This window comes from Nomascus leucogenys, chromosome 14 (assembly GCF_006542625.1).
Source record: "Nomascus leucogenys isolate Asia chromosome 14, Asia_NLE_v1, whole genome shotgun sequence".
Lineage (NCBI taxonomy): Eukaryota > Metazoa > Chordata > Mammalia > Primates > Hylobatidae > Nomascus > Nomascus leucogenys.
Window position 1 is genome coordinate 59,275,035 of NC_044394.1, and position 144,179 is coordinate 59,419,213.

General features: G+C 45.2%; 1 protein-coding gene across 1 annotated transcript; it reads left to right on the forward strand.

Annotated features, from left to right (window-relative positions):
- Nucleotides 1-21,092: 21,092 nt before the first annotated feature.
- HK2 (hexokinase 2) lies at nt 21,093-80,858 on the forward strand. Its single transcript, XM_003268711.4, has 18 exons — nt 21,093-21,655; nt 40,801-40,963; nt 55,087-55,235; nt 60,298-60,417; nt 61,277-61,372; nt 61,854-61,953; nt 62,276-62,459; nt 65,147-65,302; nt 66,885-67,118; nt 68,464-68,768; nt 69,909-70,057; nt 70,318-70,437; nt 73,332-73,427; nt 74,121-74,220; nt 74,318-74,501; nt 75,732-75,887; nt 77,079-77,312; nt 78,330-80,858. Exons 1-18 carry the CDS (start codon nt 21,593-21,595, stop codon nt 78,472-78,474), a joined length of 2,754 nt encoding a protein of 917 aa, XP_003268759.2. The 5' UTR covers nt 21,093-21,592; the 3' UTR covers nt 78,475-80,858.
- Nucleotides 80,859-144,179: the final 63,321 nt, after the last annotated feature.

Genomic DNA, 144,179 nt, shown 5'->3' on the forward strand with positions numbered 1-144,179 from the left:
CAAACCCAGGATACACTGGGACTCAGACAAACAGAAGAGTTAAGAAGAATAAACAGATCCCGCATGCTCTCACATTCCCTTGTATGCTCATCTCTATTTCCAAGCCATCCTTGAAATAGAAAAACATAGTTATGTCCTAAGACAATTTAAGGGCCTTTTAATCAATGTGTAAACAGACCTAGGATTAGAGTTAAAGAGGTGGAAAGTAAATCCCACATGCAGAAGATCTGAGACCCTGGCGAAGAGGCACTGTGCTCTAGCCCAGCACTCTATAAGCATCAAGTTAGGCAAACATCTGCTGGTGAGGAGAGAAAGGTAGCTTCGCTGTCGGTACTGCCAAAGACAAAGGTGAAGACTTGCTCCCAGCTGCTCCAGGAAAACATTCTCTAGTGTGGTCCACAATGTATGAGAGACTAAAAAAGTTCAAGCACATTAGGAATGAAAGCTTCTTTGTCCACACCCCCTCAATAGAGGATCACATCCTTTCCCATGCCTCTAAATATAAGTTAACTTGACAACTCCCAAATTTTACCTGCAGCCAGATTTCTGATATGAACAGAAACTCATGTAACTGTCCACTTGTGATCTCCACCTGAGTTATCACAGGCATTTCAGTTTAGCATGTCCGAAATGGAACTCCGGATCCACCCATCAAATCCATTCTTCCCCATATTTCTGTCTTAATAAATGGTACTTCCCACTTGCTTAAGTCAGGAACCTAGAGTTGCTCCTCATCCTTCATATCCAATCCACCAGCAAGTGCTGTCAGTTCTATCTCCAAAACATGTCTTCGGCCGGGCGTGGTGGCTCACGCTTGTAATCCCAGCACTTTGGGAGGCCGAGGCGGGCGGATCACGAGGTCAGGAGATTGAGACCACGGTGAAACCCCGTCTCTACTAAAAAAAATACAAAAAATTAGCCGGGCGTGGTGGCGGGCGCCTGTAGTCCCAGCTACTTGGCGAGGCTGAGGCAGGAGAATGGCATGAACCCAGGAGGCGGAGCTTGCAGTGAGCCGAGATCGGGCCACTGCACTCCAGCCTGGGTGACAGAGCAAGACTCCGTCTCATAAAAAAAAAACAAAAAACAACAAACAAACATGTCTTGACTCCACCTGCTTTTCTCCCTCTCTATAGCCATCGTCCTTTGCCAGACCACAATCATCTTTTGCCTGGTTGGCTCAGTGGCCTCCTAACTGGTTGACCAGTTCCCCTTCTGCTCTTTCCCAATCCATGTTCCAGACAACAGCCTGAGTGATTAAAATATCACCCCTCTGTATCTGCAGATTCTGCATTCAGAAATTCCACCAACTGCGGATCAGAAATATTTGAAAAAAATTAAAAATAAAAATATGACAATAAAAATAATGCAAATTTAAAAACCAATATAGTACAACTGTTTGCATAGCATTTACATTGTATTAGGTATTAGGAGTAATCTAGGGATGATTTAAAGTATCTGGGAAGATGTGTGTAGGTTATATGCCAAAACTATGCCATTTTATATCACGAATTTGAGTATTTTGGTGTCCCTGGGGAGTTCTGGAAACAATTCCTTGAAGATACCTAGGAATGCTGTATATATACACAGTCAACGTGGCTCCTAACAATGAAAATATGTCCTGAGAAATGTGTCATTAGGTGATTTTGTCATTATGGGACCATCATTGAGTGTTCTTACACAAACCTAGATGGTAGAGCCTACTACACACCTAGGCTGTATGGTATAGCCTATTGCTCCTAGGCTACAAACCTGTACAGCATGGTACTCTATTGAATACTGTAGGCAATTGGAGTACAGTAGTATTTGTGTATCTAAACATAGACAAGGTACAGTAAAAATATGATATTATAATCTTATGAGACTGCTGTTGTATATGCGGTCTACTGTTGACTGAAATATCATTATGTGGCACATGACATGTATGCACACAAACACACACACACACACTGAACCATGCCACTGACTTGCTTAGTACCATTTAGAGGCTTCTCATTGAACTTGGAAGAAAAATCCCACCTTCCTCTCATAGCCTTTCAGATTCTCCCTGGAGCTGAGGTTCGTCTCATGCCCCCTTCATCTATGCTGGCCCCACTCTACTTCTCCCAGCGGCATGTTCTTGCCAAGATCTTTCCTGCTCCAGTGCCTGTGAGCATGTGCTTCCCTCTCCTGAAAGACTTTTTGGCCCCCACTCTGCCTGGCACTGAGGCATGTCATGCACATTGTATTTTCATGAGCAATGTCCCTTAGAGCTGTCCATCAAGGCAGCCCTCTTTCCTGACCACACAACCTAAAATCAGCTGCCAGCTTCTCACTCTCAGAGCAGTACATTTTTTTTCCCTCATAGCCTGTAACACAACTTGTAATACATATTTATTTGGGTATTTACTTTTTAAATCTCTCATGCCTCCTTAGACTGTAAGCTTCCTTCAGGTAAGGATCACACTCGATATGTTAACCACTGTATATCTGTGGGCTTGATACAGTGCTTGGTGTAAATCGGTGTTCTGTAAATTCTTGTGGAATGAATGAAGGAAGGAAAACCCACAGGGCAAGGGGAACAGGGTCTAACAGGGCTGGGTGAGAGTGAATTAAGCAACAATATGACACCAATACCGAGCAAACTCTAGGCTTGAGGGCATGGCATGCTGGTGCTTCTCTGAGAGTCCCATCTGCCAAGGCTCTTAGAACTGTGTGCTGATAGCTCTTTAAGTGAGGGTAAATATTAACACACCAGGATTACCCCAACTGTGAACTCAACTTATGTGGTCCGAGTTAAAGGCCTTATCTCTTGCTACGATCACCAGACACAAATGAAGAGAGATCAGTATTCTCTGCTTCTCTCCCTCCTCCCACACTTCCACTCCATATCCTGGTATTCTTTGCCCTTTCAAGCTTCTGTGCTCTGCCTTCACTATTTTCTTTATTCTTTTGCTTCTCCTTTCTCCATGCCCAGGAGGCTGCCCTTTCTTTTTGGCCCCTGTATTCCAGAGGGATCTCAAGCATTGTGGCCCTTGACTTGGGTCACCACTGCTGAATCAACCTCCCCATTCTCATATCTTTCCTTCTGGTCTTTCGGGCAGTCTTGGCTAGAGAGCCCCAGCCACCTGCCTGCCCCTGCTGACCAGCACAGGCTCCCACCGATCAGCCTGTTATCTTTGCTCCCTGATCCTCATTCTCTGAGGCTGCACGTACCTCTCTCTCTAGAGGGAGGGAGAGCCATTTCTCATACTCCTGTGATTTAAAAAGGCAGGCATTACTTTATCACAAAGTGCCCAGAAAAACCATAGCCCAGAATAAAAACAGATCCCTTTCTCTGTGGTCTCTTTCTGCTTCCTTTTAAAACTTCTCTTTTTTTGGTTGTACATATAGTCAACAGAAATTAAAACCATAGGCTGGGCGCGGTGGCTCACGCTTGTAATCCCAGCACTTTGGGAGGCCGAGGCGGGCGGATCACGACGTCAGGAGATCGAGACCACGGTGAAACCCCGTCTCTACTAAAAATACAAAAAATTAGCTGGGTGTGGTGGCGGGCGCCTGCAGTCCCAGCTACTCGGAGAGGCTGAGGCAGGAGAATGGCGTGAACCCAGGAGGCGGAGCTTGCAGTGAGCCGAGATCGCGCCGCTGCACTCCAGCCTGGGGGACAGAGCGAGACTCCGTCTCAAAAAAAAAGAAATTAAAACCATAAGTCAGTGGATATCAAGTTACTATTGGAAAAACTACTGGTAGCATTATGTGTATATACTTTTATTGAAAATGTCATTACATGTTATCATGATGCACATACTGTAAACTTCAATGGGTGTGAAAGGTAGACATGAAATGTTAAATTTCCCTTCTATGTCCATACTGCCCCACTTCCCCTTAGCAAGTTTCTTGCATAACATTCTGAAGATCCCTGTGCATTTACAAACATGCATATAGCTGCACTTTCCTTCCCCTCCTCCCACTCTTCCATTGTTCTGCACCTTGCTCTGTTCTCTGAACAATATGTTCTGCATCAGGAATCCAAAAGTGTTCTAACTTTTTTTTTTTTTTTAAAGATGGAGTCTTTCTCTGTCACCCAGGCTAGAGTGCAGTGGCTCAATCTTGGTTTACTGCAACCTCTGCCTCCCGGGTCCAAGCGATTCTCCTGCCTCAGCCTCTTGAGTAGCTGGAACTATGGGCACGTGCCACCATGCCCAGCTAATTTTTGTATTTTTAGTAGAGATGAAGTTTCACCATGTTGGCCAGGCTGGTCTCGAACTCCTGGCCTCAAGTGATCTGCCCGCCTCAGCCTCCCAAAGTGCTGGGATTACAGGACTGAGCCACTGTGCCCGGCCTCAAAAAAGTGTTCTAACTTTTTATAGCTACATAGTATTTCATTTTTTGGACAAATCATAATTTACATTAAGAAAATGGCATGAAATTTCACACATATATTACAATATATTTATGAATAAATTCCTCAAAATCAAGGAGTATAAATACATTCGTTTTTAATTGATAGAGATTGTTGAATTGCCATCTGGAGTAATTTATGACCATGCCTGTTCTATACATCTTTGTCAGTATAGTTTACAAAATTTTTCTATTTTGCTAATCTGTGAGCTGAAAAAGGCAGTTATTATAATTTTAATTTGCATTTTCTTTTCTTTTCTTTTTTTTTTTTTTTTTTTGAGATGGAGTCTGGCTCTGTCTCCCAGGCTGGAGTGCAGTGGCGTGATCTCAGCTTACTGCAAGCTCTGCCTTCTGGGTTCATGCCATTCTCCTACCTCAGCCTCCTGAGTAGCTGGGACTACAGGCAACTGCCACCACGCCAGGCTAATTTTTTTTTTGTATTTTTAGTAGAGACGGGGTTTCATTGTGTTAGCCAGGATGGTCTCGATCTCCTGACCTTGTGATCCTCCCACCTCGGCCTCCCAAAGTGCTGGTATTACAGGCATGAGCCACTGCACCCGGCTGCATTTTCTTATTTGACTTCAAGCATATATTTGTATGTTTAGAGCAGGGGTGTCCAATCTTTTGGCTTCCCTGGGCCACATTGGAAGAAGAATTGTCTTGGGCCACACAGAAAATACGCTAACACCAACAATAGCTGATGAACTGCAAAACAAAACAAAACAAAAATCACAAAAAAATCTCATAATGTTGGCCGGGCGTGGTGGCTCATGCCGGTAATCCCAGCACTTTGGGAGGCCGACGAGGGAGGATCACCTGAGGTCAGGAGTCCGAGACCAGCCTCAACATGGAGAAACCCCGTCTCTACTAAAAATACAAAATTAGCTGGGCGTGGTGGTGCATGCCTGTAATCCCAGCTACTCGTGAGGCTGAGGCAGGAGAATTGCTTGAACCTGGGAGGCGGAGGTTGCAGTGAGCCGAGATCACGCCCTTGCACTCCAGCCTGGGCAACAAGAGCGAAACTCCGTCTCAAAAAAAAAAAAAAAAAAAATCTCATAATGTTCTAAGACAGTTTATGAATTTGTGTTGGACCACATTTAAAGCTGTCCTAGACTGCATGTGGCTTGTGAGCCGTGAGTTGGACAAGATTGATTTTGAGCATTTATATTTCTTTTCTATGAACACTTCATATTCTGCCTATTTTTTCAAATGGAACAATAATTTTTTCCTTACTGATTTGTAGAAGTTATTTATATTTTCAGGAAATTTGTTTATGGTGGACTTGTCTTGAGTAATTAAAAAAATTGCAATTCAATTCAGCTTTCTTTTAAGGCATCTGGGTTTTTGTGTGATACTTAGGAAAGCTTGAATTGGAGGGTATTACATACATTCTCCCATGATTTTTTCTAATAATTTGACTTTTTACACATAAATCTTTGCTCCATCTGTAATTTATCTTGTTGTAACCAATAAGATGGGAATCCAAAATAAATTTTTCTTCCCAGATGGTCTCCCTGATGTTCCTAATGTTCCAACACTCTGATGTTCCAACACCATTTACTCGTTAATCCATCTTTTCCCTGATGACTTGAAAAACCAAAACTTTATCATATACTAAGCCACTACATGGCTCTGGGCTTTTTATTCTGTCCACTAGTCTGTCTAATCATGTCTGGTGTCATGTTTTAAACTCTTTAACCTCTATTATTATGTCAAACGGGTTACAACAGTTTTTAGGCTAGCGTTGGGGGTGGTATTGGTATCTGGCAAAGCTAACAGGGGGCTATATGGAGACTGAATCCTTAATTCTGGCCTAAATAACTCTTCATTCAGCTCATTGCCAACTACTATAAAACAGGTCCTGATACTTTTAAGGAACACTGGTCTGAGATGTCTAGACACCACATCCTGCTCTCAGTTAAGCCCCACAACCATCCTATGAGGTAATGTGTTCTTTGGATTATTTTAGTTTCAAGAAACAGACTCACTGAAGCTGGTTCAAATACTAAGAGATATTACACTGATATGTGTATATGGGAGACATGAATCTCAGCCATTTCATTAGAAGCCATGTCACAAGACCTCACAGGAATGTCTCTCTTTTATTTATTTATTTATTTTTATTTTATGATCTTGAATACTTGAATACAGTTTTTTTGTTTGTTTGTTTCTTGAGATGGAGTCTTCCTCTGTCTCCCAGGCTGGAGTGCAGTGGCCTGATCTTGGCTCACTGCAACTTCTGCCTCCTAGGTTCAAGCGATTCTCCTGCCTCAGCCTTCCGAGTAGCTGAGATTACAGGCACGCACCACCACACCCAGTTAATTTTTGTATTTTTAGCAGAGACGGGGTTTCACCATGTTGGCCAGGCTGGTCTCGAACTTTTGGCCTCAAGTGATCTGCTCGCCTTGGCCTCCCAAAGTGCTGGGATTACAGGCATGAGCCAACGTGCCCAGCCTTGAATACAGTTTTGAGACAGAGTCTGGCTCTCACCCAGGCTGGAGTGCAGTCGTGTGATCACTTCTCTCTGCAGCCTCAACCTCCCTGGCTCAAGTGGTCCTCCCACCTCAGCCTCCTGAGTAGCTGGGATTACAGGCATGCACCACCATGTCCTGCCAATTTTTGTATTTTTTGTAGAAATAGGATCTCCCTATGTCTGAAACTAGCCTGGGCTCAAGCAATCTACCTACCTCACCCTCCCAAAGTGCTGGGATTACAGGTGTGAGCCACTGCACCCAGCCTGAATAGATGTCTATTTAAAGACCTACTGGAAACATATTAGAATTCTAGCCTATGACAAGGGCTAGGAAGAAAAAAGGGTACAGGTATCAGGGTTGAAGGGTAAAAAGAAAAAAAATGAAAAGAAATAAACTAAAAATAGAGAGGCCCTCCCTGGGCAGATGACAGTGTGCTATGCATTAAAGAATAGTGAACCACTTACATCTGAGGACTTTTAAAAAATTGAAAGTCAAAATGTAAAACTCCAAATGTTGGGATATGAAAAGAGAAGTAGGAAATTAGATAGAGGAGAGCAAAAATGGGGCAATACAGGGAGGAGATGTAGGAGGAGGCAGATGACTGGAGGAGAACCAGCATTTCAGGTATTGTATCAGTCAGGATAAAATAGGTTATACTGAGTTAACAAATGACCTCAAATCTCAGTGGCTTAAAATTAAAAGGGATTCTTGCTACTTGTCCATTGCAGGTGGATGGGGACTCTCTTCCATGTTGTCCTCACTTAGGGATCCAGGATGACAAAGGCTCTGTCTCTGTGCTTCCATGATAGCCAAAGCTCAGCTTTTTGTGTGCACTTGCTCAATTTTTCATTGGCCAAAGCAAGTCACATGCCTGTATCTAACTATAAAGGGATATGATTATGCAATCCTACCATGAACTTAGAAGACTAGAAATATTTGGTGAATAGAACTAATGATCACTACAGGTAGTGACTATAGCTTTTAGGGATATGAGACATAGGGTGAATTAACCTGACTTTAAATGTTAGGACAGAACTCTGGGATGAAGTCATGTTGGCTCAGAATCAGCTGATGTCCACTGGGGAGTGGTTGAGTCCTGGTGACACCAGCTGTCTGTACCTGTTCTATAGGCATGAGTTAGTCCTCAAGGCCTTGCCAAAGGCTTAGCAATCAGTAATACACACATGCGTACACAATTCCTAGGATGGCATGTCAACCCTGATCTTTGCCCTAAAAAGCTGGTCTCTATAATAAATGATTTTGTTTTCAGTCTAAAGAGATAGTGGATAAGTAACTGTTGCAGAAAAAAAAAAAAAAAAAAGAACAGGGACATATTGTTCTTTTGGGTGTTTCAGCTGATACTTTAATCTTAACTCCCTGAGCTCCCATGTCCCCTTGGGATACCAAACAATGTCGCAAATGGGAGTAGCCAACCCCACATTTTCCTTGCTGGCTAAATCCTACCAATAGTGATGTCATGCTTTGCTCTCTGATAAGATTTAGAGAAGCAATTTTGGAATGTTCTCAGACTGGCCAGTAAGTAAGTGTCTCAAGGCCATTTTGAGTGACAGCCTTCTGGTTCTGCAGAAGTATAAATATTAAATAAAGAATGTTAGCCTCACTGGGTTCTGGGATGATAGAGCCATATAATCTATTGTAATTAGCCACCAATTTCTAAATTGTCTGTCTGGGTTACCCTGAAGGAGGCAGATGCTGAACCTCAGTAACTGTGAAGCACTGACATGGGGGACATTGCTGGCTGTCTACTATACCTCTTCTTCTCTCTAAAAACCCTAATATTGTTTGGGATCCATCAGATCACTAAGGGGAAGGTGACCCCATCCTCAGCTCTCGGGGTAGGTCCTGATTAGTCTAAGCCAGGGTGTTTCAGTCTCAGCACTGTTGACATTCTGAGCTGGATAATTCTTTGTTGTGGGGGCTATAGTAGGTATTAGAGGATGTTTAATAGCATCCCTGCCAGGGGCATGCCCCAGTGCAGTTTAACAGCCCAAAATACCTCCAGATATTGTCAAATGTTCCTAGGAGTCAAACTCTCACCCAGTTGAGAGCCATGGTATAAGCCCACCATGGTAATCCTTTTCCTCTTTCCAAGTAACTGGTTTAAAAATGGGTATGTGACAATTTGGCTAATGAGATTAAGGGGAAAGAAAGCTGCTGAGGGGTTTCAGGAAACATTTTTTTTTTCCTTATAAGAAACAGACTCAGGAGGAGATGGTGTCCTTCTCTTTCTCTGGATCTTGTTGTTTACATTCGAAACCTGGTCACACTGCAGTCACCTTAGCACCGGTTTGAAGATTAAGCCAACTCAGAGGGAGGCAGAGCCAAGAGATTCTCCGAGAAGCAGGGCCAGAGCCCTGATGCACCAGCCTGGAGCCTGGCCCACTGCTGGGCAGCTTTTTATTTGAAACAACAAATATCCTTATTGTTGGAGGCAGAGTGTCCTGTTACTTGCATGAGAATTGACATTCTAACTGAAGTCATTGAAAAGAAGTGTCACAGAGAGCGGTCCTGCTGGAGCTGCCAGAAACAGGGCCCTGGCTCATTCCTGGTGGGACAAGTGCCTTCCTAATTAGAAGCAATACATTGCTCATCTCTAAAGTGACAGGAGGTTAGGAAATTAACTTGGGTTTTGGCAAGTTCATAAGAAGGAAACTGAGCTCCCACTGTCTGGAGGGGAGGGATGAGGCAGCTATGAAGATAAGAAGCAGATGCTACTTATGCAGGAAGAGATACCAGCTCAGAGAAATGCAAAGGGATCAAACTAGTGCTTAGGGGGTGGAGGAGTCAGATTTAGATGCTAAGACTGACACTAACTCAACAGCTCTCCCAAACTCTGAAACCAAAACACTCGCAGTCATGTGAGAGTCCTGGTTTTTACCACTGGCTGCACTTTGGAATTGCCTGGTGAGCTTTAAAAATGTTGACGCCTTGGTCCCACCCACAGAGTTACTTATGTATTGGACTGGGGTGTGGCCTGGATATAATCTTTTTAATTTTTAAATTATAATTTTTTGTGGATTCAGATGTCTCTACTACTCTTGTCCTTTCTACTCAATTGTGCTGCCTTCACACCAGTAGGTCCTTTTCTTAATTTACTTCAATTTTGTGTGTGTGTATGTGAAGAGATAATGCTTGTGACTCGTACAAGACTATACAATAAGATCTCTCTCCCATGCCTGTCTCCCAGTCCCCTAATTCTTCCACCTAGAAGATAGTTTATGACTATACACAGGTATATGTTTATTTTATTTTCAGTTACTCTGTATATACCAATGGTGACTTCCTATGCACATTGTTCTACATCCCCTTTTTAAACTTAACTGTATTTTATAGATCATTCTATATTAATATTTTGAGAGCTTCTTTTTATTTAATGTGATGGCAAGTTAATTTTGTGAGTATGCTGTAAGCTACCTAACCAGTCCCCAAATGATAGCATTTAGCATGGTCTCAGTCTTTCTATGGCAAAGGATGTTGCAATGAATAACCTTACACAGCATGTGTGGGTGTACCCATAAGAAAAATGGAGGCCGGGCGCAGTGGCTCATGCCTGTAATCCCAGCACTTTGGGAGGCCAAGGCAGGCAGATCATGAGGTCAGGAGATCGAGACCATCCTGGCTAACACGGTGAAACCTTGTCTCTACTAAAAATATAAAAAAATTAGCCGGGCGTGGTGGCGGGCGCCTGTAGTCCCAGCTACTCGGGAGACTGAGGCAGGAGAATGGTGTGAACCCGGGAGGCGGAGCTTGCAGTGAGCCAAGATTGCGCCACTGCACTCCAGCCTAGGCGACAGAGTGAGACTCCGTCCCAAGAAAAAAAAAAAAAAGGAGCAGCTTCTGAGGTTCAAGTGTACAAGAGTCTACAAAATAAATTCTCTTATTTGGCTGGGCGCGGTGGCTCATGCCTGTAATCCCAGCACTTTGGGAGGCCGAGGCAGGTGGATCACCTGAGGTCAGGAGTTCAAGACCAGCCTGGCCAACCTGGTGAAACCCCATCTTTACTAAAAATAAAAAATTAGCCAGGCGTGGTGGCACATGCCTGTAATCCTAGCTACTAGGGAGGCTGAGGCAGGAGAATTACTTGAACCTGGAAGGCAAAGGTTACAGTGAGCCGAGATCGCCCCACTACACTCCAGCCTGGGCAATAAGAGCAAAACTCTGTCTAAAAAAAAAAAAAAAAGAAAAAGAAGAAAGAAAAATGGGATTGCTGGGTCAAAGGGCAGGTGTACTTATAATTGATAGTGTCAAACTGACCTCATGGAGGCTGTGTTCTCCCACCTACAATGTATTCTTCCATTATAATAGTGAACAAGACACAATGCTTGGGAACTTAAACTGTACAAGGAACTCAGAAGGCTAGAATAAGTAGAGAAGGTTAACAGTGCTTCACGAATTTCATTTCCTCTTAGGGAAATCTGTTTACTTTAAAGAGTGTCTGTTTCCCTGTGGTAAGGTATGTTGTCATTATTTGATTTTTGTTCAGCTGATGGGCAAAAAATGGTAAGTCAATATGGTTTAAATTTGCATTCATCATTATTCTGGGTGATGTTAATTATCTTTTCATATATCAAATAGTCATTTGTTCCTTTCGTGTTAACTCTCTAATGTGTCCCTTACTTAAGGGTTGGATTTCTTTTTCTTAGTAATTTGAAAAGGCTCTTTTATATAGCAGGAAACTGAGCCTTTTGTTTCTGATATATATTTCTGTCTAGGTTGTTTTTTGACATTGCTTAATAGAGACTCCTTTGTGGGTCTTTTATGACCCTTAGGTTTTTAGTCTTAGAAATGGCTTCACCAGTCTAATATTTTTTATTTATTTATTATTATTATTTTTTTTGAGACGGAGTCTCACTGTGTCACCCAGGGTGGAGTGCAATGGCGCGATCTCGGCTCACTGCAAGCTCCGCCTCCCAGGTTCACACCATTCTCCTGCCTCAGCCTTCCGAGTAGGTGGGACTACAGGCGCCCGCCACCACACCCAGTTAATTTTTTGTATTTTTAGTAGAGACGGGGTTTCACCGTGATAGCCAGGATGGTCTCCATCTCCTGACCTCGTGATCCGCCCGCCTCGGCCTCCCAAAGTGCTGGGATTACAGGCGTGAGCCACCACACCCGGCCAATTTATTTATTATTTTTTTTATCACCAGTATAATATTTAAAAAGCAAATGAACAAGCTTCTTGCTATGGTTTGCAGAAATTTTGGGGGTAGTCCTACTTGTTTACTTTTCCACAGGAACATTATAATCAGCCTGGTTTCTTTTTAAGTTCATTATTTTTACGTGGATTGCATTTAAAATTTACAGATTAACCTAAGAGGAGGTGAAATTCATGAAGTACTGTTGGGACTCCCTATTTGTCCTAGTTTTCTTCTGAGTTCATTGCACAGTTGAAGTCCCCAGGAATTTAATATTTTTTTCCCACTATTATAATAGGAGAAAAGATGCCATTAACGTCTTAAAAAAATTTTTTTTTTAAAGACAGGGTCTCACTCTAGCGCCCAGTCTGGTGTGCAGCGCCTCCATCACAGCTCACTGCAGCCTTGAACTCTTGGGCTCACGCGATCCTCCCAGAGGCCTCAGCCTCTAGAGTAGCTGGGACTACAGATGCACACCGCCATGCCTGGCTAATTTTTAAATTTTGTGTAGAGATGGGAGTATTGCTATGTTGTCCAGGCTGATCTTGAACAATTGGCCTCAAGTTGTCCTCCCACCTTGGCCTCCCAAAATGCTGAGATTGTAAACATGAGCAACTGCACCCAGCCCTCATTAACATCTTTTGATTATTAATTTGGCATCAGGATTATTAAAAGCTCTTCAGGTGATTCTGATACAGTGAGTGGACAAGGAGCAGGAAGGGAGGGATAAGCTGGGCGTGGTGGCTCACGCCTGTAATCCCAGCACTTTGGGAGGCCGAGGCAGGTGGATCACAAGGTCAGGAGATCAAGACCATCCTGGCTAACACAGTGAAACCCCGTCTCTACTAAAAATACCAAAAAAACAAAAAATTAGCTGGGCGTGGTGGCAGGCACCTGTAATCCCAGCTACTCGGGAGGCTGAGGCAGGAGAATGGCATGAACCCGGGAGGCGGAGCTTGCAGTGAGCCGAGATCGCGCCACTGCACTCCAGCCTGGGTGACAGAGCGAGACTCTGTCACAAAAAAAAAAAAAAAAAAGGAAGTGAGGGATACTCTGGGTCAGCTGGCTGTAATCCAGGAAGAAGTATTTTGTCACTGATATTGTTTAAAATTGCCAGCCTATGGTGATAATTAAAAAAACCAGACAGGGTAAGGATTTTATTATTGTTTATAAATTCTCTGCAGCAAGGCACCCATCATTGCCTGTACCCAGGGCCAACCACTCACTCCCCTTGGTACAGCCTGTTCCAAAGAGCAGTCAAGGTTGAAAAGCATTGTCTTGGAGTCTTCCAATTCTCTCCCACGTCTCTCCGCATTCAATCACTTCATGTGTCCTGTTCAAGCTACCTCTTACATTTTCTTCACTTCTTTCCCCTCTTCTCTGTCCTTCTGCCATGAGTCTAGTAGAGGCCTCCAGCATCTTTTTGCAGGACTCTGGTTTCACTCTCTACTAATCTATCTTCCACATTGCTTCCAGCCAAGATACTGTGTCTTTAAGCACTGATGGGATTCTATTACCTCCCATCCTTTCAGCTGAGCCCTGTCTACTTGCCCAGCATCCTTCCTGCCATTCCCCAGTAAAATTATCTCTCTAGACCAGAGCACTGCATTTCCGTTTGGAACAAACCGGTCTCTCCCATGTACCTGAGACTCCACATTTGCTAGTCTTGACACCTGGACTTTTTTTTCTTCTATTTTTTTTGAGACAGAGTCTCCCTCTGTTGCTCAGGCTAGAATGCAGTGGCGTGATCTCAGCTCACTGCAACTTCTGCCTCCTGGGCTCAAGCAATTCTTCTACCTCAGCCTCCCAAGGAGCTGGGATTACAGGCACCCACCACCATGCCTGGCTAATTTTTGTATTTTTAGTAGAGATGGGGTTACACCATGTTGGCCAGGCTGGTCTTGAACTCCTGACCTCAAGTGATCCAGACACCTGGGCTTTTAATCATTGAGTTCTTATAGAATAGGGGACTTGATATTACAAGCAGTGTGTTTAGAAAACTAGATTCAGGATCTACTAGGTACCAGGCTCTGAACTAAAGATTTTGCCCATTCTACATCATGATATCCACTGTGCTGATGAGGAAACTAGGGCGCAGAAAAGCCCAAGACCACAGTGTTTCCATGCCAGCCTCAGCATGCCACCATGCCCTTCTCATGCAGATTGTTGGAGGGGTATACCTATGGCTCTATGTCCATTAGGATGAGAAGATCAGGCATGACAGCCTTCACGTTTGGGATGGCCTTGGATGGGACCCCCTGGCAATATTTCACAGTGGCATTTTCCTTATCTTCTGTGACACTGACGGCATCTGTGGACAGGTGCTGGATTACACCTTGTGTGTGGAGAGGATAAATCATCCAGCTCCGTGTCAACTGATTTATAGTCAGATTTCCTGGTGCTGATTTGCCTCCTGACTACTTTTCCCCTGAATTTAACTTCAATCAAGTACAGATGTCTTATTTTTTAATCTTTCTGATATATTTTGGATGCCATAAAGCCAGTTTGTCTAAGGGCATTTTAAACTTAGCACATTCAGTGACTATTGTGAGTGGTGGAGGTTTGTCAGGCTTTGGGACTGGCTAGCCCCTTTGAACATCTTTCTTATGTTTTGGAACTTTTCTGCATTATGGCTCCTCACCCCCTGAGCCCATTTTCCCAGATTTTCTTGCAGCGAGGGCCTGGGAATGTGATCCAAGCTCTGCCAACCAGCTGTAAAGTGCCAATTTGGAAATAAATACCATAAAAAAGGAGGTGCCATGCAGAATTCCTTTTATCAAGGGTGCTGAGAGACAGATATTCAGCTGTCAAAGGTGGCTGTGGCACCTCCAGGCTAAATAGCATCCCATGTTCAGTGTCACGAGTGTGGGCAGAGATGCCAGCCCAGTAGCCATAGCAATAGCATCTCCCCTGGCAGAGTTTAGTGGTATAACTCGAGCATCACTCTTGGCTCAGTTAGCCTCTGAGCCTGATCCTCTGGCCCTCCTGAAGAGCCTGCAAGGGACTTAAATATTCTTCAGTAAACTCATTTTTGGTATAAATTAGCTTGAATGGGTTTTGTCTGCAACTGTGACAGATAAAGTGGGGTGTTGTGTATCTATGTGGCTTCCACTTTTCTATTTTAACTGCTTTCCAATGTCTTTCTTTCCCAATCCCTCAAATACATACATTATAGCTGAACTATGAAACATAGGGCACAGTATTAAATGTAATAGGATGCATAGACTCATGAGTATTTACATGCAGGGCAGGCCCACCCTCAGTCTTAAAATTTTCTACATAATACCATCACTTATGATATGCTGCAAACTTGATAAATCCTAATTAGAAAAAGGAATATTTGGCAGTTGGAGGTCATTTGGCAAAGTGGTCTCTTCCCAGGACATAGCTCCCTGAAGCCTGATGGCTAGGCTCAGGTCAGTCATATGTGGAACCAGCACCAGCAGTAGCCTTGTGTAAGATCAGGAAGCTGCATTTGCATCTGTCAGACCACCCTTGGCCAACTCTAGCCTGTGGCTGTGTATCTTCCTCCTTCAGAACTCCACCATGTATAAAGACAGATACATGTTTGGCTCCTAATGATAGGCTTTTCTATTCTGTAATATTTGTTTCATGTGTTCATTTATATCTCTGACTAAACAGTTAATCCCTCAGGTGCAAGACCCACATTTTGTGTTTCTTTTTGTATTTCACTTTGAGGAGAGTGTCCTGAACACTGTAAGGGTTTACTAATCTTTGCTGATTGATTTCCTTCCTAGGGCTGTGGAATATAAATTACATGACCGTCTGTCTCTTCAATTTTCAACATCTCTGTGTCTGTGTGTGTATACACGTGCATGTATGTATGTGAGAGAGAGAGATATGAGATTCAATAAATAATAAACTTGAGGAATGGAGTTTGGAGGCAGAAGAACCACAGAAACAAGTCAGCCTTATGTGGGTAGCCTCCCCTCAGTTTGTCGTGTATCAACTGGGGTTTATAACAATATATATATATTTTTTTGAGACCTGTCTCGCTCTGTGCCCTAGGCTGAAGTGCAGTGGTGTGATCTCTGCTCACTGCAAGCTCCGCCTCCCGGGTTCACGCCATTCTCCTGCCTCAGCCTCCTGAGTAGCTGTGACTACGGGCGCCCACCACCATGCCCGGCTAATTTTTTTGTATTTTTAGTAGAGATGGGGTTTCACCGTGTTAGCCAGGATGGTCTTGATTTCCTGACCTCATGATCCGCCCGCCTCGGCCTCCCAAAGTGCTGGGATTACAGGCGTGAGCCACTGTGCCTGGCCTATAACAATACTTATTCCAACCACCTCCCAGGATTCCTGGGAACTTTGTAAGAGATAACATGTACTTAAAGTTCTTTGTGATTATTATCCGGTTCACATGAAATGGGACCACAGAGGGGAGTGGAGAAGAGGCATTAAAATTAGTGTGTGAAGAAAGGATCATTGCTGACCCAACCCCACTGGCTTTGGTTCTACCTGCCTGGAGACAATGCATTTCGTAGCACCAGGCTATTGAATTTTCATCTAATTTTAGGCAGCAGGCATCCTCCTCTTCATTTCCCTCCACCCATCCCAGCCAAAGCCATCAGTTCTACCTCTGACTTCACAATACCTAAACCCATAACCTTCCTCCCTGCCCCACTCTCATCTTGGCTTAGGTCCTAGTCTTACCTTATAGCTTCTGCCTCTTTCTGCCTTTGGTCTCTGACCTCTTTCCCTCCCCATCCACATGGAGGGCAGTTATGGCCCTGAAAAAGCAAACACAATTGTATAATTTCCTGCTTTGAGAATCTTTGGGCCGGGTGTGGTGGCTCATGTCTATAATCCCAGCACTTTGGGAAGCTGAGATGGGCGATCATTTGAGGTCAGGAGTTTGAGACCAGCCTGGCCAACATGGCAAAACCTGTCTCTACTAAAAATATAAAAATTAGCTGGGCATGGTGGTGAGTGCCTTTAATTTCAGATACTTGGGAGGCTGAGGCAGGAGAATTGCTTGAACCTAGGAGGCGGAGGTGGCAGTGAGCCGAGATTGTGCCACTGCACCCCAGCCTGGGCGATAGTGCAAGACCCCATCTAAAAAAAACAAACAACAAACAACAAACAAACAAAGAATCTTTGTTAAATATCTAAGTCTATATATTTATGGTGTGTCTATATCTGAAGAGGGAAGCCCAGTTATGAGGCTATTCCAGTCAGGTGAGAGATATTGGGTGTATGATCTACGGTAGACAGAGAAATGGGAAAAGATTTGGGAAGTAATATATAAAACTATAAACTCTATGTGTGTGTGTGTTGTTACACAACATGTGAACAGTAGTCATCTCTAAGATTCTTCTATGAATTCATTCAATAAATGTTTATTGCATGTCTGCCATGCGTCAGGCACCATTTTATTTTATTTTATTTTATTTTTTTTTGAGACAGAGTCTCGCTCTCTCGCCCAGGCTGGAGTGCAGTGGCGCAATCTCGGCTCACTGCAAGCTCCGCCTCCCGGGTTCACGCCATTCTCCTGCCTCAGCCTCTCCGAGTAGCTGGGACCACAGGCGCCCGCCACCACGCCCGGCTAATTTTTTTGTATTTTTAGTAGAGACGGGGTTTCACCGTGGTCTCGATCTCCTGAACTCATGATCCGCCCGCCTCGGCCTCCCAAAGTGCTGGGATTACAAGCGTGAGCCACCGCGCCCGGCCTCGTCAGGCACCATTTTAGGCACTGCAAACATGAAGGAATGACATAGACACAGACCCTGCCATCTTTTAGCTTATCATCTATTGAGGAGAGGAAGAACATAGCGAAAATAAATAGGAAATCAACTAGGGCCAAGTGATAGTGACTTGGGGAACTATTTGAGATAAACTGGTCAAGGAAAGGCTTCTGATGAGGTAGAAGGTGGGGACTTGACTCTGGAGGTGGGGGCTAAGACTCGGGACCAGACTCTAGATTAGAGTTCCAGATTTAACACCTGGAAGTCACTGCCCCTTTCCATGGCAATGACTCAACAACCCATTACCAACCTTTTTCTAGAAATTTCTGTATAATCTGCCCCTTAATTTGCATGTTAACTAAAAGTGGGTAGACATATGAGTGCAGAACTGCCTCTGAGCTGCTACTCTGGGCACACGGCCTATGGGGTAGCCCTGCTCTGCAAAGACCAGTGCCTCTGCTCCTGATGTACACTGCCACTTCAATATAAGCTGCTGTCTAATGCCACCCGCTTGCCCTTGAATTTTTTTTTTTTTTTTTTTTGAGGTGGAGTCTCTTTCTGTTGCCCAGGCAGGAGTGCAGTGGTGCGATCTTGGCTCACTGCAAGCTCTGCCTCCTGGGTTCACGCCATTCTCCTGCCTCAGCCTCCCGAGTAGCTGGAACTACAGGAGCCCGCCACCAGGCCTGGCAAATTTTTTGTATTTTTTTTTAGTAGAGACGGGGTTTCACCGTGTTAGCTAGGATGGTCTTGATCTCCTGACCTCGTGATCCGTCAGCCTTGGCCTCCCAAAGTGCTGGGATTACAGGCGTGAGCTACCGTGCCCAGCCTCCCTTGAATTCTTTACTGGGTGAAGCCAAGAATCTTCCCAGGCTAAGTCCAAATTTTGGGGCCTGCCTGCCCTGCATCACGAGGAGGTATCTGAGTGGAACCTCAATGAGGTGGAAGAATGAGTTGGAGACAGGCCTGGAGAAGAATATTCTAGATAGAAGGAAAAGGAAGAGCAAAGACCCTTGGGTGAGAAAGAGTTTGCATTTTTGAGGAAAGCATGCTAGTGTGAATGCCAAGCAGTGTTCTGTGGGAAGATCTCAGGAGGTGTCTAAGGGCATGGAGAGAAGTGGTCAGATGCAGGGTCTGTTTTACAGGTGGAATTAACTACTTGCTGATAGATTGACTGGCTGTGAGGGTGAGTGGCAAGAAGGAATCGAAGATGAGTTAGGGTGGATGGCGATGCCATTTGCTGAGACAACTGGGAAAGAAAAAGATCTGGGAAAAAAAGTTGAGTTCAGCTTTGGACATGTTAAGTGTGATATGCTAGTTACTTCAGTGGAGATGACAAATGGCAAGCTGGAGAAATAAGCCTGCAACTCCAGGAGAGGTCCTCGCTGTAGATTTACTATTGTGAGTCATCAGCATGCAGATGATATAACAGTCATGGGGCTAGGAAGTTAGTTTCTCCTCAGGGAGTTTGAAACTGTAACTAGTTCAGAGAAGAGGGTGGAGGGAAGGCCCGAATACCCCAGCATTTACCAATAGAGCAAACAGAGACTCAGGAGCCTGGGGAGTGAGGTTAGCCGGAAACCAGCAGAGTGGAGAACTGGTGCTCTTACTGAGCGAGGAAGGTGTGTCCAGATGGAGGATGTGATTAACTGTCCTCAACATCCCGAGAGGAGGAGTAACACAAGGGCAGGGAAGAGAAGAGAATGCAAGATTTGGCAACATGTAGGTCATTATGATGACTATGACAAAAGCAGTTTGAGCTCAATTCTGTCTGGAGTATAGGGAAGGAGGGTTGAGGACGTGCGTTTTGAAGGGTACATAGTTCTCAAGAAGTTTTGCTGAGCACATCTGTAACCCCAGCTATTTGGGACGCTGAAGTGGGAGGACTGCTTGAGCCCAGGAGTTCAAGACCAGCCTGGGCAACATATCGAGTCCCTGCTTTAAAAAAAAAAAAAGGAAGTTTAGCTGAGAGGCTAGATGGATCATGATTTTTATTTTTCCTGTTTATCCATATATTATTTTTCAACAATGAGTATTGATTACTTATATAATAATTTTAAGCCTGTACACATTGCAGACAGCACTCCACTGTTTGAGAGAAAAACTCCTCCTCAGTAGAACATGGCAGACCTTCATATTCCTTCCCTGAACCTTTTCCAACCTTAGGCTTGCCATTCTCCACCAGCGCTAATGTCATGTCTCTTGAAATCAGTATTTCATTCTTGCCAGTTTCCACTGTGTGTTTAAATTTGGAGTCTGGTGTCTAGCATTAGCTGGGGTTGGGGCTTCCACTCCTCTCAGCATTGGTAAGCCCCCTCACCCACCCCATCCCATGTTCAATCATCCAGTTACACACTTACCTTCTACCCAGTTCATTCACATCATCAGTCCCAGAGCTGCAGAGATGCTCTTTTTCTACCTCCTACTTCTCTGGCTCTTAGAGAGGCAGCATGGGATAATGGGGCAAGCGAATAGGGCCTTAAAGTAGAGGGACAGGGGTTCTCTTCCCTATCTGCCACTTATTAGCTATGTGACCTCGTGCAAGTCTCTTTTTGAGACAGGGTCTCCCTCTGTCACCTAGGCTGGAGTACAGTGGTATGATCATAGCTCACTGCAGCCTCGAACTCCTGGGATCAAGCTATCCTTCCACCTTAGCCTTCTGAGCAGCAGGGCCTACAGGCACACGTCACTATGCCCGGCTGATTTAGTTATTTTTATTTGGGAAGATGGGGGTCTCACTATGTCGCCCAGGCTGGTCATGAACTCCTGGTCTCCAGCAACCCTCCAACCTTGGGCTCCCAAAGTGCTGGGATTACAGGTGTGAGCCCTGGCCTTGCCTCAATTTCCTCATCTGTAAAACGGGGTTCGTGAAACTCACATCCTATCAGTGGTGTGAAGGATGGGCCGACTCTTGTACTGTCTGCTCTAGTACGATCAGCAGCTAAGGCGGCTCACTTTCTGGCCGTGCTACAATAGGTAAGAACTAGGATGCTTTAGACGTGTGACTGGGCAGTGGGAGCCCCTCACGTGATCCCGAGATGCCAGACGGTGTCTCTCCGCACAGGGTGTGTGCTGGTCCACTGGCCCGTTTTTCCAGTCGCCCCACACCCCGGGTCCGCGATCACGCTCTCCCCACCCATAGCCGAGCCTGACGCGGCGGTGGCTCATGCGCCTTTCCGTCCCAGCCTTTAGCCACGGACCACACGTCCCATCTCAGGCGCCCCGCCCCTCCCCCTCCCCCGCCCCCGGCGCGCCTCCCCAGGCTGCCGGCTCCGGTGTCTGAGCGGCCGCGCCCGCGAGCCGTGAGCGATGATTGGCTGCGCCGCCGCGGCGGGCGGCCCGCGGGCGCACACACCCTCCCCGCGCAGCCAATGGGCGTACGCACGTCACTGGCCCGGAGGCCCGCGGGCCGGCAGCCCCTCAATAAGCCACATTGTTGCATGAAACTCCGGCGCAGGAGTCCCGGGCTGCCGCTGGCAACATCGTGTCACCCAGCTAAGAAAATCTGCGGGCCGGAGCCACGCCCTGTGAATCGGAGAGGTCCCACTGCCCGAGTGGAGCCGGGCTGAGATTCCTCTCAAGTTGAGCCTCAGTGATCCTGTGGCCGAAGTTAGCGCCTTGACGTGGGACAACCGGACACGTCGCCAGGAGAGAACTGAGGCGCCTTCTAGCAGTTGTGACGCCAAAATCACGTCTCTGGAGACCCGCGCCCTCCGCCAGCCGGGCGCACTCTCGCCGGTAGCCTTCTTTGTGCGCCGTCCGGACTCCCAGCTCCCGGCCGGGCAGCCGAGCCCCAGCACAAAGCAGTCGGACCGCGCCGCTCGCCTCCCCGCTCGCGCCCCCGCCTCGGTTTCCCAACTCTGCGCCGTCGGGCCGCGGCAGGATGATTGCCTCGCATCTGCTTGCCTACTTCTTCACGGAGCTCAACCATGACCAAGTGCAGAAGGTAAGTAAGTCAGCGCGGGCGGGGCGGCAGGCTGGGCTCTGGCAAAGTGGCGTGGCCTCCAGCAGTCTCTTCTTCGACCCTGCGGGGACCCGCTTCCTCCCTACTCGGGGCCTGGGACGCGGAAAAAGTTTGGGCAGCCGGGCGCCAGAAGCCACGTCCGCTAGGCACAGCCGGCGAGTGCGCGCGGGCGGGGAGCCGAGGTCGCGCTCCGCCTGGCGCCCTCCCTCCCTGAGCTCCGGCACGCGCTCACGCTGTCTCTCCCAGCCCCTTTTTCCCTGTTACTGGAGTGGCGGGTCGCCCCGCAGGTAGTCACGGATTGCTGCACCCACGTGGGAGGGAGCCCCCTTCTGCAGCGCGAGTTCCGGCGAGAGCACGTGGAGAGAATCGTGGCTGCGGGAGGCTGCTCCGCTGCCGCGTGGGGCCGCCGGGGGCCGTCCGCGCTCGCGGACCGCGTGTAGGAGACGAGCGGTTCCCTTCTCCTTCCCCGCGGCCCTGCGGGGGTGGGCTCGGGGAGAAGCTGACCCGGGAAGGAGTAGGAAAGGGGCAGAGGAACTCCGCCCGCCGCGCCCCCTCCCCGGAACTGTGGCTCCCGGAACTGAGGCTCGGCGAGGGGCGTCCCCCATTAACCCCCGCCCCTCCAAATCAGCCTCGGGACCGCCCAGCCTCGTGTCCTCAGGGTCTGCCTCCGAGTAAGGGGAGGACTTTGGTTGTTACTTTCTGGTTTGCCCCAAAAGTTACTCGGAGAGGGCCAACCCGCCGCGTTTCTGGATTGCTTGAGATTCTTGAGATTTATGTCCTTCCGAAAACAAGCTTTTTTCCCCTTAAGCCTCGACCTGTCCCCACCTCGCTCTCCGCAGCTCCCTACGGCTGAGCGCTCACCGCGGCCGGGTCATTTACATAAGAAAGAGCCTCGGGCCAAGCCGGGAATCTCTCATTCCCCGCCTCGGGGTATGGGGGTGGGGATGGGGCCGGGCAGGGCCAGGGGCACACTCAGAATTGAGTTTCTGAAATGCCCGGGATTAGGGGATTGGCTCCTGGCCCAGGCCTGGGCTACGATTTGAGGTAGGGGACAAGTTAGGAAGGGATTAGCGGGAGGGAGGTTGTTTTAGAGCTGTGAGGCAACTGAGCGTTGCTCAATTACATACTTGGAATTTCAATATCTGTTGGGAACACATTTTTGGGAAAATGTCTTGCCATTACCGTTCTGTGCGACAACCTGCTCATATTCCCATTCTGGCGGTCCCGAGGGCATAGGAGGCATATTATGTAGTGATGGCGCGTGAACCTCCAAGAAAAGCAGGAGTTACCCAGCCTCAAGTCTGGAGGAGCGAGCAGAGGCGGTTGGTTTACTAGGGTTTTACTATTTGTAAATGGCTGTTATTCTCTAATTCCTAGGATGTGGCTCTGTACCTTGATTCAGTTTACTTAAAAACGTGCCTTTGAGCTGGCAGGATCTTGGTAACTTCTCAATTTCTAAGAACTCCTGGGGAAGGCTATCATCTCTTGGCCAAGTCCTAAAATACACAGTGGAGCATCATTAATCTCAGGGAGTTCTTCTCCTTTGGGTATTACCCCAGGACATTTGAATCCTTGCATAAATTTACTCTTCCTCAATCCAGAGGAGGGCACTAGGGTTGGAACCCCGTTGGAGTTAATACCACTCTCAATCTTGGAATGGGGGTCATCTCTCTGACCCCAGAATGGAACGGGAATTAACCAGGGTATCTGGAAATGAGTTGTAATCCCTGTCTTGTGGTTTATTAACCATAGCACCCTGAGCCTCTTTGGACAGCCCATTTCTTTTTGTAAAATGCAATAATAACAGTAGGCTTGTCCACTTTATGGAGTTGCAATGATTAAGCACTGCATTGTGCAACTGTCATTCCTGTAGGCTTCTTTTCTCTACCCTTTCAGCCACCTGTCAGTTTGAGAAGTGTCCCTGAGGACCCTTGGGTGTATTTCCTCTAAACTACCAATAGGGGCAGAATTGAATCAGGCCTTTAACTCAGTAGTTGTCAGAACCTGGGATTTGACTCCCAGCTTAGGTGAGCAAAGCTGTTTGATTCCAGTGGCAGTTACACAGAAAGCAGAGAAAGACTCAGAGAGTATCTTGGAACCATCTTTCTGAGCTGCCATTGGAAAGAAGAATTAAGAGGGAAGAATGAAAATTTAGTATAACTTTAGAGTCTTTTGAAAAGACCTTTTGATTTGGACCCTTCTGAAATCCCCTTGTGATAAGATAATCTTACATATTCTGGGTTGTAGTCTGAGGACATGGAAGGACAAGGAAGTGACCTGCCCAGTGAGGTCAGTTGTCGTCTCCTGATGGACAAGCCCAGTGTTTTGGGGCATTAGAGATGAGAATAAGGGTTATTTGCTCACTTTTGCCAGTTGACACTTTGGAACTCAGGAGTGACTGCAGAGCACCTACTGTGTACCTGGCACTGTTCTAAGCTCTTTAGGTATGTCAGCATATTAACATTCAAATCAATCCCATGAGATGAAGACTGATTGTTATTAGCATCCTTGTTTAACTGAGGCCCAGGGGTAACTTGCCCAAGGTCACCAGCTTTTCTGTAGGAGCTGGGAATCGAAGCTATGCATTTGGCTTTAGAGCACCACGCTCTTGAGCACATACTCACCTGTCTCTGGGGAACGTGAGCAGGCTTCTGGCCTGGGCCTGTGCCCACTCCTGGCTGCTGGTAGCACCCCCACCCATCATGACCACAGATGGAACTAGCTCTTCTGTTGGTTTGATCAGTGGCACCAGTACCCTCTGGCTATTCCAGCTGAGAGTCCTGGATTCATTTTTGTTTTCGAGACGGAGTCTCGCTCTGTCGCCCAGGCTGGAGTGCAGTGGCGCGATCTCGGCTCACTGCAAGCTCCGCCTCCTGGGTTCACGCCATTCTGCCTCAGCCTTTCCGAGTAGCTGGGACTACAGGCGCCCGCCATCACGCGGAGATGACGGGGTTTCACCGTGGTCTCGATCTCCTGACCTCGTGATCCGCCCGCCTCAGCCTCCCAAAGTGCTGGGATTACAAGCGTGAGCTACCGCGCCCGGCTCTGGATTCATTTTCATCAACTCTCTAACTTTGTCAACTGGTTACTTTGGAGGCCTGCTAAGGGTGTCCCTAAAACTCTTTCTGGAGCCAGACTGGATCATTTCAGGAGCTCTCTACAGCTCTTAATTGCCTCCTGCTTCTACCCCCCAGCTTAGCCCCATCTTCCTCTCCATCTTTTCATTCCTCTGTCCTGCCTGTTCACACTAGGTCCTTTTGCCCTTGCCTTTTTTTTTTTTTTTTTTTTGAGACACAGTCTCACTCTGTCACCAGGCTGGAGTGCAGTGGCGCTATCTTGGGTTAGTGCAACCTCTGCCTCCCAGATTCAAGTGATGCTCCTGCTTCAGCCTCCCGAGTAGCTGGGACTACAGGCATGCGCCACCATGCCCAGTTATTTTTTGTATTTTTAGTAGAGACAGAGTTTCACCATGTTGGCCAGGATGGTCTCCATCTCCTGACCTTGTGATCCGCCTGCCTCAGCCTCAGAATTTTAATGTTTTTTTAAGAACCTACAGTGAGTGCAAGGCCCTCTGAGTGTGATGTGGGAGACAGAAACCCAGACACTTTTCAGTTGTCTAGAGAGAGAAGGCTCCAGGAAGAGATAATTTATGGCCACTAAGTCAAAAGAGTGAATTACCATGGGAGGGGCTGGAGTTAGAGGCCTCAAGGAACCTTGGCACATTTTGGACACCTACCGTGTGCCATTAGTCCACACATATGGTATTAGAGTATCAAGAGTAAATTGCTGATTGAAACCTTAATAATATTATTTTTGTCTATGTTAATTTTGATTGGGCAAACTGACATTGACAGGTACAATTCACTCCATTTGTTCAATTTGTAACATCTTGGTAACCTAACTCTGTCCCTTTCTCTGCTCAGAAGACAACTGATGGTAGTAGGAATACTTTGTAGCTTTTGTTAACCATCCGTTTGTTTTATATTGCCAAACTTATATTTCAGAGAGAGCTAAGAAGCACTTTCTCCTCTACCTTTAAATGAATTAACTCCCCTGAGCTCAGCCAAAGCCATTTATTTATTTTTTTTTTTGTGAAACAAACAGGCTGGAGTGCAGTGGCACAATCTTGGCTCACTGCAACCTCCGCCTCCTGGGTTCAAGTGCTTCTCCTACCTCAGTCTCCCGAGTAGCTGGGACTACAGGTGTGCACCACCATGCCCAGCTAATTTTTGTATTTTTGGTAGAGACGGGGTTTCACCATGTTGACCAGGATGATCTCGGTCTCTTGACCTCGTGATCTGCCCACGTTGGCCTCCCAAAGTGCTGGGATTACAGGTGTGAGCCACTGCACCTGACCTTTTTTTTTTGAGACGGAGTCTCGCTCGGTTGCCCAGGCTGGAGTGCAGTGTCGTGATCTCAGCTCACTGCAACCTCTGCCTCCCGGGTTCATGCGCTTCTCCTGCCTCAGCCTCCCGAGTAGCTGGGACTACAGGCGCCCACCACCACATCCGGTTAATTTTTTTATAATTTTAGTAGAGATGGGGTTTTTCACTGTGTTAGCCAGGACGGTCTTGATCTCCTGACCTCGTGATCTGCCCGCCTCGGCCTCCCAAAGTACTGGGATTACAGGCGTGAGCCACCACGCCAGGCCTTTTTTTTTTTTTTAAACATTGCTTTTCAAAGTTGAACTTTTCCAGTACTCTGGGGAGTTTGGGGCAATTGGAGGTCCTTTTCCTGGGGGAATCAGAGCAGCACAAACCACAGTTGGCAGTGGGAGTAAGGAGATCTGATGAACTGAAAGAACTTGGAGCCCCAGAAAACTGTCTTCCTTTGTTCAGATACTTCTGGTTTAAAAGACCAGATCTTGATAAGAGGTTCCTCATTATCATCGTTGAGCTTTGAAGTCAGCAGGTTTGGTTTGTTTTCCAACACTGTATGTTGTCTGTCTTTGCCTTTTCAAAGCTATGGGGGTTACACCAGGCGTGGTGGCTCACGCCTGTAATCCCAGCACTTTGGGAGGCCGAGGCGGGCGGATCACGAGGTCAGGAGATCGAGACCATCCTGGCTAACACGGTAAAACCCCGTCTCTACTAAAAATACAAAAAAAAAAAAAAATTAGCCGGGCGTGGTGGCAGGCGCCTGTAGTCCCAGCTACTTGGGAGGCTGAGGCAGGAGAATCAGTTGAACCTGGGAGGTGGAGCTTGCAGTGAGCTGAGATCGCGCCACTGCACTCCAGCCTGGGCAACAGAGCAAGACTCCATCTCAAAAAAAAAAAAACAAAACAGCTGTGGGGGTTGGGATGTGGCAAATTAAATCCCACAGCTCACTGGACACATCTTCATATCACACTCTGTGGATCACGCGCCATGCTTCCTTGTGCTGGAGTGGCTCTTTCTGCTTATCTTTAAAGCAGTTTTCTCAGCCTCGGTGCTATTGACATTTTGGGACAGATATGTTTTTTGTGAGGGGCTATCCCAGCCTATCATAAAGAGCAAGAATTTCCACCTTACTCAAATTTCCAGAGACAAAGCCTATCTTCTTAAAATTCTTCATTTAGAGCAGTAGTTTTCAACTAGGAGTGATTTTGCCCCCCAGTGGACTTTGGCAATGTCTGGAGACATTTTTAGTTGTCACAAAGGTTTGAGTGAGTGTGTGTTACTGACATCTAGTAAGCAGAGGCAGGCTTGGGTGAGCGTGTGTTACTGATATCTGGTAAGCAGAGGCTAGGAATGTTGCTGAATATTCCACCATGCACAAGATAGCTCCCCACAACAAAAAATTACCTGGCCCAAAATGTCTACAGTGTCAAGTTTGAGAAACTGCTTTAGAAGAACATGGTCCATCCCCCGACCCCTTCAGTTTTCCGGTGTATTACTGATGGTCACACAGCAAGTTAGTAGCCCTAGTTGGGACGAGAGCCCTGAGTTCTCAACAGTGTGCCATGTCGTGGGACCGTCATAGTTTGAAATGGGCTTCTACAAAAGATGAACTTAAGATGAGGTCTACAGTTCACAGCAGTCTGCAGATGCCCACAGTCCCTTGCTGGGGGGCAGATTTCCAGGGGACGGGAGCTAGTTGCTGTTTCTGTATTCTCAACCAGAGAAATGTGGGCAATACAAGTGCTCCAGAAAGCCAGCAAGAGAAGTTTACTGAGTTGTCCTTGGAAGATGCTCACCCTGGTGCTGCCGTAGTTTCCATGGAGGCTGGGCGTGAGCCAGGCTTCCCAACAAGGCAGGCATGTGAGCTGGTGTAATGGGAGTTCAGAAGGCACTTGAGCTGGGGAGCAGAGGAGATAGGCCAGTGACATCCACTGAGGGACAGCCTGACAGTTACTGGGAGAGGCTGTTTGATGAGCTGGAGTCAGGCTCCCTGGGGTTGAACTCTGGCTTTCTGCATAACACGCAGTGTGAGCTTGGGTCAGTTATTCTACCTGTCTAGGCCTCAGTTTCTTTTCCCTATAGAATGCAAAGATGGGATAACACTTTAACTGAGTAGTTTTAAGAATGAAAGAGAAAGAGGGTTAACAGGTGTGAAGCTCTGAGAACTGTGCCTGACGTATAGTCAATGCTTTATGTATTAAGTATTGGTACTTAACAATGGTTCAACTTAATGATTTTTTTTTTGACTTCACAATGGTGTAAAAGTGATACGCATTCAGTAGAACCTGTACTTTCAGTATTCATATAACCATTATGTTTTGCACTTTCAGTACAGTATTCAATAAATTACATGAGATATTCAACACTTTATTGTAAAATAGGCTTTGTGTTTGATGGTAGGTTAGGTGTATGAAATGCATTTTTGACTTACTAATCGGAACATAACCTCATTGTAAGTCGGAGCATCTGTACATAGGGAGAGACACAGTCTTAGATGTCCCACTGCACCGTCCGCCTGGACAGGAGCAAAAAGAGGCCCTGCTTTACCCTGGATAATTCCCAAGAGCTTCTTTTAGAGTAAGTGGTTTCAGGTCCATTTGTGTCTCTCTGTGACATTGGATTGAATCAGAGGACAGAGAAGTCAGAAGGATGGAAAGTTCCTGAAGCCAGGGAAGGATGCGTCCACCTTGCTTCTAAAACCTTCTCTTTCCTGGGCGTAGGAGATCCATCCTTAAGCTCTTCCTCTAAATTGCTTTTCTTCTGGTCCTCTACAGAGGTGGCTCCCCGATTCGAGGTCTCTGGGATGCCTGGAACATTAGTGCACTTCAGGTTGAAGCATCCTTGTGATGCTGCAGGAGACATAGCTGTGCTGAATGATCACAGGGTTAGTTCCAGCTCCTTTTCCCTGGAGAAGCCTAACCTCTCTCTCCCCAGTAACTAACCCAGAGAAGAGCAGAGGCTTCAGAGGGCATTGCGGAGGCTGCTTACTTGGGATTTCATAGTCTTCTGCTGTGGAGTTTGTCAGTTAAATACTTGCTCACTCATCCTCACATGTCTCCCAGACCCTGGCTTTCCACAGGGGAAATCATTTGCAGTGCCCTGTGCTGAAGAGTCACAGGACCCGCCATGATAGGTTTGGCCCCACCGACCCCTGGAATTTCACAGAAGGGAATGGCCATTCTCACATTCTTTGGGCAGATTGGGTGAGGTTCCCTGGACATCCTGGGCTTTGGCAGACAGCTCTTTGCCCCTCATATACAGACCCTGGGCTGTTGAGTGTGTTCCCTCCTGCTGAGCCCGGGGTGCCCTGGGTTCTTCACGAAGCCCAGGGGGATTCTGCATGTGGAACCCATACCCTCTATCCCACCTCTTGAACAGCCATTATCCACGTCAGGAGTCAGGAGTCTTGGCCCTGTTCCTGTGAACAGAGAATCTCATTTCCCCTAAAATGCTCTCCTCTTTTAGGGGTGGTCACTCATTTTGTTTGCAGATGGATCTCTAAGCATTTCCCGGACATTCTTTCCAGGCTTGGTTAAATCTTATCTCAGCGTTAACCAGGAGAGTGAGTCAGGCTCGGAGAAACTGGCTCTGGAAGCCCTTGGGGCCCACCCACCTCCCGCCCACTGAGCCTTCCTGCCTTTCCACCATTTCTGCCCTGGATGCTTGGAGGTGGTCCATGTTCTTAAAAGGCCTTTTTCCCAATCCCTTCCTTCTGGCATCTCCATATTGTCTGAAGGAATAAAGCCAGATGAACCATCTGACAGCTTTAATTAGGGTTAAATGAGGGCATTTGAAGCTGCCACTTTTCCTTCTTTGCCATTTGAGGGACTTCCTCTTCCTGCTTCCTGTTTCCTCCCAAACTTTTCTGTCTCAGTCCCCTCCACGAAGTCCTGTAGCCTCTTCCCATCAGCTCTGTGTGTAGTAAACTCAGGCCACCCTCCAGCTGCCCTCCAGGTAGGTCCTGTTATTATCTATTATTCAAATGAAGAGACCAGGCACAGAATAGGATAGTACCTTGCCTCAGGGCAAGCCAGAATCCAGACCCAGGCAATGTGACTCCAGAGCCAGTGCCCTTAACCCCTAGCACAAAGCTGCTGGGGCAACTATGTTTCAGTTTCACTTATGTTTCAGTTTCATGGGGTTATGAGTCAGGTATCAGCTGGGAAGGGACCTTTGGGACCATGTAGTCTAAACAAACCCTTCATTTTACAGTTAAGGAAACCAGATGTTGTGTACTAAGGGACCAGCCCAAGCTCACATAGGATAAGCCCCAGATCTGGAACCCAGTTTCTTGATCCCCATCATGGTTTTTTTTTTTTTTTTGAGACGGAGTCTTGCTGTGTCCCCCAGGTTGGAGTGCAGTGGCGCGATCTCAGCTCACTGCAAGCTCCGCCTCCTGGGTTCACGCCATTCTCCTGCCTCAGCATCCCGAGTAGCTGGGACTACAGGCACGTGTCACCATGCCCGGCTAATTTTTTGTATTTTTAGTAGAGACGGGGTTTCACTGTGTTAGCCAGGATGGTCTCAATCTCCTGACCTCGTGACCCACCTGTCTCGGCCACCTGTCTCGGCCTCCCAAAGTGCTGGGATTACAGGCGTGAGCCACCGCGCCCGGCCCCCATCATGTTTTTTTAAAACACCATTTGTGCAGCATGAACTCTTACCATTTTAAGTGTCAGTTTCCCAAGATCAAAGGCAGGATTTACTTAGCTGTATCTAGGGGGATGCCCTAATGTCCAAACTGGGCCCTTTTGAGAATGGAAGAAAGCACTATCAGTAGTTATGCCATGACCACAGGTGTTAACTGAGATTGTCTTGGGTAAGCAGGGAAGTGTGGGTACCTTGCCTGTGGTGGGTGTGATCTTGGGGTGGATGGGGCAGACTGGGACAGACCCAGAGGTATTTGATCCAGCAAATGGACCGCTAGCAGCAGACAGGAGTGGGGAGTTCAGATGCCACTGTGAGGCAAGAGGCTCAGAGGCAGATTCTGGTCCCTGGCCTGGGGCTGTCGAGGGGTAGGCAGAGTCTGACTTCTAGGGACCTAGCATCTTAGGGGGGCAGACAGGTAGACTGGGAGGAAACCATGCTGCTGCGGGGATCCCATGCAATGTGGGTGCAGGCCTGAAGAGCAAGGTCCGACACAGAGCACCTGGTCAGTCGGGAGTAGCCAGCTCTTCCCCTTCACCAAGTTACTTGTCCAACTTTTCTCTTTGGTGTTCCCATAGCCCCTTGTGTATAACTATAACAAAGGTTTCTTGAGCACCTATTATATCCTAGTATTGAGCTAGCTGCTGCTATGACTGCAGAGAGGCCAGTTGTGCTGGGTATGGAGGGTCAGTGGGAGTTTGTTAGACAAGGGGAGGGGGCATTCTGGGCAGTGAGGCCAACACATACACATTTCTAACCATTTCAAGACAAACTCCTCAGATTCACATTGATGTATGTGATTTAAGTGATTGTAAATCCATATTTTATTAATGTAAAAGAAACTGCCCACTGTTCGGCCCTTCCCGTCAGTTTGTAATTACTTGTTAATATATCAGATGTCTTCTGCCAATAGACTGAGCCCCTTCCTGGCAGAGGCTGGTGTCTCCTTTATTCCAGTATCCTCAGTGCCCAGCCCTGGCACACTTAACTTGGCACTCAGTCAATATCTGTTGGCAGGTGAACTGTGCCAGGGTCACGTGCATCTGGGACATAATCCCCCTTTGCACTGCTGCTCCGCAGTCAGAACAGAATGTCTGAGGACAGGAGGACCCCGGGCCGGGTGTCCCAAATGCTCATCTCCTGGACCCTGGACAGGTGCTGCTGTCTAAGGTCTGTCTGGCTGTAACTTGATGCAGCTGAGAGTGAGAACTGGAAGAACAGGAAGCCCTGTGACTCACAACGCTGCAACAGGATCCTGGAGGAGTGGCCCGTATGCCTCCCTGGTCAGCTCTGCGCTTACCCGCCGCCTCGGGTTTGTGAGTCTGCAGTGTGTCAGAGCTGGCACTGGCCTGAGGTGGCATGGCTGCCCTGGCGAGAACAAGTTCCTTGTCCCATCTGAAGAAGTGGCATAGGAGATCTGTCAGTTTTGGTCCGTGGGCTTTCAGAGGACAGGAGACTTACAGAATCCATGTTCTGCTGTGTATCTTTCCCCCGGCTCATCTTTTTTCCTTATATCAGAAACATCTGGCCCTGCCCTGGCAACTTTGTAGAATAAACTTGCTGCTCTTTGTACAGCCTCAGCCTTCCCAGGAGGAGTCTGTGAGGGCATTATTATTGATGAGGTCACTGACAGCAGTTGCTTGGCTTTCCCAGGATGGGCACACCTGTGCCCTAGGTTAGGGCACTCGGCTGGTCACTGGATGCTATCGGCCTTCAGGGACTAGGCCTGTGATTTGGGGAGGCTTCTCCAAGGCTTGGTTTCCTTGTCAGAGATTTGTGGTAAAACACTGGCAAAGGAATAATGCAAAAATATGAAATTCTTTTGAAATTAAGTTGCAAGCATGTGTCAGCACAGAGTCACTGGAAGGCTTTGTGTGGCCAGATTTAAATGATGGATCTCTCTTTGTTTGGCCTCTTTTGACCTCTTTAATCTTCTTTGGCTCCTTGACCGTGTATAGTGGGTAAACTTGGGCCAAGTCAGTGCCACCTGCCTTTTTTTTCCCAGCGTCTTTTGAATTGAAGTATAATGCACATGGGAAACTGAAAGCAGCAGGTAACCACCATCCAGATCCAGTAACAGATCATTACCTGAACCAGCCCCATGTTCTCCTACCCACCACCACCATCAAGTGTAATCACCGTCCTGACTAACAGCATAGATCTGTTTTTGTACTTGATATAAATAGACTCATACAGGATATAAAAGACGCCTTTTGTGTCTGGCATTTTTCACCCAGTGGTTTACTGTATTTTGAGATTCACCTATGTGGTTGCATGTGGTGGTAGGTGGTGCATTCTTGTTGCTGTATACTATCTCTTGCACCACTCTGGCTTGTTTGTTTGTTTTTAAGAGACAGGGTCTTGCACTGTTGCCCAGGCTGAGTGCAGCAGTGTGACCATGGCTCACTACAGCTTTGACCTCCTGGCTTCAAATGATCCTCCCTCCTCAGCCTCCCAAAGTATTAGGATTACTGGTGTGAGCCACTGTGCCCATCCCACCACCCTGTTTTGACTGTGGTTGATTTAAAGCAGACGAAAGTAGTCATAATAAGGCCCCTGACTTCCAGAAGGTACGGTCCTTTCTAAGTTTCTGTCAAAGGGGCCAAATAGGAGTGTTGACCTAATATATAGATGACCTGATTGTATCTTCAGGACAAGAACATGCATGTTAAGAAAGGTGAAGTTCAATCAGTTGGTCTTCTAGGGTCTAGAAACTAAAAGGTAGGATTTTTAGCGTGGTCATCTAGGGCGCCTGGAGAGACGGTTCTAGATAATCAATTAGAAATATCACAAGACTGGAGAGACAAAGTTCAGCTGTGCCACAGGCATCCTGCATCCTTTGCTGTGATGCTTCTGTGCATGTGGAGTAACTTTCTTATCCTATTTGATCACTTGAATTCAGCCCTCTACCAGGAGGGTGTGCCCTGCAGACACAAGTGATGAACATTTGCTTATTCATGTATTATGTATTTTCTGCTTGCTTACTAAAAGGATTTGGTGATTTGGTTCAGCTTTCATAAAAAGATTTCTAGAACAAGAGTCATCAAACTGGCGAGATGATTACTGAAAAACTTGACAGGCCAGGTGTGGTGGCTCATGCTTGTGATCCCAGCACTTTGGGAGGCCAAGATGGAAGGATTGCTTAAGGCTAGGAGTTTGAGACCAGTCTGGACAACACAGTGAGACTCTGTCTCTACAGAAAAAATAAAATTAAAAAAATCAGCTGGGTATGAGGGTGCGTACCTATAGTCTTAGCTACTTGGGAGGCTGCAGTGGAAGGATCATGAGCCCAGGAGTTTAAGGCTGCAGCCTAGGAATTTGAGGCTGCAGTGAACCATGATTGTGTCACTGCACTCCAGCCTGGGCAACAGAGCAAGACTCCGTCTCTAAAGTTAAACAAACTTGACAGAGCTCCAAGCTTCCTGACAGTCAAGGCAAAAAGGATAGTTAGTTCTCTTTGAGTCAGTCGTTTTCATCCCATCGGCCTATAACAGGTAGCACAGTGTGTCTGGGCAGCCAGACTTTCTCCTGACACTAAACCCTACTGGGGACCGAATGGCTAGGGAAGCATTAGTGAAAGACACAGCAGCTTTACATAGTGCGGTGGTCTTTATAGTCTTTCCTGTGAGCCCTTGATTAAAAATGATAGAATTAAACCTATGAAGCATTTCATGGGGAGCTAATGTAAGGTTGTGAAGGTGAGGAGCTTTCTGTTCCTGGAATTGGTAATTTCCTAGGGTCTTGAGGGGCTTGCCCACGCCTCCTGAGCCTTTTCACACTGCTGTCTCTAGGTGAGCATTTATCTGCTGAGATGGCTGAGCTCCAAAAGTATCCCCTTTGATTGCCAGTCTCTCAGGCCACTTAAATCTGTGACACTTCCCATGAGCTGCCTTGTATTGTGCCCGACATTCTTATTAGACAAGATTCATCTCTTCACGCATTCTAGAGACACTCATTGGTCTATAATATGAGCCAGCTTCTTTGATACAAAGTCCTAGAGAGCAGGGCTATTGATTTCTTAAAATTTTTAAAAATTGTAATAAAATATTAATCACAAAATTTACCATTTTAACCATTTTAGTGTACAATTTAGTGGCATTAAGTGTATTATTCACATTGCTGTGCAACTACCACCACTATTCATTTCCAGAATTAATTTCTTATAAAATTATGTTTCTGTACACTAGTGCTTTGTATATAATAGCTGTTCCATAAATGCCATAACATGGAAGATGCTGGGGTTGCAGCAGTAGTCAGGATTCAGGGATTGAATGATATGGATCTTACAGACTCAGACATTGAAATTTAAGGTTTCGTTTCTTCTACACTTCCCTTTTAAACCCCTTGAGTACCTTACTCAAGGTAGGATCTGTAGTACTTCATATAAAAACTGTCAAAATTGGAATGTTGCTGTGTTCTGGATGTAAATAATTTGATCAAGGCCAGGTTCCCACAGGGACCAGATGGGGTGGGCTCAGGATCCAGGCAGTGGCACCAGTCTTTCAGTTGCATTGGGCCTGCAGAATGAGATGGGCGCTTCTGGACCAGAAGGGTTGACATTCATCTGGGTGATCCAGATTCGAGTTTCAAATGTGTGACCTGGGTCGAGGCTGCTCCCCGATGGGCCTTGGTTTCTCTGAGATCCCTTTCTTACACTCACCTCCAGGCTTTTCCTTCCTGGGCTTCCCCATACCTGGCCAGGACTGTGTATGGCCCACCCTGCACACTGCATTCTTCGAAGTGGAGCCTCCATGAGTGTCCCCTTTTGTTCTCTCCATTTGTTGCTTTGTGACAGTGACACAATTTCTTCTCCTTTTTTAAGTGCTGGTCTGGAGGAAAATGCAGGTACTTAAGGGGATGGGTGTTAACGGCTTCCCATTTTGGGTATTATCTTATTTCCTAGAGAGTATGGGGTTAATTTGTCTTTAGGGCTTCCCCTGACACCAACCCCAATTCTGTAGAGGAAGTGGGCATGTCAGACTGGTATGTTATGGGAAAAACTGAAACTGACCAAAATTACCCAGTGAGGAAGCTCTAATCTAACCCTTGCCGAAAAGATATCAACTAACAGTGCTATCTCTTTCTGTCTAACACACTCTTTCTGTCTAACCAAGCTCCCGTCTGGCAGCTTGGCAGGCAGACGGGAAGGTAACCTGTTCCTCAGCCAGGCTTTGCTCTGGCCTGCCTCTGATTCCCCAGCCTGGAATGCCCCCTCCTCCTTTCCTCCTCTCCCAGATAGAGATTTAAAGAGAAGCAGCCTCATCCACGCCCATCACAGAAAGAGAAGGAACAGTTTGGGGAAACAGCCTCTGCGTTGTGACTAAGGAGGGTTGAGAAATGTCTGTGATTGCCTGAAGGTGCCCCTGGGTGGAGAGAAGCCTTAGAAGAAAGAAGGGGTGGAAGGAAAGGGAGGGTGATAGAGAACTCTTTTGTCCCCACAGTTATGCTAATGACTCTGTCACATGGGGCTATTCATCTTGTTTTGCAGCGAGGAAGCTGGGGTTCAGATGAAAAGTCCTCTAATGTCACACACCTGTACGAATGCTACCACTAGGATTTGCATACTGTTGTTTCTGATGCCAGAGCACTCCCTTCACCACAACCAGCCACAAATCAAGGGTTGACCTGAATGAGTCTGCTTTGATAGTATCCAGAAACTTACATCTCTTAACAACACATCCAGAGTTTGTCTTCCCAACTCCCAGCAGGCTGGATCCACACAGGATTACTTCACAGGGTCACACCTGGCCTAATATCTTAACCACCCACTCTCAAAGATCCCAGGCAGAAAAGTGGTATGCAGTGTTGATCAGAACACGGCCAACCACGATCACGTTATTGGCATATTGGAAACCTGCCAGAGGAGAGGGGAAGGTGTTTGAGCCCCAGCCCTAGAGGTGTCATTTGGTTAGTCTGGAATGGATCCTTGGAATTCTTACTGTTTTTTTAAAAGCTCCTCATGTGATTCTGATGTGAAGCAAGTTTGGAAACTTAGCACAAGTGACAGAATGGAGATTAGGCAGAAGTATCAGAAAGCAGATTTATCTTTGATTGAGGACACTCTTTGAAACAAGTAGAGCTGTTCAACAATGGAATTTAGAGAAACAGTGAGCCTCTCAGGCTTGGAAGTATTCAAACCTAGGCCACATGACTATCAATTGGGTGGAGAGAGACAAACTAGATAAACTCGAATACTATGTTTAGTGGGATTTTTGAACTAGTTACCCTAAGGGCCTTTCCTTTCTAAGGGTGAATACTTTTCAGCTGCAGTCCCACTGCTGTGTGTACATCTGCTATCACCTGCTTGGCTTTCTCCCTTGACTTTGGGCCTGGTGCTCCCTCCCACTGATGGCACTGTGGGTGAAAGTTGGCAAGATTCTGAAAATTGCATTCATCTCCTTCTCAATCCAGGAAAATCATCTTTGTATGGTGGCTGCTTCTTGTTTCTGACTTCTGCTTCCCTTGGCTACCAACACAGTAGTGCCCACCAACACAGCAGTGCCCACCAACACAGCACTGCCCACCAACACAGCACTGCCCACCAACACAGCAGTGCCCACCAACACAGCAGTGCCCACCAACACAGCACTGCCCACCAGGGCTGGGTGGGCTCCACTGGTGTGTTTAGGAAACTGTGGCATTAAGTGATTAATTATTAATTATCCCTTCCTGAGTGGCCCTAATAAGCTGAGTGGACACATCGTCATGCCCTGGCGCCATCTATTCTCAAGTTTTGAGAGTTCAAAGAGCTCCGATGTGAAAGTGGGGAAGTTTGGGCCAAGCTACTGGCCTGGACATTTTTCACTGTTTCATATCCATAGCTGTTTCACATCCTCTCTCTTAGTCTCCTTATGTGATGGAGAGGAAAGTAAGGTCCCGGGGTCATCCAAGAAACCACAGGGCAGGCAGGGAGTGCCCATCCACACTAAGAGGGGCCCACAGGACAGACGAGGGTGGCTGTCCTGACAGCCTGGCAGTGGGGCCAGTCAGACCTCTGTGGAATCCCATCTCTGCCCCTCATTACCCAAGTGATCTATAAAACAGTGGTGCAGAAGTTTTACAAAGACAATGGAGAACAGGTCGGGAAAGCCGGATGTGCCTGACAGGTGAGAAGTGCTTGAGGAATGCTTAGCCGCTGTAACTATCACCCCACTACTGTTTTCATCTGTCACTGAACATGTGGAAGATGGTTATCTATGGGGCAAAAGGCAACGTGGATAAAGGGTGACTGTTTAACTCGATTCTTCAAGGGTTGAGGATGAGAAGTGTCTGACTGGATTTCCAACAAGTCTTGAAGCAGTTTAAACATCGAAGATAAACGAGGATTGGCTGCTGTAGAATTTGCTCTTTTGTGTGCATAACCTCATGCTTCTGGACATGATGATAGGACCATTTAATGAGGTGGAACAGGCTCAGTTCCTCAGTGCAGGAATTCCTGTGCCCTTTGCAAACACCTGAAGCCTTATAGAGGGTGGAGGTGGGGTGGAGGCGGGGGCATCAGTGAAGCTTCTGGTCCTCTCTTCTCTTTGGGAAAGTAGTGAGGTGGGAGTGTCTTTGTCAGGTGTCACCCTCATGACAATGTTCAGAGACATGTCTGCTGCCCCAGACCTGCTCAGTCACCTCTGTGGGCCTCACTCTCCACTGTGTGCCGTTCATGTCTGCATTGGGAGGTGACTGGAATAGAAGATGGCCTTTTAATGGATCTGGCCAGCCTGCATTCCCTGCAATGCTGTTTGACCTGTATAGACCCTGCTGTATCCAGGCAGGCAGGGGGCAGTCATCTAGTAGAGTGGACAAGAGCACAGACCAGCCAGACTCCTCTATCAAGCCAAACATGGCCCCTCATGTCTGTGTGACTTCCCCTCTCTGTAGAATAGAGGTGCTGGCACTTCCTACCTCAGAGGGCTGTTCTAAGGATGAAATGAACCAATGGGAGCAAACCCGGAGAATAGGATCTGGCACAAAGCAGGAGCCACGTGAGGGCTTGCCATTATTACAGTTGCCCATGAGGGCATCTCAGGCTTTTCCTGGATGTGGCCTCGCATTGGCTTCTGGTCTGGGTAGCCCCAGACTTTGTACATTAGCCCTGAGATGTGAAAATTGTGACGTAGCATTCCTGGGCCAGGCAATGTGTCATTGGATCTCGAGTGGGAAGCTTCCGGGGTGGTCACAGTTACCCTTGAACTAGGGTCACTGGAGGTGGCTAGAGACTTGTCTTACACTTCATTGAAAAGAAAGGGGGCTTGTCTAGTGTCAGGCTGAAGCTGCACCCTTTTTCCTCCTGGGGAGCCTCAAATGTCCTTGTGGGGGAGGCCCAGCCCTCCTCAGGAGCACCTTGGCTCCCAGATATTGTAGGAACTAGAGGTCAGAGACCCAGCTTGTGGGATGGAGGGTGGGGGGCTAGTGCCCCACAGCCCTGGAGGCTGAGGTAGATTCCAGGAGTTGGAAACAAGCTGGGCAATATAGCAAGACTGTCTCAAAAATAATAAATAAAAGATTAAAAAAAGATAACCAAAAAACAAGTGAGAGTTATCTGATGCTTCTCATTCTCCTCGTATTAAATCTGGGAAAAGTTCATGTGAATTTATGTGGGAAACAGGACCAGTGAAAGAACTAGGGAGAGTTTCCTCCGCATGAGCACCGAGGCTGCATTATCATTTACATAGAGCCTCTCCATTGTGCCAGGCACTGTGCCAGCCTCCAGGTATGCAAAGGTGAACAAGTAGACATTGTTCTTCTAGCCTTTGGTGCTTATGATTTGGACCCTAATAAATATTTAGTTCCAAATTGTGGATAGTGTTGTGAAGGGAAAAGCTCAAGTTCTTAGAATAACAGGGAGGCCTGACTGTTGTGATCTGGAGGAGGAGAAGAGGCCTCTACGGAGAGAGGCCTGAAGGAGTGGTAGCAGATTGGCAGGGCATATACCTGGAGGGCCTGTGTGCATGAGATCCAAGGCAGGGATGGGCAAGTTGGGGAAGTTGGGGAACTGAACCAGGGAGAGAATCTACACAAAGAGTGCAGACCTTACCATAAGATTAGGAGGTGGGGCCAGGTGCAGTGGCTCACTCCTTTAATCCCAGCACTTTGAGAGGCCAAGGCGGGTGGATAGCTTGAGTCCAGGAGTTTGAGTACAGCCTAGAAAACATGGTGAAACCCTGTCTCTGCTAAAATACAAAAATTAGCTGGGTGTGGTGGTGCACTGCTGTAGTCCCAGCTACTCGGGAGGCTGAGGCACTAGAATTGCTTGAACTCAGGAGGCAGAGGTTGCAGTGAGCTGAGATTGCACTGCTCTACTCCAGCCTGGGTGACAGGGTGAGACTCAGCCTCAAAACAACAACAACAACAACAGCAACAACAAAAAACACACAGCAACAACAACAAAATTAGCCAGACATGGTGGCACGTGCCTGAAAGTCCCAGCTACTCAGGAGGCTGAGGTGGGAGGATCACCTGAGGCTGGCTGAGATCTCATCACTGCACTCCAGCCTGGACAACCAGAGCGATACACTGTCAAAAAAAAAAAAAAGGTAAAAAGATTAGGAGGCGGCTAGAGGCCCAATCATGTGGGGCCCTGAAAGGATTTTGAGCTTTGTTCCAATGGAAAGCCCTGAAAGCCGGGGATCAGCACAGTCTGGCTGGGTGTGGAAAGTGTATGGAAGAGGTAAAAAAGGAACTGGGGATTGTAGGAGTCCAGGAAAAAGGTGATGGCTACCTGGCCCAGGGTGAGGGGCAATGGGATTGATGTGACTGGCTGTGTCAGGTGCTGGGGGAACAAGAGATGAGGGTAATGAACCCTGGCTCCAGTGATGTTGTCACAGGCCTTCCGACTCAACCGTTCTGAAAAGAACTCTCCTCTGTCCTAATAGGCTTTTCCTCAGGTATGCACCAGTTCTCCAAAAATTAGGTCTATTTTTATAATTTTAATTTTTTTTTTTAAGACAAAGTCCTGTCAAATCGGTTCCTACTAATGGTCTTTAATAATAACTTTCTGTACATAACAGATTTTGTTCTTTTGAAGGGCTGAGTGGTGTTCCATGACATACACCTATGCCATAATTTATTTAACCAGTGGTCTCTGCTCTTGTCTTCCTCCTTTTTCAGGTTGACCAGTATCTCTACCACATGCGCCTCTCTGATGAGACCCTCTTGGAGATCTCTAAGCGGTTCCGCAAGGAGATGGAGAAAGGGCTTGGAGCCACCACTCACCCCACTGCAGCAGTGAAGATGCTGCCCACCTTTGTGAGGTCCACTCCAGATGGGACAGGTACTGCATCTGGGGGATGGCTCTAGCTGCTGCACTATTCGGGGTTGATTTAGTTGGCTTTGCTCAGGGACCCAAATAACTCAAAAGCCTCAGAAACCAACCCTGGCTAAGGGAAGCATCCAGGGAATTGAATGGAAGGCTGTGTGACGGATGGACAGGAAGCTTGGGAAAAGCTGGCAGTCCTGGCAGTCAAGGGAGGGCGCCTTTGTCAGCCCTACTGTGGCATCACTGTTGGCCATTTGTTTTCCACCTGTGTGCTGAGGAAGGCTGCTTGGCTCAGTTTGGCATTTTACGGTACCACTGAGATTGCATGCAGTGACGGTGATGAACTACAACAAACGTACCTCACGTGGCCACAACTGTAGGACATGGGAGCCGCTCTCTGGCTCACCTGTGCATGCTGTAACTGGGACGCCGGACGCCGGAGGGACAGTGTAGTGCAGATTGACCTAGATTTTTTTCTTGAGCCCCATGTAAAAAGTACTAGAAATCCAAATAGACTTGGGGAAAGTGTGGAGAGCCACAGTGCATATATATATATTTCTTGAGACAGAGTTTCACTCTTGTTGCCCAGGCTGGAGGGCAATAATGTGATCTTGGCTCACCACAACCTCCGCCTCCTGGGTTCAAGCGATTCTCCTGTCTCACCCTCCAGAGTAGCTGAGATTAAAGGCATGTGCCACCACGCCCGGCTAATTTTGTATTTTTAGTAGAGATGGGGTTTCTCCATGTTGGTCAGGCTGGTCTCGAACTCCCGACCTCAGGTGATCCGCCCGCCTCAGCCTCCCAAAGTGCTAGGATTACAGCCACTGCGCCCGCTGCCACAGTGCATATTAAGGAAAGGCTCAGAAGTCCTGCAATACGAACCTATTGAGCTTTGTTTAATCATCTTATTAGGATACAGAATCCTTTTTTTTTTTTGAGATGGAGTCTTGCTCTGTCACCCAGGCTGGAGCGCAGTGGCGCGATCTCCATTAGCCAGAATGGTCTCGATCTCCTGACCTCGTATCCGCCCACCTCGGCCTCCCAAAGTGCTGGGATTACAGGCGTGGGCTACCGCACGAGGCCCAGAATCTTTATTTTATGGTGCACCACCCAGCAAGTGATTTAATCAGGTAGGGGAAAAAGGATCACGGTGGAGATTCAAGTTGGAAAAGTCCAGTGGATTAGGGCTAGGTCACTGAAGGCCTTGAATGCAAGCCTAAAACATTTAGTCTCTGCAGTAGCATTGGGGAGTAAATGCAAGGTTTTGAGGGGTGTCTTGGTAATGTTACGTCATTGGCAGTATAGGCAGAGTGGAGGGGGAGTGAGGCCTGGCTGGTAGAGCACAAGACATGGCCCTGGTGGGTGGTGGGTGGGCAAAAAGAGGATTCAAGGGTGGGGCCCGGCTGTTGAGCCCAGCTGCCTGGGAATGGCAACATCCCAGAGAAGCAGACAGAACAAAGTTGTATCAGAGCTTTTTATTTAATCCTCATAATAGGTGCCTCCATTTTAGAGATGAGGTGCTTGTGAGGCCCATGAGGGGTGGTGGGTGGGGCGTAGGTACTCACATCTAGAGGACAGGAGAGAGAGCCCAACGGGCAGCTGCCAGGGCAGAGGAAGAACCAGGAGGCACAGTGTCCAAGAATCTAAGGGGGACGAGATCTCCAGGAAGCTGGCAGGTCGCTGGTGAGGCATCTACAGGGGTGTTGTTGGGAGGGGAGTAGGGGCAGGGCGTGGGTCAGGGCTTGTTAATGCCACGTGCCTGTGCTATTTCCAGCACATGTGTGTCCTTGAGGCTCATCTCCCTAAGTGCCTCTAGGGACCTGGTTCATCTAATGAGACTGTATCATTCCCAAAATAAGTGTTTGCTGAAGCCTTGGGACCCAGCCTGGACCCAGTGCTGAGGGTATGACCTTGCTTAGGATTGTTTCCTGAGTGTGTTTCTTGGCCCTTCAAAGAGCCCCTCGAGGTGAGGGGCCTCTTATCTCTTCCATGTCCTCTAGATTGGCATGTTTACCTACCACTCCCTCTGACTGGAAACCACACCCATTTCTGAGATTTTTATTTGACATTCAGATAAATGTACACACTCCTGAAGGCCAGGGCCTTGTCTTTATTTCACCCAGCACTAGCACTAAGTAAGTACCCTAAATCTTTTCTAAATACATATGGGCTAAGGACTCTTTTGGGCACCTCAATGTATTAACTCATTTACTTTTCAAAAACCTCTATGCTAAGTACAAATTTTATCCACAATTTTTAGATGAGGAATTTGAGGCTCGAATGTCAAACAGATTGTCCAAAATCATACAGCCAGTGAGAGGCTGAGTTAGGAATCAAGCTTGAGTAAGCCGAAGTTCAGGCATCGGTACTGCACGTGATGTGTTTCTATGTGTTCATGTATGTGTTAGCCTGTGCACTTGGCGCTGGAGCACACTGCAAATGCTCAACTAAAATTTTTTTGGAATGGAGTTGGGACTGATTGTTTGGAATATATTATAGGCAGGTGAATTAAGTTTTTTGGGGAGAACTAATTATGGGGCAAGTTTTCAAAATTCTCATTGCTTTCCTGAAGCTGGAGGCTCCAAGACCTCCCATGCACCTTGAAGCTTGCACTGTTTGCAGCACATACTGGAATGTCTTACTCACTGAAACAAAGGAAGTGGCCCCTGGAATAATGGAGACCAGATTGCAGGAAACCCACACCTAATCCCTCCCTCCCCATTTGCAGGGGGTCCATAAGTTAGCTCCTCACCTCCATACTCTCTGGGACTCAGCCTTTGCTTTTGTAAAGTAAAGAGGTTGGACCCAGCAGTTCCAGTCTGTTCTGCACATCTACTAGAACTATTGTGCTAGTCTATTCACACACACTTCTGAGATCCTGTAATGGGAAATAAGCCCTTGGTGTTCATTGGATGGTGTCTTAGTTCATTTTTGTGTTGCTGTAAAGTGGAACATATGTATATATGACAACTCAGCAATTCCACTTCCAACTATATGCCCTGAACAGACTCCTGTATGAATCCAAGGAGACATGGCCGAATAATGTTCATTACAGTGTTGCTTATAATGGCAGTGGATTGGATTGGTTTTTTTTTTTTTTTTTTTTTTTAAGATGGAGTTTTGCTCTGTCACTCAGTGGTGTGATCTCAGCTCACTGCAACCTCTGTCCAGGTTCAATTGATTCTCCTGTCTCAGCCTCCCGAGTAACTGGGATTACAGGCACCCACCACCACACCCGGTTTCACATAGTGAAACCCCATCTCTACTATAATCCCACCTACTATAATCGCACCTATAATCCCAGCTACTCAGGAGGCCGAGGCAGAGAGACTCACCTGAACCTGGGAGATGGAGGTTGCAGTGAGCCGAAATTGCGCCACTGCACTCCAGCCTGGGTGACAGAATGAGACTCTGTCTCAAAAAACAAACAAAAATAGATAAATTAAAAAAAAATAAAGTGGTCAGCATCAGGGCTTTCAAGTTTTGTTTTGTCAGTTAGGGGTATGAGTTATGGAATATGGCAGTGAAAATACGTGACTCCTAATTTGATACAGACTATCAAAAATGAAAATTCTCTGTTGTCAGCACCTCAGTGAAGTACTGCGAGGAAAGGCCGAGGTGAAGTTGTGTTAGCGATTCCCCCCATGTGGTCGCACACAGCCTGGGTGCCTGCTGCTGCTGCTGGGGGTGAAGCTGCATCCCTCTCCCACAGAAGGCTCGAGGCCTTTGCTCCAGGGGCACCTGTTCAGTGCCACCTTTCTCAGAACATTCGTTTCTCAGCCCGTTCATGGCTAGTATTCTTTTCAAATCTGAGAAACCAAACCCCAGATCTAGAGGGAGCCAATCTTTAAATCCATAGCTTTTTAACTTTTCTGGACTATATCTTCACAACAAGAAACACATGCATATAAATATTTATATGAAAGGAAATAAATTCGGAGACCAGAATTTATTCTTAAACATGACGAAGTTGGGTTTGTCTTCTATTCTTCAAGAAAGTTGCTAGTCAGAACCTACTAAATGTTTTTCACCTTGCAGTTTGAAAGCCACTGCCTTAAATGATCCTTGGCCCAGTTTGGTTCTAGATGAGCATTTCATTTCTCGCTGGCTTGGCATGATATGTAGTTTCAGGACAGTGTAGGGTGAGAGGTGAGAATCAGAATTATAGGTTCAAATGGGTTTGAATTCAAGCTGTGTGCTTCAGAGCAATTTATGCTGTGATCTTCTATTTCCTCATTTGTGAAAAGGGGAAACTTCAGGGGGATCGGTTTTCTGAGAATTAAGGGAGAATCAGATATGTGACTTTCTCACATGTGCTACAAACACTCCTGCAGCCGCAAACCACCACTGCAAAAGGCACTCTCCTTGCCAAATTTACTAAGAAAAGGTGTGTGAGACTCCCAGGTTTTAATTTTGGAAGAGACTGGCTTTCAGGGAGCAGGTGTGAGGGTTCATCCCCATCACCAGGGGCCCTGCATTTTGGAGTGAAGACCAGGCCCCAGCTCTTATACCAGCTCCAATTATCTAATTGTAATCAAAGTCCTATTAGAAAATGTGGAGAAACCAGAAAGTTTCAGGCCATTTATTTGTGGTGGAGGCCTCCCCATCATGGCTTATGGGCTCTTGTGTGAGAAGGCAGGGAATGTCAGTAGCCACTGAACTCCGTAGGGGTGAAATGTTCAAGGTAAATCGTGAAGTACCTGTGCTTCATAGGTTGTGTGGCCTACACAGTGTGAAGAAACACAGTTGGCATAATTAAAAGTGCAATAGACAAAAATGGTCCAGGAATGTCTTAATGACTGAATTTGGTGTCAGCCAGAATATATAAAAAATGGTCTCTATTTGTTGTTTTGCTTCTTTCCCAAACAGTTTTAAGAAGTTGAAAGAATTCTATAGTGGTCATCTATATTTTACACGGTTTGCTTTATCAACCCCCCATCATTCTATCCATCAGTCCATCTTGTTATAATTGATGCATTACAAAACACAAATTGCTGAGAAAGTAAGTAAATACTAATACTGAACTCTAGTTACTATGTATGCTGAAGTTTTAGGGTTCAGACATATACTTACATAGTAACTAGAGTTCAATATTTGCTGTATTTTCTTGTGATGTAAGATCTAGATGAAGTGAAATAAATCTTAAGAGTATTATCTGATAAAAAAATAAATAGAAGGCCGGGCATGGTGGCTCACGCCTGCAATCCCAGCACTTTGGGAGGCCGAGGGGGGCGGATCACGAGGTCAGGAGATCGAGATCATCCTGGCTAACACGGTGAAACCCTGTCTCTACTAAAAATACAAAAAATTAGCCAGGCGTGGTGGCGGGCGGCTGAAGCAGGAAGAATGGTGTGAACCTGGGAGGCAGAGCTTGCAGTGAGCTGAGATTGCCCCACTGCATTCCAGCCTGGGCCACAGAGCGAGACCCCCATCTCAAAAAAAAAAAAAAAAAAAAAGAGTATTATCTGATGAATTGACAAATACACCTATTTAACACAACCTCCATCAGAAAAGGGAATGCTTATACACTGTTGGTGGGAATGTAAATAAGTACAGCCTCTATGGAAAACAGTATGGAGATTTCTCAAAGAACTAAAAATAGAACTACTATTCCATCCAGCAATCTCGCTATTGAGCATCTATCCAAAGGAAAAGAAATCATACCAAAAAGATGCCTGCACTTGTATGTTTATCACAGCACCATTCACAATAGCAAAGATGTGGAGTCGATGCCCATCAATGGACAGATGATTGGATAAAGAAACTGTGGTATATATACATAATAGAATACCATTCAGTCTTAAAATAGAATGAAATAATGTATTTTGCAGCATCATGGATGGAACTGGAGGCTGTTATTTTAAGTGAAACAGCTCCAAAACAGACAAATACTGCATGTTTTCACTTATAAGTGGGAGCTGAAAAATGTGTCCACATGGACATAGAAAGTGGAATGATAGACCATGGAGACTTGGAAGGGTGAGGGTAGGAGGGTGGGGGCATGAGGGTAGGAGGGTGGGGGGTGGCGTGGATGATGAGAAATTACTTAATGGATATAGTGGGTGTTGGATACACTAAAAGCCCTGACTTCACCATTGTGCAGTATATCCACGTAACAAAATTACATTTATACCTTATAAATTTATACAACTAAAAAAAACCCTCCATCAAGATACAGAATATTACCATCACTTTGAGCCCCTTCCCAGTCAATCCCTGTAACCTGACCCCCCGAGAGGCAATCACATTCTACTGTTTTCCACATATGTGAGTTTTGCCTGTTCCAGAACTTCACATATAAATCAACTCATACAGTATTTGTTTTTTATGCAAGTCTTATTTTATTTGTCATAATGTGGGATTTATCTGTGTTGTGTCTATCAGTGTCTCGTTCCTTTTGGTTGCTGATTCCATGGTATGATTAGAATCTGATATGAATATTGATGGACACCTGGGCAGTTTCCAGTTTTTGGCTATTTGAGTAAAGCTGCTATGAACATTACTGCACAAGCCCTTTTGTGGACATGTTTTTAGTTCCTTGTATAAACAACTAGGAGTGGAATTACTGGGTCATTCATAGAGTTTGATATATGTTTAATTTTTAGAAACTGCCAGACATTTCCCCCAAATTGCTAAACCATTTATACTCCCACCAATAATGTGTGAGAGCTCTGCCTGCTCTGTATCCTCAACAGCATTTGTTGTCTGTATGCCCTTGTTTCTTTTTTTCAGTGGAGAGTTGATTAAAGAAAGCATTCATTTGTATTTGCCAGGAATCACACCATCTTGACCTCTCTGTAGGCAGCCCTAATCTGTGCCACAACCCTGCGTGTGACTGTGGTACCAGCCCTAACACAGTTCTGTCAGGGGCCCCACCACACACATAGGGGCCACACATAGGGGCCTGGCTTTCAGAGGACAGTTCCATCTTAAAAGGGAATGCAGGGGTCGGGCACGGTGGCTTACGCCTGTAATCCTAGCACTTTGGGAGGCCAAGGTGGGTGGATCACTTGAGGTCAGGACCAGCCTGGCCAACATGATGAAACCCCACCTCTACTAAAAATACAAAAAATTAGCCGGGTGTGGTGGAGTGGGCCTGTAATCCCAGCTACTAGGGGGCTGAGACAGGAGAATCACTTGAATCTGGGAGGCAGAGGTTGCAGTGAGCCGAGATCATGCTGCTGCACTCCAGCCTAGGCGACAGAGTGAGACTCTGAAAAAAAAAAAAAAAGAGGGAATTCAGGAAGAATTGATAGCATTTAATGAGCACCCATGGTGTCTGTACTAGGCCATTTACATAAATCTGTTTTACTCTCCACAAAAACTTTACAAGAGAGTCATTCTCACTTTAAAAATGAGGCAACTGAGGCTAAAAAAGGATTGATGGTTGCCAAGGTCACCTGTGGTCAGATGGTGACAGTTGGGGTATAAGCATAGACAGTCCTGACTCCATGGCCATAAGATTCACAGTTTACATTGGCTTGTACTGCTGAACAAAAGTTTCTAGGGAAAGTCAGATGATTATCTTTTTAAATGGATCCTAAATATGAGTTGGCTTTGTATCATTAAAATAAGAAGCTCAAGTACAACCCAACTGAAAATGTGCCAGCTGCATGTTCTAACTTAGAAATGAAGTAACTTTGTAGTGTCTTTATCACCCTTGTCTTGGCAAGATCATTTGAATTTAACTATGCCTTATGAGAGAGTGAGGGTAAGGCAGTGTCAAATCAATCATTTGACTCTTCTTCACCTCTGAATTGTGAATTATTTTCACAGGTAAGTATACCTCCATCCTCTAGCCAGACTTAACCCCTCTAGAGAGGAGGGAACCATGATGCTGATGGTGACGGTGATGATGATGATAAAAATTGTAGACATCTTTTGTGCCAGGTACTGTGCTAAACGCTGTGTTTGAACTATCTCATCATTTCTTACAGTCATCCAATGGTAGGTACGCTGAACTTCACTTTACAGAAAAAGAAAATAGATTTGAAGCAATTAGGCAACTTGCCCAAAGTCACATAGTGAGCAAGTGGCAGCATCAGGATTGGAACTTGGCCAGCCGAATTGCTAGTACCTGGGCTTTTAAGCACACCACCAGTGGCACATTTTATGTTTATGCACCTTCCACGCTGCTAACATAATGTGTGGATTCTTCTCTTACTAACCCAGGCCTAGCTGTTCAGTTCATTGAACAGTCCTCTCCGAGGCTTGGTCCTCCGTGCAGCAGCAGTGTGCTAAGCTGCCTCGTGCCCTGCCTTTGAAGAGTGAAAGTTGTGCTGGGGAGATAAGGCCCATGTAGACAAAACAATTAGAGATATTGGGCCATATAATGCAAGCACATGATATGATAAAGGGAGACCAGGCTGGTGATACGTTGCATGGAAGCTGGTTAAACCCGAAGGAAGCCCTTATCTTGGTTGCTCTGCATTATATTAACAACTGTGCAGTGGAGACATACATCCAGAGCTAGCACACAGCAAGCTAATTAGTGGACTTACGTAGTCCAGGCAATATAAATTGAAGATTGTACAGATAGATAGCCTTGGTACAGCAGATGGCACTTACATTGTCAGGCGTTGTGCCAAACGCCTTATACCTCCTTGCACTGAATCTTGACAAGGTGCATGTGTGTATGTGTGCGTGTATATGTGTGTGTTTTCCTGTGTTCTTGTTCTGGGTTGTGGAGGGAGGTGCTGACTAGAAGGAGGTTATCGTTACCCTTTTAAAACAGATGATGAAATCTGAGTGTCAAATTTCTAATAAATTGCCCAAAGCCACATGGCTAATGCATGTTAGAGTGGGATTTGAACCCAGGTCTGCCTGCCTGAAAAGCTGAACATGCTCAAAGCCTACACAATATTGAAACATAATCATGTTTTCACCCTTTGAAGAGTGGTTTCACATCTGTAGGGCTAATTACACCTCTCTGTGACTGGCACGTATTTTGAGCTTAAGAAACACCCCGTCTGGGAAGAAGTGAGGAGCGCCTCTGCCCGGCCACCCTGTCTGGGAAGTGAGGAGCGCCTCTGCCCGGCCGCCCCGTCCGGGAAGTGAGGAGCGCCTCTGCCCGGCCGCCCCGTCTGGGAAGAAGTGAGGAGCACCTCTGCCCGGCCGCCCCGTCTGGGATGTGGGGAGCGCCTCTGCCCGACCGCCCCGTCTGGGAGGTCTACCACGGAGGCCAGAAGCAATGTGGGGGCTGGACGTGGTGGCTCACGCCTGTAGTCCCAGCACTCTGGGAGGCCGAGGCGGGTTGGTCACTTCAGGCTAGGGGTTCGAGACCAGTCTGGCCAACATGGCAAAACATATGAAAAATACAACAGACAAACCCACCAACCAACCCAGTGACAACAAAACAGGTCTACCCTGGAGCCATACTCGAATTTTTTCTATTTTCCTCCCTTTCTGATCCTTTATCCCACTTTCTTTTTCTTCCTCTTCCTTCTCCTTCTTCTTTGTCAAATAGAGGATTGAGTTATTATCACTGATCCATATAAAGTCCCTCTCTCATTTATTTTCTTTAATTCCCACTCCCCATTTCTATTCCCCGTCTTCCCATGTGCAACCTTCCTAATATGTTTGATACGCATCTTTTTGTTTGTATGTATTTTTAGAAAATGTTTATTGTTTTGTGTGCAAAAAAAATTAATAAAAAAAAAGAAAAAGAAAAAGAAACACTTCCTGGGTAAAAAGAGCACCAGAGTGGTGCTTTCCAAGAGGTGTCCTAGGAGCTTTAGGGTGCCAGTCATGTGTTTTACGTGTTCCACACCCCTCCCTTCAGTTGGAGCAGCTCTGTTTTTCTCTATTTTACGTTGTGGCATTTGGCCCACCAACTTTATTTGGAAGTAAGCATTCTGTTGCTTAAAATGGTTTGAAAACAAATGATGTAGAAGATCAGATCACTCCATTCCTAGTGTGTACCAGACACCAGCATTACTGTGATTCAATGCCTTTAATGACACGGAGTATTGAATACTTCTGTATGGCTGAGCTCTTGAATGATGGCCAGCATTGCATTGTAATGGAGTAATTGGAATCCTGGGGTTTAAAAAGAGGCTGCCAGGTGTGGTAGTGATCATGGCGATTCCGGGTACATGGAAAATACGTGCCTTGAGACCTGTGTCTTGCCACATTACCTGCTTAGGACTTGGAGATGTATCTTTTCGGTCCTCCTTTCATTTGGAGTATATGCCATACATTCTCAGAGCAGTCCACTGTTGTGTGCTAGCAGGTGCTTGAAAACTAAAGGAAAAAAACAAGATCCCCTCAACCCAGAGTCACTCCATAGAGGATGACTGGAATGTTCAGTGCAGTTACCTGGAGCCACTGGAAATGATATTGTAGGGCAGAAAGGGCAGGTCCCTTTAGGGGCATTAAGTTATAAATGTAGGGCTGCTTCAGGAACCGAATGTGAAAGTATGCGTGTGTGTCTTTGACCCACCTCCAAGTTTACGGCTGCATGCCTCAGGCATTGAGTGACAAGGAAGAGCCAGAGGCTCTAAGGTTGGATCAAATACAGTCCAGTGTTCTGATTTGCCTGAGCCTCTCCCAGTTTTGGCATTGAAAGTCCCAGGTCATAGGAAACCCCTCCATCCTGGGCAAACTGGGATGGTTGGCCACCCTACATGGCCCTGGAGCTGATGCCCTCACTGCTGCTCAGCTCAACTATGGCAGCAGCCCTTGAGCTGCCTCCTTGTGCTATCCCTGCCCTCCACAGTGCCATTAGAGCCACTAGAGCCCTTTTGGAAACAGATCTGACCTTCTTAAGAACAAAAGAAAGTCCTTGGCAATGGTATTTGCTGTGCGTTTATAGCCATGTCACTTGAGCCCTATGTTGTAGCTACTCTGGACATGCCATTTTTTGGCACCCACAAATTAGTGCCAACTTGTAGTTATACCAAACCTCTGTCCTGCCTTACTGGACACCAGAGCGTGCCACAAACCTCCATGGCCTTGACAGGGAGAAAGGGAACAAGTACCTTGATAGGATCTATTAACGGAGGAATAATTTACTGTGTTTCTTCTTTGTTGTTGTTGTTTTTTTTTTTTGAGACAGAGTCTGGCTCTGTTGCCCAGGCTGGGGTATAGTGGCGAGATCTCAGTTCACTGCAACCTCCACCTCCTGGGTTCAAGTGATTCTCTTGCCTCAGCCTCCCGAGTAACTGGGATTACAGGGCTACGCCACCATGCCCGGCAAATTTTTGTATTGGTAGTAGAGACAGGGTTTCACCATGTTGACCAGGCTGGTCTCAAACTCCTGAGCTCAAGTAATCTGCCCGCCTTGGCCTCCCAAAGTGCTGGGATTACAAGCGTGAGCCGCCACACCCAGCCTGTGTGTTTCTATATGTTCGCATGCAACATAGTCCATGTTTCACGTAAGCATCACAACCGCTGGGAGATGTCGGCATTATGAATCCTGTTCTACAGGTGAGGTGACATGCTCAGAGAGCCCTGTGATGTGCCCACACCACACAGGTAGCGAAGCCGCTGAGCTGGAATTCACAATGAGGCCTGCCCACCTGTCTCAGGTCCAGTGCCTAACCACTGCTCTGCGGGGGCCTCTCATGCGTGGGCATTAGGAGAGGGGCCGTCTCAGGATTGCCGAGTTACAGTGCTAGGCCTGCCTCAGATTCCGGACTTGGAAGGAATGCAGTCATTGCCTATGGTGGTTGTGGCTTCCTATGTGTGTGGAGGAGGGGTGTCAGGGAGTGTGTGTTCCAGAGGAGTCCTGTAAGCAAAGCAAGAGAGGACCTTCTTCCTGGGAATAGGGTCATCAGCAGTACTTTATTATTTGTGTTTTCCCTTCAGTCCATCAGAAAATCCTGCACACCACCCGTTCTTGGTGGAGCTGTGGCCTCTGGTGAGTCCAGCTGGGCTGGCCTCGGATGATGACCCACCAGGGGCAGCCTCGCCACCTCAGTCCCCTGTGGTCACTGATTCAGCGGATCGCATGTATCCTGGACTTGAGAGTGCTGATGAGGCAGTTCATCTTTGATATCCCTTTCATCCCTCATGACAGCCACCACGTTTTGTTTCCTAGAATTTGGCTGGGTTCCCACTACCAGGGAAGGCTCAGAGCTGGAGTGTCTGGGAAAGCCACCCATGGCCATGAGGCAGGCAGGCTAACCCCAGATGAGGGCGATGTTGCTGTAGCTAGCCCGCAGCTGTAGCTAGTGGTGGGGCCACCTCTAGTCACTGGGCAGGAAAGGGAAAATTAGTGCCCCTAAGGAGGAATGCTGCCGTCACTGGAGCCAGTTCCAGTGACTTTTCTTGGACAGGTTTCTGCAATCCCTTCTGCTTTCATTGGCCTGGGAGAGTCAAGTAAGGCTGTGGGACAGGGTCTGCCTAGAGCCCGGAGAGAGAGTACCTAGTACTTAGTGAGTGTGTCCTGAGTTCTTGGTCCCTCACCACACTTGTGTGTCTAATTTTTCCCCTCACAGCAACCCAATGAGATGCAATGTTCCCATTTTAGAGATGAGGCAGCTGAGGCTCAGAGGCTCAGGAACTTGCTTCCGCTAAAAAGTGGCCGGGGTTCTGGAGCAGGTCATGTGGGCTCCAGAGCCAGTCTCCGTGTGTCACATTGCCTGACACACTTCTGGTTGTGTGGTCTCTGGTGGATGATGTCTACCGTTTTCCCCCTTGGGACCCTAGGGACTGTGGGTGGTGCTCTGAGGGAGCTGGGCAGATGTGACTTTTCTCAGGGCCTAAGTGCTGGAGGTGCTGAGTGGACCTGGGTGTAAAACAAACATTCTTGGGTTATCGAGTCAGAGCATCTCCCTGACCTCTGACCCATTCCGCTTCACTTGAGTGCTGTTCTCCCACTGGGAAAGGGGTTGAGTGTTGACAAACATGCCAATAAGTGAACCCCCCAGGAAATTGCCTTGTATCCTTGTATCGTTTGAGAAGGTTGTGGCAGGGCAGCAGAAGACTGGTGGTGCTGCTCGCGGTTGGGGCGGTCACCTGCGGATGCGCCTTGCCTGCTCCGCCAGCCCCTGCCCCACTGCAGGCTCCGTGCCTCTTCAGCACTTTCATTCTGTGCCACATAATGGGGCCCTTCCCCATAGTCGGTGGTATTATCACCCAGGATCTGGATGTTTCCTGTCTACACTGCTGTTTCCTGGAGGGTAGGAACTGCACCTTCCCAGTGACACATGACAGTCTTCACCCATCTGTGTCTGTGGCTCCTTTCTGGAGTCTCACTCATCCTCTCTCCTGCTCCCTCACAGCTTTTCTGTGGCTTGAGTGGCCTGACTCTTGTTGTACATACACGCTCTGGGGTCAGCATTCTCTTGCATTCTGATAAGCCTGAGATCCTTTGAGGGGGCACCTGCTTGGCTTATTCACCAGGCCTCAGTGAGTTGGACCTCATTCCACTCCATCACATGACCCCTCTGATCTTGCTGCAGGACATGGCCCTCATAATATGCAAACATTAGAAAGTAAATTTAGTACTGCAATTGCAATACACAAACATAATATGCAAACATTAGAAAGTAAATTTAATACTGTGCTTGCAATTTGGTGTTCTGGGGGTATGAGGAAAAGGATGGAGGCATGGACCCCTGGCATGGGGCTTGCTGAAAGCACTGAGGAGGTAGTCGGCTCTCAGGAGGGGGTGAGCACATTGTTGGATGCGAAACTGTCTTACTGTTGATTGAATTATAAAAGTAATGTATATGCGATGGAATACTACTCAGCCATAAAAAGGAACAAATTAATGGCATTCGTAGCAACCTGGATGGGATTGGAGACCATTATTCTAAGTGAGGTAACTCTGGAATGGAAAACCAAACATCATATGTTCTCACTCATAATTGGGTACTAAGCTATGAGGATGCAAAAGCATAAGAATAATACAGTGGACTTTGGAGACTCAAAGGAAAGGATGGGAAGGGAGTGAGGGATTTAAAAAAAACAACCCTGTGAGTTTCCAGTTTTAATTAAGCTCTGAGAATTAAAAAAATAATGTAAAGGTGTATAGCATGAAATTAGACTATATGTAATGTCTGTAGAGAAGTGAATCCCACTGGCCACCCCTTACCCACAGATATTCCTGGAGGGACTTGGAGTTTTAAGTCTCGGTTGGTTCCTGGAAGAGTTTTGTCCAAAATTAATAGTGGCCCTTCCTTTCTCTGCAGAACACGGAGAGTTCCTGGCTCTGGACCTTGGAGGGACCAACTTCCGTGTGCTTTGGGTGAAAGTAACGGACAATGGGCTCCAGAAGGTGGAGATGGAGAATCAGATCTATGCCATCCCTGAGGACATCATGCGAGGCAGTGGCACCCAGGTATGACCCATCTCTCAGGGCGGCCCCTGGTGACAAAAAACTTCCTTGGCATGTTCTTTCTGTACTTTCTTCAGCCGCTCCCAGCGTGTGGATAGGCAGTCATCCAAGACACTCATGGATGCCAGCACAGCTGTAAGGGCTCTCTCTCGGCCGGAGCTCAGGCTGTTCTGGTTGTATTTTATACCCAACATGTACTCAGTATTAAAAGGAGTGACTAGAGAAGAGGTATGAAATCCAAGTAAGACGCTGTTCAGTGTTGTCACATCTCGGGCCTCAGGGCTTGGAAGAGGTCAAGCCCTCTGATTCCCGGTCTGCTGTTCTCTCTCCCACACAAGGCTCCCTCCTGGGAAAGGAATTTCTGACCATGAGTAGAACACGCTGGGGAGATATTTTTAGACTCATTATTTGTCTTTGGGGTGGCCTTGAGGTAAACTTGCTTTCCTTGTTATCATGCTGGGGTTGGAGAAGGGAGGCTGCATCCCTAGGGCTGTGGGCATTTGAGCTTTACCGAAGTTGTCACGTGGCTCCAGTATAACGTCAGGAGGGACACAGAGGGTAGAGGCCCTTCCACTGCCACTCCTATGCCTGCACCAAGCTGAGGTATTAAAGAGGTTGGACCCTGTATTCAGGCACTCTAGCTATGCGATTCTGAGCAAGTGCTAGGGCTTCATCTGTAAAAAGGGATGATAGTATACAGGTTGTGGTGTAGATTAGAGGAGATGATACCTGTTAAGTATTTGGCATAGTGCTGGTGCATAATCTAGTACTCTTACTGTTTTTTTTTACAGGAGTTTTTGTCTGTTTATCTAATTGCTTCTTGTGCTGTCACTTTCTGTGGCTAGTAATTGCATTGTTCCCTGTTGGGGGGGGATGTGGTTGCCTTTTCTTCCCATTGCCTCAATCTCCTGCCTTGGGCCACATTCCCCAGATGATGAATATTTAAGAACCAAGTAAAAATCCCAGTCACTTGCAGTATCTGTCGGCTTTCAATTTGGCTCTCCTGTCCAGAAGCGTCTCATGCAAAAATCCATCTTTCCGAGCCTTTTAAAGAATTTTACTGTCTTCTTTACTTATTTTAAGTTTGTGGTCTTGGAAGCTCTGAAATTTCTTTTTTTTTTTTTTTTTTGAGACAGAGTCTCACTCTGTCGCCCAGGCTGGAGTGCAGTGGCGCGATCTCGGCTCACTGCAAGCTCCACCTCCTGGGTTCATGCCATTCTCCTGCCTCAGCCTCCTGAGTAGCTGGAACTACAGGCGCCTGCCATCACGCCCGGCTAATTTTTTTGTATTTTTAGTAGAGACGGGGTTTCATCGTATTAGCCAGGATGGTCTCGACCTCCTGACCTTGTGATCCACCCGCCTCAGCCTCCCAAAGTGCTGGGATTACAGGCGTGAGCCACCGCGCCCGGCAGAAGCTCTGAAATTTCTTTACACAATTGATTTCACATTGTTTTACATTTCCTTTGTCTTCTTCTGGAATGTCGTCTTTTGGGATTTTTGTTTCTTTTTGTGTTTTTTTCTGAATAAAATATTCAGAGGAAAAAAAAAGAACCAAGTAAACAAAATAAAACGAAACAAACAAAATAACATCTAGAGTTTGGCCCTGATTATGTAAAAGACTTGTAACGTGATGGTGATGTGTTAGGTGGATCTTTAAGTTTTACAACAACACCCTCCCTGTTGCTTGTAACCTGACAACATGCAGGGCCCAGGCCCCTTGCAGTCCCTGTGGCATCATCCCTAGAGCCTGGCAAGGACTATGAAGTGCGTCTCTGCCAACTGAGAAAAAGAATCCATTTTAAACATTCAAGATGTGAGTGAAGTTTTTCTTGAAAAAACCTTAAAATCGCTCAGACCACCTAGTTAGAGGGTATCAAGAAAATCTACTCTCCATGCAATATAGAAGAAAAACATTATAGTCCAGATTAAAAAAAAAACCAACTATGAGACTCACCTTGAAGAACATTAAAACTGTTGGGATATTAGAAAGATTTTAAGTAAGTGGAAAAATGCTATTTAAAAATGAAACAGAAAGAAAACTAGAAGAAAATATAGGTATCTTTGATCGTAAGGAATAGAAAGACTACTGTGTACCTAAAAGCAACAGAAAACACTTGGAAAAAAGGCTGAAAGGAAGTTCATTCATGCTGTTTCCCCCATATTTTCCCCCTTTTTTGGTATTCGGTAGCAGTATTTTACTTAAAGGAAAACAAATGGATTGTAAAAATACAATTTAATTAAGAACAAATCTTGAAATCCCAAACTTGCAAAGGTTTTTGAAGAATTGTGAACCTGGGCAACGGGGCTCTTTCGATAAAGTCTGTCTTCCGGCACGTTAACTTCTCCTGAAGAGCAGTGGACTGCAAACCTGAATAGCAGCCACTTAAGATTTTAAAAGTATATCTCGTGGAAAGGGAAGTGAGCAGATTTTCAGACCAGTAAGGAAAAGGAAACCATTTTAACTTCATAAAACAATGCCCTTTGAGCCTTTTTATGACAGGAAGGTGTTAGCTCTTTCTCTGCATCTTACCCATAGATCCTCCTCAAAGAGAACGAGATAGCCTTCCAATTCAAGGAAGCAGAAGGTCTCCTCTTCCCACTTGAGAAAAGATGTAGGTTCTTTGAACCCAGCACTAGCCAGTGGAACTTCTTGCAGCAATGGAAGTGTCTCCTATCTTCCCTGTGCAATACGATAGGCACTGACCCTGTGGCATCGAGCCCTTGAAGTGTGGCTGGTGTGACTGAGGAACTGAATTTTTAAGGTTTTTTCTTTTTTCTTTCTTTTTCTTTTTTTGAGACAGTCTCACTCTGTCACCCAAGCTGGAGTGCAGTGGCACCATCCCAGCTCACTGCAATTTCCGCCCCCCAGGTTCAAGCGATTCTCCTTCCTCAGCCTCCCGAGTAGCTGGGACTACAGGTGTGCACCACCAGGCCTGGCTAATTTTTTGAATTTTTAGTAGAGACAGCTAATTTTTTGAATCACCATGTTGGCTTTGAGCTTCTGACCTCAAGTGATCTGCCCGCCTTGGGCCTCCCAAAGTGCTGGGATTACAGGCAGGAGCCACTGCGCCGGCCTGTTTTTAAAAATTCTAATTAATTGGCATAGCCACAGATGGCCAGTGGCTACTGTATTGGGCAGGGCAGTATTTAATGCTTCCTCACAGTCTATTTTTCTCTGCCTTCCTATGTTAGGAGTGCAACTGGAAAGAAAGCAGTGATCAGAGCTGGGCGGGGAGAAACCATTTTGCTTTTCCCCCTTCTAACCCCCACTCCAGTCTTTGATGATTGGCCTTATCTCTTTGCACAACTTCTGCAACTCTTTTTTTTTTTTTCTGGATAAAAACTGTTTGTACCAAAGATCATTTTGACTAGAGTACCAGGAAGAAGGTGCTGGGAATTTGTTTAATATACGTATATAATTCATCTCTAGTCACCTTCCCGACAGAACAGAATTTGCTGAATATTTCCCTATTTTCATGTTAAAATACTTGAACTCTGTTCAAGGGAGCTGGCTCACCTGCACTGGTGATCCCCATGGCAAGAGAGCCTTGTCCTCTGCAGCCTTTGCTCTTGAAAATGTTTTGGTTTGGAGGTCGAAGGTTCAGCCTCAGCTGTTGTTAACTTTGCATGGGATCAGACAGAGGGACAGACAGAATGGATGTGGGAAGTTTAGTTAGATCTGGCCATCTCCAGATGGGGGTGCCTTGTCTTCCTGGGTCCCTCCTGGAAGGGATCTCCTGACTCTAGTCATCAGGACATCCAACAGGTCTGTCAACTTCCCTCTCCCAACCTCTCGGTTCCTTTATAAATGTAAATACTTTCTGTGGTTTGGCATAGTGGTTCTCAAACTACTGCTCCAGGATCACCTGGAGGGCGGAAGCCTTGCTAACAGATGGCTGGGCCCCACCCCCAGAGTTTCTGCTATAGTCGGTCTGGGGGGGCCCTAGACCCTAGAATGTACATTTCTAACATGTTCCCAGGTGATGGGGCTGAGGTTGCTGCTCCAGGAGCACACTTTGAAAAGCCATGGTTTAGTCGAATCTTCTTGCACCTTCCTGGATAGGAAAAGGATAGTTGACCTCTTACCCACCTTGGCTTTTAGATTTTGCCACTTAGTCAACCTGGCCCATGGAATCTGCCTAGCCTCTTTGGCCTCTGCTTACTTTTTACACCAGAATGCCTCTGGTCTCAGCCTTCACCTAAAGGATCAGCGGCTTCTCTTTGAGGGTGTACGGTGGGGCAAGAAGGAAGCCAGGGGATTGTGGGCTTTGGGGCTGAAAGGGATCGAAAGCCTGGCTTCTTAAGAATACAGTTTTTCTAAGGCTTAGGAGCTCTGGGTCCTGCACAGTGAGTGTGTGTGGTCACGTTTGTGAGGCTGCTCACCCACAAAATGCTATTTATTTCTCAGTGCCCTTCATGGACTTACTGGATGTTCTCTTTAGAAAGTTAGAAAACAAAGATAACTTCTTTGAATTGCCCTCAGGAGATTAGTTTTCTAGAATGGACAAAAAAATATAAAAATTACTTGTTTTTGTTAAGTTGGTTTATAGAATGCCAACAGAGAATGCTGTCCCTGCAAACCACCCCCCACCCCATCACCAGAGACAGGGATACTAAATTACTTCTTGGCAGCAAGATGGGCTGGCCTTTCTGGTATGATTGTCAACTGGGCTTCCATGTCAATGGGTTTCTGACAGGGCCACCAAAGAATGTTCTGTTCCCCGGACATGAAGCAACTTTCTGATTAATGTTGGCCATGATTTCCCCTACCTCACAGGGTTATCTTGACAGCAGTATAGAGAAATGGCTTAAGTAGACGACAGTATTTAGTGGGCAAAAACTAATGTTAAGCCTTTGTATGTATTGACTCATGTACACCTTTTCATAACTCCATGAGGACAGGTCCAGTTATAATTCCCTTTTTGTAGATGAGCAAATGAAGATATCAGAGGAGATATGGGTTTTGCACACATTCAGCTAGTTACGTGCTGAGCCAGAAGTGCATGCCCTTAGTCTCTATGCTGTTCGAACTCTCTGCTCACCACCCCATGTCATGTGTCCTCAGCTGTTTGACCACATTGCCGAATGCCTGGCTAACTTCATGGATAAGCTACAAATCAAAGACAAGAAGCTCCCATTGGGTTTTACCTTCTCATTCCCCTGCCACCAGACTAAACTAGATGAGGTAAGATGGGCTCTTCAGACACCTTTATTGCTTCACTCTTGGGGCTGGGAGGGCTGAGAGGGACTTCTGAGCCACCTGCTGTGGTGTTGGTGGTAGCACTGGAGGATTGTGGAGATGAAGTTCTGCCTTTCTGGGTGACTGTGTATGTCTATGTGGGGGCTGGTGAAGAAATATCTGGGGGGTTGGGAGTGCTCTTTTTCACCCTGTCTCCCACACACATTGCACAGTATCCTTATCCCATCCACGGAAACAGGAATGAGAAATCAGGAACTCCCCAGTCTAAAGTGTTGTGATAAAGACCCTTGGAAGAAAGATGCTTGGAGAGTTAATGATGTAAGGACACAAGTACAGTCATGTATTGCTTAACAATGGGGATATTTTCCGAGAAATGCTTTATTAGGTGATTTCACTTATGTATAAACATGGGAGAGTGCACTTAACACAAACCTAGATGGTATAGACTACTACACACCTAGGCTGTATGGGACAGCCTGTTCCTCCTAGGCCATAAATCTGTATAGCATGTTACTGTACTGAATGCTGTAGGCAATTGTAACACAGTGATATCTGTGTATCTAAACTAGGCAATAGGAACTTTTCAGCTCTATTATAATCTTGTTACCACCGCAGTATACACAATCTGCCATTGACTGAAACATTGTTATGCAGCACATGACTGTGTCTTATAGTGACAGTTGTCCTGAGTTTCTTTTGCCTAGGCTAGCCAGGAAGTAATACACAAATTCAATCATGACTACCCCAGTGGCAGAGGTCTCTGCTAATGACGGAGGTTTGAGGGGTGTGGTGTAAGTTTCAGTTTTAGTGGGAAATCAATATTTACTTCTTGGTCCTTTTCCAGAGTTTCCTGGTCTCATGGACCAAGGGATTCAAGTCCAGTGGAGTGGAAGGCAGAGATGTTGTGACTCTGATCCGGAAGGCCATCCAGAGGAGAGGGGTGAGTGGGGTGGCAGGAGCTTGGGGTCTGTGGCTTTTCTGGGTCCACCCTGAAGACTCCCTGAGTGTCCTTGACTCATCATGGTTTGCTTGTGTGGAGCTTAAGGAGAGTTCTCTTTTCTCTGACACATGTACTCAATAATTCTGTATGTGATCCACTGCTTTGGGGGTTTTTAGATTATCACAATCGATAAATAATCTTAGCCTTGGCACAAGAAAAACTCTTTTAGTTCTTAACCTGAAGAAGACTTGAATGTGATTTTCAAGTAAGAAAGTTGGAATGATGTTGACATGGGAGTGGAATGGCTCAGAGAGAGAATGAATTAAAAGTCTATCACAGGAGGAGTTATGGGGATGGAGGGGGAAAGAGACAGAGAGGAGGAGGAGGAGGAGGAGGAGGAGGAGGAGGGATGTACAGCTGGTGTTAGGAAAGTCACCCTCTGTGATGATGAAGGTCAGAGCCCTCCCGTTTGTCTCTACAGGACTTTGATATCGACATTGTGGCTGTGGTGAATGACACAGTTGGGACCATGATGACCTGTGGTTATGATGACCACAACTGTGAGATTGGTCTCATTGTGGGTGAGTGAACACCGTGCATGAAGGGCCCGTGCTGGCCAAGGGATGGGGGTGTGGGCTGGAAACGGAGAAGGGGCCCACGGGCTGGGTGTTTCTTTGTAGTTCATATTAGACGATAATGGTCCAGTCACTTTGGAGAGCCGAGGAGGGACTCATGGAGTTGGGGGTGGCAGAAGATTAGCCCATGTATTGCGATGCCCCCAGAGTCTGCAGTGAGAAATCCCAGCCACCCTGGCCGGGCAGTCTCGGGACAGTAATATAAGAGGGAAGAGGGGTGGGAAGGGGCTGGAGCAGGCATGTGCATAACCGTCCCTTGTTTTGGCAGGCACGGGCAGCAACGCCTGCTACATGGAAGAGATGCGCCACATCGACATGGTGGAAGGCGATGAGGGGCGGATGTGTATCAATATGGAGTGGGGGGCCTTCGGGGACGATGGCTCGCTCAATGACATTCGCACTGAGTTTGACCAGGAGATTGACATGGGCTCACTGAACCCGGGGAAGCAACTGTGAGTAGGCCATTCCTGTGTGAATGGGCTTGGAGGGGGCCTGGAGCTAAGTCTGGGTCTGGTCGAGGCCAGGGGGTTGTTTCTTTACAGACTTAAATCCCCAAAGGTTGCCCAGGTGGCCACTGGTCATAGGAATGTCTGTGACTATAAATTGCTGAGAGGATCTAAAACAGAGAGCAAGTGGATACACCAGATTATAGCTAATAATGTGTTTCCTTCACAGGAGTCATGTTGGAAGCTTCTATTCTTAGTGTAAGTGGGTGGCCCTGCTCTTTCGTTCCACCTTCTATTTGTAAATTGTCTGTGGGAACTGTGAGCCACCTAAGAAAAGTTGTGTTGAGGTGGCCAAGATTGGGGTCTCTGAAAGCTCCTTTCATAGCTCCAACTCCGTCACCACCCAGAGGACAGGCTGACAGCTGCCGCAGCTGCAGGCAGACCCTGACCTCTGGAGACATTGGCTGAGGAGTTTCCTTGGCCTCCTTCACTTGGACCTTGGCCCAACTATGTCCTGGGATGGATTGAAGGAGGGGCGTCTAGCATTTTGGATCCGGAATATTGTATTCTCCAGCCTGGCCTGCCTTTGTTTTTAAAAGTTGCTTTTATCTCTTACAAAACCTTATTTCACCCTCACAAACATTTGCCAAATGTGCGTGTGAAAGATCTTGAAACAGGGATTGCTTCAAGGTCTGAAGCAGTTGCAAAATATTTTGAGCAATACAGATCATCTCTGGTCTTGTGACTGTTGTAGAAAAGCTTTTTGTGCAGATCTCTACTTGGAGAGGAAAATGGAACCCTATAAATCAAGTCAGTGGTGGGTAACCTTTTTCTTTCCAGGAGAGTCCTTGCTTTCTTTTTTTTTTTTTTTTTTTGAGACAGAGTCTCGTTCTGTTGCCTAGGCTGGTGTGCAATGGTGTGATCTCGGCTCACCGCAACCTCTGCCTCCCGGGTTCAAGCAATTCTCCTGCCTCAGCTTCCTGAGTAGCTGGGATTACAGGTGCCTGCCACCACGCCCGGCTAATTTTTGTATTTTTATTAGAGACAGGGTTTCACCATGCTGGCCAGACTGGTCTCAAACTCCCGACTTCAGGCGGTCCGCCCGCCTCGGCCTCCCAAAGTGCTGGGATTACAGGCGTGAGCCACCGCGCCCGGCCTGAGAGTCCTTGCTTTGTCAAAGCATGGTTTATTTATCTAAGTCACAAGCTTGTTTCACATGTTGAAATGTGTCCTTTACTTGAACTTTCTGAGGATCATACTGGTTGTGTCTGCCATGGCTGATGAGAGGTTTATGAGCTGAAAAGTCACTTAGTGTCTGCCTCCATGAATGAGGCACACCCAAGTCATTCCGAGGAACTAAGGCCCTTTCGAGTGTCAAAAGACAAATTTGCCAGCCAGACCATGACAACACACCCCCGGCTTATCCTTAGACACCCACCAAATTGTCATCCATGGTAGCCCTGAAGTCACTATAGACAATTTTTGTCCCCTCTAATATATTTCCAAGTAAGTATCTTCCAAATGTTGACTGGAACAAAGTGTTTTTAAAAACTAGAATAAAAACTTAGCAACACGGAGTTCCTTACTATTGAAGCCAGGCTCGCATCCACACTGGTTTCCTTTTCCTGAAGCTCTGCCTGTGTGGGTGCACTAACATTTAAAATGCACGCTGTCATCTTCACAATTTTGCCAGCTCTCAGTTAGCCCTGATGCTGCTGTACTTGGCCCTGGGTCTTGAGCAGGCTGCTTCCTAGAGGCCTGGGTTTCCTCTTGGAAAGGTAACCTTGGAATCCCTTCCACATCTCAGTCCTGGGCCTCCTCCTCGCTGGGGCTCATCCTAGTTAGTGGCAGCAGGCCCAGGTGCCTCCTCTAAGACACAGGTTCTTTCTCAAACACCCAGAAATGGGCCTTTTGTCAAGAAGAATCATCAGCAGGGCTTGGTTTCCTCTCAGTTCTAGCCAGAAAGACCAATTACCAAAGAAAACAGTGCCACCTAGTGTTGAAAAATTAAATCACCGGACCTCACTGCCTGTTTGGGGGCCGGCTGTCCCCTGCCTTTCTAAAACATCTTGTCACCTGCCTGCTCAGAAGCCTGTTTCACTCCCAGACCCCTGAGACCTGTCATTTAGAGCTCAGAGCCCAATGCGGATTCCTCTATCCCAACCTGCCTTTATAATGTTGCGCCATCATCCCCTGTCCCAGGTAGTTTTCACACCATTTTCTCTGGAGCCCATGAATGGCTTGCAGGGGCGGACAGTATGAGTTTATGAGTTTCTAGGCCTGTGCTACATATTTAATTAGATCACCTTTTTCTCTTGTAAGTAAATATTGGGCTATGTAAGATTTTAATTTTAAAAATGATTTCCTGGCTAGAGAAGAATTTTAAAGATTACCACCCTATGCATAACTTTACCTAAAATACAGGCTGTTCCAGAATGTTCCATACTCCCTGTGTGTTTCATTTGGCTGCTTAAGGTTCATTTATTCTTCTCCATAGGTCAAGGTCCACCAGCCTGCAGGGACAGCCCAAGCCAGCCCCTCTGAGCTGTCACCTCTCCACTTACTTCTGGGCCGTGCTGCACACATTAACCCTTAGTTGTGAAGTTGCATGTGTGCGCATCTTGCTTCAACAGGGAAGCTATGAGTACATGGACAGTGGGGACTTTATGTTTTTGGTTTGTGTCTTCCGGCAGGTTTGAGAAGATGATCAGTGGGATGTACATGGGGGAGCTGGTGAGGCTTATCCTGGTGAAGATGGCCAAGGAGGAGCTGCTCTTTGGGGGGAAGCTCAGCCCAGAGCTTCTCAACACCGGTCGCTTTGAGACCAAAGACATCTCAGACATTGAAGGGTGAGCTTCTGGCCAGTCCCCCTATTCGCTGGATCACCACACGAGTAGACGGGTAGTTGGGGAATGAGGAGGGGGCTGTACCTTTTGACTCTTCAAGTATAGACTGCAAGAGGGTCTCACACGATGTGGACCATGGCGGGCCTGTGGCTTCACTTCACTTACCAGTCTCCACTCTTGTCGATTTCGAGTGTGATTGCTACCAGTGACTCATGGTACTGGGAACAGTGGTTGGCCTCCGTATGCAGGGACTTGGGCTGTTGCACTGGGTTTAAAGCTGGAGGATCCCAGAGGGCCTCTGAAAGACTTACCTGTATCTGCCTCCTTTTCCTTCTCCTGAAGCTCTGACATCTAATTCCCTATTGGCAATTCTCAAAAAGGACTCTATCATGACCCCTGCTTCATAATAGAAAGCTAGGTCTTTGGATTGGCCAGAGATATAGCTACCCAATTAATTCTAATAAGCAGAGCTGGGGCCTGCATTTTCACAGCTCAGCAGGGGCAAGAGTGAGGATGGATTGGTTTTTTGTTGTTGTTGTTGTTAACAGTATCCCAAGAGTCAGGCGGGCCTCGTTTGCTGTTCTTGAGATTTCCACTTGTAGATTGAAGAAGAACTGGTGTTGGCCGGGCGCGGTGGCTCACGCGTGTAATCCCAGCACTTGGGAGGCCAAGGGCGGGCGGATCACGAGGTCAGGAGATCGAGACCACGGTGAAACCCCGTCTCTACTAAAAATACAAAAAAAAATTAGCCGGGCGTGGTGGCGGGCGCCTGTAGTCCCAGCTACTCGGAGAGGCTGAGGCAGGAGAATGGCGTGAACACGGGAGGCGGAGCTTGCAGTAAGCCGAGATTGTGCCACTGCACTCCAGCCTGAGCGACAGAGCAAGACTCAAAAAAAAAAAAAAGAAGTCCTGGTGTTTCAGGGACCAGATGGTGGAGAGGAGGTGTCTTCGGAGCCAAATGGAGCAGTGGAACAGTGCAAATGACTTTGTTTTAAGGGGAAACTCTTGAAGGTTGGGGCCTACTTGTTGCTATACCCCAAGGTGATGCAAGATTTAGTTCCCTTGAGAAGGGTGCTAAGGTTATAGCACTAGCCCCTTACCAACCGTCTTTAGACACAAGCTAAAGCAGTGCCAAGTCCATGGTGAAATGCAATAGACTCCTACTGCTTTAGAGAGAGAAACCAGGTGGGCATCACCGCAGGGTTCACATGTTGAGAGTGGCTGACAGCAGAGACATTGTCTGTCTTCCCTAACAAGCAGATGTAACACAAACTCTCACACACACAACTTGGTGGTAAAGCACCAAGAACAGGGTCTTGTTTTTACATAGCACATGCATAAGAAATACTTGTTTTTCTCAACTCCGTGTCTCCGTGTGTGTGTATGTGTGTGTGTGCATGCGTGTGTGTGGGGTGTCTAGGAGAGGAGCCTCAGGGTGGCTGTGCTATATTTTGCACCCCCTTCCTCCTCCTCCTGCCCCCGCACAGGTGGACTGAGCAATGAAGAGGGATTCTGCACCCCCCGACACACACACTGGCCACAGTGGGTCAGACACAGACCCACATGCTGTCTTTCTGTTTCCCAGGGAGAAGGATGGCATCCGGAAGGCCCGTGAGGTCCTGATGCGGTTGGGCCTGGACCCGACTCAGGAGGACTGCGTGGCCACTCACCGGATCTGCCAGATCGTGTCCACACGCTCTGCCAGCCTGTGCGCAGCCACCCTGGCCGCCGTGCTGCAGCGCATCAAGGAGAACAAAGGCGAGGAGCGGCTGCGCTCTACTGTTGGGGTCGACGGCTCCGTCTACAAGAAACACCCCCAGTGAGTCAGTGTGCATGGCCTGGAGACGCGGTGTTTCTGGAGTACCTGGGGCTGAGTGACTCCTCATGCCAGCTCCATTTTGCATTTCAGGGGTGGTGTGGAGGGACCATAGAGCTGAGGGTCTTGGTGGAATAAAAGTTCCCACCTGGGCAAGGGGGAATGGGAGGAAGTCATATCTGGCGTGGGTGGAGGTGATTTCTGAAGGCTACCAATGACTCGGGCTCTCCACAGAGCACCTCTGGCTGCTGGACACTGTCTTTGCCACCCTCTTGTATGCGTTATTATTCCTGTCTTTACTCTTAGAAATCTTGGTGATTCCTGCAGATGCTATGTCCTCTGCCAGGGGCCACCCCAGCCCAGTGGGAGTTACCAGCTTCTCTGGCTGACCTTGGTATTAAATTGATCCTGCCCTGTCCACATTTTGATCCCTCAGGTCATAGGTACCAGAATGTTCACATTTCAGCTGAGACCTAGAAGATGTCTCTTTATTGTGCCTACTTATTTCCCCATCATTTTCACCTAATAAGAATGCCAGGTCAATGTGCCTTTGTTTTCTTAACTGTTCGGCGCAGGAGGCCTCAGCGCTGAGATTCCCTGTTCCTACCCAGTGATGCAAAAACTTGAGTGTGCACGTGAATCACATGGGGATCTTGTTAAGAGGCAGATTCTGATCGGAAAGTCTGGGGTGAGCCTGAGATCCCGCATCTCTAACAGCCCCCAGTAGGCTGCAGCCTACTCCTACACTTGGAGTAGGAAGGCCCTGGACACCATGGCTCCAAGTGGCCACTACCCAGAGAGTTCCTGGCTGAACACATTCTCTTTAGCTGTGTAGACACCTTTGGGATCATTGGCAGAAACTGGCAAAAGAGAGGCTAGAGTCCAGAAGAGCATCTCTGGCTTTTAATTTTGGGTCTTTCCCAGACAGCAGCTAGTAAAGTGAGTGATGGAACAAGACAGGTAGGTGGCATCAGAACCACCTAATACCGCAGGGCTGCTCCAGCAAAGAGAGGCTGATGGTACCATGTTGGGCAGAGGAGCAGTGGCCAGGGGGCCTTCTTCAGTGAGGAAGAGGAGGTCTTGTGTGACTGCATGTAGGGGACAGTGGCTTATTAGAAGATCTTTTCCTTTCAGTGGTAGGGGTGAACAAATCCTGGGTGGTCATAGTTGATATGGTTCTTGAAGTGGTTCCTAACTTGGGAGAGTGGAGAGAGGATGTTTAGGGCAGTACCCACTCCTGCAGGTGCCTTTTGGCATTTGGGTTAAGGCGGTGGGCAACTGTCTAACCATTTGCACCATTGACCCTAACCATGGACACCTGTCTCTTACCCGCCCTGGGGAACTGCAGTTTTGCCAAGCGTCTACATAAGACTGTGCGGCGGCTGGTGCCTGACTGCGATGTCCGCTTCCTCCGCTCCGAAGATGGCAGTGGCAAAGGTGCAGCCATGGTGACAGCAGTGGCTTACCGGCTGGCCGATCAACACCGTGCCCGCCAGAAGACACTAGAGCCTCTGCAGCTGAGCCATGACCAGCTGTTGGAGGTCAAGAGGAGGATGAAGATAGAAATGGAGCGAGGTCTGTGCAAGGAGACTCATGCCAGTGCCCCCGTCAAGATGCTGCCCACCTATGTGTGTGCCACCCCCGATGGCACAGGTACGTGGCAGGGTTGCCACCTGGCTCACATGGTGTCCTGGTGTTGATGCCCTGGGAGGGCTCCCTTAGCATTAGCATTGGACATTTGAACCAGAACACGTTTCTTCAGCTGTATTACTAGGGAGTACTAGTATTTGATAAACTCAAACAATGTGCTCCTCTGCAAACAGTAATAATGGTCAACACATAATTGAATGCTTACTGTGTGTCAAAGCACTTTATGTGTATGAATTCATTTAATCTTTGTTAACTGTTAAAAAATATTAGCAGTTAATTTTATGTATTAACCTATGTTTGACAGAAAACTGAGGTGCAGAGAAGTTAAGACACCTGCCTAAATTCACACAACTAGAAAATGTCAGAGCTGGGATTCAAACCCAGGAATTCAGGTTCTAGAATCTGCTCTTGGCAATCACCACATTGGTCTGAGTCAGGGTTGGCAAACTATGGCCCATGGGCTGAATCTGGCCCACCACCTGTTTTTGTACATAAGGTTTTATTATTACACAGCCATGCCCATGCATCTGCACATTGCTTATGGTTGTTTTGCACTGTCTTGGCAAAGATGCGTGGTGGCAGGAAAGACTGCATGACCCACAGAGCCTAAAATGTTTGCTGTCTGGGCCTTTACAGGAAAAGATTTCTGACCCCTGCTGTAAGTCTTGTAACCTCAGAAATGCTGGTCTTATTCCAATTCAGAGAAGACAATCGATGAGCGGGCCTGCGTAGCACAGTTGTTACAGGTTCCAGAGACAGAGACTGGGATTTGGTCCCTGCCCTACCCTGTCCTGGTCGTATGGCCCTGGGCAAGTGATTTAACTATCAGCCAGATCCCAATCATCCTTAAGAGAGGAATGCAGTGTCTCCCTCACAGGGCTGCCTAAGGGTTGAATGAGGACTGTGTGTGAGGCACGTGGCACACTGTAATTGTCCAACAAGGGAGGGTTTTCTCATTTTAAAAGATTTCCCTTCAGCTTCCTTCAGGGAGCTGGACTCTTCTGTTCCTTCTGTATGCTAGAGTGTAATATAAGATGGCATTTGATGGAACAGGAATGGTGTATTTGGATAGTTTTAAGTGTACTGTCTCCGCATTCCCCATGTTCTGCCCCAACTTAACACTTCCCTGGCCTTATTTTCCAGAGAAAGGGGACTTCTTGGCCTTGGACCTTGGAGGAACAAATTTCCGGGTCCTGCTGGTCCGTGTTCGGAATGGGAAGTGGGGTGGAGTGGAGATGCACAACAAGATCTACGCCATCCCGCAGGAGGTCATGCACGGTACCGGGGATGAGGTGAGCAGGGCAGTGCCTCCCAGAGGGAGCCTCTGGTGGATGTCACCTCTTGCCTTCGAGGATAGTGCTTTCTCTGCTCATCTGTGACCCTGGGGAGGGCTAGCTGGACCCAGGGCTCCAGCCTGGTCTTGACTCAGGTTTGTGCCTGAGCTTGCATTTCTTCTGGGTGGAAAGAAACATTGATGTCATTCGCAGGCCCTACTGGGGGCAGCCTGCCCTGCACAGGGCCCCTCCCTCAGTGTCCTAACTTCTCCCTGCAGCTCTTTGACCACATTGTCCAGTGCATCGCGGACTTCCTCGAGTACATGGGCATGAAGGGCGTGTCCCTGCCTCTGGGTTTTACCTTCTCCTTCCCTTGCCAGCAGAACAGCCTGAACGAGGTAACAACACCTTCCTGGAGGGCTCTCCTGTGGGCTTTATTGACTCTAAACCAGCCAGGCATGGAGCAGGGGAGAAAGTTGAGCTAAGACTAAGGAAAGAACGACGTGAGTGACCAGTAGTGGGGAAGGTCCCCTTGATGGGAATGAGTAAGTTGAGGCTGGTGGAGGTTAAGTAGGTTAAGCACTTACTTTACGCCAGGTATGTTAGGTTTCTTATGTGCATTATCTCGCTTAACCCTCACAGCAACCATATAAGAAATGTGTTTGAATACCCATTCTACAGAAAGGAAAATAAGCCCCACAGAGGTGCTGGGTATCTTGCTCCAGGTCATAATAGCTTGGGACTGGCCAAGCCAAGATTTGGATTCTGGGTTCCTGATGCCTGAGCCTGTGCTGTCAGTTATGCTGTGGGGCTCCTGAGGCCCTTGTTATGGGCTCAGGGCATTTTCATGCCATCTCCTGTTGTTTGGATGCCCTGGCTCTTCTCTGGTCTCATCCTTGCTTCTCATTCCTCTTCAACTTACCTTGGGTGAATGAAGTAGGTGCGTGAGGCACTCCCGGATGTTCTGGACATGAGTGCCCCGAGAAGTGGAGGAGAACTGAGTAAGGCAGTGCTGGATCTGCTGATGACTGGTAGCCCTAAGCATTAGGTATCTGGAGACTGTTTTTAAGCAGTTGTGTCTCTGTCTCAGTCATGTAGGAGCGCATGTGCCACTGCTAGGTATAAAAGGCATGGCTCCTACCTTTAGATGCTTACAAACAAGCTGGGCTGATGAAGCAAGCTCAGAAAAGGAAGAGCTGCTGTTTGGCCCTAATGAGATGGATACTGAAGCCCCCAGGACAGGTAGTGAGACAGATGTTAATCCGAGTGCATACCTGGGGGATGTCAGGAGGACTTGGAACAAGTCAGAAGAATGAGTTGATGGGAAAGAAAGGTGAGCAGGCTGCCCAGTGTGGAGAGGGGCATGTAGATGGGAGCAAGTGACAGAAAGACCTGGGCCAGCACAGAAGAGCCTACCCCAGTGACAAAGAAAGACCAGCATTTCCCACAGGGTCCCTGCAACAGTGGCCCTCAACTTGCTTCACTGAGTTTTGTAAATGCCTCCTTCTCCTTCTTATCTGAGAGAATTCCCCATGTGCACTAGTATAATTAAGGTTTTTGGAAGTTCTGCAATAAAAACTCAGCTTAGTCTGATATTTCTCAACACCTATTAACATTCATCTAGTGTTAACCAGACCAGCGTTGCTTTATGCCTCATGTGGACAAATATGTGCTATTTAATGGACCATTACTTATTATAACAAAGATATTAGAAACAAACTTGTTCAATAGTGAGATAATAGTTAAATAAATTATGACCCACTTATTAGCTAGTATCAGCCACTAGTTATTTGTAATAAATTTTAATCACATGAAAAAATACTGGTGGTATGACTAAAAAGTTTTAAAACTTTTTCTTTAGAAATCGTAATCTCTTTATAGAAAAATATAAACTACAATTAACGGGATGATAAAAACGTAACACTCCAGTGTATATCCTTCTTCTAGACTTCCTACCAAAATATTTTCAAGTAGATACTATCTTTTCATGCCAACAGGTTATGTATTTATATATTTGCCAGGGAAACCAGAAGGTTTGTTAACTGTTTCTGTCTGACTTGTGAGATTCCAGGCCATTGGATTAGGTTTTATTCTGTGTTCCAGGTTTCTGTGAGGAGCAAATAAAGCAGAAGTCATTTATTCCTGTGGGCTCTGGCAAGATCCTCCTGTGATGGGGAAATCCTGCCAGTGCAGAGGCCCCTGGGCTTAGAGGCCCCGGGGCTCAGTGGCCCCCAGCCGTGTTTCCCAGCTGTGGGGCCTCCACTTGCCTTATCCGTAAGGATCACCTGAAATAATGATCACCTGAAATTATGTTATTTGAACATCCCGTAAACACAAACTTGCATCAGCGATGGGAAGTTAACTTGTAGACAGCTGGGTAGAGATCAGCACACACTCGTCAGCCAGCTCTCTGAGGGTATGTGCTTTGTTTTTCTGAATCTCCTGGGGTCTGAACACAGTGTGACACCTCCAGGTTGATGTGAGTGAAATGCCAAGCTGATGGGCATGAATCCTTGAGCAAGGCCTGGAGAAATCATGCAAGTGGGTGGGTTATGAGCACACAGCTCATTTATGGAAGCCGAGCTCTTGGGTAAGGAGTCTGAAGCCCTGAGGCTTGTTTCCTGGTGGGCTGTGGCAGCAGAGAGGGCATCAGGGAATAAAACCCAAAGCATTTCTCCCAGGTTCAAAGCCATCATGCATCTGCTCCCAGAGGACCACATTGAAGGCAAGGGGCCACTGAGGATGCTGAGGAGGAGCCCAGAGTTGTTTTCCTCACTGAAAGACGTGGGGTGGTGGTGAAGCCTAGCTGTCACCCAGCTGTGGGCAAAGCACTTGTTTGCCAGATGCTGGAGTTTGAAAATTAGGAGATATACACTGACCCTTCCCATGTAAACGATAGGGACAGAGCAAACTGCTTTGCCTAGTGAGCGAACCAAGCACATAGGAAGAAGTTGCACAGCAGGGGCAGCTGCATGGTGCTTATGAGCCCATTCACTGGGGTTGGAGGGCCTAGGAGTGCATCCTGCTTCTCTCTTCCAAGCTGTAGGCCTTGAGAAAGTCACTCCAGAGCCTCAGTTTCTTATAAAGTGGCCATAAACATGATAGATGTTCCACAAGGGTGCTGTGAGGATTAAATGGTGTAATGCATGATCTATGCTTAGCCCCGTACTTGCTACACAGTAGGTGCTCTATAAATCCAAGTAAGTACCTTAGGAACAGTTTAATTTGTGGGATCCGTCTGACCCGGGAGCCCTTCCCTGATGTCCTCTCCATGCTCGTGTGTGATTTTTAGAGCATCCTCCTCAAGTGGACAAAAGGCTTCAAGGCATCTGGCTGCGAGGGCGAGGATGTGGTGACCCTGCTGAAGGAAGCGATCCACCGGCGAGAGGTAGGAGACACATGGCACGAGGCCCGATGTGTCAGCTCCTTGTTGATTGACCTGGTCTGTGTGTTCAGAAAGTGAGGGCAACAGTAAGTGTGGCTGCCTGGGTTGGGAGGAAGATTAAGTCATTCAGCAATTATTGAGTGTGCACTGTGTGTCGAGCCATGCTCTCAGCACTGGCGATTTAGGAGTGGCCACAGCAAAGCTTTGTTCTATAAACAAATAAGCCCATGACCTAGTGGCAGGTGCTGTTAAGAGCTGTGAAACACACACACACACACACACACACACACGTAAAGGAATAAAAGAATGGCTACTCCATAAGCAGAGCAGCCATGAGGGCTGCTGGTTGCCCATTTTTATGGTCATTTCTTGATTATATGCTAAACAAAGGGTGTATTATACATGCCTTCCCTTTTTAGACCATATAGAGTTAAAAAAAAAAAAGAAAGAAAAGGAGCGAAGTGGGGTGAGGAGAGCAGATGGAGCAAGTGTGCTGGAAAGGGGCACTGTTAAATAGCACAACTTGGGAGGGTCTCGCCAAAGAGGTGACATTTAAGCACAGACCTGAATGGAATCAGAGGGTCAGCCATGGTGTATGAGATATATTTTATATACCTATAAATCTCCCATGCAAATGTCTGAAAGGAGAATATTGGGGTTCACCTGTAAACTGGGCATCTGCTTCTGCCCTCTCAGGAGTTTGACCTGGATGTGGTTGCTGTGGTGAACGACACAGTTGGAACTATGATGACCTGTGGCTTTGAAGACCCTCACTGTGAAGTTGGCCTCATCGTTGGTAAGGACCCAGGCTGTCCTTTCCACATGGGGATGCATAGCCTCGGGTGTGGGGGGGGATGGTGCTGAGTGAGGCCCTGGTATCCTGTGATTGGCAGGCACGGGCAGCAATGCCTGCTACATGGAGGAGATGCGCAATGTGGAACTGGTGGAAGGAGAAGAGGGGCGGATGTGTGTGAACATGGAATGGGGGGCCTTCGGGGACAATGGATGCCTAGATGACTTCCGCACAGAATTTGATGTGGCTGTGGATGAGCTTTCACTCAACCCTGGCAAGCAGAGGTAGGCACCCAACTGGAGCCCTGTTAAGTGTCTCCCAGGACTGGCTGGCAACAAGTGATCAGAGCTTCCACAATGGCATCTCCCAGGATGCTCGTTCTTGTGAGATGTTAATAAAGGAGGTTTTCTTGGAAAGGGTTTCTTGTCAAATGCACCTGGAAAGTTCTGAGTTAGTAAATGTAAGAAGCATCTCCCACCCGAAAGCCTGGGAGAACAGGTGGGAGAATACTAGAACCTAGGTCTGGCACTCTAAGGAGAAACAAGTAGAAAGTTGAAGCACCTGCTGCTGCCAGGCTGAAGAGCATCTCTTGGGTGATGCAGACAGGAGCAAATCCTCTCCCTCCTCCATCTTCCAGTGCCGAGCACCACCTACTGTCAGAATTGAGCAAGGGGCCAGCCCCAGTGTCACAAGACCCTGTGCATGGTAGGGGAGCGGGGTCTGAGCTGAGAGACAATAGCTTAAGATCTAACACACTTCTCATTAAGATGTTGTCTGAAGTGTTTCCTAACTAGATTAATCAAACACCCTAGTTCTGCAGAATACACTTTGCAAAACATGTACTTAGAGTAGAAGTTACAGGCTAAAATGCCTCTAGGGGCCAGGCAGGCAACATTAATGAAGGAAGCAGGCTGGGCCAAGACAAGATGGGGTGGTGATGGGGTATTGGTTGAAACTAGGGACCTCGATTTTTTTTCAAGGCAGGATTCAGGACCAAAAGACCCTCAAGCCACTGTATAATCATGTTTAGTTCCAGTGGCCAGGACGGGGGCCCTACAGCTGGCAGTAGTTACTTGAGTAATGATGATTAGGTCCAAGAGAATGTATGCTGAATGCCTAGTGAGGTTAAAGATTAAGACTCAGCATTCTCCCCTGCTCCGAGAAGTCCAGTGGGGTTATGGTGTGTTCCTTCTTGAGTTGCTTCTCGAAGTTTCGAAATAAGCCTTGGAAAGGAAATGAGTTCCTTTCCCTGTGGGTTCCTTTCCAAGGCTTATTTTCCCCAGGAGCCCCACAGGCCTCGGGCACTGTGGTCAGTGTTGCTGAAGGTTGTGAATTAGCATGCAAAGACACCAGGGATCCAGCCCAAGTGAATCAAGTAGCAATTCCTTTCCCATCAGGGGAGTCTGCCTGTCTGCCACTTCTGATGCACTGGGGGTGACTAAGCTGGCCTGTCCTGTCTCAACACATCCCTCTACCTTCCTACTTAACCTCCATGAATGTTACTCGCATTGCAGGTTCGAGAAAATGATCAGTGGAATGTACCTGGGTGAGATTGTCCGTAACATTCTCATCGATTTCACCAAGCGTGGGCTGCTCTTCCGAGGCCGCATCTCAGAGCGGCTCAAGACAAGGGGCATCTTTGAAACCAAGTTCTTATCTCAGATTGAGAGGTGAGAGCTTAGGGCTCAGGGTAGCCGGGGGCCATGTCCTTTTTTCTCACTGGCAGACAAACTGAAGGATTTCCACAGCTCAGGGCATGACTCATACAAAAATCAGTTTAGTGGCAAACACATTCATGTCTATAGTGTTTACTAAAAGCACATTATGGACGGTTGTCATTTTAAGGGCAAATATAGAACATTCTCATGAAAGTTTGTACTAAGCCTGGCCTGAGGTCATGCAAAGTGATATTGTTGGGTTTTAGACCATGTATCAAAGGTAGAAAGATACCTGCTTGTAGCATGTAAATTGAAACGCACAGAGGAAGATAACCTATTTAAAGCATCCGCACTTGGCTTGAAAGCCCTTCTTAACTGCTGGTTGCAGTAATCAGGCAGCCAGGATTGAGTAAAGGTTGGAACCTCAGGCAGCGCAGACACATGCCACACAGTGGCTCATTAGAGCAAAACCTCCCTCCTACAGCCAAATGGTGGAAAATCTGCTCCAGATGAGAACAATGAATTTCAGAGCCCTTTAAAAATTAGTGCTGTGCCATTACTCTCAGGGCAGAGAAGAACAGGAACTAGACAACTGATGTGAGTAGACCCCTCGGGCATCTGCACCAGTGAATAGAAAGATATGTTCTAGCTAATAGGTCTGTTATGTTCAAGGAGGTGATTCCAGGCTTCTAAAATAGCGTTCTTTATATAGGAGGATTTATTTTCTTTCTATAACTTTATTTACACTTCCTTCATAAATAGCATATAAATACAGTTCAGACCACCCAGAGCAGCAGAGCAGAAATAAAGCACAAGTCTAGTGCTGCTTGGTTAGTTCCTGCCCTGCAAACCCATGAACAGCAGCGAGAGAATGGACATGAAAGAGCTTTGTAACTGACCACTGTGATAAACAGTGAATTTGCTTTGTTTTGAGTATCTACTTTGTAGTAATAATGGTCTACCTGGAGTAGGGAGAGTGGAATGAGGAACTGTTTGTATTCCTGTCACCCTCAGGAAGAGTCAGTGTAGTCCAGTAGGATGAGCAGTGGTCTGAATTTAGGAATGGGAACCACCTCGAGGGGCCATCTCCTGGAGAGCTAGATCCCCACAGAGCCTCCCCTATAAGGTCTCAGGCCCTGGTGTGGTAGGCTACCAGCCTTCTTGGTGCATGACTGAACACTTGCTGTCTCCCTCCCACCCCAGTGACTGCCTGGCCCTGCTGCAAGTCCGAGCCATCCTGCAACACTTAGGGCTTGAGAGCACCTGTGATGACAGCATCACTGTTAAGGAGGTGTGCACCGTGGTGGCCCGGCGGGCAGCCCAGCTCTGTGGCGCAGGCATGGCCGCTGTGGTGGACAAGATACGAGAAAACCGTGGGCTGGATGCTCTCAAAGTGACAGTGGGTGTGGATGGGACCCTCTACAAGCTACATCCTCAGTGAGTGCCTGACCCCAACCCTCCCTGCCTACCTTCTTTCTCTTTGTTCTTTCCCTTTTCTTTCTCTCTTTTCTTTGTTACTTTATAGTGAATTATCAGCCATTCCAAATAGTGTATATAATACATGTATTATAGTTTAAAGATTCATAATCAGAAGTAGGCTTGTGTTTCACCCCCCACCGTGGGAAGCCCCCTCTGAGCCCCTCCACAATTGTGTCCTCACTCTCCCTTGCCAGGGGTAAGTGTTGTGCTGAATCAGTCCCTTGCTTTTCTTTTCCACCCCCATATATCTAGGTATGCATCCATGTTGTTTAGTTTTACTTATTTTTGAACCTGCGACAAATAGAATCACATGGTATCTCTTCTGTGGCTGGCTTTTCTTACACAGTGTTTGGGACATGGCATCCTCAGCTTTGTAGATGGGGAGGGTGTCCTGACCCTGCTGTATTGGGGCAGATCACAACTCTCTCTTTCTCTGGTCCATATAGGAAGGATCTGTGATCACTGCGATATCCTAGCAGTGACTCTAAGTCTGCTTCTTTTGCCTCCAATGACATTTTGAAGCAGATGTGGCTCTGATATGAGGCTATGCGCCTGGAAAATAGAAAATCACATTCATGAGTCCTGGTGCCCCCTCCAGAGTTTGTGAACAGGTTGTGCTCCTCTGTTAGGCACACTTGTGGCTTCCGTGGTTGTTGAACTTCTCTTTTACTGACTATTAGTTTTAAGAACACAATTTGCCAGGATCTCAGACATTTGTCCCAGAATTGAATCCTAGCTCTCCTAATGGCTGATGTGATGTGGAAATTGGGCATAGTACTAGTATCTCCAAGCCACGGTTTTCTGGTACTTAATAATATATAGTAAATGTTTAATACATTATAGCTGTCATCCTTCTCCTCTTCTTAACTATTTCTGTGTTTCCAGCATCACTTCTTAGCTTTCATTTCTAAGTGGAAATACAAACCAATCATGACTAAGATGGTTTTTCCTGTGTCTTCCTCCCACCTTTTCCAGCTTTGCCAAAGTCATGCATGAGACAGTGAAGGACCTGGCTCCGAAATGTGATGTGTCTTTCCTGCAGTCAGAGGATGGCAGCGGGAAGGGGGCGGCGCTCATCACTGCTGTGGCCTGCCGCATCCGTGAGGCTGGACAGCGATAGAACCCCTGAAATCGGAAGGGACTTCCTCTTTCTCTCCCTCTTCCCTGTTTTAAATTATAAGATGTCATCCCTTTGTGTCAGAGACAGACCCCTTGGCTTTTCCTTGGCAGAGAGGACCCCACTGGACTGGGTTTTGTCTCTGCATCTCATCTTAGAACTTGGTGGCTGAGCTTGGCCCTATTAAATAAATACAGTTCCAAATAAGGATTTGTTCACATGCATCACAACCATTCCCATTGGTTCTCTTAAGACATGAAAATTGTCACCCTTAGTAATCCCCCTTGCCAAATTCCATGTCCCTGTATAATTCTACAGGATGGGGACACTAATGAAGATATGGTTGCTTCACCTTGGAGCCTGAACATGACATTTCTAGGTGGGGTGCATCCCCCAGCACTGATGTTGTTATTGATTCTCCTGTCAGAGATCTGGGAGGTCTCCACTGAGGATGCGAGCCTGATTGTCCTACAGGCAGACGTGGGGAGGGTGGAGGGGCGACAGTGGAGGGAAATCCATGGATATCCATGCAGCAGCCCCTCTTTAACCTCATCTACAAGCATTTGCCCTGTGGATTCCAGCATTTGCTATTCCTGGAATCAAGGAATCCTGAGTCTGGGCAATGAAACCAAAGCCAGGAATTGACGCATCCTGCAGTCGGGTCAGCCGTCGCATCTCAGCGGGGTGCACATGTTATCCACGAGCAATGGACCTTTGGGGAAGGGGGAGTTTTTAGTTTGTTTTACAGATTTTTCCTGCAAAAGTGGAAACACTGTATTTTCATTTTAATTTATATTTGAAATTTTATTTAGTTCTTGAAGTAGATCTGCTTCTTCATCTTGACATGTAATGGTCAGTTGTACGTAATGTATTTATATGTTAATTTGTTATGTATATAGATAGGCAAGTCTTGTCAGAATTGGCCTCAGTGTAGTTAAAGGGCAGAAGGGGAAGATACTGACTAGTCATAGAAATACCTCATTCCCCTGTGGGAAGAGAAGGGAAGCCTCTTCAGGGTGAGTGAATGGCAAAGCGGTTGCTTCTGGCTCCTCCTTCCCCTGTGGTCTTGGAAGAGTGTGGAAGGCAGGGACAGAGATGGAGGCAGAGACAGCAATTGGCTCCTCCATCCAGAGATTTTCTTGGCAATATTCCATGGGATGTTAAGCAAAGGAAGCCAAAGGAATCATTTCAAATGGACTCATGGCTTAGAAATCTTTATTCTTAGGGCAGTCAGTAGTATTCTAAAGCTTTCTGACAAGATAAAGGAAGTCACCAAAATTTCTTTTTTTAAATTGTATCTAATCCTCAACAACAAACCAAAACAGAACAATTAAACAACCAAATAAAACCTCAGGGACAACATTTTTGGTGTATTTGAGCCCTACCAGCAAGTTTCACCTTGGGTTTGTATTTTAAATGTCTTGCAAGAATTGTTGTCCATGTGCTTCCCTAGGCTGAGCTGGCATTGGTCTGCTGACCTGTTTTTGTGTTTTTCTTTTTTTTATACACAACATTTGTTTCAAACTATTGGGAAGGATGAGAGTGGCTTAAAAATTTCCATCCCTACTTTTCAAGAGTGCAGTTGATTCTGAATCTGAAAGCCCGCCTCTGCCCTAAAATACACACAAGCACAGGCATTAAACCTGGATACTATATAATAAAGAGGGATGTAACTATTGAATTGGATACAAGGATCAGAATGGAAAGAAACTCACGATGAAATTGCACCCGGTTTTTGTATATTTATCAACTTGTGCTGAGAATAGTGTCTGATTATACGACTTTTAAGCAAAGTTGGGTGTAATTAGGTGAAAATGGCCCAGCTCCTCCTGGGAGCACAGAGGGGCGAGGGGCTGGTCCTTCTCGTTTGCTCTAGTCTCACTTTGCTGTCTGGTGTAGCTCCTCTGCTGCTCCCATCTGCACTAATTGACCCAAAATGTGGGTGTTTCCTGCTACACAAAAGCCAAAAGCTTTCATGTAGATTTTAGTTCACTAAAGTGTGCCCACAAAATAGAGATTAATGTTAACTTAAATTTTAAGCTTGATGATTAGGTACTATCTATGAAGTTACACTTTTTTTTTTAAAGATAGAGATGTGTGTGTGTGTGTAGGTATTAAAGATGTGTTGTTGGTTTCCAAAAAGGAGCACTGGAAAATAAATTTTGAATGTTTGTGTTCTCGGAATCAGGTTGACAGTCCCTTGCTGACATGGCTTTGCTTTGTGTAAATACAGTGGATCTCAATCTTCAGGGTGTGATGAATAGCGAATCATCTCAAATCCTTGAGCACTCAGTCTAGTGAAGATGTTGTCATTATGTACAATACATAACTAGTTTAACTATGTGATGTTAACTATTATTAATAAATTTTAACATTTTCCAAAATAATCAAACGTGTGATTCATGAGTGTTTTTAAGAGTGTAGTCATCTTCCGGTCATATCAATACTTCCTGGCCAGCCCGATGAGTAATTTATGGGTGTCTTGATTTTGAGTGTGTGTTTGAGAGGCATGTGGCTTTTCCAGAAACTCAGTCCCAGTGGAACTAGAAGGCAGCTTTTCCTGGACTGCCTTTGACCCCTTAGATTTCAAGCCACTGAAGAGCTATGGCTAGTCCTGCGGTCTACTGTTTAAATAGCTTGGCTGAAATTAGCACCGCCCTGAGGGCCTCTGGCTGGTCTTGGTTGGCAAATGTGATTCATATTCAGGATATATAGCTCTTATGTGAACATCCAAAAAGCACTTGCCTCTGTCCTCTCCCTACCAAGCTTTCCCTTCTCCCCAGTAAGCAGAGCACAGGTCTGAGGAGTAAATTTATCAAAAGTCCCTAGTGATACCCATTAACATTCACATGGCCCTGTTTGACAATAGCCGAGAAGAAGATGACCACGGCTAAGAGGATAATGGAGACAGCCAATGGGTGAGGGAAAGATTAAAATTAGACCCTATTTTTTCTGATATCAAATTGGTGAGATTATGGGAGCATTCTCATACACTGTTGGTGGAAGTATGATTGGTATAGCCCTTCTGTGGGGAAAACAGGCAATATGCCTCACAGCAGGTTTTGTGTAATTTTCTAGAAATTTGTGCTAAGGAAATACAGTTGAAGACTAAGATTTAACTTTAAGGATATTGACTATCATATGGCTTATAATAGCTAAAGAAAGAAACTGTCTCTATATAATAGATCCACTCACCCTTTATGAGGGTACAGTCAGGAAAACAATCCATTCCAGTCATTGTAAACATCTTAATACTGTGACTTGGTTACATAGGTGATGGCAATGCTGAGAAGCCAAGCAGTATAGAGAAGCAACCCAGGGATTAGCAACTTCAAGAAAAGTAGCTTCAATCCCACTGGCTGGATCCGAGTCCCAAAGCTGGGGTAAGGGGGCAAGGACTGGGACCGTGGAATGGGGTGGGAGATGAAGAAATTCTCTGCCTTGTCTCCCTCCCACCCACCATTTTCTGCAGTGTTTCCATTGGCTGAACCTAGCAGGGAGTGTGTTGGCACAGGGAGCCTGGGAAATGGAGCCTCCTGTGATATGGGGCAATTAGGAAAGTAACCGGCATGCGACTTATAAAACCACTATGGTTTTATAGAATATTATTGAGCAGGGTTATAGGAGAATATTTAGTAATATAGAAAACATTGCCAGTATGCTGCTTCATGCCAAAGAATATTTCAGAACAGTGTATTATGATCCTGTTTTTGTTAAAAAAAAAATACTTGTTAAAAATGACGATATATGACATAAGAGTTGTAATGGGTTTCCCTGAGTGCCTCCTCTGCCTTGCTGAACTGTGGTAGAGGCCTCAGCCCCCTTCCTCAGCAGCTCTCCCTCAAATGACTCACCCCTCTGGGAGTCTGCGTGCTGCAGTTCAGCTTGGTGGTGTTCACCAGCCTTAGCCAGGCTGCTGCTCAGTGCAGTTTTGGTGCCACCTACCCTCCCTAGGCCATTGCTGCCCCCACTTCACAGCCTCAGGGAAGAGCTTCACTCCCATATCCCACTGGGGGCTCGAAGTGGACATAGACACATTCTCCACAGACCATAATACTGGACAAAACATTCAGAAGGTACTTTTTGAGATGGTTTGGCTCTCTCTCCCTGCCCATATCTCATGTCAAATTGTAATTCCCAGTGTTGGAGGAGGGGTCTGGTTGAGGGGTGATAGAATCATGGGGACGGACTTCCCCCTTGCTGTTCTCATGATACAGTTCTTAGGAGATCTGGTTGTTTGAAACTGTATAGCACCTCCCCCTTCTCTCTCTTCCTCTTGTTGGCCATGTGAAGATGTGCTTGCTTCCCCTTACCTTCTGCCACTATTGTAAGTTTCCTGAGGCCTCCCCAGCCATGCTTCCTGTGCATCTTGCAGAACTGTTAGTCAATTAAACCTCTTTTCTTATAAATTACCCAATCTCAGGTAGTTCTTTCTAGCAATGGAAGGATGGATGAACACACTTTTTTTAGTGTATAATTTAACACAGGTATTTGCACTAGAATGCCCTCCAAGCCCTGGATTCCCCATGGTCATGGCTTCCCTTGGGCTGCCTCCCTGCTCAACTCCCACCTGCTCTGTGGGATTCCTCACCACAGGAGAAAGCCATGTCTTTTATTGGGACTCAGAAAACGATATTCCAAAATAATGGTGCTTTGACATGCTGAATAAAGAGGCAACCTCAAGGTCTTTATATCCCCTGCCCCACCCTCAACTCTCTGTTTCTCCCAAAGCAAAGGATAAGGCTTTTCTCTGATATTCCCTGATCTGTGTAAAGACTGAACCCCCTCCTCACAAGGAGAACACAACTGCCTTCTGTCCTTTCCTTGAAATCTCTTAAGGACCGGACCGATCTAGAAGAACACAATTGTCCTCTATCCTCTCTCTGAAATTTTATTATCTATTGCAGAAGGGAGGACTGAGGAATTCAACCACAGCTGGATGGATTTTTTCACAAGATAATGTTTGTGGATTCCAGCATTTCATTCAAATTCCAAAGAGAATCATTTACGTTAATTTCTGTCTACCTGGCACATTCGTTCTCTCTAATAAACATTTACTGCCCCTTGAAAAAGTCATCACGTTTCCCCTATCTCTCCTTCCCCTATGAAGAAGGGTATATAAGCATCTGGACTTCACTGCATTATTGGGTAATCATTCTGTGATTCTTCCATGTTATGTATGTTAAAATAAATTTGTACACAAAATAAAATTGCAATAGGAGAACAATCCTATTAATCTGCCTTTTGTCAGTTCATCTTCAGAAAACCTTCAGAGGGTGGAGGGGGAAGCTTTCTCTCTTTGCTTCTGCAGATTTGAGGCTGTGAGCAGGATAAACCAAATCTACTCTGCTCTTCTGGAAACCACAGTCAAGGGAATCTAGGACCTGACAAACTGGCAAAAAGGGTAAGAATTTCTTACCAGTCAGATTCCCAGGTCTGTGGAATCCAATAGAGCAGATGGTAAAAATCGCTGTCTCTGTTTCCTTTCCAAATTCAGGTTAGTGGGGAGAAAAGCATTTGTACAGACTTGCCTTAGGTTTAGTGACCATGGTATATTTTTATCATGGGGGCTACATTTTTTGCACCCATTTAAAAAATGCCCCATGTTATTGTAAATCTAGAAAGTTACCTTTGGGACTTTCCATAAAGAAGGCTTATTGGTTTGAGTCACTTATGGGATAAATAAATCAGCCATATTTAAACAACTGTTTTGCCACTTTGTCAAGTCCTAGGTTCCCATGACTGTCTTCTTAGCACCCATGAAAAGACACAAAAGAAATATAGCCTTAGAGACTTATTTGACAAGAATAAAAGAAAAACAGATATTAGGTTTAAAACAAAGTTAAAATCCTTCAAATGCTCAAACTGTCTGCTTTGGATTTTATAAGCAAGGCACTCTAGCCTGTGGTCTAGTGGTTAGAATTCAGTGTTTTCAGTGCTCCAGTCCAGATTCAATTCCTGGTCAGGGAACCAGTTCCTTGGAAATAAAAGTCCTTTGACTCAGGAGGGGGGAAAAAAAGCATTTATGAGAGTTTAAATTATTTGCCTTGAATTTACATTTGTATGACTCTTGACTTTTGGAGGTATCCAGTCATTTGTAATCCTTTCTTCCCTCATGAACAGCATTAGATTTCCTGCTTCTATTTTCCATCCATTGGGTCACATGTGTTGTTGGGTCTTTGATGCAGATGACCAGCGGAGAGGTTGGGACCCTAGAGAATATGTCCAGATGGAGGTGTGAGTTGCACCCCATTTGCTGGTGAAACTTTCCTTTTTTAAAGTTGTTGTTGGGAGTAGTCTGGATCTTGGAAATGTTGCAGCTTTTCGCTCCCCTTTTGGAGACCTTGGTTAAAGCCATAAAGGGCTTCATGGTTTTAGTCTCATGTGTGTTAATTTGTTTCAGTTTTGAGTCATTTGAAGTTATGCCTTTGGTTTAAAACTTTGGTTTGTATTTAGAGTGTGATGGCAACTCCCCACCTCCCCCTCCCCACTGCCACCACCCCATTTATTTTACTTTCTGGGCGGGACAGCCAAAGCCATGAGCAAGCATGATGCCTCTCCCAGGCAGAAGGGGGAGATACTGCTCCTACAGCCACTATTGCCATAACTACCACCATTCCTCAGCTCCGGGGAAGGTCGGTTGCTCACAGGGCAGAAAGTTTGCCGCTTGTATATTTAAAAGGATTTTTGTTAAGACCTATATAGTCAGAAGTCAGCTTAATTAAAAGCTGATATTCAGGTATTTTTGTAAAAGTTATCTTTTAGGTCCTATTTCTCCTATGGGAACTTCTTAGTCAACTAGGCCTCTTTTTCTGGGACCCCTGATAACTAGAACTTCATTGGCCTTCTGGGAAACTTAAAAACTCCCCAAACTGGCTCTTCTAAGTTCTTACACTGTTCTTACACTTACTTAAGTCCAAATGCTATTCAAGTTCATGTCACTTCAATAAATCTTTGGTAGATACAGTTAGTTCAAAAACTGTTGGTAAAATAAACCTGTCTAACCAGGCAAAAATGTCAGAGTTAATGTTGACAATTTTGAAATGTCATTTCAACATTCATTCTGACATTTTTGCCTGGGTCTACTGATTGGACAGGTTTATGCTGTCTCTGTAGATGTATTAAGGTCATAAAACTTGCTTCTGTGATATTTTTGATACTTGCTTGTTTTGTTGGTAAGCTAAAGCTGTAAGGGCTGGCTTCTGGACTCCCCCAAAACCTTACACACATCTTGCTGCAAGCTTATATCTTTGGTTTTGAGTGGCTGAATTCTGGGGTCTGGATAGGTGGCCATGGTGAGTACTTGAGATATGTGCGTGCACAGCACAGGGCAGAGCCAAGCCCAATATGACCACATCTTCCTTGGCTCAGTTCTACCTCCTGGCCATGCCGGGAGACATTGGATTCTCCAGGCATTGTCTTCACAGCTCCATCCTCTGTCTTGGGCTCTGCACTTGCTATGTAAATCCAGGACACAGATAGGCCCTACCCTTCATAACTGCTCTGGATACTACACTGATATTTGGGACCAAGGATGACTGGGGCTGAGGGGCACATTGAGGAGAGTACCTGTGTCCAGTATCTTAAAGATCTTGGTTAAGATGAGATTGGCTAATACAGGATTTGCTTTTTCAAAAGAAAAAATAACATATAAAATTTAACTTTTACATGAGCAATTCAAATATAATTTTTTTTTTCTTTTCAAATATAATTGTTAAGAATGAGCAAATTAGGTAAGTGTAAATGGGATAAATGCTTTCATAAGCTGGCCATCATTTCAGAAATCCTTTTAGTAACTTAAAATCTTAAAGTCAAGTCGTGTTCGATTAAGTAGTAGATAATCAGAAAATATCTCACTCATTTCTCAGTAAGTTAAAATACAGAAATATTAATTATTAAACATAAATTTATGTTTATACATTTTGACATATTATTGTACATGGTATAGAAAAGCTAAACATATCTGGATCTGTTAATAAACAACAGAAAAAAAATGGAGGGAACATATATTTCTCAAGCCCCTGGCCTCAAGCACTCCTCCTGCCTCAGCCTCCCAAAATGATGGGATTACAGGTGTCAGCCACCATGTCTGGCCAGGAACATATATTTTTAAAAAATACAAAATGTTTTTCATCCACAAATACTTATATAAAACAATTCAAGGCCAGGCACAGTGGCTCACGCCTGTAATCCCAGCACTTTGGGAGGCCGAGGAGGGCAGATCACAAGGTCAGGAGATCTAGACCATCCTGGCTAACATGGTGAAACCCCATCTCTACTAAAAATACAAAAAATTAGCTGGGCGTGGTGGCAGGCACCTGTAGTCCCCGCTACTTGGGAGGCTGAGGCAGGAGAATGGTGTGAACCTGGGAGGCAGAGCTTGCAGTGAGCTGAGACTGCGCCACTGCACTCCAGCCTGGGTGACAGAGCGAGACTCCATCTCAAAAAAAAAAAAAATAAAATAAAAAATAAAAAAACATTCAAAATAACTTACTTCCTAAGTTTTCAATAGAAATTATGGCTACCAAGAGTTAAAATTATAATTAATATGTGTAATTAAAACTACTATCTATAAGAAACAATTCTGTATACAGAGTATATGAGGAAAGTAAGATGTTATAAGGTATGAAGATAGGTTTTTTGTTGTGGAAAGAAATGTTTTTGTCTAGGGGAAAATTATTTAACGTTCATTTTAGAGTAAATTAATAAAGGAAGAAATGATATAGATAAAACTAAATGAATATAAAAAGTTGGGGGAAAGAAAGAGAATAAAAAAGTTGTAAGAGATTATAAAAGGTTTATGAAAATGTTATTTTGTGTGGTCGAAACTGAGATTGAGCGGATTTATTAGGTTTCATTAAAATTAGCTTTAGTATTGATGAAACAAAAGTAAAACTTGTTTTTCCCTTTTAAATAAGATTTTCTTGCATCAATAAGAGATAATAAAAGACTGTTCACCTTTTGTACAAAGTACAAAAGAAATTTTAAAAGGGAAGAGAGAGACAGATTCTGTATGCCTCATGCTTTCTTTCTTAGTTCTTTTGATTACTTGAAAAACTAAGTATCTATTAAAGAGTAAAGATTTTTGCTTATTGAAATTTTTTTTTTTTTTTTGAGACAGAGTCTTGCTCTGTCACCCAGGCTGGAGTACAATGGTGCGATCTCGGCTCACTGCAACCTCCACCTCCTGGGTTCAAGCAATTCTCCTGCCTCAGCCTATTGAGTAGCTGGGATTACAGGTGCCTGCCACTATACCCATCTAATTTTCGTATTTTTAGTAGAGACGGGGTTTCACCATATTGGTCAGGCTGGTCTTGAACTCCTGACCTCAGGTGATCCACCCGCCTTGGCCTCCCAAAGTGCTGGTATTATAGGCGTGAGCCACCGGGCCTGGCCCTATTTCTTTTTTTTTTTTTTTTTTTTAGACGGAGTCTTGCTCTGTCACCCAGGCTGGAGTGCAGTGGTGCAATCTCGGCTCACTGCAAGCTCCGCCTCCTGGGTTCACGCCATTCTCCTGCCTCAGCCTCTCCGAGTAGCTGGGACTACAGGCGCCCGCCACCACGCCCGGCTAATTTTTTTGTATTTTTAGTAGAGACAGGGTTTCACTGTGGTCTCGATTTCCTGACCTCGTGATCCGCCCTCCTCGGCCTCCCAAAGTGCTGGGATTACAAGCGTGAGCCACCACGCCCGGCCCCCTATTTCTTGATATATACTAAACAAGGGGTGGATTATTCATGAGTTTTCTAGAAAAGGGGTAGGCAATTCCTGGAACTGAGGTTCCTCCTCCTTTTAGACATATACGGTAACTTGCTCATGTTGCCATGACATTTTTAAACTGTCATGGCACTGGTGGGAGTGTCTGTTAGCATGCTAATGCATTATAATTAGCGTATAATAAGCAATGAGGACGACCAGAGGTCACTTTCATCGCCATCTTGGTTTTGGTGGGTTCTGGCCAGCTTCTTTACCACTTGCTGTTTTATCAGCAAGGTCTTTGTGACCTGTATCTTGTGCTGACCTCCTATCTCATCCTGTCACTAAGAATGTCTCACCTCCTAGGAATGTAGCCCAGTAGGTCTCAGCCTTATTTTACCCAGCCTATATTCAAGATGAAGTTGCTCTGGTTCAAATGCCTCTGACACTTATATTTGGATAAACTTTGTGCATGCAAACTACAAACAAAAAAAAAATCTGTCAGATTGCCACTAATCTTCTTAACTGACTGCCTTCTAGACTCTAAAGAAACCAGCTTATAGACTACTGCAGACATTTGTTTTTCTTTTTTCCATAGAAATGCCTCTTATTAAGGATCTTTTTGCCAAATCATACATGGAGGCCTACCTTTGAGATCCCATCTGCAATGCCAACCATTTATTGAACTGGTCTATTACCAAGAGTGTGAGGCTGGTTGAATGGGACCCGTTGCCATTCAGCTACTAACTTGATTTTTCTCTCCACAGCTACTCACAAAATTTTTAATATATAAACCTTCTAGGAAAGTTTCAGACAGGGAATGTTGGGTCTCAGAAAACAATACCCCAGTATAAGGTGCATGGACATGCCAAATAAAGAAGCAGCTTCAGGAGCTCTCTATACTCCCATCCCGCCCCAAGCCTCTGTCTGTCCAAAGCATAGGATGAAGCTTTTCTCTAATACCCCTTTATCTGCATAAGGACTGGACCCAACTGGGAGAGCACAACTGTCCTCTAACCTCTCCCTGATATTTCATTATCTATTTCAGAAAAGAAGCCTGAGGAATGCAACCACACCTGGACAGACTTTTTCACAAAATAATGTCTGCCTCTTAGGCTCATTCAATTTCAAAGAGAATTATTTACAAGTTAATTTCTGTCTTTTGAGTCCACTCATTCTTCCTAATACCCATTTACTATCCCTCAAAAAAATTGCCACATTTTCCCCATCTCTTCTTCCTTTATGAAGAAAGGTATATATGCATCTGGACCTCATTGGGTTATTGGGTAATACTCTTGTGATTATCCTGTGCTTATGCATGTTAAAATAAATTTGTATGCATTTTATCTCCAATTAATCTGACTTTTGTCAGTTCATCTTCGCAAACCTTCAGAGAGTGAAGGGGAAAGCTTTTTCTCTTTATCTTAAACCTTCAAAGAAATGGGTGGTCTGCGCCCAAGTTGTCTGTGGCTTGGAAACTGCTTTTCCACCTTCTTCCAATCCTGTTGGGTCCTTTTCTTTCTTTCCTTTCTGCTTTGTTTTCTTTAGTTTGGGCCTCAGGTGCAGAAAGCTAAATTACTTATATTTCTGCTTTATTCAGAGCCTTTTCTAGTCTTTGCATAAACCTTTCTTGCTTTTTCATTTTCTTATTCCCTTTTATCCTCATTTTCCATTCTCTACTTACAATCAACAAATGTGTTATTGTGTTTGATGTGCAACTTATTTTTGTATGTGTTTTTATAAAGCATATATTGTGTGCATGAAATTTTACATGCACACAAAATTTACAAAATTCTATTGGCTAAAAGTCTCTTTTTTCCATCCACTAAGCACCATACTTCTAAAGATCCACAGATGCTGCTATGTGTATGTCTCATGCGTCCATGTGACGAGGCCATCAAATAGGCTTTGTGTGAGCAACAAGGCTGTTTATTTCACCTGGGTGCAGGCGGGCTGAGTCTGAAAAGAGAGTCAGCAAAGGGTGGTGGGCTTATCATTAGTTCTTATAGGTTTTGGGATAGGCGGTGGAGTTAGGAACAATGTTTTGGAGGCAGGAAGTGGATCTCACAAAGTACATTCTCAAGGGTGGGGAGAATTACAAAGAACCTTCTTAAGGGTGGAGGAGATTACAAAGAACCTTCTTAAGGGTGGGGGAGATTACAAAGTACATTGATCAGTTAGGGTGGGGCAGAAACAAATCAAAATGGTGGAATATCATCAGTTAAGGCTATTTTCACTTTTGTGGATCTTCAGTTGCTTCAGGCCATCTGGATGTATACGTGCAGGTCACAGGGAATATGATGGCTTAGCTTGGGCTCAGAGGCCTGACAGTGTACATCTAACTCATTACTTCCAATTGCTGCACAATGTCCCATTGTTTGGATGCACTGTGTGTTCTGTTCACTCCCTCAGTGGTAAATATGTGCATTGGCTCAACTCCAGCTACACAAACATCATTGTAATAAGCATCTTTGCACATGTTCTCTTAATTGTCTTTGTGATAATCTCGCTGGGCATCTACACAGGGGTACAATAAGGGGGATCACAGTGTGTACATTTGTTTCTTTTGACCCTGAACTACCAGATTACTCTTCTGAAAGGCTGCCCTACCCAGCCCCTAATCCCACCTGCAGCAAATCTCCACTAACACTGGCATTATCCACTTTCTAATTGCTGTTAATCTGTTGAGTGGAAAGTGAGATCTTTTGGGTGTTTTAATTTACGTTTCTCTAATTACTATGAACTTGAGCATCTCTTCATATGCTTCTTAGGCTTTTGGATTTTCCTTAATTGCCTTTTCATATTCACTGCTAATTTTTCAACCAGGATTCTTTCTTTTTCCTTCCTGATGTGTTAGAGTTTTTTGTTTCATCTAGATTAGTCCCTTATTGGCTGTAGATATTGCATGTATCGTCTCCTAACCTGTTGTCCATGGTGTCATTTAATGACCAGGAATCCTTTCTTTAGGTGTAATTAATTCCACCAGTTTTTTTTTGCTTTATGGCTTGCACTTTGGACCTTTCTCAGTCTTAGACCACTAACATGGCCTTCTATTAATTTTATTTGTAGGTTTACTTTTTACCTTAAAGGCCCTGTTTCCAATCAATTAAATGATTAACAAAACCCTCAGAGAATCCATCTTTTTATGCAACATTAAGTAAGTTCTTGTTTTATTTTATTTTTTTCACATGATTAGCAAGTTGTTAGATTTTTTATTACTGATCTGGGACATCTTTTCTTAAATATTCTAAGTTTGCAAGGGTCTGTTCCTGAGTGTTTTGTTCTGTCTCATTGATCTGTTTTGCTTGTTCTTGGGCCAGTAACATACTGTTTGTATTACCAGGGCTTGATAGCGTGCCCTAATATCTAGCAGGGCTAGACTCCCCTCTTCTTTTTCAAATCTGACTTTTGCTATTCATGGCTCTTTATTCTTCCATGTAAATTTTAGAATAAGTTTATCTAGTCTCTGAAAAAATTCAGTTTAAGTTTTGATTAGAGATGTAATGGATGTACTGATCTGGGGGTAGAATTGACTTTTACAATATTTGCAAGAGGATAGAACATCTCCTTGCATAAAATTATAAAATCTTTTCTGCCTTTTTATCAGTTTCAAAGTTTTCTCTATAGTTTTGTGAATTATTTAAGTTATTACACAGACAGTTCATAGCTGCTGTGCATGGTCTTTGATTTTTATTATTTTTTCTGGTTGGTTATTGCAGATTACAACACAATTTTTCGACCTCAGTATTATTGACATTTCAGGCCAGGTAATTCTTTCTTGGGGTGGGAAGGAGGTTCTGTCCTGTGCATGGTAGGATATTTAGTGGCATCCTTAGCTTATATACATGAGGTACCAGTAGCACCCCAAACCTAGTTGTGACAAAATGTCTTCAGATGCCAAATGTTCCCATAGGATTGACAGATAAAATACAGGATACCCAGTGTTTTGTCTCAAATATTGCATGGGACAAAATTATACTAAATAATTACTCATGGTTTATCTGAAATTAAAATTTAACCAGGTATCCTATATTTTTATTTACTAAATATGTCAACTGTACCTGAGGGACAAAATCATTCCTGGTTGAGAACAACTGGTGTAGAGAAATGTTAGACATTTCTATAAGTTGATCTTATTCCTGAGAACCTTGCTGAATTTTATTATTAATTATAATGGGTTCTTTGCTCTGTTGGTTTTTCTATGTAGATAATCCTACCATAATGGCAGTTTCATCTCTTCTTTTCCTTCAAGTAGCTAAACCTGCTTTTTATTCTTTAAATATTTTCTTTTCTTACAGTAATGGTTAGGATCTCCAGTACCAAGTCATACAATAGAAGTCACAGGGCATTTTGGTCCCACTTCCAATCTTAAAAGGAATGTGCCTAAATTTTCTCTATATGAAAAATGTTTGCTATAGATTTTTTTTATAGCAATTTAAGGGTTTTCTTCCCCATTTTTAGTTTCTTAGTCTGTTCAGGCTGCTCCAACAAAATGCCATAAATCTGTGACTTATAAATAGCAGAAATTTATTTCTCAAAGCTCTGGAGGCTGGGAAATCCAAGATCAAGACACTGGCAGATTTGGTGCTTGTTCATAGAAGGCATCTTCTCCCTTCATCCTTACATGTTGGATGAAGAAACTATGGTCTTTTCAGCCCCTTATAAGGGCACTAATCCCATGTATGAGGGTTTCACCTCATAACTTAATCACCTCCAAAAGAACCTACTTCCTAAAACCATCACATTGGAAATTAGGTTTAAATCTAGGAATTTTGGGGGTCACAAACATTCAATCTATAGGCCTCGGTTTGCTAAGATTTTTAATTATAAAAAATAGCTGTTGAACTTTATTAAATGGTTTTTCTGCTCTATTGAAATAAATGTACATTTTTCCTTGTTTACTCTTTACTGTGATGAATAACATGGATGCATTCTCTGATAAGTCTTATATTGCTGGGATAAACCATATCTATTGTTTACTACATTGTTGGATTAGTTCAGTTAATATTTTATTTGTTATTTTTGCAGACTTCTTGTATTAGTCTGTTTTCATACTGCTGATAAAGACATACCTGAGACTGGGAAGAAAAAAGAGGTTTAATTGGACTTAACAGTTTCACGTGGCTGGGGAGGCCTCAGAATCATGGCAGGAGGCAAAAGGCACTTCTTACATGGTGGCAGCAGGAGAAAATGGAGAAGAAGCAAAAGCAGAAACCCCTGATAAACCCATCAGATCTCATGAGACTTATTCACTAGCACAAGAATAGCAAGGGAAAGACTGGCCCCATGATTCAATTACCTCCCCCTGAGTCCCTCCCACATGTGGGAATTCTGGGAGATACCATTCAAATTGAGATTTGGGTGGGGATGCAGCCAAACCATATCATTTTGTCCCCAGCCCCTCCAAATCCCATGTCTTCACTTTTCAAAACCAATCATGCCATCCCAGCAGTCCCCCAAAGTCTTAACTCAAAAGTCCACAGTCCAAAGTCTCATCTGAGACAAGGCGAGTACCTTCCGCCTATAAGCCTGTAAAATCAAAAGCAAGCTAGTTACTTCCTAGATACAATGGGGGTACAGGTATTGGGTAAATACAGCCTTTCCAAATGGGAGAAATTGTCCAAAACAAAGGGGTTACAGGGCCGATGCAAGTACAAAATCCAGTGGGGCAGTCAAATTTTAAAGCTCCAAAATGATCTCCTTTGACTCCAGGTCTCACATCCAGGTTATGGTGGTGCAAGAGATGGGCTCTCATGGCCTTGGGCGGCTCCACCCCTGTGGCTTTTCAGGGCACAGCCTCCCTCCTGGCTGCCTTCATGGGCTAGCGTTGAGTGTCTGTGGCTTTTCCATGTGCATGGTGCAAGCTGTTGGTGCATCTACTATTCTGGGGTCTGGAGGTTGGTGACCCTCTTCTCACAGCTCCACTAGGTAGTGCCCCAGTAGGGACTCTGTGTGAGGGCTCTGACCCCACATTTCCCTTCCACACTGCCCTAGCAGAGGTTCTCCGTGAGGGCACTGCCTCTGCAGCAAACTTTTGCCTGGGTATCCAGGCATTTCCATACATTGTCTGAAATCTAGGCAGAGGTTCCTAAATCTCAATTCTTGACTTCTGAGCACCTGCAGGCTCAACACCACATGGAAGCTGCCAAGGCTTGGGGCTTGCACCTTCTGAAGCCACAGCCCAAGCTGTATGTTGGCCACTTTCAGCCACAGCTGGAATGGCTGGGACATAGGGCACCAAGTCCCTAGGCTGCACACAGTATGGGGACTCTTGGCCCAGTTTATGAAACCACTTTTTCCTCCAGGGCCTCTGGGCCTGTGGGAGGGGCTGCCGTGAAGTTCTCTGACATGGCCTGGAGACATTTCTCTCCATGGTCTTGGGGATTAACATTAGGTTCCTTGCTACTTATGCAAATTTCTTTCTTTTTTTTAAAATATATATACATTTATTTATCTTAGTAATTCTTTTTTTAAAATTTTATTATTATTATACTTTAAGTTTTGGGGTACATGTGCACAATGTGCAGGTTTGTTACATATGTATACATATGCCATGTTGGTGTGCTGCACCCATTAACTCGTCATTTAGCATTAGGTATATCTCCTAATGCTATCCCTCCCCGCTCCCCCAGCCCCACAACAGTCCCCAGAGTGTGATGTTCCCCTTCCTGTGTCCATGTGTTCTCATTGTTCAATTCCCACCTATGAGTGAGAACATGCGGTGTTTGATTTTTTTGTCCTTGCGATAGTTTGCTGAGAATGATGGTTTCCAGTTTCATCCATGTCCCTACAAAGGACACGAACTCATCATTTTTTATGGCTGTACTTATGCAAATTTCTACAGCTGGTTTGAATTTCTCCCCAGAAAAAATGGGTTTTTCTTTTCTATCACATAGTCAGGTTGCAAATTTTCCAAACTCTTATGCTGTTTCCCTTATAAAACTGAATGCCTTTAACAGTACCCAAGTCACATCTAGAATTCTGCTTAGAAATTTCTCCCACCAGGTACCCTAAATCATCTTTCTCAAGTTAAAAGTTTCATAAATCTCTAGGCCAGGGGCAAAATGCCACCATTCTCTTTGCTAAAACATAACAAGAGTCGCCTTTACTCCAATTCCCAACAAGTTCCTCATCTCCATCTGAGACCACCTCAGCTTGCACCTTATTGTCCATATCGCTATCAGCATTTTGGGCAAAGCCATTCAACACATCTCTAGGAAGTTCCAAACTTTTCCACTTTTCCTTGTCTTCTTCTGAGCCCTTCAAACTGTTCCAATCTCTGCCTGTTACCCAGTTCCAAAGTCACTTCCACATTTTCAGGTATCTTTTCAGCAATACCCCACTCCTGGTATTTCTTACCCACTGGGAAGAAAAAGAGGTTTAGTTAGACTTACAGTTTCACATGGCTGGGGAGGCCTCAGAATCATGGCAGGAGGCAAAAGGCACTTCTTACATGGCAAGAAAAAATGAGGAAAAAGTGGCTGGGCGTGGTGGCTCATGCCTGTAATCCCAACACTTTGGGAGGCCACGACGAGTGGATCATAAGGTCAGGAGTTAGAGACCAGCCTGGCCAACATTGTGAAATTCTGTCTCTACTAAAAATGCAAAAATTGGCCAGATGTGGTGGCGGGTGCTTGTAATTCTAGCTACTCAGGAGGCTGAGGCAGGAGAATTGCTTGAACCTGGGAGGTGGAGGTTGCAGTGAGCCAAGATTGAACCACTGCACTCCAGTCTTGCACAAAGCAAGACTCTGTCTCAAAAAAAAGAGGAAGAAGCAAAAGCAGAAACCCCTGATAAGCCCATCAGGTCTCGTGAGACTTATTCACTATCATGAGAATAGCACAGAAAAGACCAACCCCCATGATTTAATTGCCTCTCCCGGGGTCCCTCCCACAACATGTGGGAATTCTGGGAGATACAATTCAATTTGAGATTTGGGTGGGGACACAGCCAAACCGTATCACTTATTCAGAAATACAATGAGCCTGTAATTTTTTTTTTTGTATTGGCCCAATCTAGTTTTGAATCAAGATTACATTAGCTTCATAAAAAAGGCTGGACAATTTTCTCTCTTTTTTCACTTGCTGGAACAATTTGTGAGATAAAAAAATCTGTCTCTTGACAGTCGGGTAGAGCACATTTGTAAAGCTATCTGGGCTTTAGGGAGAGGAGCTATGATTAGCGTTTCAATTTCTTTAATGCTTGTTAGTCTATTCGAGTGTACTATATCTTGGCATTTAGTATTTCCCCACAAAGTTGTCTATAATATCTAAAGTTTCACATTATTTAGTATACGGTTGTCCATAATACTCTAAAACCTTTTTTTTTTTTTTTTAGAAAATTTCGACTACATTCAAAAGTGGATTAATAAACCTCTGGTGCTTCAGCAGTTATCAATTCATGGCCAATATTGTTTCATCTAGCGCCCCACCCACATCCCCTCATAATTCTTTGAAGTAAGTCTCCGACATTGTATAATGACACCTGCAAATGCTCCGGTAAAAGTCTTCAAAAGACAAAGACTCTTTTTCAACCTGTTCACAATGTCATTACCTCCTCCCCAGATAATAATTTATCAACATCAAGAAACTCCCAATTAGTGTTTAAACTTCCAATTTTCTCACAAATGTCTTTTTTTTTTTTTTGGCGGGGGAGATAACTTCGTCATTTGAATCAGAATCCAAAGTTTACACACTGCACTTGGCAGACCTGCCTTTTAATTTCTCATAACCTCTGTTTCTTTTCAGCTTTCTGTTTTCCTCCCAGAGTTTCCCATGATTGCATCTCTAGTTTGACACGTTCCCTTGTCCTCTGTATTCCTGTAAGTTGGTTGTTAAATCTCAATCTGATACAGAAGGGCTGGGCTCCCAGCTAAACCCCACCCCTAAGCCAGGAACCACGGCCCTAAGTGAAAACAGGTGATCCTGTTTTTTTCCAAGCAAATGTTTCCTTTTTAGCCTGCCCCGCCGCTATCCTGTGCCCATAAAAGACTTCAGCTGGCAGAGTAATAGAAGCGGCTGAGCGGCGAGGATACACGCGGCTGAGTGTCAGAGACAATGGATAGATGGCGGCTAACTTCAGACGGTGAGGCTTAGGAGAGGGACCTGGCAAGAGACTGCCGGGTTTCAGAGAAAGATCACATTCCCATCTCCTTTCCAGCCTCCCTTTCCGCTGAGAGCCACCCACCGCTCAATAAAGTCTTCCGCATTCATCACCTTTCAAACAGTTCGTGTGAGCTGATTCTTCCTGGACGCCAAACGAGAACTCAGGTGCCAAGAGGGCGGGGGCTACCACCCTGACTCTCCACTGAGCTCGTTGGCACTTGGCCGTACCTGGACGGCAGAGCTGGAAGAACGCTGGTTGAAACAGGCATGGACACTGCTGTGTAGCATGCATAGAGCCTGCTCCCTTCAGAGAGGAGAGACCGGTGGGTTCTGGGGTTCATTTGCTCGGGTTCCTGCACCCGCTTGCTCTTACGCTCCCTCGTGCGAGGAGTGGCCAGTGACGGGCTGAGTGAAACGAGCCACTCCAGTTCCTGCCCATGAAGGGGGTCAAAGGAACTATCCCATCTCAAATCCATGATCAGCTTTAGGTTTGATATTTTGACAACGCTACTTCAGAAGGGTTACTGCAATTACATTATGCTTTCATCTTTGTTGTGCCTGTAATTGTTTCACCCCCTTTTTCATTGCAATTTCATTTTCTCACTCTTTTTTTTTTTTTTTTTTTTTGAGACGGAGTCTCACTCGATTGCCCCAGGCTGGAGTGTAATAGCGTCATCTCGGCTCACTGCAACCTCCGCCTCCCAGGTTCAAGCGATTCTCCTGGCTCAGCCTCCTGAGTAGCTGGGATTACAGGCGCGCACAACCACGCCCAACTATTTTTTGTATTTTTAGGAGAAACGGGGTTTCACCATATTGGCCAGGCTGGTTTTGAACTCCTGACCTTGTGATCCACCCGCCTTGGCCTCCCAAAGTGCTGGGATTACAGGCGTGAGCCACCGTGTCTGGCCTTTTTCACTCTTTTTCTTGATCAGCCTTGCCAGAATTTCATTTCACTAATCTTTTCAAATAATTAGCTTTTGATTTGGTAATTTATTTCTGTTTTTTCGTTCTCCATTTTCTTGATTTTTGCCTTTCTTTACTGACTTTTCCTTCTTGTTTCTTGGATCTGTTGCTCTTATTCCAACTTCTTGAATTTACAGTTTTACTTGTGTTTGAGGTTATAATTTCTCTCTATCTGCTGCTGTAAGTCCTACACATTTTGATACATTGCCATTTCATTGATACTCTAAGTAACTAGCAATTTGCTATACTTTTTTTTTGCCTTTTAAAATATATTATTTAGTTTCCAGTAATATGTTTTTATAAACTATCCCTCTTATTCATTTCTAATTTTTTGGCATTCTGGTCTGAGAACATGATCTGTATGACATTGATTCTTTGGAATTTATCAAGTAATCCTTTGTGGACTGGTATACGGACAATGTCATAACCCTTATATATGTGCTTGAAAACTGTGCTTTCTCTAGTGCTGAGCATAGAATTAGAAGGTGAGGGTGAGAGACAAGCACAGAGGCAGATATATTGCACAGCATTCATAGAAGTTATTTCTGGGATGGGAAAATTACAGGTGATCTTTATTTTCTTCTTGGACAGCAGTAGTCTTTACTTGCCTGTGATTCCAAATATGTTTGAAAACAATGTCAGAGATTTCATAGGCCTCCCACTGCCGTGGGTGAGTAAGAGCAATGGTGTGAACAAGAGGGAACATTTGCCATTGCCCATCATCTGGGTGGTTCACTTGACCTTCTGGGCCTGCCATCCTGTTCCATGAAATGAGGATATTTGGCTGGGTGTGGTGGCTCACACCTGTAATCCCAGCACTTTGGAAGGCCAAGGTGGGTGGATCACGTGAGGCCAGGAGTTTGAGACCAGCCTGGCCAACATGGTGAAACCCTATCTCTACGAAAAATACAAAAAATAGCTGGTGGCATGCGTCTGTAGTCCCAGCTACTCGAGAGGCTGAGGCAGGAGAATCACTTAAACCCAGGAGATGGAGGTTGCAGTGGGCTGAGATCACGCCACAGCACTCCAACCTGGATGACTGAGTGAGACTCCATCTCAAAAAATAAATAAATAAAAATAAAAAATAATAAAAAAATGAGGATATTTAAGCTCCCACTCAACTTGAATATTTGTATTCTGTTATTTACAAGCTCCATCTGCTGCTGGCATGAATACCTGAAAATCCTGGGACTGTGGGATGTGGTCCAGGCTCTCAGGTGTCAGCATCGCAGGGAATCCCACAAACCTATCCCCGGAGGGAGTGCAGAATCTCACGCGTGAAGGGGCTGGAGTGAGACCTTTCTCATAGTATTATCTGGAGAGGGTGTGGCCTTTCCCCTTCTTTCATTCTGGGATAAGCATGGTTTTTTCTCTCACTGTACTCTGTTTTCCAGGCTGCAAGCCCATTTCCAGGGAAAGCAGACAAGAAGCGCCAATCAGAGCATTGAAGTAAATGGGAATCAGTATCCTTGGCAGTGCCTGGACCTGCTGAGCGACAAGCGTGTGTTTTGTTTTATTAAATATTTTCCTTTTTAATAAGCAGTGGGAAATGTCAGGACCACCTGCAGCTGCCTGCTGACCCTGGGACTGGAGTAGGAGATGCAGCACTCAGCCTCCAGTTGTGTTTTTCTTCTCTGATAGCTCAGTTGTGCCAGGAATATACTCGCCTTGGCGCTCCAGAATCATCCTAGGGAACCAGCTCCACCTTCTATACAAGCAGAATTCTACTTCTAACAGGACTAGGCAACCCCTTCTTTGGCAACTTTCTATACATTTCTAAGCCCCTGATGTTGCCCTAAGGCCATTTTCCTATGCTTCATAGGATGAAAATATCAGGAAAATGGTTTGTGCATGTTTATTATTCAGTTTATGTACATTATGCATGAAGCAAGTATGAAATTGCTGCACAAACACTGGGATGCAAGAAATGTCATAATACTGAAATCAGATTAAATCTAGTTCTGAGCTCTCCCTCACCAGGGGGATCAGATGTCCCAAATCAGGTATTCCTCAGGATGGAGCAAGAGTCCCTGGGGGATGACACAGGCCAGAGCCACCTGAGAAAGAGCCTCCAGTCTTCAGCCCATTGTGGTCCCCTGATTTCTGAGCTCAAGTGGCCTCTTGGAGGGCTCCCAGTAACTGCCAGTCAGCTGCGACCCCTGTGCTCGGGTATTCACCCCACTTCTCACCAGACGCTGACCCAGACCCTGCTGAGAGATAGCACCCCTGGAGGCAGCACTGGACACCGCACGTGGCAAATGACCATCTCTGTGTCATCAGCAGCTCCGCCTCAGAGGCGCCCTCGTGTGGAACCATCCGGGAGTTTACATCCTGATTATCCTCTACTAAAACTCCAAGGTGGGCCTCTGATACCCCTGAAAGACAGGAGGCTGCTCCAGGCTTAGACACTGGCTGGATCTCTTTCATTTAGATCCTTCCAAACAAACAGATTAGTTTAAAATCCTGTGTGTTTTCTCTGTTTCCTAAGGTATAGACAACATATCAAGGGCGGAAGAGTTGGAGGAGGCGAAGGGGAAGTTGCTAGGAAGGCTTGTCCATCCCAGAGAGTGGGCATGGGAAGCAGAGGTGATGGTGATGAGGTGTGGGAGGAGCAGGCAGGGTTTGTCAGGCTACTGTCCACACCCACTGACTCCTGTCACCTCCAGTGCCTTTGGGCCCCCTTCTGCATAGATCACCCTCAAATGCCTGAATCTTCAGCCAGAGTGAGCTGATTATCTTAAAAAGATGGCCAGACTTCTCAAGGTAAGCAGTCCACACTGGACAGTCTAAAAGAAAAGCCGCAATTGCTTAGGTTTATTGTAAAGCAGTAATTTAAAAGCTCTCACTGAATGCTGTGGTGGCAGCAGAGATTAGGCTGGTTGTGAAGACACATGTTCTGAAATACGCACCTGGACATCCCTGACCTTTTGCTGGGATGCTTCCAAGGCCTTGCTCAGCTTTGCTTGGCATCTAGCCAAACACAGAGACTTCTGGGTTCTCTTGTCTTGTATTTATGGAAGCCCCTGGGTGCTTATCTCTCTCCTTTACATTGTTTCTTCATCTTTCTATCATTGTCCCTTCCAACTCTCTGGAATAAATACTCTTGCTTATGATTTAGTGATGAATCCTGGCTTGTCTGCAGATTGGACGAGGTATACTTTTGTAGAAGACTAGGAAGGAACATTTTAATTGGAGAGTCTTGGACAGGGGAGGGTTCCATAATATTTCCCACTGGTAACACCTCACCAGGCAGAGTGAACTCAGGGGTCAACACCACCTCCTCCAAAGGCTAAATGAGAGGTCTGTAGGCCCCTCACTGTCCTAAGCCAGGTGCCTAAAGTCCACTGTCTCTGGGCAGAGGCCATCTGAAGAAGAGCCCAGTCCCTTGTCTTTTAGCTCTGGTATCTGCTCTATTTAAGGCCAATGGGAAGCTCACCTCACATGACACCTGACTTATTAGTCAGTGCTGCAAGCACCCCTCCCTGGAGGACCTAATCTTTTACTCCTCTCTTCCTCTCAACCCTTCCCCTGTGCCTCCTGGAACTCCACTATTAGCAAATTACGCCAGATGTTCAACCTTCTTTCCATGTGTACCCTTTTCTCCCTTGCCTGAATCCACTTATTCATTCAGTTATTTAACAAACATTGGATGAAAAGTTACTAGGACCACTGTTTTAGATGCTGGGGATACAGCAGTGAACAAAACACACAAGCCTCTGCCCTGCATCCTAGTAGTGACAGAATGAACACGTAACGTGTGTTATGTCACATGTGCTTAGCGCTATAAAGAACAATATAGCAAGGTAAGTGGCTAGATGGTGTGGGGCAGTGTGGCTATCTCATACAGAGTGAAGAAAGGTCTTTCTGATAAAGTGAAAATGGAACTGAAATCTTAGGAGGTGAGGGAGAGCCATGTGGCTATGTGGGGGAGGAGAGCTTTTGAGGCAGAGGGAGTGGCAAGGCCTGTTGAGGAACAGAAAGGGCCAGTGCGGCAGGGCAGAGTGAGCATATGGGAGAGTGAGGAAGATGGGCAGGAAGAGAAAGGCCTTACAAACCGCTAGGACATGTTCAGAGTTTTTTTTTTTTGAGACGGGGTCTCACTCTGTTGCTTAGGCTGTAGTGCAGTGGTGCAAACATGGCTCACTACAGCCTTGACCTCCCAGGCTGAGGTGATCCTCCTGCCCCAGCCTCCCATGTAGCTGGGACTACAAGCGTGCAAAACCATACCCAGCTGATCTTTTGGTACTTTGTAGAGTCGGGGTTTTGCCATGTTGCCTAAGCTTGTCTTGAACTTCTGGGCTCAAGTGATCTGCTTGTCTTGGCCTCCTAAAGTGCTGGGATTATGGGAGTGAGCCACTGTACCTGGCCGACTTTTGGATTTTTAAGTGAAATGAGAAGCCACTGGGAATGGTTTTGAGCAAAAGAATGCCAAAGTCTGAGTTAAATTTTAAAAAGTGCACATTAGCTGCTATGGAGACAACAGGGAGACACAGAAAAACAAGCCATGAGGCGATTGTGAAGGCCAGGTGAGAGATGACAGACCAGGGAGTGGTGACATCAGCCGTAAGAAGTGGTCAGGGTCTGGGTGTGTTTTGAAGATGAAACCAATAGATTTGCTGATAGAATGGATATATGTGTGAAGGAAAGAGAGACTCAAGGCTGACTCCAAGGTTTTTGGTCTCCATTCCATGAAAGAATGGAGCTGCCATCTACAGACATGGGGAAAACTGAAAGAGGTGCAAGTTCTGAGGGGAAAATCAAGAGTCTTATTTTGAACCAAGCCAGGAGCAACAGTGACTCTAGCACCCCGATTGTGGGCTTGAATGCCATTTGCCAGGTTTGCGGATCCATAGTCTGGGGCAGAAAATGGACCAGATGTCCTGGAGCTTCTTGAAGTACCAGATAGCAAGGAAACTATCAAAGATGATTAGGGTTCTGTCAACAGGACTAAGTAGCCAACTAGGAGGGGCTCCCGTTTGCTGAAAATGGGATAATGTGAGCATCAAAAGGATAAAACCACAGTGGATGGAAACATCATCGAATGTGTTTGGTCCATGAATTTATGGCGATATTAACATTGGTCTCGTAATTGGTATCTTTTGGAAAATGACAGGGAATCAATTCATTATTTTAAAAACTAGTTAAAAATGGAAAGAAAAACCATTTTGTACTGCCTTTCCTGTACAAACTTTACCTCAGGGTAACCAAGCAGTAGATAAGGGGACATTTCTTTGCATGGAAGGATCCCAGTTAATGAATGAAGAAGAATGATAGGTTTTGAATGTCACCATCTGGCAATCTTCATGAAGTAATAGGCCCAGGCAGTGAACATAAACTGCTCAGAATACGGCAGAAAGAGAGAAAAGCAGACAATATGTGCCTCTTGATGGGAGACCACACCACCGCCTCTAGAATCCAAACACCAATTTGCAGATACTAGAGCAGGGGGTGGGACATGTTAGACTGTAGCATGGGGTGCATTCAGCAAAAGTAAGGTAAGGAAAAGTCTCTAGGACCTTGTTTCAACAAACACATTGAAAAGAAAAAAGAGATGGAGAGAGAACCTATAGATTAAAAGAGATGTAAAAGATATATCATGCATTACACTGGGTGGGCCTTATTTGGATTCTGAATCAAACTTACCAAAATTATGAGACAATGAGAAATTTGAACACTGTGGTTATTAGAGATGTTAAGATTTTTTAAATGAATATAATAATGGTATGATAATTATGTTTAGAAACGAGGCCTTATCTTTTTGAGATGCAAACTGAAATATATACAGATGAAATGATACAACATCTATAGGACTGGCTTCAAAATAATTCAGGCCGGAGGGAAAAGAGACAAGATTGACCATGAGTTAGCAATTGCTGAACCTGTGTGATGGGTATGTGGGGATTCACTATACAAGTCTGTCTTTCTATTTTTGTGGATGTTAGAAATTCCCTATTATAAGAAGCAAAAAAAAAGAGAGAAAGGATAAAAAAGGAAAAGGAAAAAAAGGAGGAAGGATAGGAAGATGGAAGGAATGGAGAAAAGATGGCAAGGAAGAAAGGAAGGAGGGAGGAAGAAAGGAAAGCAAGGAGAAACTTTTGGGTGTGTTAAGTTTGTGCTGCTAATTTCATGTTCACACAGAGATGTTGCATAGGTAGTTGAGTCATGGAGGGACTGAAGTTCAGGAGAGTATTAAGGTAGAGTTGAAAATTATGGAGTCTTAAATTGATAAATATTAAAATCATAGAAGTGTGTGAGATCACCTTAAAAATGAATATGAGTAAGAGACAGAGATTTAGTACGACTAAATCTTGGGGATTTCCAAAATTAAGAGGTAGGAAAGAGGAGGCAGAAAAGGGGCCATGCAGATGCAGCTAGAATGGGAGAAGAGAAGAAAGGGGTGTTCTGGGGACCGATGTGTCAGACACCATGTCATCAAGGAGAGGGGCATGCGCCATCATCTGTGTCAAATGTGGGTAGGGTGGAGTGGATGTGGCTGAGGGCTGACCAGGGCATTAGGCAGAGAGGAGTTAAGTGTTGACCTGGACTAGGGGAGTTTTGGGGGAGCTGGGGGGGAGAAACCCTGGTGTGGATTACTGAAGGCAGAGATGGAGATGAGAGCCATGAGCATTGTTGAGACTTTAGGGGAGTTTAGAATAAAGATCAGCAGAGAAATCAGATAGAGGTGTGGGTGGGATGTGATGCCAATGGGTTTTTTTTTTTTTAAGAGATGAGAGAAATTACAGCATGTTTTATTCTGATGGAAGTGACGAAGGTAGAGGGAGAGAAGAAGAGAGACAGAGAGAGCGAGAGAGAGGGAGCGAGAGATTGAGAGAGAACAGTAATCAGTGATGATGTGAGAGGGGGACAATTACTAGCCAGATGTCCTGGATCACCCAGTGGGCCTGAAACAGGTTTGTAATAAGGTCAACTCTGATGCATTTGGTGTCAGGACACATATATTTCACAGTCAGAGGCCTGAATACCACGTCCAGGTCTTCCCAGGGACCTCATGGAGGTGCTGATGCAGCCTTGATGCTCATGTGGCTATTCTGAATCCGTGTCCACATTGAGGGGATGGGTTGGGACCCCAGGTGTGGGGCTCACAGGCCAGCACAGGCAGTGTCAGCCTAGCTGAGCTCACTTGGAGCCATTTTCTTGGTCAACTTGTACATATTCTTAGTAAATCCCTCGCCTTTCACTCGCTGGCACTGAGAAGCAGCTGATGCCTCCCTGTTCCAACAGGAGCATGTGCCTGCTGTTTCCAGCAGGATCCCAACAGTTCCACCTGTGCTCTTGCTCTGCCACTTCTTATGGCTGCCCATCACTGAGGGCAAAATGGTGAGGTGAGGCCAGACAACACAGACCACACACTGGGGAAGGGCCAGCGTTTGGTGTTGGGGCCTGTGCTCAACCCAGGCTCTGTTGGGGCAGGAGGGCGAAATGCTGCTTTCTGAGGATGAGACCAGAGGCAAGGCTGAGGTGGAGCTGGGAGCAGAGCAGGTGCTGGGACGGAGCAGCTGGAGAATGCCGGTTGCTTGATCAACACAATGTCTCCTCCCACAAACATTTCCCTGCATTAAGTCTCATTTAATTTCCACCATGTTAATAATAAGCCCGGTAGCCCTTTGGGTACCAATCACAAGGATCACCACTAGACTGAGTCATCCTTCCCAGCTGTCTGCATGTGGTTTCTTCAGCACACAGAACGGAGCTCTGAGGGTTTCCCCCCAGCCACTGCGCACAGCCACATCCCACAGGGAGGGCCTTCAGTGCAAAGTGTGGAGCAGTCACTCCAGTTTCCCACACTCTGGTATTAGCTCTGGCTTAGGTAACCCGCCAGCTCTTCATTCCCCAAGCGATCTGTGTCCTACTACATCCTTTCACAAATGCCTCATGGCACCATTGAGAGGTGCCCTGGACAGAGGGTCCAGAGAGCTACAGTTTACTTCAAGCTCTGCACTGACCAGCCTTGGGCCTCACTTCTTCACGTTTGACACATTTTTGTTCTAAGCATTGGAGATGCAGTAGTGACAAAAGAAAATTCCTGCCTGCATAAAAGGTATATTCTAGTGGGGAAACAGATATTAAGCAAATTAAATCAAACATATAATGTGCCAGACAGTGACAAGGTCTATGAAGAGAAATAGGATAGGGGGCAGGGAGGTGTGAGTGGAGTGTGTGTGTGCATGTGTGTGATTTTACATAAGGTGGTCAGGAAAGGCTTCTAGGAGGAGATATTTGAGAAGAGGCCTGAAGAAGGAAGGCATATGGTTACCTGGGGACAGCATTCCAGGCAGAAGAAACAGTGAGTGCAAAGGCCTTGAGCCTGAGCACGCTTGATGTCCCAGGAAGAACTGGGGCCCTCTGTGGCTGGACAAGGGGGACCGAAGAGGAAACTGGCAGGAGATTAGTTTCCAGAAGTGGGGACAAAGTGGGCAGGTTGTGTAGCATCATGGGTCACTCGAAGGTCTCTGGCTTTCATACTCAGTCACATGGGAAATGTTAGAGGCATCTGAGAAGTGGAGTTACATGTTTAAAATAATTGCTCTGGTGCTGTGTGGACAATAGGCTGTAGGGGTGGGAGGATGCAAGGGCAGGAGCTGGGGGTCCAATAAAAGCTATTGCAATTACCCAGGAGAAAGACAGTGCTTTGGAGGAGCTGTAGAAGAGGTCAGATTTCTGGATAATTTTGGAAAGTCAGACAAGGTTTGCTGGTGGATTGCATGTGCAAGGAGAGGGGCAAGAAAGGAGTTGAGCATGATGTGGTCATCATTAGAGCTGTTCACAAATATTTTGGTTGTTTTCTTTTTTTTTTGAGATGGAGTCTTGCTCTGTCGTCCAGGTTGAAGTGCAGTGGCACAATCTCAGTTCACTGCAACCTCTGCCTCCCAGGTTCAAACAATTCTCTGCCTCAGCCTCTAGAGTAGCTGGTATTACAGGCGCCCGTCACCAAGCCCAGCTAGTTTTTGTGTTTTTATTAGAGATGGGGTTTCACCATGTTGGCCAGGCTGGTCTCTAATTCCTGACCTCGTGATCCGCCCACCTCGGCCTCCCAAAGCTCTGGGATTATAGGCGTGAGCCACCATGCCCAGCCAGTTGTTTTCTTTTTTGGGAACTTAGTAAGATTGTGCTTCCAACCCTCGTTTAAGTTAGGTGTGGCCATATGACTTGTTTTGGACACTAAAATGTAAGCAGAAGAGGTGCATGGGGCTTCTGGGCAGAAGCATTTCACTGCAAGTGCAAGACCCTGCAACATGCCCCTTCCCCTGTCTCAAAAAACATGAAAACATTTTGTCAAGATACAGCCTCCATCAGCCTTAGTCCCTCAGTGAAACTGATGAGTAAAGTCTCCTGTCAACTCAGCCTGGACATCAGCAAAAACACGAATATTTGTGGTGTTAAGACCCTGAGATTTTTGGGGTTCTTTGCTATGGAAATATCACCGAATTTATATTGACAAATACAGATAACATGATGAAAGCATTTATTCTGAACAACTGGAAGATTAGAGTTTTTTTTTTTTTTTTTTTTTTTTGAGAAGAGTCTCGCTCTTCACCAGCTGGAGTGCAGGCGCGATCTTGCTCACTGCAGCTCCGTCCCCGGGTTCACGCCATTCCCTGCTCAGCCTCTCCGAGTAGCTGGACCCAGCGCCCCCCCCCCGCTAATTTTTTTGTATTTTTAGTAGAGATGGGTTCACCGTGTCTCGATCTCCTACCTCGTGATCCCCCCTCGCCCCACATGCTGGATTACAAGCTGAGCCACCGCCCCTAGAGTTTTCATTTATTGAGATAGAAAAGGCTGTGGGAGCAAATGGGAGCAACAGGTTTGAAGGGGGAGGATTAGGAATTTGGTTTCGGACATGGTACATTTGAACGCATTAGGCATCCACGTGCAGATGTTGAGTCAGCAGTTGGGGATGTATGGGTCTGAAGTTCAGAGGAGAGTTCAGGCTGGAAAGAATGCATTCGGAGTTGTAAACGTGAGGCCAAGCAGGATCATGAGGAAGTGTCAGTAAAGAAGAATGTGCATAGCCTTAGGCACTTGAGTGAAGAGGCTCAACTGTGTGGAAGGCTGCTGACAGGTCATCTAAGATGAGGGCTCTCAACTGACCATTGGATTTGCAGTGTGGACCTGAAGAGTAATTGTGGTGAAGTTGTGAGAATGAAACTGATTGAAGTGGGTTCGAGAAAGAACGAGAGGAGAGAAAGTGGAGTTTGAGTATAAATAACTCTTTTGGAGAGGATTGGTGTAATTGAATGGCGGGGGTATGAAATTTGAGGTCGAGGAAATATTTTTATTTTTATTATTTTTTAAGATGAGAGAAATTGTAGTACACATGTTTATTTATGGGAATGACTCAGTAGAAAGAGAAAAAATTTCATATGTGAGAGGACCAATTGATGAAGTGATGTTCTTGAGTGGGCGTGAGGATGGGATCCAGCGCAAAGCAGAAGGCGGCACTTAGGAACACGCAGCACTTGTCCATGTCAGCAGGAGGCAAGGCAGAATGGTGAGTACAGACACATGTGCGCTGATGTGGTGCTGGGAGTGTGGGTAGAATAGGTGGTTGTTCTGGGTGATGGATAAGGTTTTCTCAGCTCTTAAAAATGTATTATTTCAAAATCAAACTTTTCATTGTAATCTTGTCTTCAACTCTTTCCTATTCTTCATCTTGCAGATCTAGATAGTCATTAGGCTCTGTTGATTTCACCTACTGAGTGGGTCTTGTTTGTAACGCCCATCCGGCTCCTTCAGCTCAGTGCGATGGAAGGGCTCTGCTCTGTAGTGACTAGAATTTAAAGCTAGCTCAAATTTATCAGGCATTTGATGGCTACCTGTTTAGGGGCCCTAGCAGGGAAGTATTCCAATAAAATTGGGATAATAATATGCTTACCCCATAGGCCCATTTAGAGAATTAAGATAAATATCAGGTGCTAAGTGCTCAGCATTTCACTGGCACATAGGAGGTTGAGCTGTTGGTATCTTCATCCACCATCACTGCTGTACGTCATGGTGAATTTCTATAGAGCTGGTCTCTGCTTTAGAACCTCTGACTCTGCCAGCTACCTGGATCAAATTTGAACTTTTTCACCTGTTAAACTAAGGCCTTCACGATCTGGCCCCAAACTCCTTTTTTTGCCCCATGTCCCAGCACTTCTCTTTCATGTTCCTTCTATTTCAGACACAGAACTAGCCCTTCTTCAACCTATATCCTTTCTTTTCAGTTCCACGATTTTATAGAAGATATCTTGTCACCAAGCCTGGCAAAATCCTGCCCATTCTTTAAGATTTAATATATGACGTTTTCCTGAGTTACTTCCTGGACTTCCCTTCGGACACCTCTGGTCTCCAGGCTGGCTCCTTCTTAGGCCTGTCCCGTACTTGTAAGCTTGCCTGGCTGTCCTTCCACTATAAGCTCTTTGGGAGCGGGACCTCTGTGTAGTTCCATTCTTTTTGGTGCCTTGAGCAGTACCTGGCACCAATAAACACCTTAAGGAATGACTGCATTCCTTATTCCTTCCTTTGTCTCCACCTGTTTCCTAGCCCTTAGTGTCGCACATTGTTGATGGCCTGTCTTCCCTATCACGCTATTAATGCCGTGGGAAACAAGACATTATCTTTATTTCTCCCCGCGTCACCAGAGCCTAACACACAGTGGCTCCATCTCGGCTCACTGCAACTTCTGCCTCTCGGGTTCAAGCGATTCTTGTGCCTCAGCCTCATCATGAGTAGCTGGGAATACAGGTGTGCGCCACCGTGCCCGGCTAATTTTTGTATTTTTAGTAGAGATGGGGTTTCGCCATGTTGGCCAGGCTGGTCTCAAACTCCTGACCTCAAGTGATCCGCCTGCCTCCGTCTCCCAAAGTGCTGGGATTACAGGCGTGAACCATCGCTCCAGGCCTCGGTAAATGTTTAATGAATAGAACAATGAAAGGACCCGTCGCCTCCTAAATGCAGATCTAGAGGGAGCCTCCAGGTGGCGCTCGCCGCTCGGAAAAGCAGGGAGTGGGCGCGCAGCAGCTCCGGCAGGCGTCTGGGAGGTGGTCGCCTCCTCACCTGCCCAGCGCACAGCCTCAGGCGGCCGTTCCCCGGGGCAGGTGGCGGTGACCTCAGGACTGACGCGCTGCCTCCTCCGGGTGGGTGCGCAGCCTGCGTCAGGGGCGCTGTTCTCCCTGTGCTCTTGGACCCTGCAGATGTTTTAGGAATGTTCACTGGGGAGCGAGAAGGGGGCCGCCTTCCGGTGCCCGATGGGCAACACCTAAGCCGCGGTGCTTACTGGTGTAAGCTGTCTGCTGTCTGCTGGCGGCTGTGACAGCTGCAACACGCCACACACAAAATGTTATTTACCTGTCATATTAATGATAGTGTTAGCAAGTGCGTGGCATGTCCAGTCCTTTTTTTTTTTTTTTTTTTTTTGAGACGGAGTCTCGTTCTGTCGCCCAGGCTGGAGTGCAATGGTGCGATCTGGGTTCACTGCAACCCCTGCCTCCCGGGTTCAAGCGATTCTCCTGCCTCAGCCTCTCGAGTAGCTGGGATTACAGGCGCCCACCACCACGCCCGGCTAATTTTTTGTATTTTTAGTAGGGACGGGGTTTCACCGTGTTGGCCAGGATGGTCTCGATCTCCTGACCTAGTGATCCGCCTGCCTCGGCCTCCTAAAGTGCTGTCCAGCACTATTCTAAGTGCCATGCACACATTTACTGAAAGGTACATAATACAAAATAAAAATTTCTATTTTATAATGAGGAAACATAGGGGCAGAGGTTGGATAACTTGGCCGAGATGGTCCATTTAGCAGTAGCAGAGGCAGGGTTAGAACCCAGGCGGTCTATACCAGCGCTGGCAGATGCCCCTTTTATGCACCCCTGCCTCCCTCTGACTGTCCAGCAGGGCTACCATCCGTGTTCCAGCCGACCAGCGCTCAGCCAGCCAGACACCGTTTATTAAGCACCTACTATGTGCCAAACACCTTGCTTAGTGTTGGGGGTGAGGAGGTAAAGGGGAGAAAGTGTCTCCCTTTCAGGAGCCTCCAGGCTATCAAGGGAGAACAAAGTGTTGGGGGGGAGGGTTGTGCCAAACGGTAATGATGGACACGGTAATGGGCATGCATGGGAGGAGCCGTGGCAAAGGAGATGCCGGCCTTCCCAGACAGCCCACCTGGCCCTTTTCTTGTGTGCCATTGTTGTTATGGGCTTTTCTGGGGGAGGCGTGGGGACACTGGTGCTCTAGCCTTGGTTCTGAGAACCTGTCCAGGCCCGAGTCCCTCTAGGGCTCGGGCAGTCCCCACTCCAGTCTTGTCCTTGAATCCCTGCACAGTGGCTGGGACCCTTGTCCTTAGTGCCCACTTCTCTGGTGCTGCCTGCCTGCCTAAATTTCTGAATATCAGGGACTGTGCTCCACTTGCTGCTTAGACACTGCTCTCATCCTCCCACCTGTTCCCATCCTCAGCCTGGTCCCATGATCAACAGCCACAGCTTGCCTGATCTTCCCCTAAACTGATTTTTGTGGTCCCAGACTAGCCAGCTCCCTGTCCTTCTGGTGCAATCACACTTCCACCTCTACTCCAACTAGTGATGTCTATGTGTAAGACCCCCAGATCCCAGACTCTTTCCTTTTCTTCTGATACATCAGTCCCCTGCTGACTCCACGCATCCTAGATGATCACTTGAACCACTTTCTTGCTGGCCCCTCAACTTTTCTGTCTCCTTGTAAACACCCGCTCTAGAAACCCCCTCCTTTCTCCACTTCTTCACCTGGGGTGCTCAGGGATGCTGCAGGAATTCACAGAGCTGGCAGGTTGGTGCTGGGCAGTTTTGGGAACATGATTTTCAGGCCCCAGTGTAAAAACATGTGGGGCCAGGCACAGTGACTCACATCTATAATCCCAGCACTTTGAGAGGCAACTCAGGAAGATCACTTGAGACCATGAGTTTGAGACTAGCCTGTGCAACATAGTGAGACCCTGTCTCTGCCAAAAATTAAAAAAAAATTAGCCAGGCATGGTGGTGCGTGCCTGTAGCACCAGCTACTCGGGAGGCTGGGGTGGGAGGAAGGCTTGAGCCCAAGAGGTTGAGGTTGCAGTGAGCTATGATTGCACCACTGCACTCTCACCTGAGTGACAGAGTGAGACCCTGTCTGTTAACAACATACTTTTTATTGTCTGTAAAAAAAATAAATAAACAAACAAACAAATAAATAAAATGAACACATGGGGCCCTTGTTCAAAAATTTTAAGAATTTCAAGATGACAACAGTAGACAGCAGTTAAACCAAGTTCAGGGCCCTTCTATGCATGGAGCCTGTGTGAATGCATGGGTCATAGCCCCCTGAAGCGCTGGGCCAAAGCCCCCACTTTCTCAGAGCTTCCAGGGCTATCTGATTACCCTGAAGTCTCAGACGTGTGGTCTTCTCTGCCTTCCCAAGTGGACTGCCACCACGGTTGTCCTTAGCTATTCCATCCCATCCCATCCCAGTCCCAGACAACATTCCCTGCAGCCTCACTTGCATTCACATAGGCTTTCTAGAGTGGAGGAGAAAGCCTGGAGTTCCCAACAGTGGGAAAGTCACCTGGACCAGGTGGTGTGGTTGACAATGACTGAGAATCTGTCTTCAGGGATCCCCACAGAGGCTGCTGTCCTCAACTGTACAGGGATTGGATCTAGATGTCAAGAGAGAAGACGGAAGGTAGAGAAGGAACCAACGAGCAGGCTCCTTCCCATTCTAACTAAGTGGGCACTTTCCACAACTTCCTGAATCTAATTCTCTAGGGGCCTTTTATTGTTTTTCCAACTGTGTCACCCCCTTCCCTACCCTTCCTTTCTTGTAGGGTGGATTAACAGGTTTTTTTTGCAGAAAAACACACCAACCAACAAATGAACAAAAATCAACACCCCAAACTATACATACAAAACAACAGGCCCAACCCACACACCGGAAATCGGACACTCAGCAGGCCATTCTGCCAACATGCTTTGAAAGGATACTCTTAAGAGGTTTTGGAGGTAGGGTTAACCTCCAAAGGGGACAATAGGGAGTGATATTTGCCTCAGGCTGGTAAGGACAAAGGGCATTGCAGAGGAGAAGACAACGGAATTGAGCCTTGTGGGCTTATTTTGTGGCTGGCAGCTTGAAGGTTTCTCCTTCTAGGGCAAAGGTTTCCAAGCTATTATTCACTGAAGAGCCTCCTCTTCAAACATAAGCTTACCTGGAGACCCAGTATGAGAAACAAATGTTAGTGGAGATATTCTGGCCAAAACAGGGTTGGGGGCAGGGTTACTGTCCTGCTTGGTGACCTGCCTACTTTGCCCAAGAAACAAGTTGAAAACTTCCACATCTCGGGAAATGCCCAGGTCAGGCTGCATCAGGGCTGTTCCTCAAGAGCTCAGGGACAAAGTGAAAGCAAAGGACACCAATGCTGGGTGCTTGGGACAGTGTCCTGTTCTCCTCACGTGGTGGTCAGTGCCAGTTTTCTGCCTTTAAGTAAGATAACATAAGAAGCTCTTTGTAAAGTGTAAAGAACTGAGCATGCATTAGGTGATTTCTTTTCTTTTCTTTCTTTCTTTTTTTTTTTTTTTTGAGACGGAGTTTTGTTCTTGTTGCCCAGGCTGGAGTGCAATGGCACAATCTCGGCACACCGCAACCTCTGCCTCCCAGGTTCAAGTGATTCTCCTGCCTCTGCCTCCCCAGTAGCTGGGATTACAGGCATGTGCCAGCATGCCTAGCTAATTTTGTATTTTTTTTTTTTTTTTTTTTTTTTGAGATAGAGTCTAACCCTGTTGCCCAGGCTGGAGTGCAGTGGCGTGATCTCAGCTTGCTTCAACCTCCACCTCCCAGGTTCAAGTGATTCTCCTGCCTCAGCCTCCCGAGTAGCTGGGACTACAGGTGCCCATCACCATGCCCAGCTAATTTTTTGTATTTTTAGTAGAGACGGGGTTTCACCATGTTGGCCAGGATGGTCTCAATCTCCTGACCTCGTGATCCACCTGCCTCAGCCTCTCAAAGTGCTGGGATTACAGGTGTGAGCCACTGCGCCTGGCCCTGTATTTTTTTTTTTTTTAGTAGAGACAGGTCTCTCCATGTCGGTTAGGCTGGTCTTGAACTCCCGACCTCAGGCAATCCGCCTGCCTTGGTCTTCCAAAGTGCTGGGATTATGGGCATGAGCCACTGTGCCCGGCTGCATTAGGTGATTTCTACCAGTGAAAGGGTAGGTGTGGCTGTTTTGGGCCTGACTGTTCTATCTCAGGGCCTACCATTGTCATCTTGTTCACACTCCCTGTGCTGGTTATGAAGCTGATGTCTCTAAGGACAGACCCACCTGTCTGTACTCTACCCTGTGATTCTGGGGCTGGGACTTGGCAAACCACACTGCTCTGTGGCCAGCTGGCTCCATGTGGGGGTCTGTCAGTAAGGAGGGATGGCAAATTGGCAGAGCAGGGACTTGCCTCTTCCTGGTACTGCTTCTTGTCCCTGTGAGCATCACCCCAACAATGACTTTTCACCTTGCAGTGGCAGTTTGCCTCAATAGCAATGGGTTCCAGTCTCCAACATTTTCTGGACTCTCAACTCCAGCCTCAGAGATACTATGCAGTCACCCCTCCTTGGAAGCCTAGGTCCCAGCTCCTCAAGTCTCCCCTTCCAAGCTTCTAAATTATTGCAACCCCAGTATCTTCCCTGTTTTCTTCAGCCCCAGAGGTAGAGCTGCCTCTGGCAGTTACCATCCCTGTGTTTATCTTGATACTTCCTTTTTGCCTTTCAGCCTCTAATACCTCCTTACTCAATTGCCTAGATTAAATTATTTCTGTTAAAATACAGGTCCTTTTCCTGTTTTCTTTCCCAACTAGATCTGACTGTTAACATGCCCCTTGGAGGCATTGCCTGAGAAGCACATCAGGGTGTAACCTTACCTCGCTGTGCTGCTCCAAGGAGCCTGATCTCAGAAACCCTGCCAGTGGCCCCAACAAGTGAACCATCGTGGTAAAAGAACTCCCTCATTACCGGAAAGTCCCCTAATCTAGGATAATGTTGATAAACAAGCTAACTCCAGGAGGGAGGATTTAATTTAAGAAAGCCAGTAGGGACCCTAAATCTTTTCATTCCAATCAAAGCTGTCAAAGCCAGTTATCGTCAGAGCCAGTCAGGTGGCCCCAAAGCCGCCATCTACCCGGCAACTGTCTTGTCACCACGGAAACCACAAGTTGGTGATCAGGGCCCCAAGGAATCCTGCTGAAACTCAGTTGCTTGACTTATTTGTCATTATCGAGTCTGCCAGAGTACAGCATCTCTTGCAAGAGTGATTCTCTGAAACTTCCCCTGCTTCAATCCCTCTACCCATTGTTCCCCAAACAGAGAATATGCCCCGCTCTGAGAAAGACATGTGCTGGCAGGCATCACAGGCCAAAGAGGTGGCACTTGTTTACTCAACAACAGACAAGGTGACTGTCTGCTGCATTGGCACCAGGACTAGCATTCTTTGGGCATCCCCAACTACCTTTTCAGGCCCCCATGTCTTCAGGCTGTCTAGGTCCCGGACTGGTGGTCGTCAAGTCTGCCCACCCTCCCTGTCCAGCAGCACCAGTGGAGCATGCTTCATAACTATCCTTTCCTCTCTCCAAACTGAATTTGATGTCATCACCCTGCAAACGATGAAACAAATCCCCATTTTATTGATGACTGATAACTTCAAATGTGACAAGAGGATTCATTCCCTTATTCAATCATTCTGCAAATATTCACTGAGCATCTCGAATGTGCCAGGCACCAGGCTGGACATTATTTTTATAATCATAATAATTTTTAGGTTATGGATAATGCCAATGGGCACTTAGGATGATCAGGGAGGGCAGTTCTGAGAAGAGGCATATGAGCTGTGTTCCAGTTATCTATTGCTATGTGACAAACTGCCCCAAAACTTAATGGCTTAAAACAATGACAGAAATTACATTACTCATGAATCTGCAGTTTAGGCAGGTGGGGACAGCATGTCTCTGCTCCACCTAACATCAGCTGAAGGTGGGAACTGGAATCATCTGGAGGCTTCCTCACTTACATGTCTAGTGGTTGATGCTGACTGATGTTGGCTGTTGGCAAGGACCTCTGACACGTCTGTTCCCTGAAACACCTGCATGTGGTACATGGCTTTGTCACAGCATGATGGCTGGGTTCCAAGTGTGAGCCTCACAAGACAGAGAACCAGGTGGAGGCTGTGCCATGTGTGGTTACCTAGTCTAAGAAGTTACACAGCCACTTCTATACCATTTAATTCATTAGTAGCAAGGCACTGAGGCTAGTCCATGTTCAAGAGGAGGGGAATTGGATTCCCCCTTTTTGTAGGATAGAAAAGAGTCTGTGGAAATGTTTTCAAATGACCACAAACTATGACCTAAAGAAATTAGCGGAAGAGCATTCCAGGAAGAATTGTAAAGTCTCTGATGCTGGAAAGGCTTCGTGTGTTTAAGGAAATGAAAGGCCAGAGAGGCTTGAGCACAGCAAGGGCAGAAGGTAAGATTTGAGGTTAGAGGTGGACAGAAGCCATATTAGGCAGTTATAGGCGCTTGGATTTTATTCTAGATGCAGTGAGGGCTGTTGAAAGATTCAAGGTTTGTATTCACTTCTTGAAAGGATCACTCCAGCTAATATGCAGAGAATGGATCGAGGTGAGATAAGAGTAGGGAAAACCAGTTAGGATGCTATTGGAGTGGTTCGGGGAGAGACAGTAATGGCTTGGACAAGAATGTTGGCACTGGAGATGAAGAGAAGTAGATAGAAATGGTGGAAGTAAATGAACAAGTCTACCAAGAGACTGAATGTGAGAGAAGGAAAGGAAGGCAGGAAACAAGAAGAATTCTTGGGTTTTAGGCTCGTGTCCATCTTGATGGTGGAGCCCTTTCTGTGATTGGAAGGCTAAGAGAGGAACTTGTTGATACGGGCAAAAGGTAAAATCCAGAGTCCTGTTCTAGGCACGTCAAACTTGAGAGGTTAGTAAGATATACTGATGGCAAGAAGTAGACATTTGGATATACGAGCCTGAAACTCAGTGGAGAGCTTGGGACTGGAAATATAAATTTGAGAATTATCAGCCTATGGATGGTATTTAAAGCTGTAGGCCTGGGTGAGGTCACCAGGGGAAAATCTAGAGAGAACAAAAGAGTGTGGAGACTGAGCCCTGTAAAGGGTAGCCTGCAAAGGAGATGGAAAAGGAGTGGCCAAAAAAGACAGCAGGGAAACTAGGGCATTGGATGTTATAGATACCCGAGCAAACGTTGGTCTGAATGACCGTTAAGGCTCCTCTAGATATGAATTTCTGTAACTTTATGGATGTTTCAAATCCCTTCAAGCTGGGAAATTCTGTCTCTGTTGCATCTTTGGAATAACAAACTTCCTGAAGAATCACCGGGTCTTTTCAAAGACTGAAAATGGATTCCCAGCAATGTGAAATCTTGTGCCTGAGTCCTAAAGTGATCAAAGGTAAGATTGAGCCTAGGACAAAATGAGGACCCCCTGGAGGGAAGCTAGGGCAACACAGTAAGTGGCAAAAGAATACAAGTGAGGTTATTTGACTATCCTCTTCCAGTAGGGCTGGCTCAGCTGTGGCAGACCCCAGGGTGGTTCGGACAAATGACAGCCCCATACAGGGACATACATGGACCCTGATCCTTGTTTTTTTCCTTTTTGGGGCCTTTCTGAACCTCCACTCCATGTGCAGGGTTGACCTGTTTCCTTGAGGAACTCTAAGATTTGCATCAACGGAGTTATCTGAGGGCTCTGTGGCTTGGGCCCTGTCCAGGAGGGCAGCCTGGCAATTGGATTGTTCCTGCTGGCTGGTGCCATTGTGTGATATTGAGTCACCAGAATGGTGCCGACACACTGCTTTTGGGTGATCCTCACATCAGGCACAAGATGAATTCGGGGCACTGGGCTACTGATGGTCAACTGTTAGCACCTGGGCTTGGGCTGTGTGTGGGGACCCATGCCTCAGCTCTCACCTGTCCATGTTCCTCCATGTTACCATCTCTGATTTGTGGCGTTCAAAGGCGTAGGATGGCAGCAAGCCTCCTTCACCCTGTATATCCATCCCCTTGCTGCTGGCACTTAAGGTTGTCACCCTATGCCCTCATCAGTCTCTGTACCACACATCAGGAAGTCCTCCAGTGGTGGCCGTGCCTGCCTTCTCTGAGGACTTAAAAGACCTTGGCTTTGCCACACCAACAGGCTCTTCCAACGAGTGCCTTGCCTCCAAATGATATGGTGATGTTTTGCTTTCCCAGGTTGATCTTAAGCCATTCCCAACAAGGAATGGACATCCTTGTGTGAAAAACACTGTTTTTCTTGCTCCAGTCACGTCTCCTTGCCTTTCCTCTCTTTTGGTGGTAGTGTGCAGAAGCAGAGGTGCAGGAAATGTTGAAAGGGATCACATTCTAAGAATGTAGTTATAATGGCCTGAAGAATTCAAGCGAATACATGGTTGGAAGACGTGTCACTTTATGGTAACACTATAAAACTCCAAATGAAAAATAAATTATCATTCATACTTTCCTGAATATTCTGGGTAAGGCTTGCATTTTGGTCATTATTAATGAAGTACAGAAACAACCTCTGAGAGAGTGGTTGGATGCCAGTATTTGCAGGTGCCATGATGAATGATGCAGCACCATCAGTAAAGATGCAACCAACATTAGACAAATGGTATCAGAGAACCGCAGAGGCAAAAAACCAAAACCAAAACCCAAAACTATGTTGTTTCAATACAAACAGGTTCCAAAAGCCATGACATTGTGAGTGACAACAGTGTTGCTGCCTCTTTCTCACAATAGGAAATAAAACATTAACCAAAAGAGCATGGGCAGATATTTCCCGGACCTGAACAGGAATAGCTGTTATCTGGACTCTATGAAGAATCTTCACGTGCAGTGATAGAACAATAAACACATTTTAAGTACCTCTTCTCTATGGATTATTCTAAATCTTCATTGACAAATATCAACACCTCACATAGGCCCATACATTTTGAAATACCTTTTCAAATTAAATTGTTTAGATAGGCAAGGGTCCTATAAAATATTTTTTCAGGGCTTTGTATACTAGGGGTGGCCCTGGTTACTGGTGACCTTGAAAATACTGTCTCAGTGGTCTGGTGGTGATAAATACCTCACTGGAGTAAGTGCAAGGGGAGTTAGAAGAGAAAAACTGGAGACAATGAATATAGACAAGTTAATAAAAAGGACTTTTTCTATAAATAACAGCAAAGAAATGAGGCAGAAGTTGGAGGGGTGTGGGGTAAAGATTGTGTGTATTTTTTAGATGCATTCGTGTATTCCGTTAGGAATGGTCAAGTGGAGGGGAGAAATTGATGCTGTAGGGAAAGGAGAGAGAGAGAGAGAGAGAAAGAGAGAAGCAGTGATTTTCTTGAGCAGGCAAGAGGGGATGGGAGTCCTATGGGAGAAGTAGAGGGGATGTCCTTAGAGAGGAGCCCTGACATCTCAGTCACTCAGCTGGTGGGAAGGCAAAGGATGTAGGTGCAGATACTGGTAGGTGTGCAGGTGTGGTGGTGCGAGCTTGCAAAAGTTCCCAATGCTTCTATTTTCTTTGCGAAATAGGAACCAAGTTCAACACGGAGAGAGTGAGTGGGTTGGGGAAAAGCTGTTGTATGTTTGAGGAGTGAGGAGAAGGTGTCAAATAATCATCCAGGTGAGCAGATTAGTGAGCAGCATGAAAATGTGATAGGATTGCTGGCCGCACTAATGACCATTTGAGACCTAATGACAAGACCAGCTGGACCAATCAGTTGGGTTGTTGTTGTTGATATTGTTGTTGTTTTCTCTACCCGCATATAGCTGCATAGGGGCCGGTGTGGAATAGGCATAGAATTTGATTTCACCAGGGTTGGGGTGCTGGTTATCACCTCTTGCCTCTCAGCTCCAAATCCACCTTCATTGCTTGCTTGTGATATTGGAACCTTTCCCCTTGGTTAGCTAGTATGATGTTACATGCTTCATCAGTAGGGGACACCGGAGGATGAACAGTATTTCCTAGTTTAATATTTTTCTTTTTTTTCTTTTCTTTTTTTTTTTTTTTTTTTAGGCAGGCTTTTGTAGTGCACAGTGGTCAGTGACCAGCAGCATGTGTTTCCATAGGCATCTTCTCCCAGGACCCCAGAAGGTGAATTGTCAGTGAGTCCTGCCAGCAGGCCCCTCAGTGACTGCACTGCCCAGTAAGTCATGGCTGTGTACTTCCCATCAAGGTCTGGATCTCAGCTCAGGTAGTGGGGGCTGCTCTTCCATAGTCATTCCATCCTTGTATGCTCTGCCTCAGCCCTGGGGATAGTGGCCGCTTTCTGTACATGTCAGTCCTCTATTCTTTAGACTTCTTGTTACCTCATTAGCAGCCAATTCTCTTTTGTTACTGCTTAGCAGCCAATTTTTTTTATATTAAACTTTCCCCAACCAAATTATAGTGTGGTTTCTGTGTCTTAATTGGACCCTGAGTGATACAGTTTGGGTTTTGAAAGTGAAGAATTGTTGAAGTGATGTTCATCACTTCTTTCTTTTCATTTCTGTATTTTTATTGCTCCTACTTTCTGTCTCCTTCCCCAGTAATATATAAACTTATTCAAATGTCTCCTACCTGAAAAATAAAACAAAATGGAAGCCATAGTTGGCTTCTTGTCTTCCTTTAGTTACTGCTCTGTTTACTTTTACCATCGAGTTCCTCAAAAGAGTACACTCTAAATCTGTGGTAGAAAGAACTGTTGTTCCCAACTCCTAGTTTCCCCCTGTAATAGGGTGACACAGCCCTGCCCATGGTGTGACTTGCCCATTCTCCCTGAAGGGACATGTGCACCCCTGCTCCACTGATGTGGGCCTTGGCCTTAATTGTTGCTTTGATCCATGGAACATGGGTGGAAGCGACAAAGTGCCAGTTCTCAGCACAAGGTTATGAGACAAGGCATATTTTGGTTCATCCCTCTTGAGCTTCTGCTCTCTGCCACGAGAAGAACATGTCCCACAGTATGGCTGCTCCTTAGGCCTGGGACCTGGAATGAAAAGACAGGCAAAGGCCAGCTGAGGGCCTGCTCTGTGGATAGGGCTGTGACCACTCTCCCGCTCTTTTCCCTGGCACCATCTCAGGTCCAGGAATAAAGAAAAGCAACAAAAGTTTTCATTAGACTTTCAAAACTTTGAGTCTTACTCATATTTAATCCTTAATTGCTGAAGAAGTGACTTTCATATATAGAAGACACTAAGGGGGTACATTCTCAGTGAAGTGACAGCCATGAGGGAGGGAAAGACTGATCCATATGAGGACTTCAAGGTCCTGGCATATCAGGACAGGTCTTTAGGAGTCCTGTTGACATAAATAAAATAGGTAGAGATGATATTGAGACTGAGGCCGGGCCCTAAACACTAGTGTATTAATTTGCTAGAACCGCCATAACAAAATACCACAACTGGGTGGATTAAACAATGACATTTGTTATCTCATAGCTCTGGAGGCTAGATTTCTGAAGTCAAGGTATTGGTAGGATTGGTTCCTTCTGAGGGCAGTGAGGGAAGGATCCATTCCAGGCTTCTCTCCTTGGCTTATTGGTGGCTATCTCCTTGTTTATATCATATTCCTGCTGTATGTATGTCTGTCTCCCTATTTCTCCTTTCTATAAGGACACCGGTCACACTGGATTAAGGCTCACTCCTTAATGACTTCATTTTAACTTAATGATCTCTCTAAAGGCCCTCTATCTGAATAAGCTCACATTCTGAGGTACTGATAGAACTACAACATGAATTTTTGTGGAGACAACGTTCAACCCATAAAAACTAGAATTAATATTCCTGAGAACAAGGGGTGATCAAAGCCTCCTCCTTCATCTGAGGTGAGGGGAGTCTTCTGAGTAGATAAAGAACTCCTTTTAGGGTAGAAAAGAGCTGAAGTTCATCCAGTGCAAGTATTGAGTGAATTTATTCTAAGGTCCCAAGACAAGAGAAAGATAAAACAAAAAGAAAAACGGATGTATCACTGAAGGTGTGCTCTGCCAGCTTCCAGCAGCAGCAAGAACAGTGGGTATATAAGCTCCAGTAGCCAAGGTTGCCCAGGTTACCCTTTTCAGGGGCAGCAGTAGAGGCATAGTGGATTCTGGAGTCAGAAAGACCCAGCATCTTCTGCTGATGCTCATGCTGCATGTTTTTTTCAATCTTCACAGCTACAAATTTTTATTCCAATGGGGAGCACTGTTGATAGGTTGAAGGATTAGGTTCCATAGGAAAGAAAGAAAATAAGGAGAGACACATTGGACAAGTTGGTGGGAGACTGTGCCATTTGCCCTCTAGTCTTTGACCATAGACAAAGATTAAATCAGGTTATATAGATAGGAAGAAAGAAGTAGAGGGGGCAAAGAACCAGGTAGGTGACTCATTTAATCCTCCCAAAAGGGTTTTTCTTATTGTGGCTTCTTTGCAACTCTGACCATATTGTAATATTAATCAATCAATCAATCACTTGCCTTTGTTGACATTTGTGTACCCTCCCTCTGCCCTAAATTTATATGTGGATGCCTTAACCCCCAATACGACTGTATTTGGAGATAGGGTCATTACAGAAGCAATTAAGGTTAAATGAGGGTATACAGATAGGGCATTAATCCCACAGGATTAGTGTTCTTATAAGAAAGGCAACAGAGAGCTCCTGCTCTCTCTCTCTCTCTCTCTTTCTGTCTGTCTCCTCTCTTCCTTTTTGCACATGCACAAAGAAGAGGTCATGTGAGCTTGGAGCCCGAAGGTGGCCATCTACAAGCCAGGAAAACAACCCTCATCAAATTGGCTGACACCTCGATCTTGGACTTCCCCCTCCAGAACTGCGAGAAATTAATTTCTGTTTAAGCCACCCAGTCTCTGGTATTTTTTTTTTTTTTGAGACCGAGTCTCGCTCTGTTGCCCAGGCTGGAGTGCAGTGGCGCGATCTCGGCTCACCGCAAGCTCCGCTTCCCGGGTTCACGCCGTTCTCCTGCCTCAGCCTCCTGAGTAGCTGGAACTACACGCACCCACCACCATGCCCGGCTAATTTTTTGTATTTTTAGTACAGACGGGGTTTCACCGTGTTATCCAGGATGGTCTCGATCTCCTGACCTCGTGATCCACCCGCCTTGGCCTCCCAAAGTGCTGGGATTACAGGCATGAGCCACCGCACCCGGCCTGGTATTTTGTTATAGCAGCCCAACTGGACTAATGAAATTTATTTAAATTATATTTCCCCCATTAGGATGCAGAAACCAAGCATCTCCATTTCCCAAATACCACCAGTACCTGGCATGGTAGCTTTCACATGGCAGACATTCAATAAATATTTGTTGAATGAATGATTAGTAAATCAATAACATAATAGGTAGTATTATCCTCATTTTAAAGTGGAGTAAATTGACAGATATGAAAGGATGCTTAATACTCACAACCTAGGGACACAAATGGCATTTCCTTAACCAAAGTTAGCTGAACGTGGGCCAGGATCAAATAACATCTTCAGACACAAACTACACTAAAGATTGCTTTAGCTGATCCAAGAGAAGGATCATATTTGTTCCAATTTCAGTCCAGTGTCCTCTCAGTAAAGGGATTAGAGATTTGCCAGTCCACTTCTGGTTCACTCCCTGTAAATCAATGCCCTCAGAATCGGTAGACAGACACAAAGCTTAGAGGCATTTAATTGCCAAAGGCAATGTGGGGATATGAAAGAATGAGCATTTGCTGTCTCCTGAGAGACCTCACAGGGTGGCACTGCCTCGGTCCAGGGTCTGGTCTATGCCCTGCAGGTTTAGAAACTGGATCTGTCAGCACACTGAGTGTGGATCCATCTCTCAGCTTCAACTCTAATTAATTAAGCTCAGAGAGCTGATGCATGAAACCAGCATGTCAATTTATTGATTCACAGGAGGGATAAAACTGCCACCGTGTCTGGAACACTTGTCTCTACACAGCTTGCACATTCTTTCAATGAAGTCAGATCTCCACGGAGGGCAAGTTATCAGAAGGTTGCTTAGTGAGCGTGGAATCCAAAAGAGCGAGCTAGTTAGATGATTCAAACATTTAATGGCATTAAGCTAGGAGAGCCGATACTGCCACGTTTACTGTAGGAACGGCCTTTCCAAAGGTATTGGATTATTCAAAGCCATTGGCTGAGTCACCATCTCCAGTGGGCATTTCTTACCCAGGCTCTGCTGATGTTCACCATCCTCATGCTCCTGTTTTTACGCTTTTCATGGCTGACTAACCCTGCTTTGACTGGCTCTTTTAGTCTTTTTACTTGCTAAGCTTTCAGACACATTGTGTCTATTTCAGATGACTTTATCTGTTGGTTTTGATCTGTTTTGTGTAGAACTTAATTCTCAGAGGATAATCTTATTTCTTTAATTTACTCATTTTTGTGAAAGGTCTCACCAAATTCTTCAATAGCCAAATAGATAGATGGCTTCTTGTAGTTCTATCTTACTTTATTTGAAAGATATATTTGAGAACACTTATCAGAGACTCTATGTCTCATCTTTGTACTGCGCCCAAATCACTCACTTTCTCCATTTGTAGATAATCTTCAACTTAATTACTACTTGTTGATTTTTGAAATTGGCTCATTGAGTACCACAGACCTTGGAACAACGCAGGAGTTAGGAGCGCCATTCCCCCCCATGCAGTTGAAAACCCATGTATAACTTTTGACTTCTCCAAAACTTAACTACCAGTAGTCTACCGTTGACCAGAAGCTTGGCTCATGACAGAGTTGGTTAACACGTAATTTTGTATGGTATATGTACTATATACTGTATTCTTACAGTAAAATAAGCTAGAGAAAAGAAACTGTTTTTAAGAAAATCATAAGGAAGATAAAATATGTTTACTATTCATTGAGTGGAAGTAGATAATCACAAAGATCTTCATCCTCATTGTCTTCACATTGAGTAGGCTGAGGAAGAGGAGGAAGAGGAGAGGTTGTTTTTGCTGTCTCAGGGGCAGCAGAGGAAGAAGAAAATCTGTGTATAAGTGAACCCACGCAGTTCAAACCCATGTTGTTCAAGAGTAAATGGCAATGTGATCCATAACCTGGGACACTCTAAAAGATAACTCAGTTGGATATTTCAAAATGTTAGTATCAAGAAAGAATGGGGGGACTGTTCTGTTAAAAGAGTCATCATAATGAAATATAACGCATGAAACATGATTGGGTTCAGGTTAAAAATATAAATGCAACTATAAGAGGTATTTTTGGGAAAAAGGTGGAGATTCAAATATGAATGTGTTATTCAGTGGTATTATGAACAATTGCTAATTTTATTTGGTGTAATAATGGTAATGTAGGGGACTGTCTATGCTCCAGAGAGGTAGGTAGGGTGTTTAGGGTTGAAGAGTTACAATGTCTGAAACTCAGTGTTAGATGATTCAGCCAAAACCAAACAAACGATGTCTATCTATCTACACAGAGAGAAGTAAACATGGCAAAATATTAGCAATGTCAAATCTAGGTGGAGAGTAAATGAATATTTATTTTACTATTTTTTTTTAAATTTTACTTCAAGTTCTGGGATACGTGTGCAGACCATGCAGGTTTGTTACATAGGTATACATGTGCCATGGTGATTTGCTGCACCTATTAACCTATCATCTAGGTTTTAAGCCTTGCATGCCTTAGGTATTTGTCCTAATGCTCTCCCTCCCCTTATTTTACTATTCTTTCAGCTTTTCTCTATGTTTAAAACATTTCATACTAAAAAGTTAAAAAAAAGTATTATAATAAGTGGTTTGTAAATGTAGTGGTAAGAATAAAAATTGAGCAATATTTACTAAAAAGTAAAATTTGAGAACCTAGGAGATAATTGTCTCTTGGGAAATTGGGTAATTCCTTCGCCTCCCTAGGCTTCTGCTTTCTCACTTCAAATCAGGGAGGTAGAGTTGGATCAGGAAAAGCTTTAGTGTCTATTGAAGTGTAATATCCTAGAGTTTGATGTAAAGTATAAATGTACTCAATTTTGTTTGCTCTCACTTCTTAGGTAAAAAGACATCCCTTAACTATGGCAAAACAACAACAAAACAAAACAAAACAAAACAAAAAAAACCCTGCATCAATTTGATAAATAATCCTCCCTGTTGATATCACTGTTTTTTTCCTGCGCACCTTCTCACTGATATTTAAATGCTGAGCTTACACTTTCCATGGGCATGCTTAATGACTATTAACAATAGTTGAATTCTAAATTAATCAACTGACCAACCAGTAAGCATTTTTTAAGCAACTTCTTTGAAGCCATCTGTCTGTTAGGTGCTGTGGGAGCACAAAAGAAATAGGACATCATCTCTGCCTCAGGGAATTTAGTGTTTGGGGAAAACCTGAGTGGTATACACAAAGCAATCAAGGAACAACCTAGGACCTTGTAGTCCATTAGGATTTCCAAAAATAGAAAGAGAATGGAAAGTCATGTGGCTAGGAGAAGCCAGTGGAAACATGACACGAAGAAAAAAGAGCCACTAATTTCATTCCTGTCCACCAGTTATTTATGTGTTTATCCTTAATTACGTTTGTTTGATTTCCCTTATTAAAGTCTGATGTCTTAAAAAAACAGAAAAGTGAGGCAGGTCAGCAGGGGATGTAAGTTGGGAGGAAAGACAGGTGAGGGCAAGAATTTAGGCAGGAGCCACATTGTTGATTGTGCAGGTGAAGGTCAGGTGACGGAAGGTAACCAGCCATGGATGACCCAGGCAGGAGCCATAACCAAAATGTTAGAAAGAGTTGGTAAGAAATTATTCCAGGCCAGGCTTAGTGGCTCATGCCTGTAATTCCAGCACTTTGGCACGCCAAGTTAGGTGGATCACTTGAGGTCAGGAGTTTGAAACCAGCCTGGCCAACATGGAGAAACCCTGTCTCTACTAAAAATACAAAAAACTGTCTGGGCATGGTGGCACATGCCTGTAATCCCAGCTACTCAGGAGGCTGAGGCAGGAGAATCGCCTCAACCCAGGAGACAGAGGTTGCAGTGAGCAGAGATCGCGCCACTGCACTCTAGCCTGGGTGACAGAGCGAGACATCATCTCAAAAAAAAAAAAAAAAAAAGAAGTTTTCTAGGAACAAGGGCAGAACTTAGCTACTGAGTTCTACCGAAGGCCAGGATCTGAGTCAAGCACCAAGGTTAACTCCCAGGGAAGCCAAATGTTCATGAAAGGAAATCTTTCCAAATCACAAATATCAGGGCCTGCTAGATAAAGTCTAGCTCCTCTGTGCCAGGGTTGTGTTCCCATTCTCCAGCTCCACTTACTGACTGTATCTGTGGGCGGTGCTGTGGGCTTCTCTACTTTTAGCTTCATCAGCTGCACCTGTCCTCTTTTCCCATAAGACACCAGGACCCTCAGAATCTTCCTTCTTACCAGAAACTTGGGTTTTGGGCTGAGTCCCTGGACCGAACTCTGACACTCTGTTTGCAGACTATTTTGATAGAGGTAGTGATTATGATGCCAGAAAAGTGAAGCCAGTTTTTATTAGAATGTTGGCCATCTTGAATAATCCATTCCCCCACTTCCATGGGTCATCTTCAAAGAGATTTTTAAAAGACAAATATGATCTCTACTAATGAGATATCTTCAGAAGGTAGAATTAAAGCAAAATTAATGCACACAGAATTCCTATTTCAATATGTTTATTATTCACAACATTTCTACACACACATACACACACACATACGCACACACACACACATACACACATACATACAGTCCTGCACAGGTAATTTATAGTGGCTAATCCACTCAGTACTGTGGACTTTGGTTTTAGAAAGCAGTGTTTTCAAGGGTAGTAGAGATTATTTGCCTCCAACATATTCTATTTTTAGGGCTCTAAAGTCAAAGGAGTTTGTACAGACCCCTCCCTGCTAAGGTAATTATGTCCTCATTCATATCTTGCATGAGTATTTGCTCTTAGAGTGATGACTTGAAATATCAACATCCTGCAGGACCTAGTCTGGTCTGGAAGAAGAAGAGATATGTCTTCTCTATGGGCTTTGATCTTGGTAGGCATATTTATTCACCAGGTACACAAATGCAAATTTACACCCTCAGCCACATTTTGTAAACTATTTATTCATTTGTTGCAGTCTTATTCTGATGGGAAAAATTTCCTCTCTTTTTCAAGTTTATTTTATTCCTTTTTAAATTACAAGAGCAATGCATATTATTGTAATCAGAGAGATAATGCCAAGATCTGTAGAGAAAAACTTAATAATCTCGGCCTCCTATAACCATCTCTCTTCCCATCCCCCTGAGGTAATAGCAAATGTTAACAGCCTGGTACCTCTGCACATCTTCCTTCCTTCATGATTTCCCTACACACACACCCATACACACACACGTGCGTGCACACACACACCCACTCAAACACACGGTGTACGTCCAGGAGTCGGAAGTGGCTACAGAGATGGAGTCTTCATTATTAGGGCGAGAAAATGATAAGACAAATCACCCTTCCATTTCTACCTCCATGGAATGCCGAATCTTCCATTTATATTTTTATAGCCTTTTCAGCACTGACTTAATGGTCTTGAGAACATATTACCCTGAAAATGTAAAAATAGAGCCAAAGAGGTGAAAGCTCCTCCCACAGCTTCCGACCAGGGATGGCTGCTTCTGTGGGCTTTAGCTCTGCCAGTTCTCCCTAGACTGGGGCAGGTAGGCAGTGAGGATTTCAGCATATATTAAATGCCAAATAGAAACAAATATTTGTTTCTATTAGTAGAGTAAAACAACAGAAGCCTGTATTTTGACCAGAGGCCTGGAATCTACTACTTTGTGAATTAGCTAAGCAGCCCCAGTCGAACGTGAATCAGCCCGGAACAGAGGGGACTGCAGAGGCAATAAACAAGGATGTCGTGAAGACCCTGTTTCTTTCTAGCGTGGCATCCCAGGATAAAATATACGATTAATAGATACTGGAAGGCACACTTTCTGATTATGGAGAAACCATCCCATTTGGCCATGGTTTTGCACAGGGGCTAGGTTGGAAATTCAACTAGAACAATTTAATGCCTCTTGGCAAAGCTTCTTAATTGTGGAATGAAAGCTACCTCAAAGTGCCTGGAGGCTTGAGCTGAATGGTGAGATCTTCACTGCCCTGACCTTCTCTGTGCTGAAGTTCGCTGACTTGAGGAGACCTCCCCTAAGAACAGACCCTCCCCTCAGGACTGCCTTCAGCGATGATGCTTGACCCTGGCAAGTCAGTCAAGTAGGAAGTTTGCAGCACACACGGCTCAAAGGACTCACCCAGTTTGCCCTATTGGAGGATGTTAACCTTTGCACACTATTTTTGATATTTAATTTTTCCTTCCATTTAGTGCATGACTCTTCTTTTGTCTTTCTAATAAATTCATTTAGTTAGTGTTATTCTTTGCCAATTTTGTCTTTTAAACTCCTGGTTTTTAATCTTTCATATTTTATATTATTTATTCTTGGTGTTCATGCTTCTTATTCTCTTTTCTGCTGTTTTATCTTATTGTTGTGATAATGGTATAATTTTATTTTCAGTAAGCTCCTTTTACTAATTTCACTTATTTCCACATAATATTTTATCTGGCTTTGACCACAACTATATAAGGGGACAGCAAAGTGGAGCCACAAATGGGAAGATTGTGAAGAGGGCCCTTGACCAAATAAAGAGGAAACCTTTTCCCTGAAGAGGACTTTTCAGCAACCCAACTAATTCACTCATTTTTCTCAAAGTTGAATTTTCTTCCACAAAAACCCCTTGACTTTGTTATTCAGTAGATCCTCAGGCCTAGGAAAATAATGTCTACATCGACCAAGGAGATATCTGAACTACCAGTACTTCCTGCAGCATCTTTGTTTTGGTTGGCCTGGGCACGTGGTGGGGCATGGGGGTGAAGGGAGGGGTCTGAGGTGGGTAGAAAACAAGGGTATCCCCAGGGCTGTGGGAGAAAGGTCTAGTGGACTGGAACCATTGTATCTGTCAATTAGTGGAGGCAATCATATTTGTGATCCTTGAGCTAATGGTCTAGGAAGACTATAAACTTGTTCATAATTAAAGCTGGCAAGAGGGTTCTTACCCCAGGTAATGTGGCAAGGGTGAACCACAGGAGGAGGCCAGCACAGGGACCGTATGTAATGAGTCCCTTCATGGGAAAAGGGATGGAAAACAGTCCTCAGGCTAGCAGCAGAGGGAGTGCTCTCTGTTGTGGGTCTTGACCTGCTTAAGAGGTCTGACTTGAGGTGAGGCTGAAAGACAGCCCCGTTGGGGGCTTCAAGATAAAGATGGACCGATAAGGTTCTCTCACCACTGAATATCTCCTAAGGCATTAGTAAAACACTATTTAAATATTTCCTCTGTAACTCAGTTGTGCTATTAAAGCTCTGTTTCTCAAAGTAGGTCTGTAGATGTGTTCTTGAGAGAGTGAGTGTTTCATGAGAATTTTCAAATTTTCTGCTTTTGTTTTGAAGATAATCTTAAAGAAATAAAATCAAAATGTTCTACTACATTATTTTTAGTGCTGAAGGCTGACTTTGGTGCCAAATGAAGAACAAATAATATCATGGAATGCTATGGAAATGTCGATTTTGCATTAAGTTTTAATAGAGAAAGATGTGGGAAAATTGATCAATTTTGTGGCCCAAAGGTAGTACAGACATCGTTAGCTCAAAAGGCCTTCTGTCATAGCAGTGGCATATCATGTTGAGAACAGTTATTGTGAGACATACCAACTTGAACTGTCATTCAATAGCAGGAAGGAATACAGTTATTTTTATTCAATAGTATTTTTAATGTTAATCTTCAGCATTTTTATTATTATGTACTTATTGTGGTGCACTATTAAATTTATCAGCCCCTCAAACTAATGGATTAGTAGTTAAAACAAGCTTATTTACCAAAAACGATTAATCCTGCAATAACTTAAAGAAAGACTTAAGATATGCTTCCAGTATTGTTCAAAGTCAAAAGAATCAAGAGGACAGAAAGCGAAGCATAAAACATACAAATAGTAGGTCTATTAAACCCAACGCCAGCAATTTAGTTCCAGCAAAACATCATTTATCACACTGATGTTTTCTGTATGAACTCTAGTGGCTTTTGCATGTTTGTTTTTAATTTGCAGCTTTGCTTGAGTTTTGAAGTAATTTAAGAGCTATATGCATGGGAAATTTATATCTAGTTTTATATCTGTTCATTTTAAAGTAACACAATAAAAATAGTGTAGAGCAACAGTAGGATTTTTATGGGAGGTTTTATCTTTTAAACATTATTCAAACTTAAGAAATCTATGACAGAGAATTAATGGGAGGCTTTTATGTCTACTCTTTCTGTCTCAGGCTAACTGGGCCATAACACCTCTTCAGGCTGGGATTGGGGTAATGGAAGCAATTAATGAAAGACAAGGAAAGAAACTGGGGATGAGTTAGATATTTGTGGGCCAGTTCATCCTCTGAATGTGGATAACTACTACTCAGTCACAATCTTGGTGAATTTTGTTTTATTTTGAAAATCTGATATTAGGATATCTGAGTTCTAAGAAAACCAGGAGAGAGTTTAAGTGTTGGCAAAACTTAATAGAGTAAAAGTAGATATTGGGGTAGATGCAGAAAACTGGAAATTTCGGTTCATAGAACTGAGGTGAAATGTGTGTGTGACTGGAACAAACCTGTGTGTGTGTGTGTGTGTGTGTGTGTGTGCCTGTGTATTCATGGTGAAGGTCCCAGTAAATTTGCCTACAACTGTGTCTGGCTGGTGGATGGGCTGTCTGGATGAATGGCATGACTCATGCACCAGACCTCTTTCCCTAAAAGAGTTTGTTCTGGGGGCTTCCCTGGTTGTCTCAGGTGTAAGTTCAGATGTACTCTAGGGTTTTCTTGAGATAGAAAACAAGATTCCATGACTGATTTTCAGGACTGTTACTTTCCATTGCAACCAAATGTTGGAGTGACCGTCATGCTAGTGGGAAGCCAGCACTCTTTCTACTACCTCTCTCACTCACTGTTTATTTCAATTCTTTTCTTGATTGCTGTAAACACATGTATGGCATGGAGAGCCAGGTCTTGGTCAGGGTTAATCTAGGAAGGATGAAAGGCAAAGTGAATCCAAATAGACAGATGTCATTAGAGTGAGAATGCCAGGGATTAATGGCATTTGTGACTTCATGAGGCCTCAGATAGCCACTTTCCAATTTTATGAATGGATACTACATTTACAGAGAAAAACGGCATCTGCTCTCCCGAGTGCTTAGTGGTGATCAGTGTAAGTCTTGGAATGCCAGAGGATGATCAACTGATTCTTTTAGCTGCCTGTAGTTCCTCCGTGTACTGGTCAGCTATAGGGTGGGAGTTCTCTGATATACAGAAACATGCCACAGATGTTGTGGAATGGACTCCTCCAGATGCAACAACAGGGTGATAGTGCAAGTGCACTATCTGTTCAATGAGCAGCAGCAATACTACAGGTTTAGGATCCGTTCAATACATTCTCCCTGACTCTATCAGCGAGTGATGGGTGGAACAAAAGTGAACTGGAAAATGGAGAGGCTTTGAATAATACCTTCCAAAATAAGAATACAAATTGAGATCTGAGGTTTTCCTACTCTGTGTTCTTATGATAACCCATAGTTTTCTTTTGTCACCTATAATAGTTTATAATGACATATTTATGCATTTATTTGGTTAATGTCTATCATATATCCTATATTTTAAGCTATATAAGGCCAGGAGTTGTAGGTACTTTTATTTACCAGGGATCCCAGTGGCTAATACAGTGCCTGAATATGTGGGTTTTCAACAAATTCTTTAAGAGTGACCCACTGCTATTTCTGATTATAAGTATTAGTTATCTTGTTGCTGCATAACAAATTACCCCAAAATTTAGCAGCTTAAAACAACATACATTTATTATCTTACAGTTTCTGTGGGTCAGGAATTTGGGAGTGGCTTAGCTAAGTGGTTCTGATATTATCAGGCTGTAGCCATCGAAGGCTTGACTGGGGTTGGAGGATACACTTCTTAGAAGGCTCATTCACATGGATGCTAGTAGAAAGTTTCAGTTCCTTTGCTGCTCATTGGTGGGAGGCCTCAATTTTTAACCACATGCATGACTTCATAGGGCTACTTGAGTGTCCTTATGACATGACAGGTAGCTTTTTCTGGAGTAAGTAGTATATAGATGCAAAGAGAGAGGGAGAGACAGGAGGAAGAAGCAATACTTCTATTAAAAATAGGCTTTTTCATACCGTAAAACACCCCCACTTTTTTTTTTTTTTTGGACATAGGGTCTCATTCTGTTGTCCAGGCTGGAGTGCAGTGGTATGATAATGACTCACTGCAGCTCTGACCTCCCAGGCTCAGTTGATCCTCTTACCTCAGCTTCGCAAGTAGCTGGGACTACAGGCATGTGCCACCACATCAGCTAATTTTTAAAAATTTTTTTGTAGAGATGAGGTTTTGCCGTGTTTCCCAGGCTGCTCTTGAACTCCTGGGCTCAAGCGATCCACCCGCATTGGCCTCCCAAAGTGTTGGGATTACAGGCGTGAGCCACTGTGCTGGCAAATTTACTCTTTTAAATTGTACAATTCTCCCTGGTCATCTAGTGTTTATGAAAAATAACCAAAATAAATGAAGTGTACAATTCAGTGGTTTTAATACATTCACAAGGTTGTGCAACCATCACCGCTATCTAATTCTAGCATATTTCCATTACTCCAAAAAGAAATTCCATTATGTGTTGGCAGTCACTTCCTATTTCTCCCTCTCCCCAGGCCCTGGCAACCACTAACCTTTCTGTCTCAATGGGTTTGTCTAATCTAGACACTTCATATAAATGGAATCATACCATATGTAGCCTTTTTTGTCTCACTTCTTTCACTTAGTATACATGCCACATGGCAGCATGTGTCAGCATTTCATTATTTTTTATGGGCAAATAATATTGTATTGTATGAATAGACCACATTTTGTTTATCCATTCATTAGTCAATGGATATTTTGGTTGTCTTGGCTTTTTGGATACCATGAACTTTGCTACTATGAACATTTGTGTACACGTTTTTATGTGGACATATATTTTCATTTCTTTTGGATATGTACCTATGGGTAGAATTTCTGGGTCATATGGTAATTATATGTTTAAATTTTTTTGAGGAGCTGCCAAACTGTTTTCCAAAGTCGCCGCATCATTTACATTCTGACCAGCAGTGTATGAAGTTTCCAGTTTCTCCACATCTTGCCCACATTTGTTTTGCTGTTTTGATATTTGCCATCCTAGTGGGAAGTGGTATTTCATTGTGATTTTGTTTTGTATTTCTATTTTCCTAACAAATATTGATGTACAACTTTTCATATGCTTATTTGCCATTTGCATATCTTCTTTGGAGAAATGTATATTCAAATTCTTTGCTCATTATTAAATTGGGTCATTTGTCTTTCTATTATTGAGTTGTAAAAGTTCTTTATATATTCTAGGTACAATTCTGGTTATCAGGTGTATGATTTGCAAATACTTTGTCTTTTCACTTTCTTGATAGTGTGTCCTTTGACACAATTAATTTAAATATTTTGATGAAGTTTGGCTGAGTGTGGTGGCTCACGCCTGTAACCCAGCACTTCGGGAGGCCAAGGTAAAGGATTGCTTGAGGCCAGGAGTTAAAGACCAGCTTGTGCAACATAGTGAGACCTTATCTCTATTAAAATTTTTTTTATGAAGTTCAATTTATCTGTTTTTTTTTCTTTTGTTGCTCATGTTTTTGATCTCATATCTAAAAATTCTTTGCCAATCCAAGGTCATGAAGATTTAACTCTGTGTTTTCTTCTGAGTTTTATAATTGTTGCCCTTATTTGTAGGTTTTTGATCCATTTTGAGTTAATTTTTATTTATGGTGTGAGATAGTGAGTTCAACTTTATTCTTTCATGTGTGGCTATTAAGTTGCCCTAGCACAATTTGTTGAAAGGACTCTTCTTTTCCCATTGAATTGTTTTGGTGCCCTTGTTGAAAGTCAATTGACCATAAGTGTATTTCACTTTTTGGATGTGATTATAAGTAGAATTATTTTATTAATGTGATTTTTGGCTTGTTCATTGCCATTGTATAGAAATAGAATTGATTTTTGCATATTGATTTTTGTTATAGTTTAGATATTTGCCCTGCCCAAATCTCATGTTGAAATGTAATCCCCCTGGTGGTGGGGCCAAGATGGCCAACTAGAAACAGCAGTGTTCGAGGCTCCCATTGAAAAAAACCATAATAAGCATGTGAATGCTTCACTGGCAACCAAGGTATCCAGGTTCTCTCATCAAAATTGACTAGAAGGCTGGCGTTACCCACAGAGAGAGGGAAGAACAGTGCAGTGTGGCGGCCTACCTGAGGACCACATGGGGTAGGGGTGGCAGTGAGTGGGAGTGCTACACAGCCGTGGAAACTGCTTTTTCCATGGAACTGTGCAACCTACGGATCGGAAGATCCCACTTGCGAACCCACGCCACTGGGGCCTAGTATTCCAACCCCAGAACATGCAGATTCTTACAACCTCTCAGCTGGAATCGGCTTAAGCCTACCAAACTCCCAGGGGGAGGGGTGACCAGCACCATGGCTGTGGCTGCCTGCTGTCTAAACTGTTTGAGCACCTTGGGGGAGGGGCAGCAGCCAGCACTGGGACTGGCAACTACCTAATACGCTAAGCTTCCTGGGTGGGGGAAGGGTGGAACCCATTTCTATAGCTCTGGTCTGCGTTTTTCCCCTGCTAGAGCCAGGGAAGCTGGATGGCTTGATCCCAAGACTTGTCCCCACAGCCCAACACACTGGATGTGGTAGTTTGCAGCCAGAGTATCTCTTCAGGCCCAACCCTGCCTGACCCATCCTTCCCCATTAGGTGGGGGTTTCCTGCAGGAACACCAATAACTCCAGCCAGAGGCTCAAGGACAGAATCCGAATCTCCCTGGGCCTGAACCCCTAGGGGAAGAGGTGGCTGCAGTCTCTGTGGACCAGCAGAGTTATCCTCTCCTCCTGGTAGTTCTGAGGAACCCAGGCAGCCTAGATGAATGGGTATCCCCCGAGTGAAGCACACTCCCTCCACCAAGGGACAAAATGCTTCTTTAAATGGGTGCTGTTTCCCGTGCCACCCAACTGGGGGAGCCCCCTCCAACAGGGGTTGTCAGACACCCTATACAGGAGTGATCCTACTGGCATCAGGTTGGTGCCCCTCGAGTCAGAGGTCTCAGAAGAAGGAGGAGGCACCCATCTTTGCTGTTCTCCAGCCTCCTTAAATGACATCTCCAAACACGGGAGTGAATTAGATGAATAGGACCTGAAGTGAACCCCCAGCAAACTGCAGCAGCCCTACAGAAGAGAGACCTGACTATTGAAAGAAAAACAAACAAGCAGAAAGCAACAACAAGAGCATCAACAACGACAACAAAAAGCCCCCACAAAAACCCCATCCAAGGGTCAGCAGGCTCAAAGACTGAAACTAGACAAATTCACGAAGATGAGAAAGAATAAAAAAAATGCTGAAAACCCAAAAGGACAGAGTGCCTCTTCTCCTCCAAATGATTGCAGTGTCTCTCCATCAAGGGTGCAGAACTGGACGGAGCATCAGATGGGTGACTTGACAGAAGTAGGCTTCAGAAGATGGGTAATAAAAAACTACACTGAGCTCAAGGGGCATGTTCTAACTCAATGCAAAGAAGCTAAGAGCCTTGCTAAAAGGTTAGAAGAATTGCTAGCTAGAATAACCAGTTTAGAGAGGAACATAAACGACCTGATGGAGCTGGGAAAAACAGCACGAGAACCTCATGAAGCATATACAAGTATCGATAGCTGAATTGACCAAGCAGAAGAAAGGATATCAGAGTTTGAAGACCGCCTTGCAGAAATAAGGCATGCAGACAAGAATAGAGAAAAGAATGAAAAGGAACGAACTAAGCCTCCAAGAAATATGGGACTTCCTAAAAAGACTGAACCTGCAATTGATTGATTGGAGTACCAGAAGGAGATGAGGAGAATGGAAACGAGCTGGAAAACACACCTCAAGATGTTATCCAGGAGAACTTCCCTAACCTAGCAAGATAGGCCAACATGCAAACTCAGTAAATACAGAAAACACCATTAAGATACTCCACGAGAAGATCAGCCCCAAGACACATAATCATCAGATTCTCCGAGGTCAAAATGAAGGAAAAACTGTTAAGGGCAGCCAGAGAGAAAGGCCAGGTCACCTACAAACGGAAGCCTATCAGACTAACAGCAGACCTCTCAGCAGAAACTCTATAAGCCAGAAGAGACTGGGGGCCAATATTCAACATTCTTAAAGAAAAGAATTTTCTACCTAGAATTTCATATCCAGCCAAACTAAGCTTCATAAGTGAAGGAGAAATAAAATCCTTTCCAGACAAGCAAATGCTGAGGGATTTCGTTACCACCAGGCCTGCCCTGCAAGAGCTCCTGAAAGAAGTACTAAATATGTTAAGGAAAAACCAGTACTAGCCACTGCAAAAACACACCAAAATATAAAGAGCAATGACACTATGAAGAAACTGCATCAACTAGTGTGTAAAATAGCCAAATAGCATCATGATGACAGGATCAGATTCACACATAACAATACCAACCTTAAATGTAAATGGGGTAAATACCCAAATTAAAAGACATAGACTGGCAAATTGGATAAAGAGTAAAGACCCATTGGTGTGCTGTATTCAGGAGACCCATCTTATGTGCAAAGACCCACATAGGCTCAAAATAAAAAGATGGAGGAAAATTTACCAAGCAAATGGAAAGCAAACAAAACAAAACAAAACAAACAAACAAAAAAGTGGGGTTGCAATCCTAGTCTCAGACAAAACAGACTTTAAACCAACAAACATAAAAAAAGACAAAAAAGGGCATTACATAACGGTAAAGAGAACAATTCAACAAGAAGAGCTAACTATTCTAAATATATATACACCTGATATAGGAGCTCCCAGATTCATAAAACGAGTTCTTAGAGACCTTCAAGGAGACTTAGACTCCCACACAATAATAGTGGGAGACTTTAACACCCCACTGTCAGTATTAGACAGATCAATGAGACTGAAAATTAGGAAGGATATTCAGGACTTGAACTCAGCTCTGGATCAAGTGGACCTAGTAGACGTCTACAGAACTTTCCACCCCAAATCAACAGAATATACATTCTCTCAGTGCCACATGACATTTATTCCAAAATCGACCACATAATTGGAAGTGAAACACTTCTCAGCAAATGCAAAAGAACTGAAATCATAACAAACAGTCTCTCAGACCATAGAGCAATCAAATTAGAACCTAGGGTTAAGAAATGCACTCAAAACCACACAATTACATGGAAATTGAACAACCTGCTCCTGAAGGACTTTGGGTAGATAAGGAAATTAAGGCAGAAATCAAGAAGTTCTTTGAAACCAATGAGAAAGAGACAATGTACCAGAATCATATACAAAAATCAACTCAAGATGGATTAAAGACTTAAATGTAAAATCTAAATCTATAAAAACTCTGGGAGACAACCTAGGGAATATCATTCTGGACATAGGACCAGGTAAAGATTTCATGACAAAGATGCCAAAAGCAGTTGCAACAAAACCAAAAATTGACCAATGATCAATTAGACGAAAGAACTGCACAGCAAAATAAACTACTGGCCAGGCATGGTGGCTCATGGTTGTAATCCCAGCACTTTGGGAGGCCGAGGCAGGTGGATCACTTGAGGCCAGGAGTTCGAGGCCAGGAGTTCAAGTCCAGTCTGAACCCCATCTCCACTAAAAAAAAAAAAAAATTAACTGGTGTGTGGTGGCATGCACCTGTAATCCCAGCTACTCAGGTGGCTGGGGCATGAGAATTACTTGAACCCAGGAGATAGAGGTTGCAGTGAGTCAAGATCATGTCATTGCACTCCAGCCTGGGTGACAGAGCAAGTCTCTTATCTAAAAAAATAAACAAATAAATAAATAAATAAATAAATAAATAAATAAATAAAAAGAGAAAGAAACTATCAACAAACCAAACAGACAACTTACAGAATGGGAGAAAATATTTGCAAACTATGCATCTGACAAAGGTCTAATATCCAGAATCTATAAGGAACTTAAACCAAAAACCACACAACCTTATTAAAAAGTGGGCAAACAACATGAACAGACGCTTTTCAAAAGAAACATACACACAGCCAACAAGCATGTGAAAAAATGTCCAACATCACTAATCATTAATGAAATGCAAATCAAACTACAAGGAGATACCATCTCATACCACTCATAAAGGATATTATTAAAAAGTTAAAGAATCACAGATGTTCGTAAGGTTGCAGAGAAAAGGGAACGCTGATACACTGCTGGTGGGAATGCAAATTAGTTCAGCCATGTGGAAAGCAGGGTGTGATTTCTCAAAGGACTTTAAACATAATTACAATTCTACCCAGCAATCTCATTATTGGATATATACCCAAAGGAATCTAAATTGTTCCATCATAAAGACACATGCATGCACAATTCACAATAGCAAAGACATGGAATCGACCCAGATGTCCATCAAAGGTGGACTGGGTTAAAAAAATGTGGTACATATGCACCATGGAATACTAACGCAGCCATAAAAAGACCAAGATCATATCTTTTGTAATAATGTGGATGGAGCTGGAGGCCATTATCCTAAATGAACTAACATAGGAACAGGAAACCAAATACTGCATATTCTCACTTATAAGTGGGAGCTAAACATTGAATATACGTGGACACAAAGAAGGGAACAACAGAAACTGGGGCCTGCTTGAGGGTGGAGGGTGGGAGGAGCATGAGGATCAAAAAACTACCTGTTGGGTACTATGCTTATTACCTGCGTGATGAAATAATCTGTACACCAAACCCCCATGACATGCAATTTACCTATATAATAAATCTGAAAAAAAAGTTGAGAAAGTTTGAGAACTGCTGCCTAAAGAATTTATTTAAACACAGAATTGATTAAGAGTAACATTTTCCTTTGTATCTTTTGTTTCTCTCTTCTTTTTCTCAACGTGCTTTCCGCTTGTAATTAGTTTTTAAGTGCTTAAGTAATTCCTGCATCCCAGGATTTCCATGGACAAACTTATGATACTTTATTTTTGTTCTCTTTGTTTTTTCCTTTTAAATAGTCTGGTGACTTTTTTTTCTTTTTTGTTACGCTAGTATGCCCTCTATTTTCCCTATGATTTATTTAATCATTAACCTTCCAAATATGTGTCTGTATATGTATACATTTATGTACACATATAGATTCATGCACAAATATAGATACAACGATGCCCTGTTAAAATAAATAATTGGGAGGCCATTAGGCTGGGATGGCTCCACTGTCTTGGGTTTCTATACAGCCAAACTGAAACCTAACTCAGCGTGAACAGCCATATTGCAGGAAAACAAAGCTTAAGCTTAACCAGTCAGAAACTGTTGAGATGGAATTTTTTCCTTGACCTTGTGGGAGGGAACTGGAGTAGCTCATTTCATTCAGCCTGCCACTGGCCACTCCTCGTGAGAGGGAGCATGTGAGCAAGAAGAGTGCGGAACCAGAGTGAACTAATGCTGGAACTGGCCGGTTGCTCCTCTCTGGCGGGAGCAGTCTCTGTGCAGGGCCCCGTAGGAGTGTCCCAGCCCTTGTCCTCTTGGCACTTGGGTTCTTGTCCAGTGTCCAGGAAGAATCAGGTCACATGAATGAATTGAAGGGTAGTGTATACAGAGGATTTTATTGGGTGATGGAAGTGGAAGTGCCTGTCAGCAGAATGGGGAGTTGGAAAGGGGATGGTGCGAGAAGAAGGAGATCTTTGCCTGAAGCTGCACTGTCTGAAGTTAGCCACATCTATCTGTAGCCTCAGATGCTCAGTTGCTTCTCTGCTCAGCCATTTGTATCCCTGACGCTCAGCCGCTTGTATCCTCAATGCTCAGCTGTTTGTGTCCCTGACGCTCAGCTGCTTGTATTGCTCTGCCAGTTAAAGTTTTTTTATGGGCACAGGATAGGTTGTGGCAGGCCAAAAAGGCAACATTCAGGTAGAAAAATGGGTCAGCTGTTTTCACTTAGGGTTGTAGTTCCAGGCTTAATGGTGGGGTTTAAATGAGAGGCCAGCCATTCTGTATCACCGCCAACTCACCTCTAACTAGGAACTTTATGGCTACTGCTCTACTGTAAGCAATCAAATATTTTCTTTGTCTTGCTTCCTCAAATACTTTATAAAACATTTCCCCTCCCACTGCCTCAGTGGAGCCCAGACCCTGTTGTGGTTTGGCACTACCCGATTCATGAATCACTATCTGCTCAAATCAACTCTTTAAAATTTTAATGTGCCTCGGTTTATCTTTTAACAATACACATGTGTACATATAACACATATATGATTTTTTTAAAAAAATAATTCAGAAATGAAATGTTACTGGTTCCTCCAGTAACTTATCTCCTGCATAGGACACTTACTCCAGTACGGTAGATGGCAAGCTGTCTTTAATCTCTAGCTTATTAGATAAAATACTTCACAAGTTAAAGGAAAACTTTAGACAAGTTAAATTTTACAGTTTAACTGAGCAAAAAATGATTCTTGAATCAGGCAGCCCCCAAAACCAGAATAGATTCAGAGTGATTTTAGGCCTGCTGCATGGTAGGATAACAAGGAAAATTATGTCCAGAAAATGGAAGTGAGGTACAGAAATAGCTGGAATGGTTACAGCTTGATGTTTGCCTTATTTGAACCTGGTTTGAGCAGCTGGCTGCCTGTAATTGGCTGAAACTTGGCTATTTCTTACAAGAGTAAGTGACTGTTTTCACATCAAGTTACCTTGCATTTCTCTACATATGAAGAAACCTTTAGGCCAAACTTAAACTATGTACAGAGACAGCTTTAGGCCAAACTTCATTCAACACACATAATTTTTTTTTTTTGCACTAATTTTCATCATGTAGCCTTTTAAAGATTTTTAGCCTTCACTCTATTTGGACTGGAATGTAAACTGTGTGTGTGTGTGTGGCTTTTTTGAGCTTTTCAACCTCTGTCTTCCTGTTTCTTCTGCCTTTTTTCCACTGAAACTCAAAAACTGTGAAACATGATTTCCCTGTCTAACACACCTTAGTGCTGTTCAACACTTACAGTCAGGAAGTCCTGTCTGGTCTCCATAAACTCTTGGTTAGTCATAGTCAAACCAGGGAGAGGAGGACTGCACCAAGTGGTGAGACATTTAAGTGATGAGGAAAAAAAAAGAAAAGAAAAAAAAGAACACGAAGGGGAACAAAAAAGGAGAAAAGGAGGAAAGGCAGGGAACATATGAATGAGAGAAAATTGGGAAGAAAACGGGGTCGAAATGAGAATCCTCTGAAAGCCAAGTTGACTCAGCCCTTTCAAGAAATCTTAACTCCTCCTGCCCCTGTTAAAGGTGTGTGAACCAGAGCAACTCCATCTTGAATAGGAGCTGGGCAAAATGAGGCTGAGACCTACTGGGCTGCATTCCCAGATGGTTAGGGCATTCTAAGTCAGAGGATGAGATAAGAGGTTGGCACAAAATACAGGTCACAAAGACCTTGCTGATAAAACAGGTTGAAGTAAAGAAGCCAGCTAAAACCCACGAAAACCAAGATGGCCAGGAGAGTGACCTCTGGTCGTCCTCACTGCTACACTCCCACAAGCACCATGACAATTTACAAATGCCAGGGCAACGTCAGGAAGTTATCCTATATGGTCTTAAAAGGGGAGACGTGAATAATCCACCCCTTGTTTAGCACATAATCAAGAAATAACCACAAAAATGGGCAACCAGCATCCCTCAGGGCTGCCCAGCCAATGCAGTAGCCATTCTTTTATTCCTTTACTTTCCTAATAAACTTGCTTTCACTTTACTTTATGGACTTGCCCTGAATTCCTTCTTGTGTGAGATTCAAGAACCCTCTCTTGGGGTCTGGATCAGGACCCCTTTCCTACCATTGTCAACTGTCTTTTTTTTTTTTTTTTTTTTTTTTTTTTTTTTTTTGAGAGGGAGTCTCGCTCTGTCCCCCAGGCTGGAGTCCAGTGGTGCGACGTCAGCTCACTGCAAGCTCCGCCTCCCGGGTTCATGCCATTCTCCTGCCTCAGCCTCCCGAGTAGCTGGGACTACAGGCACCCGCCACCACGCCCGGCTAATTTTTTGTATTTTTAGTAGAGACGGGGTTTCACCATGTTAGCCAGGATGGTCTCGATCTCCTGACCTCGTGATCTGCCCGCCTCGGCCTCCCAAAGTGCTGGGTTCACAGGCGTGAGCCACCGCGCCCGGCAACTGTCTTATGTTAATTCAGAATTTAGGTTAATTTAGTACTTAACTACTTTGCGATTGCTGGAATATAGCTCTTGTGAAGTGTTCTTGTGCACTGTGACACAGGAATCTGGTTATGCTTTTATGAATTTTGTGTGGAGCTTTCCATGAGTGAGAGTGTCCACAAATGTAATCTGAAGAGAACTCAGGACTGAGGCCCTAACGGCAGCTCTGGTTCAATTTTCAGCAACACATATACTCTTCTGCAGATTTTAATTCTGGGCCAAGACTCTTATTCTGCTATAGTAGAGTGTCTCTGTGCTAATTCAGGGTTGGGGCTCATTACATGATACCCCAAAGTATGGTACTTTGGAATGCCGAGTACTTTGAACTGAAGAAAATTGGAAAGGCCTCAGAAGCAAGGTCTTTCTGAACTTCTCCTGTCCTGTTTTCCACTGTAAGCAGTAGAAGTTATTAGAGTTACTGGCAGCAAATTGCAGCAACCTTGATTCTTGTCTCCTCAGAAGATGTCGACTGAGGGGCATAAGGCAAAAGAAGAGACTGAGGCAAGTTTTAAAGCAGGAGTGAAAATTTATTAAAAAGCTTTAGAGCAAGAACAAAAGGAAGGAAAGTACACTCAGAAGAGGCCTAAGTGGGTGACTTGAAGGACAAGTGCAAGGTTTGACCTTTTGA

What these genes read in the sequence shown, in the direction of transcription:
- HK2 (XM_003268711.4), top strand. Translation starts at nt 21,593, where the DNA reads ATGATTGCCTCGCATCTGCTTGCCTACTTCTTCACGGAGCTCAACCAT. An exon ending in ACCATGACCAAGTGCAGAAG is followed by an intron (nt 21,656 to 40,800) that starts GTAAGTAAGTCA and finishes CTCCTTTTTCAG; the next exon opens with GTTGACCAGTATCTCTACCA. An exon ending in TGCACGGTACCGGGGATGAG is followed by an intron (nt 70,058 to 70,317) that starts GTGAGCAGGGCA and finishes TTCTCCCTGCAG; the next exon opens with CTCTTTGACCACATTGTCCA.